This window comes from Bufo bufo, chromosome 4, assembly GCF_905171765.1.
Source record: "Bufo bufo chromosome 4, aBufBuf1.1, whole genome shotgun sequence".
NCBI lineage: Eukaryota > Metazoa > Chordata > Amphibia > Anura > Bufonidae > Bufo > Bufo bufo.
This window is the reverse complement of record NC_053392.1, coordinates 355,898,055-356,042,233: the sequence shown is the minus strand read 5'-3', so window position 1 is coordinate 356,042,233 and position 144,179 is coordinate 355,898,055.

Below are 144,179 nucleotides of genomic sequence, written 5' to 3'. Positions count from 1 at the left end.
CCATCAACTGCAAGATGCTATCCTATCAATATGGGCCAACATTTCTAAAGAATGCTATCATCACCTTGTTGAATCAATGCCACGTAGAATTAAGGCAGTTCTGAAGGCAAAAGGGGGTCCAACACCGTATTAGTATGGTGTTCCTAATAATTCTTTAGGTGAGTGTATATATGTATTAAGGCAGATTGCCTGGATTTGTGGGAGGGGCTGAGGTCCGCCTCCAGCCTATTTAGGGCACTCCCCTTACCTGGCTCCTGCATCATTGAGGTCTGAGCTTTGGAGAGAGGAGGTTGCTTGTGGAGTTCCTGGAGAGTTACCTGCGAGTCGCTGAATTCCTGGGAGTTTTTTCGTTGCCATCAGTTCTGGATTTGGAGCATTTCGGTTCTATTTTTCCGGCTTTACTCAGGTTCACTGTGGGTCACGTTTGCCCGTTAAACTGCGAGTCATCTATACGGTACAGCCGGGGCCTCACGGTTGCCCCTGTACCGGTTCAATTCATTTCACCAAACGCTGCACCAATGTCACTGTTTTCTCATACAAGTCACCAGTATTTCATTTCTGTCACGCCTTGTTCAGGCACAATTTGTCTACATGGTACCACCATTCCGGTCAGCACCCCTGCGGCAAGCATGCAGTCGGTTCCTGGGCAATCCCCCATTTCTGTTCATTTCGTTTCACTGAACGCTGCAAATGTCACAGCTTTCTCGCCCAGGTCACGAGCATTTCATTTCAGTCATGTCTTGTTCATGCGTAAATTTATCTACACCGTATCACCACTCCGGTCAACACCCCTGCGGCATGCAGGCAGTGGTTTCTGAGTCATCCACACGGTACAGCCGGGGCCTCACGGTTGCCCCTGTACCGGTTCATTTCTTTTTCATCATACGCTGCACCAATGTCACGGTTTTCTTATACAAGTCACCAGTATTCATTTCTGTCACGCCTTGTTCATGCGCAATTTGTCCACACCGTACTACCATTCCGGTCAACACCTCTGCAGCATGCGGCATGGTTTCTGGCCTAATCCCCCATTTCTGTTTCATTTCATAGTCGCTGCTCTAATGTCACGGCTTTCTCACAGTCACCAGCATCTCTTTTTGTCATGTCTCGTTCAGCAATCTTCCCACAGGCACAACACTGCGGTCAGCACCCCTGGGGTCCAGGCTCGTTCCCCATTTCTTTTTCAGTCCATATCACCCCACAATCATCCACATTCATGCCCCCCCCCCCTCCTCATGTTCATGTGCACGGCTGCAGGAGCACAAATGCGTATGAGTTATTTCATACGGTACAGGCAGGGCCTCACGGTTGCCCCTGTACCGGTTCATCTCACTTCATCAATGCGCACCAATGTCATGGTTTTCATGCAAGTCACCAGCATTCATTTCTGTCACACCTGTTTCATGCATATTCATTCACAAACCGCACCACCATTCCGGTCAACAGCTCTGGCAGCATGCGACCAATGGTTCGTGGATTAAATCCCCCCCTTTTTTTCCATGGTTCTTTTCACACACACTGCATCCATGTCACGGTTGCTCGCAGCAATCACCGGCAGCTCATTGCTCATGCCTATTCTGGCGTCTCCCCACAGGACCGTCACTCCGGTCAGCCCCCTGATGGTTCCAGCCCCATTCCCCATTTCTGGGTTTCACCCCTCAAACATCCAACATTCATGCCCTCCCCCCCCCCTCCCCTCCCCTACCCTCCTCGTTTTCCAGGTACACAGCACAGGGGCCAGCTGCGGTACACCCGGCACACCCCCCATTCATTTCAAACTTCACTGGGCTTGCCACGGCGCGGACATCCCCTCCCCACCGCCTCCTGCCTGTTTGCCACTCCTCCTGCCGCGCGGCCGATGGCGCCCGGCCGCGTCCTGGGGCCTGGTCTGCGCATGCGCGGCCGGGGTTCTGCGCATGCGCGGCGATTTCATCGGCGCATGCGCGGAGTCCCGGCGGCCGTGGGGGGACTCCGGACGAATGGGTTCAAAAATAAATGGCTTTCATTTTTTCTATGCTCCAAAATGTCACTCCTTACGAACAGTCACATAATCCTCCAAGCATGTTCCACATGATTCATTTTCACTTCACCAACAACGTTCATGCCCCCCCCCCCCCCCCGGTCATTTAGGTGCGCTGTCACGGGGGCCAGCGGCGGTGCAACCTGCACCCCCCCCATTCATTTCACCTCCACTGGGCTTACCGCTGCCCTGACATCCCCTCCCCACCACCTCCTGCCTGGTTACCGCTCCTCCTGCAGCGCGGCCGATGGCGCCCGGCCGCGTCCTGGTGCCTGGTCTGCGCATGCGCGGCCGGGGTTCTGCGCATGCGCGGCGATTCCGTCGGCGCGTGCGCGGTGTCCCGGCGGCCGTGCGCGCCGCTTCTGTTGCGGGGGGGCGCCGTCGGACGGCAGGGGAGCCTTCCAGCACGCCCCTTACAGTCATATAACACCTCAGCAGCCCACACAAAGAAAAGAAAAATAAATAAATAAAAAAACGCCATCAAACACCTTTTGGAATAAACATGAAGATTATAAGCCAGGCCCTCTTGTCCAAAATCAATGTATGATCTTATAAATGCTCTTCTGGCTGAAAGGGCAAACCTTCCCATACACACACTCAGCTGCAAAGAGACTGTCTCAAAAGGGTTCTTCACCTTTTTTGCTAACAATGATCTACCCTTTGGATAGGTCATCAGCTTAAAAAAAAAAAAAAATTAATAATGGAAGCACTGGGGGGAGGAGTCATCGTCTGGTCATCCGGAAAAAAAAAAATATATATATATATATTATAATTGTTTCATCATAATCAATAAATAGGTGGGAATTGCAGGGACACGGTCCAAATGTTCCATTAAATTGCCGGCACGCGCTTTCCGCCTGGGCATGGCCACACGGCACGCACTGGTCTCTTTTCACACCAGGCGCAAGCTGTCGTTTCATGAACAACCGCCATGATCCTCCGGGTCGTGTATATGTACCATATGCATTTGCACATTTCATCACACTATTTTATGTCTACCCTCCCCCTTTCTTTTTTCAGGCGGTCAACCTATATTGTATTTTGCACTACCATGTATCCGGAGAATTTTTCTTACCACCAGGTACGTTCACCTGCTCATTAACAAAAGTCTTCCTTACATTTCGAATAATCCCGTTAGGGTCAGCGTGCTGGCTTTAGGGGCACCATCATCCCACTAGGTTACCCCCTTCTTGGCTTCGCCAGCAGTTAGTAGTCCCGCGAGGCCGACACCCCGCCTCAAACGTACAGAGGCACCCGCCCAACGCGCCACCTCGTTAGTAAGCCGCCTCGCGTGTTGCATAGAGAGGGCCTCACCTGTCACTCCCTTCCCCTAGTCCTGTCTTACAGTCACCGAGAGGCCAACGCTCCTGCCACTACTACAAGTGGCCTCATTAACCCCTCGCGCCAAATCATAGGTAGAGCCTCTCAAGCCGCTTGGCAATTAGCAGGGCCTCATCTGTCACCATGCAAGTATAATTTTTTCGCCGTCCGGCCTAGCTAGCCAGCACGATCCTGTGTTTCCCCAAGCTAATCAACTGTTTTGTTTTACTATGTCTCTGGAAGGGAAAGAGAACTTCTCCCTACCTGGCACCCCTGCTAGATCCGTCACTGCTACCCAGGGAGACGGTCTAGCCAGTCCAGCACCCATCAGATCCTGGGCAATCCCGCGCATAACGATTGAGTCAAGGTGACGGCATGTTCCCTTCCCCGCCACGGCGATGGAAGCAGAGCTTTTCCGGCTGCTGCGCACGCCAATCGATAACAGGGAGGCAGGGGAGGACCTAGCCAGTCCAGCACAGGGGATATACATACCATGCTGTCCTCCCTAAATGTCATCCATGTCTAAAGTCAACGCCAGGTTGGAGAGGCTGGAATCGGTCACTGCGACCCTCTCCTTGGCGGGGCCACCACCGGCAGCGTCACAGGCCGGATTGCCAGTGATCACGTCGACCGTTAGCCTGGAGGACCAAGAAGTCAGCCCGACGCACATAATACCGGAGGAGGATTCTCCACTGCCTCAGCGCTTTTCAAGATCTACCCCATCGTGGCGGCGGCCGTAGCATGGGGTCATTCATGGGCAACATGTCGGTCCGGTGCTATTCAGACAACCATACGACCTGCCAGTTCATCAACAGGATTGTTCCAAATCTCTCACAATCGTGAGGTTTCTGCGGAGACTTCCTTGGTTGGCCGCTTGCAATATTTTCTTCTTGCATTGTTTCCATGTCCCGGGGGTGGGCAATACGGCAGCTGACAGTCTGTCTCGCGTCAAATTTCAGGCATTTCATCAAGCTCTCCCATCAGCGTTACCCACGGCCTCCATCACTCCATCATTTCAAACAGCTCATTCTGGATTAGAAGGCATCATGCGGCATAGCCAGTCTTTGTCCCGCTTAGCACTATCAGACGATACACATAGAACATACGACAGAGCGTTCACACTATTCAACAGGTCCTGTTGGAACACAACATCACGCACCCTTTTTGTCATGACGTCTCTTCCGGGTTTGGCTTCTTTTTGCCACCTCAAACTCATGTCATACAACACCATCAAACCATATCTCACTGGCATTTCAACATCATATGCTAATCATACACCCCAATAACATCAGCTTCATGTCCTCGCACCAGATCAAATCCATACTCAGAGGTATTCAGGAAACGGAACCCGCACGTCCAGCCCAGAGGCTACCCATAATCAATCATATTTTCAAAGCATTATCCAACTTACTGGACGCCACGCCTCTGGAAACAGATACCAACTCCATCATCAATACGGCATTTACTTGACCTTCTACGGATTCCTGAGTTCCGGGAAATTCACTACAGCCTCCACGACCCGAACCTCACCTTGTCTTCTTGTCTCCCACTTGTCAAAACACATGGTTCACTACATCCTGTCCTTACCTCACTCCAAGAATAGTCAGCACTTACCCGTCAACATTTCATATTACCCCACGCACAACAGATGGTGTTCAGTCAGGGTCCTGGATGCTCACAATCAGCGTCACAAGTTCTACCCTCTCAACCGCTACTTCAACTACATGGTTCGGTACTCACCACCACCACCTTCATGACCCATGTCGGGTCATCCCTCACACAACTAGGCCTCAACGCAGCCAACTACTCAGGGCACTCCTTTCGCATTGGAGCCACGTCCACGGCCTCCAGTGCCAACATCCTCACTCATGGCATCAGGGGATTGGGGCGCTGGGAGTCATCCGCTTACGCGCAATACATTCCCCAATCCAACACAAGAGTTTAAGAGTGGCTTTCCAAAACATGTCGGGTTAAGCTATTGATACATCAATTGGCTACAATAAACTGGTTATTTCCATTTTTGCCCTCTTCTTTCTCAGGCCTACCTCATCCTCGGTTTCGGCACACCACAACCGACTACACTCATTCCCTGCTTTCCCAGGGCTCTTCACTGTACTACCGTAAGCCCCTTACACAAGTATTAAGGCAGATTGCCTGGATTTGTGGGAGGGGCTGAGGTCCGCCTCCAGCCTATTTAGGGCACTCCCCTTACCTGGCTCCTGCATCATTGAGGTCTGAGCTTTGACCCTCCCACCACTCCACTCATTTACAACTCATTTCTTCCATATCTTTTCCTTGGGTAGGCCCTCTTCTTTCTCAGGCCTACCTCATCCTCGGTTTCGGCACACCACAACCGACTACACTCATTCCCTGCTTTCCCAGGGCTCTTCACTGTACTACCGTAAGCCCCTTACACAAATATATATATATCTATCTGAGCCCACCTACCTGGCAAGCTGAACTCAGTCCAGTCAGGAACCCACTTTACTTAATACCTATCTCTATGCCGTATGGACATTAAACTCAGGCGAACAGTACCTACACATATGCTGTGTTGCTACTTGTTACCTTCATGTACAATCAGACATCCAATGAGAGGAATAGCAAACTCAGTTACATTTATCACCTAATTAAAATTTGTTGTGAAGTGGGGCGACCATGTATCATACTTTATTTTCTAGTACATTCCGCAGATGCTCAATCAGATTGAGATGTGGTGAATTTGGAAGTCAATTCAACACCTTGATCTTTTTATCACATTTCTGAAACCATTCCTGAATATTGTGAGAGAACATTTAAGCGGGTTAAAAACAACCTGCTGCATTTGCTGCTGCCAGGTGGAAAACTGTGTGGGTGTGGAACTACTGCATCAACCAACCAATTTGACTATGGGCTAATCCTATGGGGAGTATGAGGGCAGACAAAGAGAACATCACACCTCACAAGGACTAGTAAGCGGAATGCACTTTCCCCCTAGGAAAGATCCCTTAAATACTTTTAGGTGACCAGCAATAGGCTGGAGAAGATTAGGGTGTGTGCATGCCATTCTACAGGCATGTCATTCACATGCCATTCACATGCCATTCTACAGGCAGACCAGAAGATCCTTATCTAGGAATCAGGCTACGGCCTGCAGCAGATGGACTAGACACCGGTGGCTGGGCCTGCAGCTGGTGATGCAGTAGAGGGGCAGCGGGTCCAGGCGGCCAGACAGGACCAGAGAGGTGAGTGGAATGACTCCCATGTCAGCCTGGAGGAGCAGGACAGAGGTGGGCATGGGCCGCCACAGTAACAGCCTGCCTGACTTTCCTTATACCATCCTTGAGTGAGAGTCATACATACCACTTACGGGCCTATGTTATCATCCATAAGGACTGAGCCCTTATAAGCATCTTACAGTGCTGAAAATGTTCAAGGGAAGGTTCTTTAAAGGGGTTTAGAAGCTCTGTGGTAACATTTCAATACTGCACTCACCTAAAGAATTATTAGGAACACCATACTAATACGGTATTGGACCCCCTTTTGCCTTCAGAACTGCCTTAATTCTACGTAGCATTGATTCAACAAGGTGCTGATAGCATTCTTTAGAAATGTTGGCCCATATTGATAGGATAGCATCTTGCAGTTGATGGAGATTTGAGGGATGCACATCCAGGGCACGAAGCTCCCGTTCCACCACATCCCAAAGATGCTCTATTGGGTTGAGATCTGGTGACTGTGGGGGCCATTTTAGTACAGTGAACTCATTGTCATGTTCAAGAAACTAATTTGAAATGATTCGAGCTTTGTGACATGGTGCATTATCCTGCTGGAAGTAGCCATCAGAGGATGGATACATGTTCTCATTCTGTTTACGCCAAATTCGGACTCTACCATTTGAATGTCTCAACAGAAATCGAGACTCATCAGACCAGGCAACATTTTTCCAGTCTTCAACAGTCCAATTTTGGTGAGCTTGTGCAAATTGTAGCCTCTTTTTCCTATTTGTAGTGGAGATGAGTGGTACCCGGTGGGGTCTTTTGCTGTTGTAGCCCATCCGCCTCAAGGTTGTGCGTGTTGTGGCTTCACAAATGCTTTGCTGCATACCTCGGTTGTAACGAGTGGTTATTTCAGTCAACGTTGCTCTTCTATCAGCTTGAATCAGTTGGCCCATTCTCCTCTGACCTCTAGCATCCACAAGGCATTTTTGCCCACAGGACTGCCGCATACTGGATGTTTTTCCCTTTTCACACCATTCTTTGTAAACCCTAGAAATGGTTGTGCGTGAAAATCCCAGTAACTGAGCAGATTGTTAAATACTCAGACCGGCCCGTCTGGCACCAACAACCATGCCACGCTCAAAATTGCTTAAATCACCTTTCTTTCCCATTCTGACATTCAGTTTGGAGTTCAGGAGATTGTCTTGACCAGGACCACACCCTTAAATGCATTGAAGCAACTGCCATGTGATTGGTTGACTAGATAATTGCATTAATGAGAAATAGAACAGGTGTTCCTAATAATTCTTTAGGTGAGTGTGTATAGTGATATTAAATGACCTTTATTATTTTGATATTAGGAATATATATGTATGTCGTGTTCCAGACATAACAACTTTTATGTCTTTAGCAATCAAGTACTAAATAAATGTTAAAAGGTACAGTATCAAAACATGTTAAAGTTAGTAGTTATGATAAATGTGTGAATATTTGTTCACCCATACTTGTCACACTATTTTAACCTTATTATTGAATGACTGGCAGTTTATGTTGCATGTTCTTTATGTATACTTCTTTTGACATTTCTCTCACAATTAAGCCACTTAAGTATAAAATTTAGAGAGAGATGGATATCATATATATATGGAAATATGGTTCATGATTTCACATTTTGTTCAGAAAATTGTCTGAACCAACTGTTATGCTACTTTCACACTTGCATTGTTTTTTTCCGGTATTGAGATTTGTAGAAGGATCTCAATACGGGAAAAAAGCATTTCTGTTTAATCTTCATGCATTCTGAATGGAAACAGATCCATTCAGGATGTATCAGGACGTCTTCCGTTCCAGCAGCATTCCATTTTGTGACGGGACACAAAGCCTCTGCAAGCTGAGGTTTTGTGTCCGGTCATAAAAACGGAAAAAAAATTGATCCAGCACTGAAAGCAATGTAAGTCAATGGTGACGGATCAGTTTTTTTTTAAAGGCTAAAAAAACGGATCCGTCACCCATTGACTTGCAATGTATTTAGCGACCGTTTTTTTCCCCATTTTTATTTCACACATTTGCATCCTAATGGAACAAATGCATCCTGATGTGCAAAATCAAAACAAATCTGTTTAATTCTGGTATTGAGATCCTCTGCTGGATCTCAATACCGGAATTAACAACCCAAGTGTAAAAGTAGCCTTACTTATGGCCCATTTTTGCATTGTTTGAAATATATAATATAGAAATGTAGAAAAAGAAAATACATCAGATTTAAAGTCCGAAAGGAAGAAGATGTTGTCCTTCATATGCTTATTTTCTGTGTAACGCAGTGTGATAAGTACAGCTGCAAGGTCAGTATTTTTGTAGCCATCTACAAATATTTTGGTGGGGATAAGGTTAGAGAAATTCTGACCTTGACATATACAGTAGTGCACAAAAATGATCAAGAATTAAAATGATTTCATACAAGAGAAGATAGTGGCATTTAAAAGAAAGGACACTATATGTTAAAAACATATAAAACATTGTTGCAGGCAGCAGTTAAAGATATGAAAATAAGCAAGGTACACTCTGACAAAAAAATAAAAATAAACAGATAACGCACCAAATAATGCACCAAGAGGGAATTGATGGAATCAAATGAAAATGTATACATTTCACAACACTGAAATTGCAGCACCAAGAAGGACAAGCCGTAAGGTTATGCAAATTGTGGAAGTAGCAGGTGTGCTTTGCAAGTGATCAAATTTTCAAGCACCTAGCTCTAATCTGTGGCATGTGAGATGGACAAGAAATCCAGATTGAAAGCACATGAAACCTCAAAATTACATCTGGTATGAGAGTGACAGAATCTCCTGCAGCTCGGTTCAGCTTTACACTGATTTGGTCGTTAAACCAGTGGTTTTTCAACAGGACAACACCAAGCTGCATGTTATTCATGCTACTGTGAGCAGCCTGTGTACAAACCGGATTCCAAAAAAGTTGGGACACTAAACAAATTGTGAATAAAAACTGAATGCAATGATGTGGAGATGGCAAATGTCAATATTTTATTTGTAATAGAATGTAGATGACAGATCAAACGTTTAATCCGAGTAAATGTATAATTTTAAAGGAAAAATACGTTGATTCAAAATTTCACAGTGTCAACAAATCCCCAAAAAGTTGGGACAAGTAGCAATGAGAGGCTGTAAAAAGTAAATTTGAGCATAACGAAGAGCTGGAAGACCAATTAACACTAATTAGGTCAATTGGCAACATGATTGGGTATAAAAAGAGCTTCTCAGAGTGGCAGTGTCTCTCAGAAGCCAAGATGGGTAGAGGATCACCAATTCCCACAATGTTGCGCAGAAAGATAGTGGAGCAATATCAGAAAGGTGTTACCCAGCGAAAAATTGCAAAGACTTTGCATCTATCATCATCAACTGTGCATAACATCATCCGAAGATTCAGAGAATCTGGAACAATCTCTGTGCGTAAGGGTCAAGGCCGTAAAACCATACTGGATGCCCGTGATCTCCGGGCCCTTAAACGACACTGCACCACAAACAGGAATGCTACTGTAAAGGAAATCACAGAATGGGCTCAGGAATACTTCCAGAAACCATTGTCAGTGAACACAATCCACCGTGCCATCCGCCGTTGCCAGCTGAAACTCTACAGTGCAAAGAAGAAGCCATTTCTAAGCAAGATCCACAAGCTCAGGCATTTTCACTGGGCCAGGGATCATTTAAAATGGAGTGTGGCAAAATGGAAGACTGTTCTGTGGTCAGACGAGTCACAATTCGAAGTTCTTTTTGGAAATCTGGGACGCCATGTCATCCGGACCAAAGAGGACAAGGACAACCCAAGTTGTTATCAACGCTCAGTACAGAAGCCTGCATCTCTGATGGTATGGGGTTGCATGAGTGCATGTGGCATGGGCAGCTTGCATGTCTGGAAAGGCACCATCAATGCAGAAAAATATATTCAGGTTCTAGAACAACATATGCTCCCATCCAGACGTCATCTCTTTCAGGGAAGACCCTGCATTTTTCAATAAGATAATGCCAGACCACATTCTGCATCAATCACAACATCATGGCTGCGTAGGAGAAGGATCCGGGTACTGAAATGGCCAGTCTGCAGTCCAGATCTTTCACCTATAGAGAACATTTGGCGCATCATAAAGAGGAAGGTGCAACAAAGAAGGCCCAAGACGATTGAACAGTTAGAGGCCTGTATTAGACAAGAATGGGAGTGCATTCCTATTTCTAAACTTGAGAAACTGGTCTCCTCGGTCCCCAGACGTCTGTTGAGTGTTGTATGAAGAAGGGGAGATGCCACACAGTGGTGAAAATGGCCTTGTCCCAACTTTTTGGGGATTTGTTGACACCATGAAATTCTGATTCAACATATTTTTCCCTTAAAATGGTACATTTTCTCAGTTTAAACTTTTGTTCCGTGATTTATGTTCTATTCTGAATAAAATATTAGAAGTTGGCACCTCCACATCATTGCATTCAGTTTTTATTCACGATTTGTATAGTGTCCCAACTTTTTTGGAATCCGGTTTGTAGTTTAAACGAGCTTCCATGGTTAATAGTGAAGTAACAACACCTGCCACTTTCTCAATTTGCGTAACCTTACAGCTTTTGTTCTTGGTGTTGCAATCTTTTAACAGTGGTTGCGGATTGCCGGTGTTAGCCTACTCACCACTGCAGTCCCAGGCTCCGTGCTTGGGCGAGCACTGCCCTCCCTGGCCACCTCTGTCATTACTCGTGTCCAGCTGCATTACAGGGCAGGTAGCAATGATGATCTGCTGCCATTGTCTCTCTATGCACTGCTCCGGTCCTGGACCTTGTGCCTGCAGATGCTGTACCTTCAGGAATCCACTCCACAGTTTCCTTTCTGCCCTGAACACAGCATGCCTTTTAGCCTGTTCCCTGTTACACCTCGGTAAGGGCCGGTGCGCATCACTTCCTGTGATGTAAGGGTTTTGCACATGTGACCTGTGTGATCAATCCCAGCCATCCTTTACCTATTTTAGTGACCCAGCCCCCTTCCTAGGTGCCTGAGTGTCAAAGGTCCTTGTGTCCTGCAAAGGTTGTTGTTATCTGTGCATGTGTTTCTGTTCACCTGACCTGTTCTTGTGTTTCTGGACTCCGTTGCCTGTTTGAACCTTGCCTGCTTTGTCTCGACTCCACTGTTGCTGATCCGTATTGCCTGACCTGTACCTGTGCTGCCTGACCCATTGCTTGTTTGACTTCGCCTCTGCCTCATCCTTCGGTCTTGCACTGTCACTCCTGGTTACAACTCGGCCTGGACCAGCTGCTGTCACGGGGCGCCAAAGGCGCACTCAGTCTTCCATCAGCCGCATACCTGCTGCTTAGTTTCGAGAGCGAGGATCTGTGTTTGGCCTCGTTCCCAGGGCTCACGGATGAGTCCCAGCATGAATATTGCACAGGTGTGCCTTAGACGGCCCACAATAAAAGACCACTCTAAAATGTGCAGTTTGATCACACAGCACAATGTCACAGATGTCGCAACATTTGAGGGAGCGTACAATCGGTATGCTGACTGCAGGAATGTCTACCAGAGCTGTTGCCCGTGCAATGAATGTTCATTTCACTACCATAAGCCATCTTCAAAGGCGTTTCAGAGAATTTGGCAGTACATCCAACCGGCCTCACAACCGCAGACCACGTGTAACCACACCAGCCCAGGACCTCTACATACAGCATGTTCACCTCCATGATCATCTGAGACCAGCACCAATCACTATAATGGTGACAGGCCTGAAATGCGGCCGCAGCACTGCAAACATGCCGAGAGGCGGCCAGACAAAAAATGCAGCGTGCTGCATCCTCCCAACTATCTTGTGCCATGTAAGATGCCGCAGGTGGGCCCGTTTGCCCTATGTTTAAAGGGGCCTTGTGTATAGCCCCAGTCAGGTGCATCCGTGTAAGTACCTATTTTCATTTTAAGCTGAGCACGGTGGTTTTCTTCTTAGTATTTCCTTATGTTGAGATATACAATAGTTACAGAAGTTGTTAGGACCTAACAGCTTGCACTTGTTTTTAATGAAGATGTTAAGTACCTCATATTCTGGTGTTTTTTTTTTTTTAGTTTTTTTTTTTAACCCTCTGAAATATAAACCTATACTTAAAGGGTTTATCCAACATTATTTCAGACCTCACAAAGTGGACAATCCATGGTTATGATCATACTTACTTGGTCCCCACCACTGGGTTTGGTCTCTATCACTCTCTTGCTCTTCATCTGTAACATCCTGAAGTATGTCACTAAACCTCTGTATCCCTGCTACAATAATGTCAAGTGTTAATGTGTTGTCAACTAGTGTAATATGGCTGTGCAGTATCAACTTATGTATTGCTATGACTGTATTTTATATATTTGCTGTAATTCTCCATGTACACCAGCAGGTGGCAGCAATATGTAAGTGGACCATAGCTAGTTAGTAGACCTAGACTGGAATAGACCATTCCAGGCTAGCTTCCCCCTATCTGAGGAGGAGTGGAATGTTCCCACATCCTACTTCAGGAGGAGGAAAGAAAGTTCTAGGCAGTGTGAGCCACCCCCCTGTTGGGGTAGGCTGTGTTGATAGGAGCTCCCAGAAACAGGGACCCCAAGCAAGGATCCAAGCCTCTGCTGAGGCCCCAGATCAACCTTCCCAGCCTGAGTCCCTTACCTCAGCTGGTAGACCAAGGAAGCAGCCATCTTCAGAACTATCAGATCTCCAGGAAGAAACCACCATACCCTGCGAGCAGTCCTGTAAGTAAAGATTCCAAGACAAGGAGAAGATAAGTACCTCCACAGCTAGTCAGGCCTATATCAAGCAGACCTCAGACAGAGCAGAAGATAGATACCTGCCAGATTCTAATAGGCGTATGTACCAGATGCAGAATAGATATAAATTCCTGCCACATATTGCCAATACCTGCTGGGACTATTGCTGTAACTTGTATGGATCAAAAGCTGCATATCATACCATCAAGTAAAGACAAGTTGGACCCTATTATCTGTGTGGAATTCCATCATTCCTCAATTACTCCTATTAACAGCACTCAATTTTGTTGCATGTGAGCCAGGATACACGAGTCCAGCCGTATCAAGGTAGGAGACACCGTTGACATTATACAGAGACAATATCCCCCTCTGGCATTCCTTACCTAGTACGTGAGCTCATTACCATCTTAAAGAGCCCTGCTATAGTACCTGCGCAAGCTGCAACTGGCGTCACAAACTTATACACACCTAAATCTGACCCACTGCATAGCAACCCCACTGCTCATTGCACATCTCCCTGGTACACTCATATCAACATCCTGTTGACGGGGCCAGGGGGAAAGATGGGGACACATGACAACTGCAGCCAATTTCTGTCCACAGTGATGACCTTTGTCATAAGAGAAGCAGGTCACTGTTGTGGCCAATGATTGGTTGCATCAGTCACCTGCGTTCCCCCTCCCGTCAACAGGATGTTGATATCAGCTCACCAAGAAGATGACGTGCCAGCTTGGGAACGATAGAGACTGAAAAAAGCAGAGGGGATAAGGTAAGTATGATCACCACCATGGGTCGCCCCCTCTCTGTGAGATCTGATATAATGTTGGGTAACCCCTTTAACATATATTACCCTTTCACTTTAACTGACTGTAGGTTCCTCAGCTAAAGAGGCCTCTTTCTGCTGTCTGATTTTATAATGCTAATATTTTTAGAAGCTTCAGTCTTTATTCTTGCTAAACAACCCATTCGATTTCTCTGCTTGATTGGGAATTAATGCTGCAGAATCATTATCCTACACTAAACAGCATTTCCAAAGATGACATTACAGAATGTTAGTTATTTCCTTCAGGCTGTAGAAATAGGCAACATCAGCATTAAGACACCTGGCAGCACAGCTGGTATTCCGTTAGACGCTGATAATACTAATAACATAAAATGTTCTGTTTGGAAACCTTGACTCAAAACAAACCCACAAAGTAAGATTAAAAGGATATCTTATTTATTCTTATACTGAGCTTTACGGCATGTGTAAAATATAATATAATTGATAATGCAATCAATTATTCATATACAGTATTTCATCACACTCAGTTTTTTTTAGGCAAGTTCCTGTGACACCGCTGGTGAGTTTTAGTCAGGTGTGCAGCAGAGAAATTGTAACTAGTGTTGAGCGAATTGAAGTCCACAAACTTATTTCAGGATAAATTTGATTTGCCACGAAGCCGAATTTCCTTATGCTTCGTGGTAGCAAATCGATTTAACCTGAAATAGTGCAAAAAACAAACAAAAAAAAATCATACTTACCTTCTCTATTTGCTCGCGACGTCTGGCCACCGCCATCTTGCTTGTAGATCTCGGGGGGAAATCCTCTGCACGGTGACATATGACGTCACCACGCTGGCCGGCGTGATGATGTCATCTCCGGCCGCACAAGATTTTGCGCCAGCTCTATTTTTCACGTGGTGAATGATATCATTGTTTGACCACAAAATATTGCCCTTTGTAAACAGGATGCACTGCCCACAACCAATGCTACAAGCAAGCATTAGCAATTGTTTGTTCTCATGCAGAGAAGATGATTGCTACATGTAAATGTAATAATCCCAACCAGCGATCAAGCAATTATGGGGAGCATTTGGTTTGTTCCGGATAATTGCATCGACTCATGTAAAAGGAATATTACTGTAGTAAGCAGCTGCCTATGTATCTCTTCCCCTCAGGCCAGGTTCTTTGAGCCTCACTAGAAGTCTTACAACTTCCTTGGACTGTTACTAGGCCTCACTCCCCTCTGATGGGTCTCTCTCTAGACCTAAGTAGCACTTGACTTTTAACTTCCACTACAGAGAGACATATACTCCTGCCAACAACAGGCGTGTTACAAGCCACAGGGATTTCTTTGCTGCCCCATCCTGGCCTGTGTACTAACATTGAGTGGTAGGCAACTGCCTTACACTTGAATCTGGATCATTTTATCAAGTTGCTTAATTTGGTTAATTTAAGAAGTTTATGATTGGTTAGCCTTCAAAAGTTTCTGTGCTTCCTTGTCAAGCATAGAGAAAGTTCTGTGCATTTGATCCCAGATTATTGTATTCAAGTTTAACCTATGGATATTGTATCAGTGTATCCTGGGATCTACAGTATAGTTCTAATATCATTCATTGCTGCTAGCATCATAGTTGTGTTTGTTGTGGACTGTTTTCTGGTTGGTTTTGATTTGTCTTGGCTTTTTTATTGGGTTATATAGCAGAGTAGATTAAGTTCTGTGGTGTCTTTATTTCTGTTCGGTGTCATTTACAACTCGCTATCTGGATACCATTGCCATGCCCCACCTTCTCCATTGCCAGACTTTTTTCTCTGACATCCATTGCCATCATCATTCAGTTCCGGTCATCTATTAGTACAGTAAGTTATTTCTGTGTATTTGTTGCCTGTCAGTGTTGCTGCATGCTTCATACGTTTTTTGTTTTTTTTCTTGAGACTATCCAGTTGTTATGCAGTTCTGTCCTAGTGTAAGTCCTAGAGGTATCTGAGTATAAAAAGAAACTACTAGTACTTAGGAAAGGCTACAGGTGAAGTCCTGTTCTGCATTAATACAGACAACTAACATGCTGTGACATCATACACGTGTGTCAATCTAATAACTTACTGTGACATCACAAATGTTTTTCAGTCAAATTAGCAAGAAACTGCAGTTAGTCTAGACCCCTGAACAACAGAAAGTGTTCCTGACATACACGCATCCCTCTGTTCAGATCATAGGCACCTATAAAGGAAAAGGTTCCCATAACATATACATGTATATATAAAAGTGAAAGTTTGTTTGTTCATTCTTGATAGACTCCTACATACCTTGTTTTATATATACAGTATATATATATATATATATATATATATGAAACATGATCCAACTAAAAATGATGAGGGGTTGTCAAATCCAGCGACAGGGTTCTGAAAGGTTCCGATGCAGGTTCCGAAAGTTATTGATGTAGTGTGCTTTAAAATGCATACACTAACATAACAGTAACTGCTGAGGCAAAGCTTCTCACTTCCTCTCCTCTCCCCTAAATTTAAGTCTACCTCTCTTCCTTGCATGTGCCGTCTAAAAGATAAACTGCTTGTTGCTCATAGCAAACAATCACTGCACAGCTTTCATTTTTGCCCATAGCAACCAATCACAGCATACCCTTCTTATTACTACATCACTCTTCACTCTACCTCTCCCTGAGTGTTGTCAGAAAAAAGGTACTTTGTGATTCAGAGTGGTAATTATACTACATGTGTTGTCTAAAAGACAAAGTACCTATAGCAACTAATTATGCAGAGTACATTTTATTATACACTAATTTATCTGTAACTGCTGAGACGATGCTTCTCACTCTACCTCTCATCTCTCTTGCATTTCGTATTGCTTCTCATCTCTCTACATATACTGTCTAAAAGACAAACCATTTGTTATCAGTAGCAACCAATCACAACATAGTTTTCATTTTACTACATTGCTTTTTACAATACTGTAGATCTATATTTACCAATAGAGATGGCCTTGCTGCTCGCCCGGCGGTCGTTTCGCGGCGAACTTTGCGTGTTCGCGATTCGCCGAACATGCGAACATATGGAAATATTCGCGCCCGCCATATTCTTTTACATTGTGAAGAACTTTGACCCATGACACATCCATCAGGTGGTACAGGACAGCCAATTGAGACGTTTCAGCACATGGACATACCCCCTACCTTATAAATAGACCCGATCTGGCCGCCATTTTACATTCAGTCTTTTGCCAGTGTAGGGATAAGTTGCTGTGTGGAGCAGGTACAGGCTGTTAGGGACACCAAACACTAGCTAATAGGGCTACAAAAATCTGGTATAGGTGTGCTATCGATAGGTGTGATACACAGAGGGGTGTGATATACTTATAATATACTTTTATAATGAGTCAAAAACACATAGAGCTATATAGTGATCACCTGGAAGTCAGGGGCCTAGGGGCTAGGGGCTTACTAGGGCCATTTTTATATAGGGTAAGGTTCCGGACGGGGTCGCTCTTATCAGGGTGGGTGGTCTGTAGTTAGGCTATCAGGGCCAGAATAGCACCCCCCTGTAGGACAATATCAGGGACAGTTCTTTGCCCACCCTGTCCTTCAATACCACATCATCATCTAGCCCAGGGATAGATGTTTTTTGCTTTCCCTTCGGGATTCATGGATGTGCACTGGAACCCCCCGGATTGTGGTAGGACATATGGTTTCTGATTTGGTGCTGCCGAGCACCTGATTTAGTCCCGCCGAGCACTTGTTATTGCCTACCACATCTATGCTTTTTGCCTAACTTTAATAATTTAATTTATTTTCATTTTGAGGGATATCTTTTCCATTCACACGTCCGCAAAATGGGTCCGCATCCGTTCCGCAATTTTGCAGAACGGGTGCAGACTCATTCATTTTCAATGGGGCCGGAATGTGCTGTCCGCATCCGTGCTTCCATTTCCGCAAAAAAATAGAACATGTCCTATTCTTGTCCGCAATTGCAGAGTAGACAATATTAGGCATTTTCTATTATAGTGCCGGCAATGTGCGGTCCGCAAATTGCGGAACGCACATTGCCGTTGTCCGTGTTTTGCGGATGGACCCTCATAGTAACATTATTAAAGGTTACATTTTAGCTTTATGTATATTCTAATGAATTGCCTTCCTTGTACAATGTTATAATATACTTTCTATGTTAGAAAGTACATTATAGTGCATTTGTATAGTGCGGCAGTTGTGTGCGGTTCTGCTGCGATACTGCAGCTATATAGAGGGACAAGCGTTATTGGAACAAATAATTTCTACTAGTGTGATATACCAGTCCCCCCAAAAAAAAAACTGATTGAAGCGGGATGTTATATACCAATATACTTTCTTTATAGTGCATTTGGGTACTGTATAGTGCATTTGCGCATGCGCGTACGCGAAAATTATATTGCCGATATTTCGCATTGAAAGAAAATTATGAATGGAGATCGCAAATTCGAATAATACATCTGGTATGTCACTGTCCATGTTGTGGGACTATTTGTGCACTTCTAGTTATTATTTCTTGGCTGCAAATATGAGCTGAAAGTTTTTCAGGTTTGCCTGCCATCAAAATGAATGGGACCCGCCGCAAACTTGCGGTTCACGAACATTTGATCGCGTTCACGAACCGTCCCGGGAGATGTTCGTCCATCACTATTTAACAACCAGCAATTACAATTAATACAGCATATGGCAGCATTTGTTGCTATAGACAACAAACATTTTGTATTTTAGCCAGAACATGAAGGGAATTGAGAGGCAGACTGAAATGCAGGGGAGATTTAAGGTCCAACACTCTATGCAAAGGGGCACTCCCAAAACAGGCACAATATGTTTCCTCCATTAATAGGTACCTGGGGCAGCAGCAGGTTTTGCAAAGTTTGCAGTCATGCAAAGCGTTAGGGTGGTCATACACATTTTAATGTCCCATTTTTATTTTATTTTATATATACTTTCTAAGCTTATTGTCTATTACTGTTGTGTCATTATCTGATTTAACCCCTTCCCGATCAGCGCCATAATAATACGGCGCAGCGGGACTTGACTTGCCGCCCAGCGTTGTACTATTACGGCGGGCTGGTGCAGGTGCTGTGCCCGCCCGATTAGTGGCAGGGGTCCGGCAGTGACTGATAGCCGGACCCTTGCTGTATGCGCCGGCATCGGTGAAAACACAGATGCCGGCGCATTAGACCCCCAAAAGGTGAAGTCCCAGAGTGGGACAAAAAATAAAGTAAAAAAAGGAATTTTTACTAAAAAGGTTTCAAGTAAAAAAAAAGTGTCCTTTTCCCAAAATAAAGTTTTTTTTTAAAGAAATAGGGAAAAAAAGATTAGTAGACATATTAGGTATCGCTGCGTCCGTATCGACCTGCTCTATAAAAATATCACATGACCTAACCCCTCAGATGAACACCGTAAAAAAAAAAAAAAAAACTGTGCTAAAAAACATTTTTGGTCACCTTACATCACTAAAAGTGCAAAACCAAGCGATCAAAAAGGCGTATGCCTCTAAAAATAGTACCAATCTAACCGTCACCTTATTCCGCAAAAAATGAGCTCCTACCTAAGACAAATACCATGTTTTTATTGAACACATCATGTAAACATTCACAGTGCAGGTGGAAAAAGTATGTGAACCCCTAGACTAATGACATCTCCAAGAGCTAATTGGAGTGAGGTGTCAGCCAACTGGAGTCCAATCAATGAGATGAGATTGGAGGTGTTGGTTACAGCTGCCCTGCCCTATAAAAAACAAACACCAGTACTGGGTTTCCTTTTCACAAGAAGCATTGCCTGATGTGAATGATGCCTCGCACAAAAGAGCTCTCAGAAGACCTACGATTAAGAATTGTTGACTTGCATAAAGCTGGAAAGGGTTATAAAACTCTTGCTACTCTCCCTAGGAGTGGCCGTTCTGTAAAGATGACTGCAAGAGCACAGCGCAGACTGCTCAATGAGGTGAAGAAGAATCCTAGAGTGTCAGCTAAAGGCCCCCCGCACACGGCCGTTTTTTTTTCCCGTTTACTGGCCGTTTTTTGCATTCCGTATACGGTCCGTATACGGAACCATTCATTTCAATGGTTCCGCAAAAAAAACGGAATATACTCCGTATGCATTCCGTTTCCGTATTTCCGTTTTTCTGTTCCGTTTTAACATAGAACATGTCCTATTATTGCCCGCAAATCACGTTCCGCGGCTCCATTCAAGTCAATGGGTCCGCAAAAAAAACGAAACACATACGGAAATACATCCGTATGTCTTCCGTTTCCGTTCCGTTTTTTGCTGAACCATCTATTGAAAATGTTATGCCAGCCCAATTTTATCTATGTAATTACTGTATGCTGTATATGCCATACGGAAAAACGGAATGGAAAAACGGAGCAGAAACGGAAGCACAACGGAAACAAAAAACGGAAAAACGGATCTGTGAAAAACGGACCGCAAAACACTGAAAAAGCCATACTGTCGTGTGCAATAGGCCAAAGACTTACAAAAACTGCGTCTGTATTCGGTGCAGGCACAGTGACTGTCTGACAGCTCCCTGCGCCAGCATCTCCACTGCGCCTGCGCCGATTACGTCAGAGTGCTCAGAGGAACAGACGACGCCCGGCCGGTCAGACAGTCACTACGCCTGCGCCGAATACAGACGCACACGGCGCAGGCGCGAGAATTCGGCCGATGGATGAGATGGAGGCTGGCAATCTAGAGATGGGCGGGCTTGACGGACGAGCGGGGCGGAATACAGGGTGAGTAGACGGAGCCTCTAGGTGCTGAAAAGACGCCCCATAGCACCTAGAGGCTCATTTGCATAGCAATAAAAGTTGTTTTTTTAGTGTAACGGCTGCACACAAAGGTCTTAGAATAGCATGGTTAGGTAGAGCAGACACTAGCAGATCGCTAGTGTCTGACAGCTAATTAGCTCCAAATGAGGTGGTAGAAACCCTTTAAGGCCATCTGTCCACCAGCTGAAGCTCAACAGAAGATGGGTGTTGCAACAGGACAACGACCCAAAGCATAGATGTAAATGAACAACAGAATGGCTTAAACAGAAGAAAATACGCCTTCTGGAGTGGCCCAGTCAGAGTCCTGACCTCAACCCGATTGAGATGCTGTGGCATGACCTCAAGAAAGCGATTCACACCAGACATCCCAGGAATATTGCTGAACTGAAACAGTTCTGTAAAGAGGAATGGTCAAGAATTACTCCTGACCGTTGTGCACGTCTGATCTGCAACTACAGGAAACGTTTGGTTGAAGTTATTGCTGCCAAAGGAGGTTCAACCAGTTATTAAATCCAAGGGTTCACATACTTTTTCCACCTGCACTGTGAATGTTTACATGGTGTGTTCAATAAAAACATGGTAACATTTAATTATTTGTGTGTTATCAGTTTAAGCAGACTGTGATTGTCTATTGTTGTGACTTAGATGAAGATCAGATCACATTTTATGACCAATTTGTGCAGAAATCCATATCATTCCAAAGGGTTCACATAATTCTTCTTGCAACTGTATATACTAAAACTACATTTTTCTTAGCAATGCGGGCACATATGAACATGAGACCAGTACAGATGCCTTCAGCTGCTAAGCGCACATCCAACAGGTCAGCCACTTTCATAGGTACAAATCTGCTGACAGATGCCCTTTAACATCTTTTGAGCACTATAACATGCTGAGTTTATAATTTACTGCTAAATACTTGCTAAATATTCATTAGGCCTCTTTCACACGGGCGTTGCGGGAAAATGTGCGGGTGCGTTACGGGAACACCCGCGATTTTTCCGCGCAAGTGCAAAACATTGCAATGCGTTTTGCACTCGCGTGAGAAAAATCGCGCATGTTTGGTACCCAAACCCGAACTTCTTCACTGAAGTTCGGACTTGGGATCGGTGTTCTGTAGATTGTATTAATTTCCCTTATAACATAGTTATAAGGGAAAATAATAATGATCGGGTCTCCATCCCGATCGTCTCCTAGCAACCGTGCGTGAAAATCGCACCGCATCCGCACTTGCTTGCGGATGCTTGCGATTTTCACGCAAACCCATTCACTTCTATGGGGCCTGCGTGAAAAACGCAGAATATAGAGCATGCTGCGATTTTCACGCAACGCACAAGTGATGCGTAAAAATCACCGCTCATGTGAAAGGCCCCATAGAAATGAATGGGTCGGTATTCAGTGCGGGTGCAATGCGCTCAACTCACGCATCGCATCCGCGCTGAATACTCGCCTGTGTGAAAGGGGCCTTAGGGGCCTTCTTTGCACTCCCCCAAAATTCCCATTTTTTCCCTCTCAAGTCACTTATGTGTACTTAATGGGGGAGAGGAGAAAGCCATTTCCAGAGATTTATAGAGGTGGCTAATCTCCCGAGAAAACAAGAAGATCTGGTGAAAATATTTATTTTGCCCACTGCACCTCTCCCCCGAACATCATCTGTTGGGGGAGAATCAGGGGGTTGGCCGAACCTGCCGAGTACAGTGGGTTTGGCCAACCATACACAAATGTTTGTGGAGGAATTTAACCCCTTCAAGACCCTGCCTTTTTTTCACCTTCCTTAGGTCTCATGCACACGACCGTCCCGTTTTTTGCGGTCCGCAAACCGCGGATCCGCAAAAAACGGAAGCCACCCATGTTGCCTTCCGCAATTTGCAAAACGGAACAGGCGCCGGCAATATAAATGCCTATTCTTGTCCGCAAAGCGCGGACAATAATAGGACATGTTACATTTTTTTAGCGGGGCCGCGGAACGGAGCCACGGATGCGGACAGCACACGGAGTGCTGTCCACATCTTTTGCGATCCGATCAAAGTGAATGGGTCGGCATCCGAGGTGCCATTTGGACCCAAACAACGGCCGTGTGCATGAGGCCTAACTAACCCTGGCTATTTTTGCAAATCTGACATGTGTCACTTTATGTGGTGATAACTTTGGAATGCTTTTACTTATCCAAGCCATTCTGAGATAGCTTTTTGGTGACAAATTGTACTTCAAGTTAGTGGAAAATTTTTGTTAATATGTTTTACCTTTATTGATACAAAAATCCAAAATGTACTGAAAATATGAAGAAAAAAAAATTTGAAATTTTAATTTCTCTGCTTTTAAGGCAGATAGTGATACCGAATAAAATAGCTATTACTTAGTGTTAACCACATGTCTACTTTATACTTTGGCATCATGTTGTAAATCTATTTTTTTTTTAGAGTGTTAGGAAGTTTAGAATTTTAGAAGCAATTTTTTCAAAATTTCAAGAAAATTTCCAAATCTGACTTTTTAAAGGACAAATTCAGTTTTGAAGTCACATTTAGTAAATAGAAATCACCCATAAATGACCCCATTTTAGAAAGTATACCCCTCAAATTATTCAAAACTTATTTTACAGACTCTGTTAACCCTTTAGGTGTTCCACAGGAGTTAAAGGAAAATGGAGGTGAAATTTCTGGTAACACTTGAAAAGGTTAACAGGCAAAAGTAAAGCCTCATTCACACATCAGTGTTTCACGGACGTGTGCTGTACATGTTCTCCACGGACAGCACACATCCCCATTTATTTTAATGTGTGTATTCACACATCAGTGTTTTAGCATGGTCCGTGTTTTTAGCACAGATGCATGCTGCGTTCACAGATCCATCACGCTCATTATAGTCTATGGGTCCGTTAAAACAACTGATGCAACGCGGATGCCATCCGTGTTGCATCCATGTTTCACGGATCATTAGGAAGAGATGCTTTGAAAATTATTTTTCAGCTGTTCAGTGTCAGTGAAACACGGATGCAACACGGACAGCAAAAAACGGACACACGGACCCAACACAGATCCTTCATGAATGCATCTCTGACCACCTTTGGATTTGAGCACGGACAGGAGGCTTAACCCTCAATATTTAATACCCTGATAATATCATGATACTGCAGTTTTTCTGTGTGAGAGCTTATTTTTTTTCAGGAAGGGCTGCCTTTATAATTGGTTCTAATTTAGGATACATAAGACTTTTTGATCACTTTTGCACCACCGTTTTCTGAAAACCATATCTTTTTTTTATTTTCCTGGTGATGGTCTTGTATAAGGGCTCATTTTTTGCGGGATGAGTTGGATTTTTTATTAGTACATACCCCATTATTAGGTACATACAACTTTTTGATCACTCACTATTACTGTATGATTTTTGTGAGGCAAGCTGACAAAAAAATGGCTGTTCTTTCACCATTTCTATTTATTTTGTCTTTTAAATGTTCTTTATATAGTAGGTTGTTATGGATGTGGTGATACCTAATATGTCTATTTTTATTAATTTTGTTCAGTTTTACACAATAAAAGCATTTTTGAAAATTGTCACCATTTTCTGAAAACCATATTCACCTGGACGGGGTAGACCATGTGATATTTGTATAGAGCTGGTCTTTATGGACATGGCAATACCTAATATGTGGACTTTTTTTTTTTACTTATAATTTTTTTTTACTTTTTATTTCGGTGCCACACTGGGACTTCAGTTTTTGAGGGTTTGAGCCTTGTTTCAATGCAGTACAATACATGCTGTATTGTACTGCATTAAATTGTGAGTATCATACTGACAGTTCACCTATGAGACTGGGCCTCATAGCTGGCAGGCCCCAAGGCTTTTGCCAGGCCCGGGGCTACCATGGCAAACATCAGCCCCATGCAACTGCATAGAGGTGGGCTTATGGAGAAGCTGAGACAGCCCCTCTTTAACTCCCTTAGATGGCATGGTAAGCATTGACCATGGGATCTAAGGCGTTAATCAGCTGGCATTGGAGCTTTCAGGGATAGAGGCAGATACAGCAGAGGCCCGGCTGTGAGTAAAAGCTGTGTCCCTGCCACTGGTCGAGCTAGCGCCGTTCCTGCGCTCGCCTGATCAGTGAGCAGTACTATTACACTTCCTACAGCGGAGGTGCTGGATGATTTATTTTACCTCTCTGTTTGTGCCAAAGGCAACAAGAAGTACAGTATTTGTAGGTAAGAAATTGTGTTATAAAATATTTATATAGATAGATGTACACACAGGCAACGTCAAGTATATATGCGAGTAAAGATTCATTAAGGAAATACTACAGTATTTCTCTAATTCCTTAATATCAAATTTATAAAGCCCTATCTTTATCATAGGCAGTCAGCGAGGAAATCTAGAGCAGGCTGTGGATGGTGGTGTCTCCTAAATGATAAAGGCCCTGGCACAATATTTCTTTCTCTTTATAGCATTACAAAGCTTTCCTCATAATAAATTAGAATTGAAGTCTACAAAATATTTCTTACTCTAAATTAAAACTTTCCTATTAAGGCGATCATTTACATTCACTGTTGCTATCAGGCTGTACTGTTTATTTCCTGCTTGAGTATATTTTTTGCTCAGCTCATCAGTCTTCACCATATCATTTTCCTTTTACCCTTCAGATATTCTATGTCCTGCTGTGGCATCTTTCCTGTTGATTTAAAATTTGACTTTATGATTGAATTAATGTAATCGTGAAAAAATAGGCCTCGAAGGGCTTTTACCAACAGAAAATAAATGCATTCCTATTACACATATTTAGGGACTGCTATTATATTACTGATGTCTGGCAATTTGTTGCTTGAATAGGTGAACTGTATAAGCAGAACATTCCTATTGGGTTTAACACCAGGAAATATTTTTAGTAAAAATGCTATAGCATAAGCATAGCTAAGGGAAACAATACAGTAGAAAAACAACAGTTTTTGGTTGTTTTTTTTTAAACAAAACACTATATTCTTCATAAGGGTATGTTCACATGAGGCATAATTTGTAGTGTTGAGCGAATTGAAGTTGAAGAATTGGCCTTTGCTCCGAATTTCAGGATAAATTTCAACTGTCGCGAAGACGGATTTCCTCGTGCTTCATGGTGAATCGATTTAGCCTGAAATAGTGCAAAAAAAAAAATATAATATCATACTTTGCTCGCAACAGGCCGGCCGCCGCCATCTTGTTTGAAGATCTCGCATGAAATCCCGTGCGCAGTGACATATGACGTACCTATGCTGGTATGATGACGTCATCTCGGGCTGCGCAAGATTTTGCGCTATATCTTCAATGAATGAGGTAAGTATGATATATATATATATATATATTTTTTACACTGTGTTATGTATATCAGATGCTCCGATCAGGTATGAATGTGACATCTGAGGAGTACAATGACGGGGAGTGGCACAATCGTTTACACCTATTACAAAGAAATGCCCTTTGTGACAAAGTAATTTTTTTAGTAAAATTCGGCGTAGCAGCCATATCGAATTTTCCAATACTTTGATTATCTCTAATAATTTGTGTCAGAAAAGTATGCAACGGGGGGGCAGAGCCTGCACCGGATCTAGATGGCAGCGTGAAGTGCAGCTCTGCTGTGTTAGACTCCCTCACAGCCTTTCAAAACTGGCACTTTGGACCCAGCATGGTCAAGATCGGTGGCCCCAGACCCACTGACACACAGGGGCACGCTAAAGAATCAATCCCACCTGAAAACATGGATAAATTCATCAAGAAAGCCGCTCATGCACATGTGGCTAAAGAATCCAAGATGGCGCCCGGAAACTCCGTGTACTGCGGGGAGTGCACAGAAAGCTGCTGCTACCTCAGAGAAGGTAAGGGAGGTCTCTCCTGGGGCCAATACCCTCCCCATCTCAAGAACCTTCCTGAAGGACACTTTAGCAGAAGCTCTGGAGCCCCTTAGGTCAAACCTTACCTCTATAAAAGAGAACATGTGCCATATTGGGTGGAGAGTAGAAGCCTTAGAGGATGTCCAGACTGCAATACTAACTCAACAGAGCGCTGTCTCCTCTATCCGGACCCTGCACCCAAAACATCTGAACTCTCTATACATGGTCCTTGAAGATCAGGAGAACAGGGGCAGATGCAACAATTTGTGCTTTAGGGGCATCCCTGAAACTGTGGGCCCTGAGGATATACCTGAGGCAGTCATGAACATTTGCATACAGTTGCTAGGCCCGGATTCCTCCGATGAAATCATCATAGAGCGGGCACATAGGGCACTCTGCCCCAAGCCTCAATCTACAGAGCCTCCGAGAGACGTGATCTGTAAATTTCTACATTACCCAATTAAGGATGCGATACTCAACAAAGCGCGGAATACTTTGCAACTGGTTTGGGAAGATAGCCCCATCACAATATTTCAAGACCTGGCTCAGGCCACTTTAAAGAAGGGCATTGAAGCCGCTTAATGATTGGCTACGCAATAACAAAATTCTGTACAAGTGGCTATTCCCCTTCAGAATATCTTTTCTCCATAATGGACAGCGTCTATCTCTTCATTCTGTGATCTACACTACCTAAAGTGTACGACCTCCTGCAAATTAAACCACTACCCATTGACAATTGGGACATCATTCAGGACAGCACGACACCACCGAACCTTCCTACAATTGTTCCCTGTATTGTATATACACAGGATTAAAGTCCCTAATAAGGGAGATGTATTTACCACCCCAGAGATAGCTAAACAGAGATAGCTAAACAAGAGAATCAGTAACATCCTTTCTTAACTCCCTCTCTTTACCAGCCTTATCTGACACTCTCAGGCTCAGGTCCTCCAAGCCCCTTTAACCATAGAAGAGCTCATGACAGCAATTAAACAACTTCCCAGCGGGAAAAGCCCAGGTCCAGATGCCTACCCAGCTTTATACTACTGCACTTTTCGCAACACATTAGGACCACACTTACTTTCAATATGCAATGGCTCCCTGTCTGGTGTCCCACTATCCACAGATATGACTAGAGCACATATCACGTTGATCCCCAAAGAAGGGAAAGATGGATCTCAATGTGCTAATTACCGTCCAATCTCCCTATTAAATCTGGAATTAGCTAAAATGCTAGCAACCCGCCTCTCCAACTTTCTCCCATGCCTGATCAAAGGAGACCAGATAGGTTTTGTCCGTGGTAGGGAGGGCAGAGATAATAATGCCAAAGTCTTAAATGCTATCTACTTTGCAAAAAAGACTAAACGCCCTCTCGTCCTCCTTAGCACGGATGCTGAAAAAGCCTTTGATAGGGTCAGCTGGGAATATATGAGAGAAGTACTTTTGGCTTTTAATCTTGCTGACCAATACATCAAAGCTATCTTCTCCCTGGATACACATGCCTCAGCTTCTATTATCATAAATGACACTTTATCCCCATCCTTCATTATCCAAAATGGCATCCCTGCCCACTATCTCCACTATTATTCGTTCTAGTCATGGAAACCCTGCTTCATCACTTTTTCGCTTGAACTATACTCTCCTTCAATCAATAACAGACCAACTCACCATACTAAAAAAAACAATGCTATCATGGTTTAGAAGAAAAAATATTGTCACCACCCTCGACAGACCTCTTGTCTACTCCATTCGGAACTCTACACTTCCGATACTTTCCTTATAGTATCGGAAGTGTAGAGTTCCGAATGAAGTAGACAGTCCCTTAAGGTAGAAGGTGCGTGGGCTAAGATATCTCTTATTTGGATCAGTGGCGATGGAAGTGGCATGGCGTGTTGCAATGTTTGGAGCCACTTCCATGCCGAAAAGTTTTCCCAGACTGCAGACCCTTTCCCCCCCTGCTATAATTTTTCAGTTCTTTTAATTCCAAAAACGTCTCTATGGAGGCCCTACTACGCCCACTGACCTGGTTCAAAGGTTTATTAGTTGACCACTCAAAACACACCAAACTAATCTCCCAACTTTATAAGAAATTAAGTACACCAGTGACCACGATTAATCCGGCATATGTAGGCCTCTGGGAGACCATTTCTTAAAATGTCATTCACTTGGCTAGTGCTGTAGAATGGTGCACATAAAGGCCTCATGCAAACGACCGTGCCATTTTTTGCTGTCCGCAAACCGCGGATCCGCAAAAAACGAAAGCCGCCCATGTTGCCTTCCGCAATTTGCGGAACGGAACGGGCGCCGGCAATATAAATGCCTATTCTTGTCTGCAAAGCGCGGACAAGAATAGGACATGATATATTTATTTAACATGGGCCGCGGAACGGAGCCACGGATGCGGACAGCACAAGGAGTGCTGTCCGAATCTTTTGCGGCCCCATTGAAGTGAATGGGTCCGCATCCGGCTCGGTTTTGGCGGCTCGGATGCGGACCCAAACAACGGTTGTGTGCATGAGGCCAAATCCACATAATTTCTTGTATGTAGATATACCTCAACAATTATGCTCAATGGGAGAAATTTATCATGAGGGTAATATTTTAAGTAAGTTTTCCTCGAGTCTACTCTGGCCTACTTTGTGCCAGATTTCTCAGACTGTGTATCTTATTTGTTAAATTTGGCTTATCTTTAACCCATTCTACTCTAGAGGTTTTTTTTGTTTTTGCGTTTTTGTTTTGTGCTCCCTGCCTCCCCAGAGCCATAACTTTTTTCATTTTCTGTTCACAAAGTCGTATGAGGGCTTGTTTTTTATGGGACAAGTTGTACTTTCCAACGCTACCATTTAATATTGCATATGATGTAGTAGGAAGTGTGAATTTTTTTCTCCAAATGGGGTGAAATCGGAAAAAAAAGCAATTCCGCCACAGTTTTATGGGTTTTTTACTTACGACATTCGATGTGTAATAAAACTGACCAGTTACTTTCATTCTACAGGTCAGTATGAATCCAGCGATACCTTATATGTATAGTTTTTCTTCCTTTTTGATACTGATAAAAAAAAAAAAAACATCTGTTTTATTTTTTCATTGTCATATTTTGACCCCCATAACTTTCTTGTAATTATGTGTACAGAGCTGTGCGAGAGGCTTATTTTTTTGAGAGGCAATCTGTACTTTTAATTGATACCATTTTGGGGTGAGTATGACTTTTTGATCGCTTTAATTTGTGGTGTTAAATGAAGCAACCAAAAAACGGTGAATCGGCCACTTTGACACTTTTTCCATTTTGCTGTTTGCCCTATGGGAAATATATTTTTAGATTTTTATAGTATGGGCATTTTTGCACATGGCGATACCCATGATGTGTATTTATTTATTTATTTAATTTTGGGGAAAGGGGGGTGATTTGAAATTTTATGTTTTTTTATTTTTAAAAACTTTATTTTTTTAATACTTTTTTATAGTTCCCATGGGGAACTATAACAAGCAATCATTAGATTGCTATTCTCATAGACCTTAATGCATTAGCATAGGAGTTTATGATGATTTTACTAGTTTCCTTTGGAGCCCTGCTACAGGCAAGGGCTCCATAGGAAATACTAAGCAGTAGCATCCTGTCATTCACTATGACAGGGGCTGCTGCATACAAGCTCCGGATCCTCCAATACCAGCACGGGTGAGCCGGAGCATCACCAGTAGAGCACTCTTCCAGTATTTACAGGGCTCAAATGCCATGGTCTGGATTGGACACAGCATCTGAAGTGTAAAATGTCCACCACTGGCATTACCGCTGATTGCAGACATTAGCTGTGGGAGTCTGCAGTATGAAACAGTGGGCACCCTGCGGCTATGGTGCCCGCTACTGAGTGGAAAAAAGAAAAATATATTTGCTGTTTAGCGGTGCAGTTATATGTTCTAAAGCCTTTTGTGGAGTGTATAAGTGGAAAAAAGAAAAATATATTTGCCGTTCAGCTGTGCAGTTATATGTTCTAAAGTCTTTTGTGTTGTTTATAAGTGGAAAAAAATAAAGGCCTATTTGCCATTCAGCAGTGCAGTTATATGTTCTAAAGCCCTTTTGTGAACTGTATAAGTGGAAAAAAGAAAAAAATATATTTGCCGTTCAGCGGTGCAGTTATATGTTGTAAAGCCTTTTGTGGAGTGTATAAGTGGAAAAAAGAAAAAAAAAAACTGCCGTTCAGCTGTGCAGTTATATGTTCTAAAGTCTTTTGTGGAGTGTATAAGTGGAAAAAAATAAGGGCCTATTTGCCGTTTAGCGGTGTAGTTATATGTTCTAAAGTCCTTTTTTGCGTGCATCAGTGGCACAAAAAAAGTATTTGTCGCTGTGTGGTGAAGTAAGAAAATTACAGCCCTTTTTGGCGTGTATTAGTGGGAAAAAAAGGCTTTTTTGCCGTTGTATGGTGAAATGAGAAAATGTAATAATTATTTGTAGTGTTTTAATTTCCTTTATATTTATTTATTTGATCTAACAGTATGTCAGACAGAGAAGTGCCAGGCCCTGCACAGGGGAGTGGCAGAGGCCTAAATGTTTCGGCACAGGTCGCAGCAGAGTAACGGGGCGTGGCTGCAGAAGTCGCAGCAAGAGGCCTAAGCTCCCGGTCGTGACTTGACCAGCAACCCAGCGATTCTTGAATGGTTGAATCGGTCATCCACTTCATCCCAAGTGACATCAGAAACCCCCAGCCAAGATTCGTTGGGTTTGTCAGACACAACCGTTAGTTGGCATGGCCCGGGAACAGGCCCTCTGCCCTCACCTGTCTTCAACCTGCCTCTTTCCTTTTCTGATCCCTCAACCAGAGAAGTATTATATTTTGTGGGCTCAACCACACTATAAAGCGAGGACGAGCTACTTGAGGACAGTCAGCAGCTAATGGCCAGCCAAGATGTGGAGGAGACATGCACCGCTTCCTCTGCTAGACGGGCAAGTAGTGATGAGGATAGTGGCGTGGGAGCTGGTGTTGCGAGCGGTCAGACTACAGACCCAGATACCGTTGAGGAGGACATCAGTGATGTGCAGACAGTACTCGATCATGATGATGTAGCAGAACGCACTTGGAAGCTCGGTGAATTAAGGGCTTCATCATCATCGTGAGAAGAGGGTGGCAGCTTGCCTGTGAGGCAGCGGCACAGCCAGCATGTTGCTGGCGTGGCAGGGAGTCAGCAGGGTGGCAGCAGTGTGAGGTCAGTAGCCAAACATGTCCAAGGTAGACCACCCGCTTCGCAGGAGGCTACCTGCCCGGAAAGTAGTGGTGCATGGGTTCACGGAAGCAGCAGCGGTAGCAGTCAGTCAGTGCGTAGTGTTGGTGGTAAAATCACCTACTCAGCGGTGTGTGAGTTTTTTTCTATACCGCCGGAGGAGGTGAACATGGCCATATGTAGAATCTGTGGGCAGAAGGTGAAGTGTGGCCAGGGTGCCAATGTTGGCACCATGGCCCTACGTCAACATATGCAGCATCACCATAAAGTGGCCTGGGAGAACCGTGGCTCCGATTTGGTGGTCCAGCCTGCTGAAGCAACCACTGCATCACCCAGTTTCAGGCAGTCAAGGCTCCACCACCTCAGCCAAAAGGAACTGTCTGTCCTTCCCATCATCTGCTGGTCCTGTTGCTCCTGCTCCTCCTCCTTCTACTCCTCATCAGTCATTCCGTCAGCAATTGATCACCGAAGCGATTTCCAAGAGACAACAGTATGCGTGCACTCATCCAACGGTGAAGAAGCTGAATGTGCTCTTGGCCAAGTTGCTGGTGCTGCAGTCCCTCCGTTTCCAAGTGGTGGACTCTGCACCTTTCAGAGCACTAATGGCTTATGCCGAGCTGAGGTGGAGAGTCCCAAGCAGTCATTTCCTTTCCAAAAAGGCAGTACCAGTTCTGCACACACATGTAGAACAGAAGATGGGCCAGTCCTTGAGCCTGTCAGTGTCTGCCAAAGTGCACGGCAGCACTAACATGTGGAGCTGTAACTACGGTCAGGGACAATACATGTCCTTTACGTCCCACTGGGTGAATGTGGTTCCTGCATAGCCAGCAACTTGGCCAGGTGACGCAGCTTCCGCCTTCACTTTTCACACCATTGGTCCTGTGACAATGTCCGCCTCTGCCTCCTCTTCCTCAACCGTGTCCTCAGCCTCCACTGCAGGAACCATTCACAGTGCCCCTCCAGCATATCACATGCTGGGCACGGCAGTGTCATGTTGTTCTGCACCTGGTTTGCCTGGGCAAATGGAGTTACACAGGGGAGGAACTGCTCCGAGTCCTTCATGAAGAAATCGAATCCTGGCTTTCTCCGCGACAAATCAAAGTCGGGACAATGCTAACCGACAACGGGATGAACATTGTGTCAGCGCTGCATCAAAGAGGGCTGAGCCATGCACCCTGCATGGCACATGTGTTCAATCTGGTTGTCAAATGGTACCTGAAGTCTTCCACCCATCTGCAAGACATTCTAATAATAACCAGGAAACTTTGCATGCACTTCAGCCACTCGTATACTGCAAAGCACATCCTCCTTGAGCTGCAGTGGCAGAACGGCATCACTCAACATAGGCTGATATTTCCATCCTCCATATGTTGGACCGACTATACGAACAGAGAAAGGCCATAAACGATTTCTTGATGATCCAAGCAGACAGGAGTAATCCTCTGTGTAAGTTCGATGTCAGCCAGTGGCAGCTCATGCGCTACACCTGCCGTTTGCTCAGGCCCTTTGAGGAGGCCACGTTATTTGTCAGTTGCCAGGACTACAGGATGAACAATGTAATTCCACTGCTTCATGTCCTGGAACAGATGTTCAGAGCCAGACATCAACTTTTCTTTGACCCTTCTTCTGATCTGTCAGAAGGAAGTTAAAATGAAACGCACAACAGATCCTGTCTGTATAGCAGCTGTAAGGCCTATATGGTCCCATCAGAATTGGCTTGTGATTTGGTAGCCAAAAGCAGGAGGGGGTACAAAACATATAAGACATGCAAATACGTATTCCATTCTGTTTTGGATCCACTTCTGTTTTTTTTTGGGCATTAGCAATACTAATGGATTACTGACCAAATGCTGTCCGAGTGAAGGCGGATGCTCAACAGACAGGGTCCGTTTTTTGTGGATTATTGTTCTGACAGATCAGAGGAAGAGCAAAATAATCAGTGACGTCAACACAAACTTACTGCTGACACCCTCTGCACTCTGTCGGGGGGCTCTACTTGTATAAGCATTTAATAGAACAGGTTCCGTTGAGATCTATGTGGAATCAGCTGACGACGGTGTAAAAGAGTTATTTGGTCAGTTTTGGCCCTGTGACTGCCCAAACAAGTGAAGTGTTCAGTGATTCTAAGAGCGACGCCTGTCATCTGCATGTCATAGTGACTCACAGAATTATTTTACTAGCACAGCAGGTTCCCTGTGCATGTTACTGCAAGTCAGGGCTCTACACCACTACTGTATAAAGGCTCTCTGCAGCCAGCAAATTTTTTTGAAAAATTCGGCGAATCGGCTGAATCGAATTTTTTTACATTTGCTCATCTCTAAATCATAATCTTACTTGAATAAACAATGAGTTAACTGGGGTTATGAGTTCCTGAGATGTATTACTTCTTGACAGCAGTTAAGAGCTGACAAGGTTTTTCAGACATACAAGGACATGGTCAGAACATAGGCTGCAAGGCACAGTTAGATAACAGCAGAGGTCTTGCTAATAAGTTTTACAGAATGTTGTTCTATATGGTAAGACAAAAATTTGCAATTCTCCGAAATTCTACTGATTCAACGTCATTGCCCAGTATTTTCATTACTTCCACCCTTATGCTGGTATTGTCTGAACTGAAGTGGATACATTTTGTCATTCATTGTCATGCTTCCTGTGACGTTTGTCAAGTAATAGCTGAGATTTCTTGTAGGCTGCTATATGACTCATATTATGACTTAATATGAGTCATATAGCAGCCTACAAGAAATCTCAGCTATTACTTGACAAACGTCACAGGAAGCATAACAATATCATAGATATGTGATATCATAGATATTTAGTCTCAGTGTTGGAGAGACACTGTCCATTATATTTATTTGTGGTTATAGCCAATAGGGACTTCACAAGGAATGTGCATCTACGCTTCTTACATCTTGATTTTGTATTCTTGTACTGTCTTGCTTCTTGATCATCTTGATAAAAAAAAAACACAAAAAAAATTGTGACAGCTAGATGACTGGGACAGAGCATGTACAAAACGGCTTGTTTTTTTTAGGTGTTTCCAGTATGCAATGGTTAATACCAAGCAAATGTGGTTCAGTGAAGGACAACTCATGAACCAGCAACAGGGTAATGTCCTCCAAATGCTTTATAATTGCTGAAGGGGGAAGAGAGGCTAGCCTGTTTAGTCTAACCTTTTAGAAGAACTCCTGTATCAAAAATTGCTGAAAAGGTCATTTTAGATATCTTAAAAGGGTTCTCCAGTAGTGTTGAGCGAACCCGAACTGTAAAGTTCGGGTCCGTACTGAACTTTATGATTTTTGGTACCCGGACCCGAACCCGAACTTTGCCGGAAAAGTTCGGGTTCGAGTTTGGTGTTCGGGCATTTAATAAATCTTGTTGAAAGGTTGCAGGGCAGCCAATCAACAAGCTCTTAAGGCTACTTTCACACTAGCGTTCTGCTGTCCGCTCGTGAGCTCCGTTTGAAGGGGCTCACGAGCGGAGCAGAACGCTTCCGTCCAGCCCTGATGCAGTCTGAATGGATGCGGATCCGCTCAGACTGCATCAGTCTGGCGGCGTTCAGCCTCCGCTCCGCTCGCCTCCGCACAGCCAGGCGGACAGCTGAACGCTGCTTGCAGCGTTCGGGTGTCCGCCTGGCCGTGCGGAGGTGTGCGGATCCGTCCAGACTTACAATGTAAGTCAATGGGAACGGATCCGCTTGAAGATGACACCATATGGCTCAATCTTCAAGCGGATCCGTCCCCCATTGACTTTACATTGAAAGTCTGAACGGATCCGCTCAGGCTACTTTCGCACTTAGAAATTTTTCTAAGTTATTAATGCAGACGGATCCGTACTGAACGGAGCCTCCGTCTGCATTAATATGATCGGATCCGTTCAGAACGGATCCGATCAAGCGCAAGTGTGAAAGTAGCCTTAGCTGTGTGCCCTTAGAAGCCATCACAGCCATGCCTACTAATGGCATGGCTGTGATTGGCCGGTGCATCATATGACCCAGCCTCTATCTAAGCTGAATCACCTGTAGCACCGCCCATCAGCTCTCAGTAGTGAAGGGACAGAAAGCAGGTAGCTTAAGTGAGGGACAGTGTTAGTGCAATTTTTTGTGGGTGCAATACACCATCTTTGAACTCCTGACACAGAAAGATAATCATAAATCTGGCTGTTAATACTGTGGGTGACCTACAGCGATTTTTTGGTGGGTCCAATACACCATTTTTGCACCCCTGACACAGAAAGCTAATCATAAATCTGGCTGTTAATTCTGTGGGTGACCCACAGCGATTTTTTTTGTTTGTGCAATGCAACATTGTACTTTGTACCCTTGACACACAAATATAATAGTTAATCCGTCTGTTAGTTAGGTGCAAGTCATATACCCATTTATTGCGTGAAGTACACCTGCACTGCATACGTGACAGTGAAATTGATATAGTTAATACGTCAGTTAGGTTCACGTCATATAACCATATATTACGTGAAGCACCAGCCGCACAGCAAAAGAGGGAGCAGTGTGCAAAAGCAGAGTGGCCGTCCACTAGCCAGTATGCCTGCTACTGCCCACCGCACCCATGGACTGAGCACACCAAAGCCAGCTCCAAGGAGTTCCCTTCACGTGGCAGTTTTTCAGACAATGTGCTGATGACAAAACGTGAGTGGTTTGCATGCTGTGCAATCAGAGCCTGAAGGGAGGCAAAAAATTTCTAAACATGAGCACCACCTGCATGACTAGACATCTAAATGCAAAGCACGAGCTGCAGTGGAGTAAACACCTCAAAAACCACAAAGGATCTCAGGCTCCTCCTGGTCCCTTCTGTTGCTGAAATGCAGCCTCCTGCTAAGATGTTCCATATCAGCTGGTGTTGCTGGTTGTTGTGGCATGCTGAAAAAGCTTTTCCACATTTCGGCCATGCTAACCCTTCCTTCTGAGGTGCTGGTGGTGCCCCAGCTGCGTTGGTGTCTTCATCCTCCTCCTCTGCCTTCGCCTTGTGCTTCCACTGAGCCCCCAGTTAAGTGGTAATGCCATCAGCAGCATGTCTACCAGCGTGCGGTTGTACTTCTTCCGATCACACTCCAGTGATGGAATTAAGTATGGCACGTTGTTCTTGTAGCGGGCACGTTGTTCTGATCAGTACTGGTCAGAATGTGAGCAACTTGGCAGTCGTTGAGCAGGCACTTCAGCATGTAGTCGCTCATGTGTGCCAGTGTAATGACCGCGTCACGCACAGGGAGGGAAAAGGGAAAGCCCTGCCCAAGGGAGGCGGAAAGGTGGTGACCCCTGACTCACCTTGCGGCTGGCACCTGACTGCCCTGACGTCCCTAGACGGGTTCCTCACCCGTGCGGCGATCATGTGCCTAAACCCTGGCTTTCCCTAAAATGAGCCCTAGATAGTGAACGGGCCGGTGGGATCGCTAGTCCGCACCACTGACACTAAGAGGGAAACACCAGGGAGAGGACAGACAATACAGACAAACACATACACCCAGGTGGGCGACCACAGCAGACCACAAAGGTCCAACAGGGATCCGGAGGGTAGCGTTCTGGACCAACAACCAGAGAACGCAGCAACACAGCTCCAGAGGGTCAGAATAGATGTCCAGGCAGGAAGCTCTATATCTGGCAACCAGAGAAGTGTGAGAGGGGAATATAAGGAGGTTGGGAGTGCTGGACAAGGAACAGCTGAGGAGAAGGAGCTACGGATCCCTGAGTGAGCCAAAAAGTGTTGCAAAGCAAACCCAGAAAGCTACCATAAGGAAACAGCCCTATCTTACATAGAGCGCGCAGCCAACCGCTGCGACTTCCTGACCCCGGGTATAACGGAGTCAGGCGTGGTTCTTGACACCCTCGTGACAGCCAGGCTTCCTAGAGGCAACGACAAGCTTCTGTGGGAGGTGTATTGTCTGTGTCCTCTGTATCCCCCCAGCCATGCTCCAGTGATGACCATGAGCTGCATTGGGTGCCACCATGCTGTGAACACGATTCCTCCTCCTCATCATACTCCCTCTCCTTATCCTTCAGAACTGTGTCCTGGCTGGACAGTTGTATACCTGGCCTCTGTTGGTGCAGGAACTCACCCTTCGAGGCACTTGTGAATGACTGACGTGATAGCTGTGGAAATGATCCCTCTTCCTCCTCCTCTTCTTCCTGTACCACATCCTCTTCCATCATCGCCCGAAGCGTTTTTTCAAGGAGACATAGAAGTGGGATAGTAACGTTGAGAACGGTGTCATCGGCACTGGCCATGTTGGTGGAGTACTCCTGTCCACAGCTTCTGGACGGTGTGGGGTTTTTCCCCAAACAGATGAGTTTCAAAACAGCCTGCTGTCATTTCCCCCTGGCTGTGCTGAAGTTGATGGTGCAGGTGTTACGCTGATGAGGAGGAACCAGAGGAGGAAGCGGAGTAGGAGAAGGAGGCAACAGGAGGCAACGAGAAACATACTGCAATCCTTGGTGGCGGAAGGACATGCGCCAAACTGCTATCCGCCTCAGACCCAGCCACCACTGCATTTACCCAGTGTGCAGTTAGGGAGATATAATGTCCCTGCCCGTGCATAGTGGTCCACGTATCAGTGGTTTTGTGGACCTTTCCACAGATGGCGTTGCGCAGTGGCGGCTGGGAACCACGTACTGTGGGACAACCACCACCATAAGGTTTTAAAAAGTCTCTGTCTTCACCAGACGGAATGACAGCTTTTTAAAGGCCAGCATTTTTTAAATGCTGGCATTCAGGGCCAGGGATCGCTGGTGGGTAGGGGGGTACTTCCTATTTCTCTCCAATGTTTGGGGGATGGACAGCTGAATGCTTCCATGGGACAGTGTGGAGATGCTTGGTGACGCTATAAGAGGTAGTGGTGTTGCTGCCACATCATCTGTTTGCAGGGTGACAGGTGCCCCTGTCACTCCAGAGGGGGAGGAAGAGGCCGAGACTGCAGCACAAAAGGGAGCAGGAGGAGCCTGAGATATTTCATGGTTTTTGAGGTGTGTACTCCACTGCAGCTTGTGTTGAGGTTTAGAACATTTATGCCTTGCTTCAGGCTCCGATTGCACAGCATGCAAACCACTTTTGTCGTCAGCACATTGTCTGAAGAACTGCCACGCCAGGGAACTCCTTGGAGCTGGCTTTTTTGTGCTCAGTCCCTGGGTGCAGTAGGCAGTAGCAGGCCTACTGGCTAGGGGATGGCCACTCTGCTTTTGCACCCTGCTCCCTCTTTTGCTGTGCGGCTGGCGCTGTGTGACCACCACCTCTTCCTCCGAACTGCACACGTCACTAGTATGATCTTGATTCCATTTGGGGTATAGGACCTCATCCTCCTCCACATCATCTTCCACCCACCCCTTCCCCTGTCCTCCTTGCTGGTCTGCACACTGCAGAAAGCCGTGGCACCTCTGTATTCGTCATCATTAGAAACATGCTGTGGTGGCCCTCCCATATCCACATCCTGAAACATAAGTGGTTGGGCATCAGTGCACTCAATGTCTTCCACTTCTGGAGCAGGGCTAGGTGGATGGCCTACATAAACCCTGCCAGAAGAGTCATCAAAAAGCATAAGAGACTGCTGCATGACTTTGGGTTCAGACTGCTTGCCTGATTTGCAAGGGGGTGAGGTGAAAGACAGATGCCTATGGGCTGCAGGTGACAACTCTGCGCTTTCAGCAGGGGCCCAGGTGGGAGACATTGTGAAGGAACTGGAGGCACTGTCAGCCACCTAATCTACTACCGCCTCAACTTGTTCTGGCCTACAAAACAATGCTAAACATTCTGTTGCTTACTTTCACCTGAGGAAGGTGTTTCATTTAAGCATGTAGTTGGCACAGATTTACCACATCCTCTCCCTGCAACAGGAGGTCCACCAACACCAGCAGTACCACAACCAGGGCCACATCCCTTATTTCATGCTCTCCTCATTCTTTGAGGTCACCCACTGAACTAACAGACAGATTAACTGTATTAATGTTCCTGTCATGTATGCAGTGCAGGTGTACTTCACACCAAAAATGGGTATATGTCACCCACCGATCTAACAGAAGGATTAACTATATTATTTTCCCTGTCATGGGTGCAGTGCAGGTGTACCTCACACCAAAAATAGGTATATGTCACCCACCGAACTAACAGCCAGATTAACTATTATATTTTTGAGTCAGGGGTACAAAAATGGTGCATTGCATCCACAAAAAATCACTATAGGTCACCCACAGAATAAATAGCCAGATGAGATTCCTAACACTCTCCCTTACTTCAGCTGCTTGCTTCCTGTCCCTGCACTACTCAGAGCTGATGGGCGGTGCTACAAGTGATCCAGCTTGTATAGAGACGGGGTCACATGATGCACCAGCCAATCAAAGCCATGCCATTACTAGACATGGCTGTGAAGGCTTTTAAGTGCCCACAGCTTAAAAGTTTTATTAAATGCCCAAACACCGAACTCGAACCCAAACTTTTTCTCTGTTCGGGTACGCTCAACCCTAGTGAGGAACGCTCTCCTGGACATGAGGAGAATGGTCTGCAGCTACACTGCTTAATCCATGACATTCCAACTCGCTAGAATTCAACATTACACGTGCTACAGTTGTCCTTCATCTCCCTCATATGTATTTTTGAAGAGACGCTGATGCACATGCAACAGGTGGTGACGAAGTAGAAGGAAGAGTAACAGCTAGCACATCTTGCTGTCCGCCCTGTAATTGTTTGGGATCCACAATTAAAAACTCCCATGGGGAAGTGGAGGAGGTGCTGCCACTGGAGGAGGAAGAGGAGTCAGAGTTGGAAGAGCAAGAGGATGATGCTAATGGTGACACCGACCACAACACCCAATTGTTTCATTGGTGGACAGAGTTGGAAAGAACTGACTCTTCGGGTATGTGGGCCAGAATGGCGACCTGTAGACTCATTTGCTTATGCAGTAAGTGGCAGATCGTTGACATCAAGCAGTCTGATGATTACTGGATAGCCATGCTTTTAGACCTTCGCTATCAAGGTAATATGGGGGAATGTTTTCCTGCCGAAGAATGGGAGGCCAAATTACATTATTACCAGGAACCACTGTGTATGCAGCTTGCTATATGCTTGTTGCTTATGCGAAGGAAACATCTGCCACCAGCGTGTCTGAAAGGGAGGTCCCTCTCTGACCCTGCAGATTCACCCCCCTCCCGCTGCCACAGGCAGCAAGCCACAGGCAACAGTAGCAGTAGCAGCAGCAGTTTCCTCAAGATAATGGAGGCCAGTCAGCAAGCCGACAGCTCCTGCCTCAATGCCCAGGTTCAGCCCTGCCTACACTCTGGACAGTCTCCAGTGCATACCTTGTTCCCTGACCCCATGGATTGCTGGGCAGGCAGACTGGAACAGTGGCCTGGACTGGCACAGCATATTCTCTGTCTTCCCCAGCCTCCAGTGTCATCTCAGAGAGGATTTTCAGTGCTGTAGGAGAGGGTGTTGACACCCAAATGGACCAAGTTGTCTCCACCAGTATCCAAAACATCATTGTTGTCAAAACCGAATCATGTCTGTTTTCAGAAGGAGTTTCACACTCTTGTCACTGTTGCTGCCTGCCTGTCATTCTGCCTCTATCATGCCACTGCCAACATCATGCCACTACTGCGACTTGCCAACCATAAAGCTCTGTAGAGCTGCTGCTGCCTCCTCCATAATGCCAACGCCGCCATCAAGCCACTGCTGTGGCCTACCCGCTATGTTCTGTACGGCTACTGTTGCCACTGCCATCTTCATATCACTTCTGCTGCCTGTGCCTACCATTGTCTTCCGTAAAAGGCTTCTGCTGCCTGCTAACATGTACAATATGGCTACTGCTGCTGCCGTTGCCTCGGCTGCTGCTGCTCCTCTCTGCTAATACGCTATTGGTCCCACTATTAATGCAAAGTATCTACCACCACTACTACCACTACTATTACTACTACTATTACTACTAAGACCCATAGACAGCAGACCTACTGCCTTGTATGTTCCATGATATTCTACTTCTTCTTCCGCTACTATTGCAGCCATGTAACTCTACTAGCCTTCCCTTTCCACATCCGCACTGCTGCTGCTCCCAATTAATAGGGAGAATTTTATTAGGCTCATTCACAATGAGCAACTTTTTCTTTTGACAATCAACACTTGTGGATGTCATATGGACAGGCATTCTGATTAGAAATGAGGGAATCGAAGTTGCCGAAGTAGAATTCACTCCAAATTTCAGAAAAAATTTGATACGCAACGAATCCGAATTTCCTCACGCTTCATGGTAACGAATCACTGCTGCACGTGTTAGGACATGGAGCAAGGAACTCTAGGAACGAGGGATCACCCACAGTGCCATGCATACAGCCAATCAGCAGCCAGCCAGCCCTGTGATGTCACATCATTATAAATAGTCTCAGCCATCTTGGATTCAACCATTTTTCAGTGTACTTAGTGCAGGGAGAGACATTAGTAGGCGCTAGGGACAGTTGTAGAAAAGACTTTAAAACTTTTATTTTGCTGTATAGAAGTTCAGGAAAAGGATAGGGAGGAATAATTCCACAGTATTGAAGCAGGTTTCAGTAGGGGAGTTTACAGCCTGGCTAATAGGAACAATCCTATTACACCTTGCTGCACTGACTGGGGATTCAAATTGCCATTATATAGCTCTGTGCTGTTTGATACAGCCATTAACAGGGTTTATTAAAAGAAAATATTTCTGAGTCTTAGTTACCCTTGTGCGGTGCAGTTATATGTTCTAAAGCATTTTTTGGCTTGTATTAGTGGGTAAAAAAGGGCTCATTAGCCGTTGTGTCGTAAAGTGAGAGAATTACAGCCCTTTTTGGCATGTATTAGTGTATATTATATATATTATTTGCCGTTCAGCGGTGCAGTTATATGTTCTAAAACCCTTTTTGGCATGTATTAGTGGCAAAAAAATATTAATTGTTTTGCCATTCAGCGGTGTAGTTATATGTTCTAAAGCCCTTTTTGGCCTGTATTAGTGGCAAAAAACATATATATTTGCCATTCAGTGGTGCAGTTGTATGTTCTAAAGCCTTTTGTGGCATGTATAAGTAGAACAAATAAGGTCCTATTTGCCGTTCAGTGGTGCAGTTATAGGTTCTAAAGCGTTTTGTGGAGTGTATAAGTGGCAAAAAAATATATATTATTTGCCTTTCAGCATTGCAGTTATATGTTCTAAAGCCTTTTGTGAAGTGGAAAAAAGTAAGGGCCTATTTGACATCAGCAGTGCAGTTATATGTTCTAAAGCTCTTTTTGGCGAGTATTAGTGGCAAAAAAATATATATTATTTGTCGTTCAGCGGTGCACTTATATGTTCTAAAGCCCTTTTTGGCATGTAATAGTAGCACAAAAAAAAGTATTTGTTGTGTGGTGAAGTGAGAATATTACAGCCCTTTTTGTCGTGTGCTAGTGGCAAAAAAATATATTTGCCATTCATCTATGCAGTTATATGTGCTAAAGCCCTTTTTGGTGTGTATTAGTGTCACAAAAAAGTATTTGCCGTTGTGTGGTGAAGTGAGAAAATGACAGCCCTTTTTGGCATGTATTAAACCATAGTAACATAGTATATAAGGCCGAAAAAAGACATTTGTCCTTCCAGTTCGGCCTGTTATCCTGCAAGTTGATCCAGAGGGTCAGGGAAAAAAAACTGTGAGGTACAAGCCAATTTTCTCCACTTAAGGGGGGAAAAATTCCTTCCTGACTCCAATAAGGCAATCAGAATAACTCCCTGGATCAACAACCCATCTCTAGTAACTATACCGTGTAATATTATTACACTCCAGAAATTCATCCAAGCCCCTCTTGAATTCTTTTATTGTACTCACCATCACAGCGTCCTCAGGCAGAGAGTTCAATAGTCTCACTGCTCTTACCGTAAAGAATCCTTTTCTATGTTTGTGTACAAACCTTCTTTCCTACAGACGCAGAGGGTGTCCCCTCGTCACAGTCCTGGGTATAAATAGATGATGGGAGAGATCTCTGTACTGCCCCCTGATATATTTATACATAGAAATTAGATCTCCCCTCAGTCGTCTTTTTTCTAAAGTGAATAACCCTAATGTTGATAATCTTTCAGAGTACTGTAGCTGCCCCTTTCCAGTTATTACTTTAGTTGCCCTCCTCTGAACACTCTCCAGCTCTGCTATGTCTGCCTCGTTCACAGGAGCCCAGAACTGTACACAGTACTCCATGTGTGGTCTGATTAGTAATTAGTAAAGTAGTAGGACTATGTTCTCATCACGGGCATCTATGCCCCTTTTGATGCAACCCATTGTCTTATTGGCCTTGGCAGCAGCTGCCTCACACTGGTTTTTACTGCTTAGTTTGCTGTTTATTAAAATTCCTAGGTCCTTATCCATGTCAGTGTTACCCAGTGTTTTACCATTTAGTATGTACGGGTGATTTGCATTATTCTTTCCCATGTACATACCCTTACATTTGGCAGTGTTAAACCTCATCTGCCACTTCTCTGCCCTAGCCTCTAATCTATCCAGATCTATCTGTAGCTGTATAGTGTCCTCTTCAGGGATAATTATTTTACACAGTTTAGTGTCATCTGCAAAAAATTATATTTTACTGTGCAAGCCTTCTACAAGATCATTAATACAAATATTGAAGAGAATAGGGTCCAATACTGACCCCTGAGGTACTCCGCTAGTGACAGTGACCCAATCTGAGTGTGTACCATTAATAACCACCCTCTGCTTTCTATCATTAAGCCAGTTACTTACCCACATACAGACATTTTCTCCCAGTCCGAGCATTCTCATTTTATATACTAACCTTTTATGTGGTACAGTGTCAAATGCTTTGGAGAAATCCAAATATACGACATTCCATTGATTTGACGCTGTCAAGTCTAGAACTTACCTCCTTATAGAAACTAATTAAATTAGTTTGACATGACCGATCCCTCATGAAGCCATGCTGATATGATGTTATTTGCTTGTTTTCATTGAGATCCTTCAAGATAGCATCTCTTAGAAAACCTTCAAACAGTTTACCCACAACAGATGTTAAACTTACTGGCCTATAGTTTCCGGGGTCTGTTTTTGCACCCTTTTTGAATATTGGCACCACATTTTCTATGCGCCTATCCTGTGGAACACTCCCTATCAGTATAAAGTCTGTAAATATCAGAAATAAGGGTCTGGCTATGACATTACTTAATTCTCTTAGGATACGGGGATGTATGCCATCTGGCCCTGGCGATTTGTCTATTTTAATCTTTTTAAGTCGGTGTTGTACTTCTTCCTGGGAGTTTATTTTCCTCAGTGAATACATTGGAGAATAAAATATTTAATAGCTTTGCTTTCTCCTCGTCGCTCTCTGCAACTCCCCCCTCATTGCTCTGTAAAGGGCCGACACCTTCAGATTTATGCTTTTTACCATCTATATAATTGAAGAACATTTTAGGGTTAGTTTTGCTCTCTTTGGCAATTAATCTCTTGGTCTCTAGTTTGGCGGCTTTTATTTCTTTTTTACATATTACATTTTTTTCCTTATAGTTTTTCAGTGCTTCCTCGCTACCCTCCTGTTTTAGTGATTTAAATGCTTTCTTTTTGTAATTTTTTGCTTTCTTTACAGTTCTATTCTTCTTGTTCTTAAACTTTTATTCCCATAAGGTATATATCTCTCACAATTAGATTTTAGGATGCTTTTAAAAATATCCCATTTTGTGGCTGTATTTTTATTTTTGAGGACTTTGTCCCAGTTAGTTAGGCCTATGGCCTCTCTTAGTTGGCTAAAGTTAGCTTTTTCGAAGTTTGGTATTTTTGTTCCTCCCTGTAGAAACGCTCGTTTGAAGGAAAATTGGAAGGTTATTACTTTATGGTCACTATTTCCCAGGTGTCCCCCAACCTGCACATCTGTTGTTCTGTCAGTTCTATTGGTTAATACTAAGTCCAGTATGGCCGTCCCTCTAGTCGGGTCCTGAACCAGTTGGGAAACTTAATTGTCTTTGGTTATTGCCAAGAACCTGTTTCATTTATGAGATATACTGCTTTCAGTTTCCCAGTCTATATCTGGGTAGTTGAAGTCCCCCATAATAACCACCTCATTATGATTTGCTGCCTTGTCTATCTCTTTAGTAGTAGATTTTCTGTGGTATATTAGGTGGTTTATACTAAACTCCTATTAGTAATTTATTATTATTTTTGCCTCCATGTATTTCTACCCACAATGACTTCATATGTTCATGTCCCTCACTTCTTCTCGGACTGTGGGCTTTAAACAGGACTTTACAAAAAGGCAGACCCCTCCCCCTCTCCAGTTTTGACAATCCTTTCTAAACAGACTGTAACCTTGTACATTAACTGCCCTGTCATAGCTATCATCCAGCCATGTCTCAGTTATTCCCACTATGTCATAGTCCTCCTCACACATCACTAATTCCAGTTCACCAGTTTTATTAGTGGCAAAAAAATCTATATTTGCTGTTCAGCTGTGCAGTTATAAAGTATTTTTTTGCATGTATTAGTGGCGCAAAAAAAAGTATTTGCTGTTGTGTGGTGAAGTGAGAAAATGACAGCCCTTTTTGGCGTGTATTAGTGGCGAAAAATATATATATTTGCTGTTCAGCGGTGCAGTTATACTTTCTAAAACCCTTTTTGGCATTTATTAGTGGCGCAAAAAAGAGTATTTGCCAGTGTGTGGTGAAGTGATAAATTACAGCCCTTTTTGCTGTGTATTAGTGGCACATAAAAAAGTATTTGCCGTTGTGTGGTGAAGTGAGAAAATGACAGCCCTTTTTGGCGTGTATAAGTGGCAAAAAATATATACCTGTATTTGCCGTTCAGCGGTGCGGTTATGTGTTCTAAAGCACTTTTTGCGTTTATTAGTGGCACAAAAAAAGTATTTGCTGTTGTGTGGTGAAGTGAGAAAATTACAGCCCTTTTTAGTGTGTATTAGTGGCAAAAAATATATATATATTTGCCATTCAGCGGTGCAGTTACAGTATATGTTCTAAAGACCTTTTTGGCGTGTATTAGTGGCAAAAAATATATATATTTGCCATTCAGCGGTGCAGTTATATGTTCTAAAGCACTTTTTTGCATGCATTAGAGGCACAAAAAAAAGTATTTGCCGTTGTGTGGTGAAATGAAGAAATTACAGCCCTTTTTGGCGTGCATTAGTGGCAAAAAATATATATATTTGCCATTCAGCAATGCAGTGATATGTTCTAAAGCCCTTTTTGGCATGTATTAGTGGCACAAAAAAAGTATTTGCCGTTGTGGGGTGAAGTGAGAAAGTTACAGCCCTTTTTGGCATGTATTAGTGGCAAAAAAATACATTGACTGCTCAGCGATGCAGTTATATCATATGTTCTAAAGCTTTTTGTGTTGTGTATAAGTGGAGGAGGTGCTGCCACTGGAGGAGGAAGAGGAGTCAGAGTTGGAAGAGCAAGAGGATGATGCTAATGGTGACACCGGCCACAACACCCAATTGTTTCATTGGTGGACAGAGTTGGAAAGAACTGACTCTTCGGGTATGTGGGCCAGAATGGCGACCTGTAGACTCATTTGCTTATGCAGTAAGTGGCAGATCGTTGACATCAAGCAGTCTGATGATTACTGGATAGCCATGCTTTTAGACCTTCGCTATCAAGGTAATATGGGAGAATGTTTTCCTGCCGAAGAATGGGAGGCCAAATTACATTATTACCAGGAACCACTGTGTATGCAGCTTGCTATATGCTTGTTGCTTATGCGAAGGAAACATCTGCCACCAGCGTGTCTGAAAGGGAGGTCCCTCTCTGACCCTGCAGATTCACCCCCTCCCGCTGCCACAGGCAGCAAGCCACAGGCAACAGTAGCAGTAGCAGCAGCAGTTTCCTCAAGATAATGGAGGCCAGTCAGCAAGCCGACAGCTCCTGCCTCAATGCCCAGGTTCAGCCCTGCCTACACTCTGGACAGTCTCCAGTGCATACCTTGTTCCCTGACCCCATGGATTGCTGGGCAGGCAGACTGGAACAGTGGCCTGGACTGGCACAGCATATTCTCTGTCTTCCCCAGCCTCCAGTGTCATCTCAGAGAGGATTTTCAGTGCTGTAGGAGAGGGTGTTGACACCCAAATGGACCAAGTTGTCTCCACCAGTATCCAAAACATCATTGTTGTCAAAACCGAATCATGTCTGTTTTCAGAAGGAGTTTCACACTCTTGTCACTGTTGCTGCCTGCCTGTCATTCTGCCTCTATCATGCCACTGCCAACATCATGCCACTACTGCGACTTGCCAACCATAAAGCTCTGTAGAGCTGCTGCTGCCTCCTCCATAATGCCAACGCCGCCATCAAGCCACTGCTGTGGCCTACCCGCTATGTTCTGTACGGCTACTGTTGCCACTGCCATCTTCATATCACTTCTGCTGCCTGTGCCTACCATTGTCTTCCGTAAAAGGCTTCTTCTGCCTGCTAACATGTACAATATGGCTACTGCTGCTGCCGTTGCCTCGGCTGCTGCTGCTCCTCTCTGCTAATACGCTATTGGTCCAACTATTAATGCAAAGTATCTACCACCACTACTACCACTACTATTACTACTACTATTACTACTAAGACCCATAGACAGCAGACCTACTGCCTTGTATGTTCCATGATATTCTACTTCTTCTTCCGCTACTATTGCAGCCATGTAACTCTACTAGCCTTCCCTTTCCACATCCGCACTGCTGCTGCTCCCAATTAATAGGGAGAATTTTATTAGGCTCATTCACAATGAGCAACTTTTTCTTTTGACAATCAACACTTGTGGATGTCATATGGACAGGCATTCTGATTAGAAATGAGGGAATCGAAGTTGCCGAAGTGGAATTCACTCCAAATTTCAGAAAAAATTTGATACGCAACGAATCCGAATTTCCTCACGCTTCATGGTAACGAATCACTGCTGCACGTGTTAAGACATGGAGCAAGGAACTCTAGGAACGAGGGATCACCCACAGTGCCATGCATACAGCCAATCAGCAGCCAGCCAGCCCTGTGATGTCACATCCCTATAAATAGTCTCAGCCATCTTGGATTCAACCATTTTTCAGTGTACTTAGTGCAGGGAGAGACATTAGTAGGCGCTAGGGACAGTTGTAGAAAAGACTTTAAAACTTTTATTTTGCTGTATAGAAGTTCAGGAAAAGGATAGGGAGGAATAATTCCACAGTATTGAAGCAGAACAGGTTTCAGTAGGGGAGTTTACAGCCTGGCTAATAGGAACAATCCTATTACACCTTGCTGCACTGACTGGGGATTCAAATTGCCATTATATAGCTCTGTGCTGTTTGATACAGCCATTAACAGGGTTTATTAAAAGAAAATATTTCTGAGTCTTAGTTACCCTTGTGCGGTGCAGTTATATGTTCTAAAGCATTTTTTGGCTTGTATTAGTGGGTAAAAAAGGGCTCATTAGCCGTTGTGTCGTAAAGTGAGAGAATTACAGCCCTTTTTGGCATGTATTAGTGTATATTATATATATTATTTGCCGTTCAGCGGTGCAGTTATATGTTCTAAAACCCTTTTTGGCATGTATTAGTGGCAAAAAAATATTAATTGTTTTGCCATTCAGCGGTGTAGTTATATGTTCTAAAGCCCTTTTTGGCCTGTATTAGTGGCAAAAAACATATATATTTGCCATTCAGTGGTGCAGTTGTATGTTCTAAAGCCTTTTGTGGCATGTATAAGTAGAACAAATAAGGTCCTATTTGCCGTTCAGTGGTGCAGTTATAGGTTCTAAAGCGTTTTGTGGAGTGTATAAGTGGCAAAAAAATATATATTATTTGCCTTTCAGCATTGCAGTTATATGTTCTAAAGCCTTTTGTGAAGTGGAAAAAAGTAAGGGCCTATTTGACATCAGCAGTGCAGTTATATGTTCTAAAGCTCTTTTTGGCGAGTATTAGTGGCAAAAAAATATATATTATTTGTCGTTCAGCGGTGCACTTATATGTTCTAAAGCCCTTTTTGGCATGTAATAGTAGCACAAAAAAAAGTATTTGTTGTGTGGTGAAGTGAGAATATTACAGCCCTTTTTGTCGTGTGCTAGTGGCAAAAAAATATATTTGCCATTCATCTATGCAGTTATATGTGCTAAAGCCCTTTTTGGTGTGTATTAGTGTCACAAAAAAGTATTTGCCGTTGTGTGGTGAAGTGAGAAAATGACAGCCCTTTTTGGCATGTATTAAACCATAGTAACATAGTATATAAGGCCGAAAAAATACATTTGTCCTTCCAGTTCGGCCTGTTATCCTGCAAGTTGATCCAGAGGGTCAGGGGAAAAAAACTGTGAGGTACAAGCCAATTTTCTCCACTTAAGGGGGGAAAAATTCCTTCCTGACTCCAATAAGGTAATCAGAATAACTCCCTGGATCAACAACCCATCTCTAGTAACTATACCGTGTAATATTATTACACTCCAGAAATTCATCCAAGCCCCTCTTGAATTCTTTTATTGTACTCACCATCACAGCGTCCTCAGGCAGAGAGTTCAATAGTCTCACTGCTCTTACCGTAAAGAATCCTTTTCTATGTTTGTGTACAAACCTTCTTTCCTACAGACGCAGAGGGTGTCCCCTCGTCACAGTCCTGGGTATAAATAGATGATGGGAGAGATCTCTGTACTGCCCCCTGATATATTTATACATAGAAATTAGATCTCCCCTCAGTCGTCTTTTTTCTAAAGTGAATAACCCTAATGTTGATAATCTTTCAGAGTACTGTAGCTGCCCCATTCCAGTTATTACTTTAGTTGCCCTCCTCTGAACACTCTCCAGCTCTGCTATGTCTGCCTCGTTCACAGGAGCCCAGAACTGTACACAGTACTCCATGTGTGGTCTGATTAGTAATTAGTAAAGTAGTAGGACTATGTTCTCATCACGGGCATCTATGCCCCTTTTGATGCAACCCATTATCTTATTGGCCTTGGCAGCAGCTGCCTCACACTGGTTTTTACTGCTTAGTTTGCTGTTTATTAAAATTCCTAGGTCCTTATCCATGTCAGTGTTACCCAGTGTTTTACCATTTAGTATGTACGGGTGATTTGCATTATTCTTTCCCATGTACATACCCTTACATTTGGCAGTGTTAAACCTCATCTGCCACTTCTCTGCCCTAGCCTCTAATCTATCCAGATCTATCTGTAGCTGTATAGTGTCCTCTTCAGGGATAATTATTTTACACAGTTTAGTGTCATCTGCAAAAAATTATATTTTACTGTGCAAGCCTTCTACAAGATCATTAATAAAAATATTGAAGAGAATAGGGTCCAATACTGACCCCTGAGGTACTCCGCTAGTGACAGTGACCCAATCTGAGTGTGTACCATTAATAACCACCCTCTGCTTTCTATCATTAAGCCAGTTACTTACCCACATACAGACATTTTCTCCCAGTCCGAGCATTCTCATTTTATATACTAACCTTTTATGTGGTACAGTGTCAAATGCTTTGGAGAAATCCAAATATACGACATTCCATTGATTTGACGCTGTCAAGTCTAGAACTTACCTCCTTATAGAAACTAATTAAATTAGTTTGACATGACCGATCCCTCATGAAGCCATGCTGATATGATGTTATTTGCTTGTTTTCATTGAGATCCTTCAAGATAGCATCTCTTAGAAAACCTTCAAACAGTTTACCCACAACAGATGTTAAACTTACCGGCCTATAGTTTCCGGGGTCTGTTTTTGCACCCTTTTTGAATATTGGCACCACATTTTCTATGCGCCAATCCTGTGGAACACTCCCTATCAGTATAAAGTCTGTAAATATCAGAAATAAGGGTCTGGCTATGACATTACTTAATTCTCTTAGGATACGGGGATGTATGCCATCTGGCCCTGGCGATTTGTCTATTTTAATCTTTTTAAGTCGGTGTTGTACTTCTTCCTGGGAGTTTATTTTCCTCAGTGAATACATTGGAGAATAAAATATTTAATAGCTTTGCTTTCTCCTCGTCGCTCTCTGCAACTCCCCCCTCATTGCTCTGTAAAGGGCCGACACCTTCAGATTTATGCTTTTTACCATCTATATAATTGAAGAACATTTTAGGGTTAGTTTTGCTCTCTTTGGCAATTAATCTCTCGGTCTCTAGTTTGGCGGCTTTTATTTCTTTTTTACATATTACATTTTTTTCCTTATAGTTTTTCAGTGCTTCCTCGCTACCCTCCTGTTTTAGTGATTTAAATGCTTTCTTTTTGTAATTTTTTGCTTTCTTTACAGTTCTATTCTTCTTGTTCTTAAACTTTTATTCCCATAAGGTATATATCTCTCACAATTAGATTTTAGGATGCTTTTAAAAATATCCCATTTTGTGGCTGTATTTTTATTTTTGAGGACTTTGTCCCAGTTAGTTAGGCCTATGGCCTCTCTTAGTTGGCTAAAGTTAGCTTTTTCGAAGTTTGGTATTTTTGTTCCTCCCTGTAGAAACTCTCGTTTGAAGGATAATTGGAAGGTTATTACTTTATGGTCACTATTTCCCAGGTGTCCCCCAACCTGCACATCTGTTGTTCTGTCAGTTCTATTGGTTAATACTAAGTCCAGTATGGCCGTCCCTCTAGTCGGGTCCTGAACCAGTTGGGAAACTTAATTGTCTTTGGTTATTGCCAAGAACCTGTTTCATTTATGAGATATACTGCTTTCAGTTTCCCAGTCTATATCTGGGTAGTTGAAGTCCCCCATAATAACCACCTCATTATGATTTGCTGCCTTGTCTATCTCTTTAGTAGTAGATTTTCTGTGGTATATTAGGTGGTTTATACTAAACTCCTATTAGTAATTTATTATTATTTTTGCCTCCATGTATTTCTACCCACAATGACTTCATATGTTCATGTCCCTCACTTCCTTTCGGACTGTGGGCTTTAGACAGGACTTTACAAAAAGGCAGACCCCTCCCCCTCTCCAGTTTTGACAATCCTTTCTAAACAGACTGTAACCTTGTACATTAACTGCCCTGTCATAGCTATCATCCAGCCATGTCTCAGTTATTCCCACTATGTCATAGTCCTCCTCACACATCACTAATTCCAGTTCACCAGTTTTATTAGTGGCAAAAAAATCTATATTTGCTGTTCAGCTGTGCAGTTATAAAGTATTTTTTTGCATGTATTAGTGGCGCAAAAAAAAGTATTTGCTGTTGTGTGGTGAAGTGAGAAAATGACAGCCCTTTTTGGCGTGTATTAGTGGCGAAAAATATATATATTTGCTGTTCAGCGGTGCAGTTATACTTTCTAAAACCCTTTTTGGCATTTATTAGTGGCGCAAAAAAGAGTATTTGCCAGTGTGTGGTGAAGTGATAAATTACAGCCCTTTTTGCTGTGTATTAGTGGCACATAAAAAAGTATTTGCCGTTGTGTGGTGAAGTGAGAAAATGACAGCCCTTTTTGGCGTGTATAAGTGGCAAAAAATATATACCGGTATTTGCCGTTCAGCGGTGCGGTTATGTGTTCTAAAGCACTTTTTGCGTTTATTAGTGGCACAAAAAAAGTATTTGCTGTTGTGTGGTGAAGTGAGAAAATTACAGCCCTTTTTAGTGTGTATTAGTGGCAAAAAATATATATATATTTGCCATTCAGCGGTGCAGTTACAGTATATGTTCTAAAGACCTTTTTGGCGTGTATTAGTGGCAAAAAATATATATATTTGCCATTCAGCGGTGCAGTTATATGTTCTAAAGCACTTTTTTGCATGCATTAGAGGCACAAAAAAAAGTATTTGCCGTTGTGTGGTGAAATGAAGAAATTACAGCCCTTTTTGGCGTGCATTAGTGGCAAAAAATATATATATTTGCCATTCAGCAATGCAGTGATATGTTCTAAAGCCCTTTTTGGCATGTATTAGTGGCACAAAAAAAGTATTTGCCGTTGTGGGGTGAAGTGAGAAAGTTACAGCCCTTTTTGGCATGTATTAGTGGCAAAAAAATACATTGACTGCTCAGCGATGCAGTTATATCATATGTTCTAAAGCTTTTTGTGTTGTGTATAAGTGGAAACAAGTAAGGGCCTATTTGCCATTTGGCGATGCAGTTGAATGTTCTAAAGCCCTTTTTGGCGTGTATTAGTGACAAAAAAATATATATTATTTGCCGTTCTGCGGTGCAGGTATATGTTCTGAAGCCTTTTGTGGCGTGTATAAATGGAAAAAAGTAAGGGCCTATTTGCCATTCAGCGGTGCATTTATGTTCTAAAGCCTACTTTAACGTGACTCAGTCATCCACTTCGTCCCAAGTGACATCAGACCCCACCAGCCAAGAGTCGGTGGGTTCGTCAGACACACCTCTTAGTTGGCATGGCCCGGAAGCAGGCCCTGTGCCCTCTCCTGTCCTCAACCTGCCTCTGTCCTTTTCTGTTCCTTCAGCCAGACAAGTATTATATGCTGTGGGCTCAGCTCCACTATACAGCGAGGATGAGCTATTAGAGGACAGTCAGCAGCTACTGGCCAGCAAATGTGGAGGAGACATCCGCAGATTTCTCCACTAGGCGGGCAAGTAGTGTTGAGGAGAGTGGCGTGGGTACTGGCTTTGCTAGCGGTCAGGCTCCTGACACAGAGACTTTTGAGGAGGACATCAGTGATGTGCAGACAATACTCGATAATGATGATGTAGCTGATCGCACTTGGGAGCCAGGTGACAAAAGGGCTTCATCACCATCATCAGGAGAAGAGGGTGGCAGCTTGCCCTTCAAGCAGCGGCGAAACCAGCAAGTCGCTAGCCTGGCCGCAAGTCAGCAGGGTGGCAGCAGTGGGAGGTCCGGAGCCAAACGTGCCTGGGGTAGACCACTCGCTTCGCAGGAGTCTCCCTGCCTGGATGGTAGTGGTGCAGGGGTTCACGGAAGAAGCGGCAGTAGCAGTCAGTCAGTGCGGAGTGTTGGGGGTAAAATCACCTACTCGGCGGTTTGGCAGTTTTTTGTTAAGCCGCCGGAGGAGGTGAACATGGCCATTTGTAGAATCTGTGGGCAGAAGGTGAAGCGTGGCCAGGGTGCCAATGTTGGCACCACGGCCCTGCATCAACATATGCAGCGGCACCATAAAGTGGCCTTGGAGAACCGTGGCTCCGATTTGGTGGTCCAGCCTGCCGCATGAAACCGCTGCATCACCCAGTGGCACGCACCCGATTTCAGGCAGTCAAAGCTCCACCACCTCAGCCGAAGGGAGCTATATTTCATTCCCATTATCTGCTGGTCCTGATGCTCCTGCTCCTCCTCCTACTCCTCATCAGTCATTCTGTCAACAATCAATCACCGAAGCGATTGCCAAGAGACAACAGTATGCGTGGACTCATCCAGCGCAGAAGCTGAATGTGCTCCTGGCCAAGTTGTTGGTGCTGCAGTCCCTCCCTTTCCAAGTGGTGGACTCTGCACCTTTCAGAGAACTGATGGCTTGTGCCGAGCCGAGGTGGAGAGTCCCAAACCATCAATTCTTTTGCCAAAAAGGCAGTACCAGCTCTAAACACACATGTAGAACAGAAGATGGGCTAGTCCTTAAGCCTGTTGATGTCTGCCAAAGTGCACGGCAGCACCGATGTGTGGAGCTGTAACTACGGTCAGGGACAATATATGTAATATACAGCCCACTGGGTCAATGTGGTTCCTTCACAGCTACACCAGCAACTTGGCCAGGTGACTCCGCTTCCGCCTCCACTTTCTCACGCCGTTGGTCCTGCAACAATGTCTTCCTCTGCCTCCTCATCCTCCACCGTGTCCTTAGCCTCCACTGCAGGGACAATTCACAGTGCCCCTTCAGCATACTACATGTGCATGGCACGGTGGTGTCACGCTGTTCTGCACCTCGTTTGTCAGCCAGTGGTAGCTCATGCATGACACCTGAAGTTTGCTCTGGCCCTTTGAGGAGGCTACGTTATTTGTCAGTCGCTAGGACTACGGGATGAACAACGTCATTCCACTGCTTCATGTCCCGGAACAGATGCTGGTAAATCTGGCTGGTCAGGGGACTGGAGACGTGGCGCCTAGATCTCACGGCTACATGAGCCCTGTGGGGGCTGCACTGGAGGAGGAGGAGGACATTGGAGCACAAGTAATGTGTAGCGAAATGGGTGGTTTTTATACACAGGTGACAGGAGAGGAGGAACAGGAGCAGCCAGAGGAGCTACAGGGCGATGAGGAAGACAAGGGAGAGGATTCGGAAACACAGTGGCAGTATGCAGTGAAGATGGATGCAGGGAGTCTATCCGAGTCACTTGCACAAATGGCCCGATGCATGCTCACTTGCTTGAGTAGTGACAGCTGAATTGTCACCATTAAGCAGAGGGATGACTTCTGGCTCTCCATCTTGTTGGACCCTTTCTACCGGTTCAAAAAAGGGGCCTTTTTTACACCCGCTAAGAGGGAGGACAAACTGAACTACCGTACTATAGAGACATCCTGTCTGCGCCATCGTCCATCCTCTCGCTGGTCTGACCGGAGGGCCCTCTGCGCTCTTGTTCCTGTGACACGGCTGCTGTGGCAGGGTGGAAGAGTAGGAGCCGTTCCAGCTCCATCAGCAGCAACTTGAGTCTAGAGTCACTGATGAGCAGCTTTTTTCACCCGCCTAGTAAAGAAACTACTCACCAGCAGCAGCAGCAGCTAGACTTGGAGCAGGACCTGAACCAGCAGGTGGTGGCATACTTGAACAGCACCCTGCCACCCAACATTAAAGATCTGCTGGACTACTGGGCAGCCAAACTGGATTTGTGGCCGCAACTGGCTGAGTTTGCCCTGGAAAAGCTGTCCTGCCCGGCCAGTAATGTGGCATCAGAGCGGGTGTTTAATGTGGCGGGGCCATATTTACCCCAAGAACTCGCCTGTCCACCCAAAATGTGGAGAAACTGACTTTTTTCAAGATGAATCAGGTGTGGATCAGCCGGGATTTTCACCCACCAATGCCTGATGTATCAGACTAGATAATCCTTGGTGCCACACCAACACTTTGACAAAAGAGACCGTTTTTTTTGTGGCTACCTGCCTCAGCTACCATTCCATTCTGATGCTGCCACCCGCATGATGCCATACATGTGATGCCAAGTGCTCCTTCTTTCACCCACCATCTTCAGCTGGTGCTGGTATTGAAACCCACCTCGCCACTCTGTCCCCGGGTCACTCTGTGGTCTCCTGATGCTGCTGCCACCTCCAAACTATGTCACCTTGCCAGTCTGTGGTCTCCTGATGCTGCTGCCACCTCCATACTATGTCACCTTGACACTCTGTGGTCTCCTAATGCTGCTGCCACCTCCACACTATGTCATCTTGCCACTCTGTGGTCTCCTGATGCTGCTGCCACCTCCACACTATGTCACCTTGCCACTCTGTGGTCACCTGATGCTGCTGTCACCTCCACATTATGTTACCTTGCCACTCTGTGGTCTCCTGATGCTGCAGCCACCTACACACTATGTCACCTTGCCATTCTGCAGCCTCCTGATGCTTTTGCAACCTCCCCACTCTGTCACCTTGCCACTCTGTGATCTCCTGATGCTGCTGTCACCTTGCCACTCTGTGATCTCCTGATGCTGCTGCTATCATAACACTATAAGAAACACCGATATTAACAAAAACACCAGTAGTTCAACATGTGTGTCAACATACAAAAAATCACCAAAAACATGCACACATGTATTATAACATCAATCTTTATTATTACAATGATTATTATAAAAACATAATTGTGGACATATACATGGTAGTAGTTGCAGGACAGTACTATGACAACAAAACAAGACACCCCGTTAAATCACTTCTGCTAGTGGTAGTAGTGCAATATTAATAAATATATGCTCAATGGCAATGATACTATCGCACTATCCCCAATATGCTGAAAAAAACATGTGGTACAGTGTCTGAAGTCATCAAAGCACCATTCCAAATGTTCTATCACACAGGAGCTCAATGCCATCTAAATGTTCTATCACACAGGAGCTCAATGCATAATAGCAATATGACCTCTACACTGTAATAGCACAACTCCTAGCATGCATAAATCAAAATATAATCATCCGTGCACGCTTAAATCAGCAGCAAGGAACACAGGAGCTATGATTAACAAAAACTTACAGAGCGCAGGATAGTAGGCAACAGGAGTGATAGGAGGTTACTGACCCCGACGCGCGTTTCGCCTCTGCTTCCTCTTGGGGTCGCATCCCTCTCGACTAGCCAACACCCCCTATATACCCCCCTTACTCCAATCACCTGGGGCAATTGGTGCCGCGCACCTGTGGCCTATAGCTTTCACTCATTCTGACGGTGTGAGTGCCCGCATCTCACGGGATTATGCCTCATCTCAGGCTCCTGATCACATGTGTCCGTCACGTGACTCCACAGCACCGGCCGGCAATGGGTTCATCCCGGCACTGGAGAGTCACGCGGGAGAGCACACGAGAGAGGAGTAAAACCACTCCCACCAACCAACTGCACATGCGAGAGGGGAGGGGGGAGTGGCTAGAGGATGCGTGTTCGCCATCTTAATCAAGGGCACCACTACCCATATTGTACTCACAATCAGTGGCCGAACCAGGGAGCAGAGAAACCATCATATACATTAAAAGAGCGCCATCTATCCAACTCAAGGCACCCCAAATATCTCTCCATGGGTCCATATAGGTGTGTTAGTGATAACCATAATTCATATAAATAAATAAGTTATTATACTATCATAATACATAATGATGCATACTAGAAAATCCTATCAGTGCAAAAAACATAATCGATAAGATGCGCATATTCATAAGAGCGCAATATAATAAGAACCTTCCAAGTTAGTGACAGTGAAAAGAAAAAAGGTGAGTAATAAAAAGAAATATAAAAAAGAAATTAAATAACCGTGAATGAGTGTACTATAAAGGTGGCAGGAGTAAGCCTGGCGATGGTGCACAGTCCTGTGACATTCTCAGATAACCATTTGTGCGCTTTGTGTCCACAAACTAAGTATATGTCTTCTGGAACTGCCACTGCTGTGCTATTGAATAATTGGGTAATTAATTTGGCTAATTTTATCCCTTTTGCCAGCTCATATTCTTTTAACTGACCTTCGGTGTCGTTAGCTAATATGCCTGTCAGGAGATCCTGTACAGTAGGCTTGTTACAGGGTAGGTCTTTTCCGTTCATGGCATCTACACCAATACACTGCACATGGCTGTCTGTTTTTGAGTCATTGCAACCTGAATGTCATACCTTTGGTTTGTACTTGGAGGCAGTAACAGTGTGTCCAGCTAGGAAAACATGTGACATTAGCCCAGTGTCCCTCTTGCCAGGGGGTAGAGCTATAATCTATTGAGGGTCCTGATCTGTTTATCATGAGCCATGGGGCATCTGCCCACCCTGCGACAGGTAAGGACACTTCCCTGTCCTTATCTTTTCTAGATTTAACTCGGTATATGCTAGAGAGAAAGATAGTAGAGTTAGACAGGTCAATCAGTTCAGAAAGGTCCAGGGGTATTGCAAAATAAGGCATACTGGCTGAGCTCATGGGACTGTGGGTACAGATCCAAAAATCTCTCAGAGTTTCAGTCTCATTCAACCCCTGGACTAAAATTTGATGGTGCCGTATCAGTGAATTGTCCCATTCATCAACACTGCGGATATGCCTACAGTCAAAGTCATGATAAGTAGGTGGACCCTCATGGCTTATTGTTCCAGGTTCGTCGAGACAGCCTTTACTCTTTTACAATGTAAGGCGTGGATCCAGGTAGGTCTCCCTTCGAGTTTAACAGAGGTCGGGGTAGTCAGCAAAACCTGGTAAGGCCCCTCATATCGTGGTTCGAAGGTGTTTCTGACGTGTTTCTTGACCACCACCCACTCTCCAGGTTTGAGAGTGTGGCTTCCCTCCAGGGAGTCAGGATCTGGAATGGAAGAGAAAACTTGTGCACGTATGTTAGACAATTGTTTGCTCAAAGCTATCACATATTTTGCAACAGATTAATAATGCATTTACAATTGCTGTTGAAAGTACTGTCCCATTCTTGGCCCTGTCCCAAATAAGATCTCATATGGGTCAGTTTGTGTGGGTGCCTAGGGGTGTGTCAAACTGAAAATAGTGCTACTGGCAGGCATTGTACCCAACTGAGCCCTGTCTCATCTTGGACTTCAGTACCACGTTCAGTCGTTCGACTTCGTCGCTGCTTTGGGGTCTGTAGGGCGTGTGATAGGCTAAGTGACCCTACCATCTTCCAGACTTCTTGGGTTAAGCTAGCAGTGAATGCTGGGCCCTGATCACTTTCAATGACCTCATGTACTCCGAACCTACAAACAGTTTTCTGCATTAGTTTCTTAGCAGTTGTGGCTGTCTGATTTTGGACGGGGTAGGCTTCTGGCCACCCAGAGAACAAGTCTACCACTACTAGCACATATTAAAACCCTTGGCACATTTGCATCTGGATGTGGTCAATTTGAATCTGTTGGAGAGGGTACTGGGCTTTGGGGAGACATTTGGTTGGTGTAGGCTCAGTTCTTCCCGGGTTGCACTGCGCACAGATGAGGCAAGACTATGCCTCCCCATGACAGGGGTTATCCCTGGCGCCACCCATATTTTGTCACTTAGTTCTTTCATGATAGTCTTAGATTGGTGGGTGGGCTCAAGATCTATTGAAGCTATCAGAGGATCGAGAGCTTTGGGCAGACATATTCTCTTTCCTTGGGTCCACAGTCCAGATTATTTCTTTTCTTGGGCTGACTCAGCCAATCCAATTTTTCTTGTGGCGTGGCCTGCTTCTGTAACTGGACTAGCAGGTCCCAGGAGACCTCTTTTGGTTTCTGTGTTGGGTCTATTGTGGACTCTGTTGCCATCAAGACTTGTTAGGTCTGTTCTTCTTCCTCTTTCACTGCTGCTTGCTTTGTTGCTTGATCAGCTTGGGCAGCTAGGGGTTCCAGCAGCCGTGATGTAATCCTGGTCCTTCCATATTACTCCAAAGTCATGAACTACTCCAAAGGCATATCTAGAGTCAGGGTAAATGTTGGCAGTTGAGTCTTTTGCCATGAGTCAGGCTTCAGTGAGAGCAATGAGTTCAGCCTCCTGTGCTGACTGGTCTGGGTGCAATTGTTTTGCACACAGAATAGAAGAGGATTATTTACGGTAAGAGCAGTGAGACTATGGAACTCTCTGCTTGAGGAGGTGGTGATGGTGAGTACAATAAAGGAATTCAAGAGGGGCCTGGATGTATTTCTGGAACCTAATAATATTACAGGCTATAGCTACTAGATAGGGGTCATTGATCCAGGGAGTTATTCTGATTGCCAGATTTTTTTTATTCCCCTAAAGTGGGGAAAATTGGCTTCTACCTCACAGTTTTTTTTTTGCCTTCCTCTGGATCAACTTGCAGGATGACAGGCCGAACTGGATGGACAAATGTCTTTTTTCTGCCTTATGTACTATGTTACTATGTTACTATGTTACTTCATGCTCACTAGTGACTGCCATGCCTGTATGGAACTTCCCCTTGTCATCGGCGTACCTTGAGCCATCCACAAAGAGAGTCCAGTGTGGATTCAGTAATGGAGTGTCCTGAATTGATGGTGGCGTTCCTACGTCAGCCTCCATCATTGTGAGACAGTTATGTTCCGTTTCAGCATAAATTGAGTCAGAGGAACCCCATAGTTCTTCTTTTTGAAGATCCTCTTCAACCTGTAGATCAATAAAATCTTCAGATTCTCCAGTATACTCCCCCATTGGAAGAGGGAGAAGAGCAGCAGGATTGAGGATGTGACATCTTTGAATAGTGACATTATCAGGTAGGAGCAGGCTACTTGCAACCGTAGGTGACGTTGATTAGTCAGATGCCTAGGTTCTGTTTGTTGGAGAATGGCAGAAATGTCATGTGGTGCTAGGATAGTGAGGGGGTGGCCTAGTACCATATCAGAAGTGGTGTCCAGCAGGGCACTGGCTGCATGTACAGCTCTGACACAGGAAGGGGCTGCCCTGGCTACTGGGTCCAGTCTCTTTGTATGGTAGGACTTTGGGGTCCTTCAGGGTCACAGTGACTGGTGGGACATTGAGGCGTCCGATATCCTGGGGTCCTTTGGCCCAGAGAGTATCGGGGGTGAGGTGCAAAATGGTTTGCAGCGAATCCCCTTGCTCATATGAATCAGTGCAGAATTGTATTGTCAGACATCCGGCAGTCGTGAGCGTCACATAACTTGAGCGAAAACCACAAAGAAGCGAGACAGTGTCTTATCAGAAAGAAGATGTTAAACTTGCACAGCAGAAACTAGCATTTCTGAGGAAAAAAAAAGGTGGGGGTCAACAGCTCCCCCGCAGCTGAACATCTGTCCTATTGATTTTCTGAAGAAGATCAAAGCCTAGCAGATTGAAGGGGCACGTTTCGTTGACAACAAATTGCAACATGACTCCTGCTGGAAGGTGGAGTGATCTGCTAATTTTGCTTTTGCCCATTTCTGTAGTTGCTTTATAAAATACCCTCCAGACTCATGATCCCGGGGGTCAAAAATTTGACCCCTCAGGTCAGGGGTGGAAATGGGATCCATTATCAGTGAGGACTATTCGCCTGTTTTGTTCTCCACGATGCTGTGCAGGTGTGACCATATGCATCCATAGGTTTGGTGCACCTGGGACAGTTTCCTGAAAAAGGGCATAGGATGGGTCTCGTGGTCAGGCAATAAGTTTACAATAGTGAACAACTGTTGTGGAGTAAAAGACACATATTTGGGCAGGCCCTGGGGACGTGTTAATGCCAGGGTTTCCCTAAGGGTTTCGTAATTGCCCCTCTCTAGACCATGCATGTTTCTTTGCAATGCAGTAATCTGAGACTGGAGGGCAGTGTTTGGGTTCTGTGCAGCAGGACTACCCTCGTTACATGGTGCCAATTGGGGAGGGGTGGGAGTCCTTGTGCCCAACACAGATTCTACCACCTCGTCAGACTGCGTATGTTCAGGCTCTTCTGTCTGACCTCCCTCCATTATGGGTTTGGGGGTCGTGATCTGATGGGGAGTCACAAAAGTGCCATCCGGGTTTATCATCGGGTACAGCATAGAGACCACCGGGACACTAGGGGTGACGGGGGGGGGATCCAGGCCAAAGGAGATTAAAAGGTCCAGCCATGGGCGTTGGGGGTGGAAAAGATGGCGCCGTAGCAGGGACTGATGAGACGTGCTGGGGAACTACAGAGGTGTGGTTATGTGGGTGTAAAGCACCACAGGCTAGGCACGCATTACTGGAGGTGGAATTCTGTTGAACACACACATTACAAGTCCAGCCTTTTTCCTGTCAGATGGCGCCATTATAGGGTGGTGGCTGCTCTCGCCCATTTAATATACCGGGTTTACAGTAGTATCTCCGGCTGCTTTCATCATAATTGAGTTCTCCTCCTGACTTTTCAAATTCCTTACTACGGTCCAACACACACGGACAGTATCTATTAACTTTTTGTCCTCCAACTTCCCTCTTTTCTCATTCAACAATGTCTGCCACGTAACAGGGCAGTGTGCCACATTTTGGTATGTTTTAAAAAAAAATCGAACTCGCTTAAACATTTAACATGGTGTTTGCCTCTCTGGTCCGTCACGTACCGTTCGGGTGAACAGTAGCCCTTCGGGACAGTTTCCTCATTTCCCATCTTCTGGATCCTTCACCTTGTTCTGGACAACACATAAACCTGATTTAACACGTTGGGCCTAATGTCCCACACACTCTGGGTAGACAATGGCCGGTCTCCTACCTTCTGTCGTTTCTCTGGCGCAATACCGGGGTGACCGATTGACGCAGGCACTTTAGAAGACCTTTGAATTTCTATCAGTCTGTGTTTCCCTTACAAAGGGTCGCACATTAAAAGCAATAAACCACAATACATCAAGGAAAAATCCTTGCATAATATCCCATTGTCTCTCGCACCGACTGGAGCCGTCCATAGACCTCAGTATAGAGTAATCACTGGACTTTATGACCTGGTCAAGCACACTCTGGGCTATCGCGGACCGCTCTTCCCCCTTCTGTGATCGTCCTCTCTTTGGAGATTTGAGTCAGACACCGGCTGCACTCTGATACAGGCTAATAGGAGAACTCTGTGTCTCAGTCAGTGATACTTGTCAACAGAGTCTTCACAACTAGAGTTGAGCGAACACCTGGATGTTCGGGTTCGAGAAGTTCGGCCGAACTTCCCGGAAATGTTCGGGTTCGGGATCCGAACCCGATCCGAACTTCGTCCCGAACCCCATTGAAGTCAATGGGGACCCGAACTTTTGGGCACTAAAAAGGCTGTAAAACAGCCCAGGAAAGAGCTAGAGGGCTGCAAAAGGCAGCAACATGTAGGTAAATCCCCTGCAAACAAATGTGGATAGGGAAATGAATTAAAATTCAAATAAAAAAAATAAAAATGAACCAATATCAATTGGACAGAGGTCCCATAGCAGAGAATCTGGCTTCACGTCAGCAGAGAATCAGTCTCTTCATGCCATAGCAAAGAATCTGGCTTCATGTCAGCAGAGAATCAGTCTCTTCATGCCATAGAAGAGAATCTGGCTTCATGTCAGCGCAGAATCAGTCTTCATGTCATAGCAGAGAATCAGGCTTCACGTCACCCACCACTGGAACAGGCCACTGTCACACATTTAGGCCCCGCACCCAGACAGAGGAGAGCGGTCCCGTAACAGAGAATCTGGCCTTATGTCAGCGCAGAATCTGTCTTCATGTCATAGCAGAGAATCAGGCATCACGTCACCCACCACTGGAACAGGCCACTGTCACACATTTAGGCCCAGGCACCCAGGCAGAGGAGAGAGGTCCCGTAACAGAGAATCTGGCCTTATGTCAGCGCAGAATCTGTATTCATGTCATAGCAGAGAATCAGGCTTCACGTCACCCACCACTGGAACAGGCCACTGTCACACATTTAGGCCCAGACACCCAGGCAGAGGAGAGAGGTCCCGTAACAGAGAATCTGGCCTTATGTCAGCGCAGAATCTGTCTTCATGTCATAGCAGAGAATCAGGCTTCACGTCACCCACCACTGTAACAGGCCACTGTCACACATTTAGGCCCCGGCACCCAGACAGAGGAGAGCAGTCCCGTAACAGAGAATCTGGCCTTATGTCAGCGCAGAATCTGTATTCATGTCATAGCAGAGAATCAGGCTTCACGTCATCCACCACTGGAACAGGCCACTGTCACACATTTAGGCCCAGGCACCCAGGCAGAGGAGAGAGGTCCCGTAACAGAGAATCTGGCCTTATGTCAACGCAGAATCTGTCTTCATGTCATAGCAGAGAATCAGGCATCACGTCACCCACCACTGGAACAGGCCACTGTCACACATTTAGGCCCAGGCACCCAGGCAGAGGAGAGAGGTCCCGTAACAGAGAATCTGGCCTTATGTCAGCGCAGAATCTGTATTCATGTCATAGCAGAGAATCAGGCTTCACGTCACCCACCACTGGAACAGGCCACTGTCACACATTTAGGCCCCGGCACCCAGACAGAGGAGAGCGGTCCCGTAACAGAGAATCTGGCCTTATGTCAGCGCAGAATCTGTCTTCATGTCATAGCAGAGAATCAGGCATCACGTCACCCATCACTGGAACAGGCCACTGTCACACATTTAGGCCCAGGCACCCAGGCAGAGGAGAGAGGTCCCGTAACAGAGAATCTGGCCTTATGTCAGCGCAGAATCTGTCTTCATGTCATAGCAGAGAATCAGGCTTCACGTCACCCACCACTGGAACAGGCCACTGTCACACATTTAGGCCCAGGCAGAGGAGAGAGGTCCCGTAACAGAGAATCTGGCCTTATGTCAGCGCAGAATCTGTCTTCATGTCATAGAAGAGAATCAGGCTTCACGTCACCCACCACTGGAACAGGCCACTGTCACACATTTAGGCCCCGGCACCCAGACAGATGAGAGCGGTCCCGTAACAGAGAATCTGGCCTTATGTCAGCGCAGAATCTGTATTCATGTCTTAGCAGAGAATCAGGCTTCACGTCAGCCACCACTGGAACAGGCCACTGTCACACATTTAGGCCCAGGCACCCAGGCAGAGGAGAGCGGTCCCGTAACAGAGAATCTGGCCTTATGTCAGCGCAGAATCTGTATTCATGTCATAGCAGAGAATCAGGCTTCACGTCACCCACCACTGGAACAGGCCACTGTCACACATTTAGGCCCCGGCACCCAGACAGAGGAGAGCGGTCCCGTAACAGAGAATCTGGCCTTATGTCAGCGCAGAATCTGTCTTCATGTCATAGCAGAGAATCAGGCATCACGTCACCCACCACTGGAACAGGCCACTGTCACACATTTAGGCCCAGGCACCCAGGCAGAGGAGAGAGGTCCCGTAACAGAGAATCTGGCCTTATGTCAGCGCAGAATCTGTATTCATGTCATAGCAGAGAATCAGGCTTCACATCACCCACCACTGGAACAGGCCACTGTCACACATTTAGGCCCAGGCACCCAGGCAGAGGAGAGAGGTCCCGTAACAGAGAATCTGGCCTTATGTCAGCGCAGAATCTGTAATCATGTCGTAGCAGAGAATCAGGCTTTACGTCACCCACCACGGGAACAGGTCACTGTCACACATTTAGGCCCAGGCACCCAGACAGAGGAGAGCGGTCCCGTAACAGAGAATCTGGTCTTATGTCAGCGCAGAATCTGTCTTCATGTCATAGCAGAGAATCAGGCTTCACGTCACCCACCACTGGAACAGGCCACTGTCACACATTTAGGCCCAGGCACCCAGGCAGAGGAGAGAGGTCCCGTAACAGAGAATCTGGCCTTATGTCAGCGCAGAATCTGTATTCATGTCATAGCAGAGAATCAGGCTTCACGTCACCCACCACTGGAACAGGCCACTGTCACACATTTAGGCCCCGGCACCCAGACAGAGGAGAGCGGTCCCGTAACAGAGAATCTGGCCTTATGTCAGCGCAGAATCTGTATTCATGTCAAAGCAGAGAATCAGGCTTCACGTCACCCACCATTGGAACAGGCCACTGTCACACATTTAGGCCCCGGCACCCAGACAGAGGAGAGGTTCATTCAACTTTGGGTTGCCCCGCAATATAATGGTAAAATGAAATTAAAAATATTATTGAATGAGGAAGTGGCCTGGAGTAGAATAATATATTGTTAAGGGGAGGTAGTTAATATCTAATCTGCACAAGGGATGGACAGGTCCTGTGGGATCCATGCCTGGTTCATTTTTATGAACGTCAGCTTGTCCACATTGGCTGTAGACAGGCGGCTGCGTTTGTCTGTAATGACGCCCCCTGCCGTGCTGAATACACATTCAGACAAAACGCTGGCCGCCGGGCAGGTTAGCACCTCCAAGGCATAAAAGGCTAGCTCTGGCCACGTGGACAATTTGGAGACCCAGAAGTTGAATGGGGCCGAACCATCAGTCAGTACTTGGAGGGGTGTGCACAGGTACTGTTCCACCATGTTAGTGAAATGTTGCCTCCTGCTAACACGTTCCGTATCAGGTGGTGGTGCACTTAGCTGTGGCGTGTTGACAAACCTTTTCCACATCTCTGCCATGCTAACCCTGCCCTCAGAGGAGCTGGGCGTGACACAGCTGCGTTGGCGACCTCTTGCTCCTCCTCTGCCTTCGCCTTGGGCTTCCACTGGTTCCCCTGTGACATTTGGGAATGCTCTCAGTAGCGCGTCTACCAACGTGCGCTTGTACTCGCGCATCTTCCTATCACGCTTCAGTGTAGGAAGTAAGGTGGGCACATTGTCTTTGTACCGGGGATCCAGCAGGGTGGCAACCCAGTAGTCCGCACACGTTAAAATGTGGGCAACTCTGCTGTCGTTGCGCAGGCACTGCAGCATGTAGTTGCTCATGTGTGCCAGGCTGCCCAGAGGTAAGGACAAGCTGTCCTCTGTGGGAGGCGTATCGTCATCGTCCTGAGTTTCCCCCCAGCCACGCACAAGTGATGGGCCCGAGCTGCTTTGGGTGCCACCCCGCTGTGAACATGCTTCATCCTCATCCTCCTCCACCTCCTACTCATCCTCGTCCTCCTCGTCCTCCAGTAGTGGGCCCTGTCTGGCCACATTTGTTCCTGGCCTCTGGTGTTGCAAAAAACCTCCCTCTGAGTCATATCGAAGAGACTGGCCTGAAAGTGCTAAAAATGACCCCTCTTCCTCCTCTTCCTCCTGGGCCACCTCCTCTTCCATCATCGCCCTAAGTGTTTTCTCAAGGAGACATAGAAGTGGTATTGTAACGCTGATAACGGCGTCATCGCCACTGGCCATGTTGGTGGAGTACTCGAAACAACGCAACAGGGCACACAGGTCTCGCATGGAGGCCCAGTCATTGGTGGTGAAGTGTGTCTGATCCGCAGTGCGACTGACCCGTGCGTGCTGCAGCTGAAACTCCACTATGGCCTGCTGCTGCTCGCACAGTCTGTCCAGCATATGCAAGGTGGAGTTCCACCTGGTGGGTACGTCGCATATGAGGCGGTGAGCGGGAAGGCCAAAGTTACGCTGTAGCGCAGACAGGCAAGCAGCGGCAGGGTGTGAACGCCGGAAGCGCGAACAGACGGCCCGCACTTTATGCAGCAGCTCTGACATGTCGGGGTAGTTGCGAATGAACTTCTGCACCACCAAATTCAGCACATGCGCCAGGCAAGGGATGTGCGTCAATCCAGGTTGGCCAAGAGCTGCAACGAGATTTCGCCCATTATCGCACACCACCAGGCCGGGCTTGAGGCTCACCGGCAGCAACCACTCGTCGGTCTGTTGTTCTATACCCCGCCACAACTCCTGTGCGGTGTGGGGCCTGTCCCCCAAACATATGAGTTTCAGAATGGCCTGCTGACGTTTACCTCGTGCTGTGCTGAAGTTGGTGGTGAAGGTGTGTGGCTGACTGGATGAGCAGGTGGAAGAAGAGGAGGAGGAAGCTGAGTAGGAGGAGGAGGAGACAGGAGGCAAAGAATGTTGCCCTGCGATCCTTGGCGGCGGAAGGACGTGCGCCAAACAGCTCTCCGCCTGGGGCCCAGCCGCCACTACATTTACCCAGTGTGCAGTTAGGGAGATATAGCGTCCCTGGCCGTGCTTACTGGTCCACGTATCTGTAATTAGGTGGACCTTGCCACAGATGGCGTTGGGCAGTGCAGGGGGAGCCTGAGTGACTTCCTTGTTTTTAAGGTGTTTACTCCACTGCAGTTCATGCTTTGCATGCAGGTGCCTGGTCATGCAGGTTGTGCTAAGGTTCAGAACGTTAATGCCTCGCTTCAGGCTCTGATTGCACAGCGTGCAAACCACTCGGGTCTTGTCGTCAGCACATTGTTTGAAGAAGTGCCATGCCAGGGAACTCCTTGAAGCTGCCTTTGGGGTGCTCGGTCCCAGATGGCGGCGGTCAGTAGCAGGCGGAGTCTCTTGGCGGCGGGTGTCCTGATTTTGCCCACTGCTCCCTCTTTTGCTACGCTGTTGGCTCGGTCTCACCACTGCCTCTTCCTCCGAACTGTGAAAGTCAGTGGCACGACCTTCATTCCATGTGGGGTCTAGGACCTCATCGTCCCCTGCATCGTCTTCCACCCAGTCTTGATCCCTGACCTCCTGTTCAGTCTGCACACTGCAGAAAGACGCAGCAGTTGGCACCTGTGTTTCGTCATCATCAGAGACGTGCTGAGGTGGTATTCCCATGTCCTCATCATCAGGAAAAATAAGTGGTTGTGCGTTAGTGCATTCTATCTCTTCCACCCCTGGGGAAGGGCTAGGTGGATGCCCTTGGGAAACTCTGGCAACAGAGTCTTCAAACAGCATAAGAGACTGCTGCATAACTTGAGGCTCAGACAGTTTCCCTGATATGCATGGGGGTGATGTGACAGACCGATGGGCTTGGTTTTCATGCGCCATCTGTGCGCTTTCTTCAGAAGACTGGGTGGGAGATAATGTGAACGTGCTGGATCCACTGTCGGCCACCCAATTGACTAATGCCTGTACCTGCTCAGGCCTTACCATCCTTAGAACGGCATTGGGCCCCACCAAATATCGCTGTAAATTCTGCTGGCTACTGGGACCTGAGGTAGTTGGTTCACTAGGACGTGTGGCTGTGGCAGAACGGCCACGTCCTCTCCCAGCACCAGAGGGTCCACTAACACCACCACGACCATGTCCACGTCCGCGTCCGCGTCCCTTATTAGATGTTTTCCTCATTGTTCCCGTTCACCACAATTTTGAGAATGTCAATTTGGGAATGCTTTTTCAACCCAGAAAAAAAAGTGTGCTTTTACGGTCACTACAAATAACTTGACCAGCTAAAACAGTGCAGATTTGGTTGAATAGAGATGTGAGACCTGTTTTTTTTTGCGCTGTGTGACAGTTATAGGTTTAATCACAGAATGACACTTCTATCAGCACGCTAGCGTGTGTCTTAGGTTTTTCTGAATGACACTATCAATAACTTCAATGTAAGATTTTATTTTTGGGATAGATTTCAAGTAGGCCTGAAATACCACAAACTAGTTATTTTCAGAATGGCAAATTTGGGAATGCTTTTTCAACCCAGAACAAAAAGTCTGCTTTGACGGTCACTACAAATAACTTAACCAGCTAAAACTGTGCAGATTTGGTTGAATAGAGATGTGAGACCTGTTTTTTTTTTGCGCTGTGTGACAGTTATAGGTTTAATCACAGAATGACACTTCTATCAGCACGCTAGCGTGTGTCTTAGGTTTTTCTGAATGACACTATCAATAACTTCAATGTAAGATTTTCTTTTTGGGATAGATTTCAAGTAGGCCTGAAATACCACAAACTAGTTATTTTCAGAATGGCAAATTTGGGAATGCTTTTTCAACCCAGAACAAAAAGTCTGCTTTGACGGTCACTACAAATAACTTGACCAGCTAAAACTGTGCAGATTTGGTTGAATAGAGATGTGAGAAGTGGTTTTTTTTGCGCTGTGTGACAGTTATAGGTTTAATCACAGAATGACACTTCTATCAGCACGCTAGCGTGTGTCTTAGGTTTTTCTGAATGACACTATCAATAACTTCAATGTAAGATTTTCTTTTTGGGATAGATTTCAAGTAGGCCTGAAATACCACAAACTAGTTATTTTCAGAATGGCAAATTTGGGAATGCTTTTTCAACCCAGAACAAAAAGTCTGCTTTGACGGTCACTACAAATAACTTGACCAGCTAAAACTGTGCAGATTTGGTTGAATAGAGATGTGAGACGTGTTTTTTTTTGCGCTGTGTGACAGTTATAGGTTTAATCACAGAATGACACTTCTATCAGCACGCTAGCGTGTGTCTAAGGTTTTTCTGAATGACACTATCAATAACTTCAATGTAAGATTTTCTTTTTGGGATAGATTTCAAGTAGGCCTGAAATACCACAAACTAGTTATTTTCAGAATGGCAAATTTGGGAATGCTTTTTCAACCCAGAACAAAAAGTCTGCTTTGACGGTCACTACAAATAACTTGACCAGCTAAAACTGTGCAGATTTGGTTGAATAGAGATGTGAAACCTGTTTTTTTTTGCGCTGTGTGACAGTTATAGGTTTAATCACAGAATGACACTTCTATCAGCACGCTAGCGTGTGTCTTAGGTTTTTCTGAATGACACTATCAATAACTTCAATGTAAGATTTTCTTTTTAGGATAGATTTCAAGTAGGCCTCAAATACCACAAACTAGTTATTTTCAGAATGGCAAATTTGGGAATGCTTTTTCAACCCAGAACAAAAAGTCTGCTTTGACGGTCACTACAAATAACTTGACCAGCTAAAACTGTGCAGATTTGGTTGAATAGAGATGTGAGACCTGTTTTTTTTTGCGCTGTGTGACAGTTATAGGTTTAATCACAGAATGACACTTCTATCAGCACGCTAGAGTGTGTCTTAGGTTTTTCTGAATGACACTATCAATAACTTCAATGTAAGATTTTCTTTTTGGGATAGATTTCAAGTAGGCCTGAAATACCACAAACTAGTTATTTTCAGAATGGCAAATTTGGGAATGCTTTTTCAACCCAGAACAAAAAGTCTGCTTTGACGGTCACTACAAATAACTTGACCAGCTAAAACTGTGCAGATTTGGTTGAATAGAGATGTGAGACCTGTTTTTTTTTTTTGCGCTGTGTGACAGTTATAGGTTTAATCACAGAATGACACTTCTATCAGCACGCTAGCGTGTGTCTTAGGTTTTTCTGAATGACACTATCAATAACTTCAATGTAAGATTTTCTTTTTGGGATAGATTTAAAGTAGGCCTGAAATACCACAAACTAGTTATTTTCAGAATGGCAAATTTGGGAATGCTTTTTCAACCCAGAACAAAAAGTCTGCTTTGACGGTCACTACAAATAACTCGACCAGCTAAAACTGTGCAGATTTGGTTGAATAGAAATGTCAGGTCTATTTTTTAGGCGCTGGGTGACAGGCTTAACTTGCCCCTGATGTAATATATGGCCAAAAAATAACCACACTGTTGATGGTTAAATGCACTTGGGTGACACAGGCTCAGCCTGCAGCTGATGTAGTATATGGCAAAAAAATAATCAGACTGTTGATGGTTAAATGCACTTGGGTGAAACAGGCTCAGCCTGCAGCTGATGTAGTATATGGCCAAAAAATAACCAGACTGTTGATGGTTAAATGCACTTCGGTGACACAGGCTCAGCCTGCAGCTGATGTAGGATATAGCACAAAATAACCACACTATCGATGGTTAAATACACTTGGTGATAGCTCGTGCTGGCGCACCACAAGTCACAAAATGGCCGCCGATCACCCCAGAAAAAAAGTGATCTAAAAACGCTCTGGGCAGCCTCAAAAAAGTGAGCAAGTCAATAATAGCACTTCAATGATCCACAGCTGCAGATCGATCACAGAATGAAGTCTTTTGGAGGAGTTAATCTGCCTAATCTCGCCCTAACGTCGCAGCTGCAACCTCTCCCTATGCTTGAATCAGCAGAGTGACGTGCAGCGCTACGTGACCCAAGCTTATATAGAGGCTGGGTCACATGCTGCACTGGCCAATCACAGCCATGCCAATAGTAGGCAAGGCTGTGATGGCCTCTTGGGGCAAGTAGTATGACGCTTGTTGATTGGCTGCTTTGCAGCCTTTCAAAAAGCGCCAAGAAAGCGCCGAACACCGAACACGAACCCGGACTTTTACGAAAATGTTCGGGTCCGTGTCACGGACACCCCAAAATTCGGTACGAACCCGAACTATACAGTTCGGGTTCGCTCATCCCTATTCACAACTTATAAACACAACTAACACCAAGTGATGAGCGGCAGGGGCAATATTCAAATTTGCTATATTTCGCGAATATTTTGGCGAAAAATTGTCATAAATTCACGAATTTGAGAATTGGCAATTGCTATCTTGATTGTGAAAATCGGCAATGTAATATGCGCATATTGCGCTCAAAATACAGCCGTGGGTCACTTTTGCTACATTACATTTCAAGCTGCTAGAAATTTCCTCAGACTGGACAAAATGGTTGGCAAGGCAGAACATTACAATAACTTTATATTGAGATAGAGTGCTCCAATATATTTTTGATTGCACAAATTGACAATTAATGATGCGCATATTTTGGCGCAATACGTGCATCTTCAAATTTTAGCAGGTCTGACTACATATTACTGATTGGTGCACTAAGTATTGTTGTGAACTTGTAACATCAGAGCATTATGTCTGTAACATGTATGTATGGAGAGCAGAACCTATCACACTACCTAACACCCTGAACTGGAACCTATTAGCTACACTATATCAAGATCTAACCTACACTGACTATTTTCCACTAACTATCTGTATTATATACAGATGGAGTAGAGTTAACACTCCTGTTTTCTGAGATTTCTGAGTTGTGTCATCTAATCTAAGCAAACACCTTTGCTTTTCATTGGCTTTTGTCTCAAGATAACTCGATGAGTTAATAAATTTGAGTTTAGAGCTGGAGTGCTAACCCTGCTACATCTGTATATAAGCTAACTAACTAATTATCTAATGTCATGACTCAGCAAAGCACAGAGCACAGCAATGATACTGCTGTCTCTCTCAGAACTGCAAAAAAATGCAGAAAATGGCTGCTGGGGAGGTTCTTATATAGTATGGGGTAGGCAACTTTCCTACTGGTTACTAGAGATGTTGCTAAGCTCAGACAAAGACATTTCAGCCTTCTCATTGGCCCACAAGCAAGAAGCAGGAATGGATCATGGGTTCAGATGAAAAAAAAATCTAGCATATTTGTGAATCTGAATATATAGCACTATATTGTATATCTTCGCAAATTCTCGAAGTGTGAAATTCACGATTAAAATTCACAATTCGAATATTCACACCCAACACTTGTCTCGTCATGTTGCTTCCACCTCACCACTATGTCATAGGGCCAATCTTTGGACTTTTCATGCTGTTCCCACCATCCCCACTTCATGACTAGGCCACTATTTTGCCTTTCGGCCTGGCTGACATCATAATTTATTTGACCCTTCTTCTGATCTGTCAGAAGGAAGGGAAAATGAGACGCACAATGGATCCTGTCTATGTAACAGCTGTAAGGCCTGCATGACATGGTCCCAATTATTTATCAGAATTGGATTATGATTTTGTAGCCAAAAGCAGGAGTGGGTACAAAACACAGAAGACATGCAAATATTCCATTCACGTGTCATCTCTGTTTTGGATCCACTCCTATTTTTTGGGGCTTTAACAATATTGATAGATTACTAACCAACTGCTGACCGAGTTATGGCGGATGCTCAATAGACAGGATCCGTTTTTGGGGGGTTATTGTTCTGGTGGACCAGAGTAAGGTAAAATAATCAGTGACGTCAACACAAACTTACTGCTGACACCCACTCCACTCTGTCGGGGGGCTCTACAGTCATGGCCAAAAGTTTTGAGAATGACACAAATATTCGTTTTCACAAAGTTTGCTGCTAAACTGCTTTTAGATCTTTGTTTCAGTTGTTTCTGTGATGTAGTGAAATATAATTACACGCACTTCATACGTCTCAAAGGCTTTTATCGACAATTACATTACATTTATGCAAAGAGTCAGTATTTGCAGTGTTGGCCCTTCTTTTTCAGGACCTCTGCAATTCGACTGGGCATGCTCTCAATCAACTTCTGGGCCAATTCCTGACTGATAGCAACCCATTCTTTCATAATCACTTCTTGGAGTTTGTCAGAATTAGTGGGTTTTTGTTTGTCCACCCGCCTCTTGAGGATTGACCACAAGTTCTCAATGGGATTAAGATCTGGGGAGTTTCCAGGCCATGGACCCAAAATGTCAACGTTTTGGTCCCCGAGCCACTTATTTATCACTTTTGCCTTATGGCACGGTGCTCCATCGTGCTGGAAAATGCATTGTTCTTCACCAAACTGTTGTTGGATTGTTGGAAGAAGTTGCTGTTGGAGGGTGTTTTGGTACCATTCTTTATTCATGGCTGTGTTTTTTGGCAAAATTGTGAGTGAGCCCACTCCATTGGATTAGAAGCAACCCCACACATGAATGGTCTCAGGATGATTTACTGTTGGCATGACACAGGACTGATGGCAGCGCTCACCTTTTCTTCTCCGGACAAGCCTTTTTCCAGATGCCCCAAACAATCGGAAAGAGGCTTCATCGGAGAATATGACTTTGCCCCAGTCCTCAGCAGTCCATTCACCATACTTTCTGCAGAAAATCAATCTGTCCCTGATGTTTTTTTTGGAGAGAAGTGGCTTCTTTACTGGCCTTCTTGACACCAGGCCATCTTCCAAAAGTCTTTGCCTCACTGTGCGTGCAGATGCGCTCACATCTGCCTGCTGCCATTCCTGAGCAAGCTCTGCACTGGTGGCACTCCGATCCCGCAGCTGAATCCTCTTTAGGAGATGATCCTGGCGTTTGCTGGACTTTCTTGGACACCCTGAAACCTTCTTAACAAAAATTGAACCTCTTTCCTTGAAGTTCTTGATGATCCTATAAATTACAAAGAAAAAATGTGGGGGATTGGGTCAGCACAACCCGTATGTAGGTGCATATCACTATGGCGAAATACATATGCAAACGGAAAATGCAAATGTGATCGCACTCTACATCCAGCACTCTGCCCTGCATCCATGCTGGATGAGACATTGGTGTACATTTTGGCCAAAGCGTAATAAGCCACTCACCGCATCATGGTCGTCTCATTTGAGTGATCCCTAACACTAGTTCCTACCTGTTTATGGGACATGACAGCCACACAAAGTCCAGGGAATGCAGGTCAGCATCCTATAAATTGTTGATTGAGGTGCAATCTTAGTAGCCACAATATCCTTGCCTGTGAAGCCATTTTTATGCAACGCAATGATGGCTGCACGCGTTTCTTTGCAGGTCACCATAGTTAACAATGGAAGAACAATGATTTCAAGCATCACCCTCCTTTTAACATGTCAAGTCTGCCATTTTAACCCAATCAGCCTGACATAATGATCTCCAGCCTTGTGCTCGTCAACATTCTCACCTGAGTTAACAAGACGATTACTGAAATGATCTCAGCAGGTCCTTTATTGACAGCAATGAAATCCAGTGGAAAGTTTTTTTTGGGATTAAGTTAATTTTCATGGCAAAGAAGGACTATGCAATTCATCTGATCACTCTTCATAACATTCTGGAGTATATGCAAATTGCTATTATGAAAACTTAAGCAGCAACTTTTCCAATTTCCAATATTTATCTAATTCTCAAAACTTTTGGCCACGACTGTACTTGTATAAGAATTTAATAGAACAGGTTCTGTAGAAATCTATGTGGAATAAGTGAATTGGTATAAAAGGAGTGGTTTTTTTCACGATATAGTAGGATCTTGGGCCTCTGCACGGTTCTTTATACCTGGCGCTAACATTGACATGTAAGGCTGAGTTCACACTTGAGTTTTGGCCCCATAACTGCCCAAATAAGTGAAGTGTGCCGTGATTCTAAGAGCGACTCATGTCATGTCATACTGACTCACAGTATTGTTTCACTACCATAGCAGACTCCCTTTGCCTGCAAGGTACAGTGTTCTACACCACTATACAGGTTCTCTGAAGCTAGGAAATACCTGTTTTTAGCGCAATTTGCTGCAAATAAATTTGAATTGATTCTAATCTTTTTGGAAAATTTGGCGAACCAGCCAAATCAATTTTTTTAGAAATTTGGTCATCTCTAATTCTGATCCTGTCAAGAGATAATTATTGGATGCTTGGTCACCCAAGCCCCCATAAGGCTACTTTCACACAAGCGTTTTTACTGTATCCGGCAGGGTTCATAAAAAACGCTTCCATTACTGATAATACAACCATCTGCATCCGTTATGAACGGATCCGGTTGTATTATCTTTAACATAGCCAAGACGGATCTGTCATGAGCTCCATTGAAAGTCACCATTGACTTGCATTGTGGGTCATGATGATCCGTCTTGCTCCGCATCCCATGAGGGAAAGTAAACAGCAGCTTGCTGCGGTTTGCTCACCGATATAGGAACGCAACCAAAAAGAACGTAATGCTTTTTGAAGCATTCTGTTCTGTTCAGTTATGTTTTTCTTTCCGCTACCATTCTGGGGTTTTTTAGGACCGTATGCAGAACCATTCACTTCAATGGGGCTGTAGAAAATACAGAAGTTACTCCATGTGCATTCAGTTTCCGTTTGTCCGCATGGCCAATCCGCAAAAAAGTAGTGCATGTCCTATTATTGTCCGAAAATCACGGTACGAGGTCCCATTCAAGTCAATGCGTCCGCAAAAAATATGGAACGCACACGGAACACATCCGTATATCATCCGTATTTCATCCGTATTTTGCGGATCCATACTGCAGAAATGCTATGCCCAGTCCATATTGCTCATGTGTTTGGTGATTAATAAGTTACTGTTTCTGTATACGATCTGCAAAAAAAAACGCATCAAATACGGAAACCATACGGATATATTTTGTGCAATAACGAAACAGAAGAGGACTTAAATCAGAGGAAAAAAAACTCAGATGTGGAACTACGGATCAGTGAAAAATAGACCGCAAACCAACAACGGTCGTGTGCATGAGCCCTAAACTTCCAAAAATAGAAAAATCCACCTGCAGAAAGCAGGTTGCTGTTTATGCAGGCCTGCATTCTGTCAATTTACAGCAAATATAAGCTATTGCAAAACAGTATGGGGGTTATTTACTAACAGAAAAACATCTATATTAGGTGTATTTGAGGCACAGTCTGCAACTTTTCCCCACTCACGCCAGGTGTACAAAAGTGGGCGTGGCGTGGGCGGGGAAAGAGGACAGGCCGGTAGGCCTATCTCATTCATCATTTTCTATGCCGGTTTTAGGCATAGAAAATGGTCTAAATCTATGCCAGCAAGAAAGCTGGCTTAGAGTTAGAAGCGGGGGATCCACTGCCAGCGCAGGTCCTTATTAAGACTGGCATCTAAAACGCCGGTCTTAATAAATGACCCCCTATTTGTCTCCTAATGAGCTAAGGGGATTCAAATCTGAGTTAACAAATAGAATATAAACTATAAAAGTATATTTCTTAATTTGTTTCTATTAGTTTTTGTAAGTAATACAAATGAATGTAGCATTAGATTAGTGAACAAAACATTAGATTTATGTATTAATTATTTATACTCCTTAGAGATGTAGTCTGTTGTCAATAAATATTAATTATTATTCAGCAAATTCTTCAAAATGCTAGCGGCACAGACGTTATTCATATGTCCTGTTTTCCTATCAGGAAGGTCATGTAATAGTTTAGTCAGCTCATTGTGTGTTATTCCCAGATAGTGACTGGACCTTGGAAGTTTAGGATTACAGTCTTTGCTGTGCTGTGTGTGACGTGTGCTTCTTCTTGTTCACCCTGGGGAAGGCAGCCCATCACGTTGCAAATATTTCCTGCTTAATTGTATTATTAACGGAATCTTAACATCCAAGCCATAATGATGTTATGCTGTTTTTGTGTGTGTGTATGAATGTTTTGTTGTTATAGAATCATAGTTAAAAGGAGCAGGATAATCTTTATGTACCACATGGATTTACAAGATTTATAAGAAAACCATGCAGCTAATATGAGGCACCTGGAAAGAGGAAACCCATTCCAGTTGGACTCCATATTATTGGGAAATAAGAAAATGTACTTGCCACACAATAGGAGTAGAGCAAAATGACTTCTCATAGGTGTTTAAGAGTGTGTTTGTGTCAGGCAAACTCTGAAAGGGGTCTCATTTTTATCTTTGCAATGAGTTCTTTATATTTTAATATACTTTAATTGTATTTGTGCATTTTTAAGTGGGATTGAGTAGGTACAATAGAAAAAAAATATATAATTTTCCCTGCAAATGTGTGAGCACCAGATATGAGCATACTTCTTGAAATTTGTTTCAGGTCCGATAATAAAAAAAAGAAGATCTGATTTGGGTACAAATAAATTCAACGAAATTGAAAGTACTGAGAGTGCCCTGAAAAATTTTGTATGACACTTTGAAGTCCCCTAGGACTCCAAGTTTTTTAACTCTTCTCTATCTCTCATTTAAATTTTTTTAAAATTTTTCCCCTCCCCTTTTTCTTTTTTTGGAAAAATATCAGTATCTTCCCTCCTGATTGGCTGTCTGGCTGACTTCAAGGCATTATGGGCATGCCCACCAGCCAGTGTGATCCTCAATCATGTGATCCTCAATCTTCATCTTCCTTATTCTATTTCTTTCACTAGTATACTGAATTTGATATGTAAAACATTGGACGCCATTTTATGCATTTCGTCCGAATAGAATCACCAGAACTCTTGCCTCATCTAGAAGTACATTTTTTTTTTAACGTTTATAATGAATTTGATTAATTTAGAATCAATTTGCTCATCTTTAGATGACAGAATACAGACTGCCGCTTATAACTGTATACTGTAGACACATAGGGGGGGTCATTTACTAACAGAAATTTGCATATTTTTTTTTATTTGCACCACAATCTGCGACTTTTCCCTGCTCACGTCAGGTCTAGAAAAGTCGACATGTAGTAGAAATTGAGGCACTCTGATTCTTGTTGCATTTAAGAATTTTTTATTCATGCATTATTTTCATATTCCAGTTGCCCAATTTATGCCGAAATCAGAAAATAGAAAAAGCTGACCGGACGTTTCGGTCTCAAATGTACCTTCCTCAGCGGTCATAAATTATTTTATCTGCGTGGCATATAGGGTAATCGGCAGGGCGCTGGAGGTGCAGTGCCCTGCCGATTACCCCATATGCCACACAGATAAAATAATTTATGTCCGCTGAGGAAGGTCCGTTTGAGACCGAAACGTCCGGTCAGCTTTTTCTATTTTCTGATTTCGGTATAAATTGGGCAACTGGAATATGAAAATAATGCATGAATAAAAAATTCTTAAACGCAACAAGAATCAGAGTGCCTCAATTTCTACTACATGAATGTGGCTATTTTAGCCTTTGATTGGCAACTGGAAAATGGTCTAAATTTAAGCCATCAAGGAAGCTGGGGTGGATGCTCTGAAGTTATGTAAAGGTCGGCACTTCTTCATAAATTTGGCAGATCCACCTTCAGCACACGGGGTAATTAAGACCGACGTTTAAAACCGTCTTAATAAATAACCCCCACAGGAATCCATGGGAAATACCAGGTTAACTTATGACTTGCTGATGACGAAATGTTAAAGAGGTTAATCTTTAACCTACACATTAAATATTGTAAATGTATTCTTTGTACTAACCATTCAGCAGGTCAGGTTTGTTATCATAAAATTGGTACAAAAATGCTTTTGAATGAACTAATCCCTGATCTTTGATAGAGAATATAACCCGACATATACACAATTATGGTGGAAACTGCTGCACATGTAGGTGTCTGCTGCTTAGCAACAACATTTGTATTAGAGGGATTCAAGTGTGTCAGCTTGTAGGGTGGTGATTATAAAAACAGCAAGTGAATGGCATGGGAAGCAGAGTGTGTGTTTGTTCACTGCTTTTGTCCTCTTCCAGGATGTCTGTCCTAAGACAACGAAGAGTGCATGGATGCAAAAGAGCAGTAAATTACCAGCAGTGACCTTAGCTAGTCACATCCTCAGGCTATTTATATAATGTGGAAGTGCGTTTAAAGCTTCTTTGCTGTTTATTTTAAGTACAGGAAGAGTGAATCCATTAAAAACAACCCCAAAATACTAATTCTAAAAAAAAGTAAAACATTTAGAATATTTTAGCCACCTTTTAAAATTTTATCATATTGAAAAGCTATGCCCAAACTTAATATAATAAATATATAATGAGATCACCTCTTTGAGAAGACCATCCTTTATCCTGACTAGGTTTTATGTGACAGATTTTCAGTTCCACCATATGTTATGCACACTGGTCATCATCTTTTAGAAGCCATCAAGGTTTCCTGATGCAGTTTTGGAAGCTAAAACCAGGAGTGAATTACGAATTAAGAGAATACATAATTTGTCCTTTATATGTACTCTCCTTTTATGATCCACTCCTGATTTTGGCTTCCAAAACTGCATCATGAATCCTGACCGTGTGGTCATACTCTTATTGTGACTTCTATAAGACAACCAACTTTTTAGTCTTGTTCTTAAAGGGGTTATCCCATCACAGACAATGGGGGCATATCGCTAGGATATGCCCCCATTGTCTTATAGGTGCTGGTCCCATCGCTGGGACCCACACCCATATCGAGAACAGAGCCCCGAAAGTGAATGAGAGCACACTGCGCATGCGCAGCTGCTCTCCATTCATTTCTATGGGGCTGCCGAAAATAGCCGAGCTGTCTGCCCCATAGAAATGAATGGGAGAGGCGTGGATTAGTGCTTGGTGGTGGATGGACCCCGGGAAATCTGGGGTCCTCCAGCCACAGCGCTCCCCGCTCCATTCTCGATATAGGTGCGGGTCCCAGCGGTTGGACCCGCACCTATCAGACAATGGGGGCATATCCTAGTGATATGCCCCTATTGTCTAAGATGGGAATACCCCTTTAACCCATATTTATTTCTGAAATAATTTTACTAAACCCATATAACTTTTTCCTTCCTCTCTTCTGTCAGAGCAGTGACATTTTTGCTCAGCAGGCAAGCTTGACAGATCAGTTAATGAGGATACAACATGTTAGGAACTGAAATCTTTTCAATAGTATTCAGCAGAATATTTATATTAACTAGACTTTCTCAGTTTACTTAAATTTGCCACTGAACAGAGGGAAGCACATGACTTGGAAGGACTTGCTCATGCCTAATTGGGGAATTACACTAATTACTCTTATTGACATTAAATACCTTAAAACCTGAATTAAAGGGGTAATTAAAGGGGTCTTCTAGTCACATGTAATCATCAATTATCTATTGGGTAAGTGATAAATGTTAGACTTATGGGAGTCTGACTGCTGCCACTGAATGCCTACAATGAACCTGGAGAGAACTCAAGATAGGCATGACCTACAAAGGGACTTTGATAATTTTTATTCATGTGCACTTTTATGCTTTTAATCTTGTGTGACTAAAGCTGCAAGCCAATGATATTTAACTATTAAGATTTATTTTCACATTTTCCTATAAAGGGGAGCTTAGGAGCAGACGCAGAGGAGGTAGAGTTGACCCTAGCAATGGAAAGCAGTGATTCGTGGCACCAAAGAATCATCCAAGGTTGATATCTGGAGGAACATCTGAAGGACACATGTGACTTTTTATGTATACACTTCATCACTGTTATCCTTGGTATTTAACAGCAGCTCAAACATATAATCTTACTACACGTGCTTCCCCCATACTCTGGGACTCACTATCACAGCACATCAGACTCTCCTCCAACATCCAAACCTTCAAAAGGAACCTTAAAACCCACCTCTTCAAGAAAGCGTTCAACCTGCGAAAGGTATGCTGCCACTACACAGACAGATAAGCAGCTTTTACCCTCACCTACTGGGCTCTTCACATTTCCCTTACAGATAGTAAGCTCATGCATATTGTACTTGTACTGTTTTATATTATGTATGTATACCCACTCTTAGACATACAGCACAATGGAAATAATGGCACTTTCAAACAAATAATAATCTGTTCGGTTTAAAGTTTAAAAAAAAAGTCTGTCTGTCAACTTATTATCCTGCAGTTTTGTTTAAATGTGTTTTCTGAGACTTAAATACCGATCCTCTATATAGGCTATCAGTATCTGATTGGTGGCATCCAACACCTGTGACCCCCATTGATCAGCTGTTTGAGAAGGCAGCGGCACTCGCAGTGGAGCCACGGCTTTCTCTAGGCTTTTCCTAGGCCAAATGATGACACAATCATCAGTCACATAGCCTAGGCGCAGCTCAGTCCCATAGAAATGAATGGGTCTGAGTGTGATACCAAAAACATCCACTCTACAATGTATAGCACTGTGCTTGGTGAACAGGGAGAAGGCCGTGGCTCTCAAAGCTGATTGGTGTCGGAACCCCACAAATCATATACTGATTAGCTGTCCACAGAAAAGCCCATCAGTATTTAAACAAAACAGTATTAAATTGTTCTCATCTCTGTAGAAAAAAAAAAACAGAATTCAGAGGTTTAAAACCACTAGTAACAGTAACTCAATCTGAAGGTGTTAGATTCATAATTTCCCTCTGTTTTCTATCCTTTATCTAGTTACAGGTTTATACATATTTTTCCCGTCGCAGCATTGTCTATAACAACCTTTTCTGTAGAACAATGCAACATCCACCCAGGTCCCCTTTAGAACTTATCTCTTCATAGAAGTTTATCCTAAACCGTACAAATAGTGTTGAGCGAATCGAAGTTGATGAAGTGGAATTCGATCCAAATTTCAGGATAAATCCGATTTGTCACAAATCCAAATTTCCTGTAGATTTGTGGTAACAAATCAGATTTTTTTTCAGCTGATCAAAAGTTTAGGACCACACCTCCAAAAAAAAACTAAACCCCCCCAAAACAGAAATCCAACTTCCAAACATGGACTCAGTAAGGAGTAGCTCCGCCTTTATTGTTTATCACTTCAAAAATGTGTTTCGGCATGCTTGATGCAAGCGTTTCCATGAGGTGAGTGGGAACATTTCTCCAAGTGGTGAAGACGGCCGCACGAAGGCCATCTACTGTCTGGAACTGTTGTCCATTTTTGTAAACTTCCCTTGCCATCCATCCCCAAAGGTACTCAATTGGATTTAGATCAGGGGAACACGCAGGATAGGCCAAAAGAGTGATGTTATTCTCCTGGAAGAAGTCCCTTGTCCTGCGGGCATTGTGTACTGTAACGTTGTCCTGTTGAAAATCCCAGCCGTTACCACACAGACGAAGGCCCTCAGTCATGAGGAATGCTCTCTGCAACATCTGGACATATCCAGCAACCATTTGACGCCCCTGCACTTCCTGAAGCTCCATTGTTCGACTGAAGGAAAAAGCACCCCAGACCATTATGGCGCCCCCTCCACTGTGGTGCGTAGAAAACATCTCAGGTGGGATCTGCTTGTCATGCCAGTAACGTTGGAAACCATCAGGACCATCAAGGTTACATTTTTTCTCATCAGAGAATAAAACTTTCTTCCACCTTTGAATGTGCCATGTTTGGTGCTCTCTTGCAAAGTCCAAACGAGCAGTTCTGTGGCGTTCAAGGAGACGAGGTCTTTGAAGACATTTTTTGTTTTTGAAGCCCTTCAGTCTCAAATGCCGTCTGATGGTTATGGGCTGCAGTCAGCACCAGTAAGGGCCTTAATTTGGGTCGAGGATCGTCCAGTGTCTTGACGGACAGCCAATTGGATCGTCCGGCTCAGTGCTGATGAAATTTCTCACTTCACATCACCCCTTAACGAACACAGGAATACTATTAGTGAATAGAAACTAAAGGGTTAACTTACCTGGAGAAAGGGGAAGAGTAAACCAATTTTTCCCGGTATTTTTCAATAGACGTCCCTCCTAAATGCGCGATGGTTACTCTGCCTAAAAAGGGAGAGAGAAATCTTATAAGTACCAGAGCATGCGCAGTTTCATGATATGGAGGGATGTCGTCATGCGATCTAGGACAAATGGAAAAGATTGTGCGGATAAATCTAAGTCCTAGGGCATGCGCCGTCGGACTTAAGAGACAGGATCGAACATAAAGTACTTACGCATGCGCAGAGGACATCTGGACTAATACGGGAGAGAGAAAAATCTTCTAAGTATCTAGGCATGCGCAGTCAGAGGGACGGCGCGAACATATGACGGAAGAAACGTCTCTAAGGTACCGGATTGGTTTCTCACACTGTCACACGAGTTCTAAGAAGGGATTGGTCACAGGATGATCAATGACCCACCCCTATCAGTTATAAACACTCACTTGCGAAGCACTCGTGTTGACAGTAGCTCCATCCCCTGATGAAGCCACATCTAGTGGTGAAACATGTTGGGGGAGCTATACTTTGATTTTTAAATTAGGTGCATGAGGGATATAGTGTCTTAGCGGTGGGTATCTGCAGACTCACCATACTCAGACACTCTAGCGGCAGCAAGTCGCACCAAAAGTGGTGTTGATAGGGAATCATCCCAAAGCGACTTATTAGGTTATCGTCCAATGTGTGATATTTTGAGAGACACAAACCAGTATTGACAAAAGGAAATAAGGAGGCACTTATATGGGTGCAATACCCCATTTCACTGCCGCTTGTATCCACATAGCACCTTTAAATTTTAAAAAGCATTTTCCTTTTTCTCCTGTTTTGTATTAGTTTTAATGAAAGAAATAAATGTTAAGCCTTAGAGAACGACTCGACCGACAGGTAGCAGACTACCTCGCCTTAACTGCAGATATCGACACTCTGAGGAGCGATGAACCCCTTGACTACTGGGTGTGCAGGCTTGACCTGTGGCCTGAGCTATCCCAGTTTGCGATAGAACTTCTGGCCTGCCCCGCTTCAAGTGTCCTGTCAGAAAGGACCTTCAGTGCAGCAGGAGGCATTGTCACTGACAAAAGAAGTTGCCTCGGTCAAAAAAGTGTTGATTACCTCACCTTCATTAAGATGAATGAGGCATGGATCCCGTAGGGACTGACAGTGGGGGATACGTTTGACTAACAAAGGGCCTGATGACATACCTTGGCCTCAAAATGGTCCCCACGCTGCTGTATTTAATGTCTGCCTACCGGATGACTTTCGTGAATTCTCCGCCACCAACTAGGGTTCAAGCCGCAATGTTTTAGTCACCTTTCTGCCTTGAAAACACCAATTTTTCCGTCCGCTGCTACAACAGCGGCTGCAACAATAACATTATTTTTCAGGCATGTGTACATGCCTAATTTTTATGGCCTCTGGTGCTGCACTGTGGCTGCAAAAACAAAACAAAAAGGCACATACAAGTGTCAATTCCCCTTCGTGATAGTTACCTTGTTGTGGTGAAGGGGCTTGCGTATCACAATGAAGCGATCATCACCTCTATGAGTGTGTTGGCAATGTTGCCACACCCCAGATGATAAGGCCGTTGCTTCATTATGATCAGACCAAAAGCGATCGGCTGGATAATTTTTCATAGAAAAACCTTTAATTTTTTTATATTTTTTTTTTAAGTTGTATGGGTGGGTTTTTAATACATAAAATAAAAAAATCCTAATAAAGTCTCTTAATAGTTTATTAGAAATAATGCAGACAATCTAAAAAATCCCCATCAATTCCAATACAAAGCAAGTACAAAGCTCAGAACTAAATTATTCCAGGATGTCGTAATGGTTCGTTAATTCGACAATGGTTAATCAATTCGACACACGTCCCCGGATAGGGGACGTAACAGGGATTAAACTGATAGGAATAGTACTAGTTAAGACACCACTCATATAGGGTGTCACAGCACATTGCTCCGTGCACGCGCAGTGCCCTAACTTGAGAGTAAGAGGACCGACCAAGCTGCTTTTTCCATCTCCCAGTTCCTAAAATCAATTCAGTTTGGTGGATCAGAGTTTGGTCTGTCACTGTGAAGGCAGTCGAAGGTACCCGGCCTAAATTTTTTTTCACAAAAGGCAATCCCACCCTGATATGGGACGTAACAGGGATTAAACTGATGAGAATAGTACTACAGAAAATAGCACTCATATCGGGTGTGACAGTAAATTGCACGGCGCAGACGCTGTGACCGTGGCGTGGATTCAAACAAAGGGAGCCAGCATTTTTTTAACCATCTCCCCGTTTGAAAAATCTATTTAATAAATGGACCCCAGATTGGGGACGTAACAGGGATTAAACTGATGAGAAGAGAGAACTACAGAAAATACCACTCATATCGGGTGGGACAGTAAATTGCACGGCACAGACGCAGTGACCGTAAATTCAAACAAAGGGGGGGGAGCCAGCATTTTTTTAACCATCTCCCCGTTCGAAAAATCAATTCAATTCACCTTTCCGGGACCCTTGGTGTTGTACGTGGCTGGGTGGAGGAAGAAACCTTCAATGACATCAACGGGACATGGCTAGCTTGGTATCCAACCTTGTACAAATGGGGAGTTTGCGGTTGGGCAAATGGACTGTTTGCGGTTGTTTGCGGTGCATTAAAAGGGGAGTTTGGTCTGTCAATGTCTGTGAAGCGGGTGTAACCCTTACACTACCTGATCGATACAACATCATACCTGATCGTATACACACACTGGATGTTTTAAACCACGTTGTTCAAAAAAAATTGGATTGTTAGGTAATTTATGCCCTTTATGGATTAAAATCCAACTCTGCGTCAACTACGTAATTTTCCATGGGAGTTTTGCCATGGATCCCCCTCCTGCATGCCACAGTCCAGGTGTTAGTCCCCTTGAAACAACTTTTCCATCACTACTGTGGCTAGAAAGAGTCCCTGTGGGTTTTAAAATTTGCCTGCCTATTGAAGTCTATGGCGGTTCACCCGGTTCGCCCGTTCGCGAACATTTGCAGAAATTCGCGTTCGGCGTTCGCGAACGGAAAATTTTATGTTCGCGACATCACTATTCGGGACCCGAACTTGACCCCGAACCCCATTAAAGTCAATGGGGACCCAAACTTTCGGGCACTAAAATGGCTCTAAAATAGTCCTGGAAAGGGCTAGAGGGCTGCAAAGGGCATCAAAATGTGCTTAAGAGCATGGCAACTGTTCTGCAAACAAATATGGATAGGGAAATGACTTAAAATAACATAAAATACAGAAAAATTAAAAATAACAATCTGGACCTAGAAGTAGGAGGTTGAGGAGGCGGTGGATGGGTGGATGTGGCGGTGTAGGTTGACTTGGCAGTGTAGGTGGAAGCGGCGGTGAAGGAGGAATAAGTAGCCAACACTGATTTGTGTTATTTTTTATTTTTAAATTGAGGTATCCCCCAAAATATTGGGACATATAACAAAATAAAACTAAGAATAAGCGCACTTGAGTACAAAAATGGATGGTTGAGGCTGATATAAATGTCTATTCTGCACAAGGTACGGACAAGTCCTGTGGGATCCATGCCTGGTTCATTTTAATAAACGTAAGCTTGTCCACATTAGCTGCGGCCTGTGATAATGCTCTCTGCCATACTAAACACACGTTCACACTGTACACTGGCTGCAGGGCAGGTCAGCACCTCCAAGGCTGACAAAGCTTTTCCACATTTTGGCCATGCTAACCATGCCTTCTCAGGTGCTGGTGGTGCCCCAGCTGCGTTGGCGACCTCTTCCTCCTCCTCTGCCTTCGCCTTGTGCTTCCACTGTGCCCCCGCTGTCAGGTGGGAATGCTATCATCAGCGTGCGCTTGTAGTCGCGCATCTTCCGATCAGTAACAGATGTTTTCACTAAATTTAGTTCCCTGTCAGCAATGCAGAGCAGGGGTTCATTCACGGCAAAAGGGGGTTCATGTCACCAAGCAATACAACAGAGGATTTTGAGAGATTTAGGCCCCTGTCAGCAATGCTGAGCAGGGGTTCATTCACGGCAAAAGGGGGTTCATGTCACCCAGCAATACAACAGTGGATTTTGAGAGATTTAGGCCCCTGTCAGCAATGCAGAGCAGGGGTTCATTCACGGCAAAAGGGGGTTCATGTCACCCAGCAATACAACAGTGGATTTTGAGAGATTTAGGCCCCTGTCAGCAATGCAGAGCAGGGGTTCATTCACGGCAAAAGGGGGTTCATGTCACCCAGCAATTGAACAGAGTATTTTGAGAGATTTAGGCCCCTGTCAGGAATACAGAGCAGGGGTTCATTCACGGCAAAAGGGGGTTCATGTCACCCAGCAATACAACAGAGTATTTTGAGAGATTTAGGCCCCTGTCACCCAGGCACAGCAGGGGTTCATTCACGGCAAAAGGGGGATCATGTCACCCAGCAATACAACAGAGGATTTTGAGAGATTTAGGCCCCTGTCACCCAGGCACAGCCAGGGTTCATTCATAGAAAAAGGGGGTTCATGTCACCCAGCAATACAACAGAGGATTTTGAGAGATTTAGGCCCCTGTCACCCAGGCACAGCAGGGGTTTGTATACGCCAAAAATTGTAAAATGTCACCCGACAATTGAAAATAAGAATTTGTTCAATTTAGGGAATTAAAATTGGCACTTTTTTAAATTAAACTGGCTCTAAAAAAGTCCTTGAAAAGGCTAGAGGTATGTAAAAGGCAGTAAAATGTGCCTAAGAGCACGGCAACTGCTCTGCAAACAAATGTGGATAGGGAAATAACTTAAAATGAAATAAAATAACAAAAAATTACAAATTATTAACCTGCAACTCAGAGAAGGAGGTGGATATGGAGTCGGAGGTTGAGGAGGCGGTGAATGTGGTGTTGTAGGTGGAGGCAGCAATGGAGGAGGAGGAGGTAGCCAACAATGTTTTTTTTTTATTGGGGTAGGTAGCCCCCAAAACATTGGGACAAATAAAAAAGAGTACAAGAATGTCTGTTTGATGGTGGTATAAATGTCTATTCTGCACAAGGTACAGAGAAGTCTTGTGGGATCCAAGCCTAGTTCATTTTAATGAACGTGAACTTGTCCACGTTGGCTGTGGACAGGCGGCTGCGTCTGTCTGTAATGACGCCTCCTGCCATGCTAAATACACGTTCAGAGAGTACACTGGCTGCAGGGCAGGCCAGCACCTCCAAGGCATACAGGGCAAGCTCTGCCCATGTGGACAATTTGGAGACCCAGAAGTTGAATAGGGCAGAACCATCAGTCAGTACGTGTAGTCGTGTGCACAGGTACTGTTCCACCATGTTGTTCAAATGCTGCCTCCTGCTAACACGCTCCATATCAGCAGTTGGGGCCGGTTGTTACGGCGAGGTGACAAAGCTTTTCCACATGTCGGCCATGCTAACCCTGCCTTCTGAGGTGCTGGCGCTGACACAGCTGCGTTGGCGACCTCTTCCTCCTCCCCTGCCTTCGCCTGGTGCTTCGACTTGTCCCACAGCGTCAGTTGGGAATGCTCTCAGGAGCGCATCTACCAGCGTGCGCTTGTAGTCGCGCATCTTCCGATCACGCTCCAGTGAGGGAATTAAGGACGGCACATTGTCATTGTAACGGGGATCCAGCAGGGTGGCCACCCAGTAGTCAGCACACGTTAAAATGTGGGCAACTCTGCAGTCGTTGCGCAGGCACTGCAGCATGTAGTCGCTCATGTGTGCCAGGCTGCCCAGAAGTAAGGACAAGCTGTCCCCTGTGGGAGGTGTATCGTCTGCGTCCTCCGTATCCCCCCAGCCACGCACCAGTGATGGGCCCGAACTGCATTGGATGCCACCCCGCTGTGAACATGCTTCATCCCCATCCTCCTCCTCCTCCTCCTCATCATCCTCCAGTAGTGGTCCCTGGCTGGCCAAATTTGTACCTGGCCTCTGCTGTTGCAAAAATCCTCTTTCTGAGCCACTTCTAAAAGACTGGCCTAAAATTGTTAGAGATGACCCCTCTTCCTCCTCCTCGTCCTGGGCCACATCCTCTTCCATCATCGCCCTAAGTGTTTTCTGAAAGAGACATAGAAGTGGTATGGTAACGCTGATAACGGCGTCATCGCCACTGGCCATGTTGGTGGAGTACTCGAAACAGCGCAACAGGGCACACAGGTCTCGCATGGAGGCCCAGTCATTGGTGGTGAAGTAGTGCTGTTCCGCAGTGCGACTCACCCGTGATTGCTGCAGCTGAAACTCCACTATGGCCTGCTGCTGCTTGCACAGTCTCTCCAGCATGTGCAAGGTAGAGTTCCACCTGGTGGGCACGTCGCATATGAGGCGGTGAGCGGGAAGGCCGAAGTTACGCTGAAGAGCAGACAGCCGAGCAGCGGCAGAATGAGAATGCCGGAAGCTCGCACAGACAGCTGTGACATGTCCCGGTAGTTGTGAATGAATTTCTGCACCACCAAATTCAGCACATGTGCCAGGCAAGGGATGTGCGTCAAACCGGCTAGTCCCAGAGCTGCAACGGGATTTTGCCCATTATCGCACACCACCAGGCCGGGCTTGAGGCTCACTGGCAGCAACCACTCGTCGGTCTGTTGTTTTATACCCCACCACAATTCCTGCGCGGTGTGAAGCCTGTCCCCCAAACACATCAGTTTCAGAACTGCCTGTTGACGTTTACCCCTGGCTGTGCTGAAGTTGGTGGTGAAGGTCTGTCGCTGACCGGATGAGGAGGTGGTAGAAGAGGAGAAGGAAGCCGAGTAGGAAGAGGAGGCAACAGGAGGCAAAGAATGATGCCCTGTGATCCTTGGCGGCGGAAGGACGTGCGCCAAACAGCTCTCCGCCTGGGGCCCAGCCACCACTACATTTACCCAGTGTGCAGTTAGGGAGATATAGCGTCCCTGGCCGTGCTTACTGGTCCACGTATCTGTGGTTAGGTGGACCTTGCCACAGATGGTGTTGCTCAGTGCACACTTGATTTTATCCGATGGTTGTGCAGGGAGGGCACAGCTCTCCTGGAGAAGTAGTGGCTGCTGGGAACGACGTACTGTGGGACAGCAAGCGACATGAGCTGTTTGAAGCTGTCCATCTCCACCAGCCTGAATGACAGCATTTCAAAGGCCAGTAGTTTAGAAATGCTGGCATTCAGGGCCAGGGATCGAGGGTGGCTAGGTGGGAATTTACGCTTTCTATCAAAGGTTTGTGAGATGGAGAGCTGAACGCTTCCGTGTGACATGGTGGAGATGCTTGGTGACGGAGGTGGTGTTGTTGGTGGCGCATCCTCTGTTTGCTGGGCTGCAGGTGCCAACATTCCTCCAGAGGCGGAGGAAGAGGCCGAGGCAGCAGCAGAAGAGGGAGCAGGAGGGGCCTGAGCCCATTCTTGGTTTTGAAGGTGCTTACTCCACTGCAGCCCGTGTCTCGCATGTAGATGCCTGGTCATGCAGGTTGTGCCAAGGTTCAGAACGTTAATGTCTTGCTTCAGGCTCTGATGACACAGCGTGCAAACCACTCGATTCTTGTCATCAGCACATTGTGTGAAGAAGTGCCATGCCAGGGAACTCCTTGAAGCTGCTTTTGGTGTGCTCGGTCCCTGTTGACGGTGGCCAGTAACAGGCGAACTGTTTTGGCGACGGCTGCTCTGCTTTTGCACCCTGCTCCCGCTTTTGCTACGCTGTTAGCTCGGTCTCACCACTGCCTCTTCCTCCGAACTCTGAAAGTCAGTGTAACGACCTTTATTCCATGTGGGGTCTAGGACCTTATCGTCACCTGCATCGTCTTCCACCCAGTCTTCCTACCTGACCTCTTTGTCGGTCTGCACACTGCAGAAAGACGCAGCAGTTGGCACCTGTGTTTCGTCATCATCAGAGACGTGCTGAGGTGGTATTCCCATGTCCTCATCAGGAAACATAAGTGGTTGTGCGTCAGTGCATTCTATGTCTTCCACCCCTGGGGAAGGGCTAGGTGGATGCCCTTGGGAAACCCTGCCAGCAGATTCTTCAAACAGCATAAGAGACTGCTGCATGACTTGAGGCTCAGACTGGTTCCCCCATATGCATGGGGTGATGTGACAGACTGATGGGCATGGGTTTCAGGCGCCACCTGTGCCCTTTCTGCAGAAGACTGGGTGGGGGATAATGTGAACGTGCTGGATCCACTGTCGGCCACCCAATTGACTAGCTCCTGTACTTGCTCAGGACTTACCATTCTTAGAACGGCATTAGGCCCGACCAAATATCGCTGTATATTCTGGCGGCTCCTGGGACCTCAGGTAGTAGGTTCAGTAGGACGTGTAGCTGTGGCAGAACGGCCACTTCCTCTCCCTGCACCAGAGGCTCCACCAACACCAGCACCACGACCATAACCGCGTCACTTATTAGATGTTTTCCTCATAGTTAGCGTTCACAAAGCAAAGTAAAAAGTTGTTAAGTATGTTAAGAATAATTAACCGCCAATATAAACCCTGATGTAGGGTATTGCACGCTATATATTTTTTTTAAACTCTAAATGACAGCGGTATTTGTGGCCTAAATGTGACAATCACTTATGCACGTCTTATCCCAGATGTGCAGTATATCAGAGGGTTTTTTCACGGCAGTAACCAAAAAGCCGTATTTCTGGCCTAAAACTGACAGTCACTGATGCTTGTCTAATCCCAGATGTGTAGTATATTAGAGGCTTTTTTCACCCCAGTAACCAAAAAGCCATATTTATGGCCTAAATGTGACAGTCACTTATGCATGTCTATTCCTAGATGTGCAGTATAGTAGAGGTTTTTTTTCACCCCAGTATGCCAAAGCCGTATTTATGGCCTAAATGTGAAAATCACTTATGCACGTCTAATCCCAGATGTGCAGTATATTACAGGGTTTTTTCACCCTAACCAAAAAGCTGTATTTCTGTCCTAAATGTGACAGTGACTTATGCACGTGTAATCCCAGATGTGCAGTAAATTAGAGGGTTTTTTCACCCTAACCAAAAAGCTGTATTTCTGTCCTAAATGTGACAATGATTTATGCACGTATAATCACAGATGTGCAGTATATTAGAGTGCTTTTTCTCTCTAACCAATAAGCTGTATTTCTGTCCTAAATGTGACAGTGACTTATGCACGTGTAATCCCAGATGTGCAGTATATTAGAGGGTATTTTCACCCTAACCAAAAAGCTGTATTTCTGTCTTAAATGTGACAGTCACTTATGCACGTTTAATCCCAGATGTGCATTATAGTAGAAGGTTTTTTCACCCTAACCACAAAACTGTATTTCTGTCTTAAATGTGACAGTGACTTATGCATGTGTAATCCCAGATGTGCATTATATTAGAAGTTTTTTTCACCTTAACCAAAAAGCTGTATTTCTATCCTAAATGTGACAGTCACTTATGCACGTTTAATCCCAGATGTGCAGTATATGAAAGGCTTTTTTCACCCCAGTATGCCAAAGCCGTATTTATGGCCTAAATGTGACAGTCACTTATGCACGTGTAATCCCAGATGTGCAGTATATTAGAGTGTTTTTTCACCCTAACCAAAAAGCTGTATTTCTGTCCAAAATGAGACAGTGATTTATGCACATGTAATCCCAGATGTGCAGTATATTAGAGGGTTTTTTCACCCTAACCATAAAGCTGTATTTCTGTCCTAAATGTGACAGTGATTTATGCACGTGTAATCCCAGATGTACAGTATATGAAAGGCTTTTTTCACCCCAGTATGCCAAAGCCGTATTTATGGCCTAAATGTGACAGTCACTTATGCATGTGTAATCCCAGATGTGCAGTATATTAGAGTGTTTTTTCACCCTAACCAAAAAGCTGTATTTCGGTCCTAAATGTGACAGTGACTTATGCACGTTTAATCCCAGATGTGCATTATATTAGAGGGGTTTTTCACACTAACCACAAAGCTGTATTTCTGTCCTAAATGTGACATTGACTTATGCATGTGTAATCCCAGATGTGCAGTATATTAGAGTGTTTTTTCACCCTAACCAAAAAGCTGTATTTCTGTCCTAAATGTGACAGTCACTTATGTACGTGTAATCCCAGATGTGCAGTATATTAGAGGCTTTTTTCACCCCAGTATGCCAAAGCCGTATTTATGTCCTAAATGTGACAGTCACTTATGCACGTGTAATCTCAGATGTGCAGTATATTAGAGGGTTTTTCCACCCTAACCAAAAAGCTGTATTTCTGTCCTAAATGTGACAGTGACTTATGCATGTGTAATCCCAGATGTGCAGTATATGAGAGGCGTTTTTCACCCCAGTATGCCAAATCCGTATTTATGACCTAAATGTGACAGTGATTTATGCACGTGTAATCCCAGAAGTGCAATATATTAGAGGGTTTTTTCACCCTAACCAAAAAGCTGTACTTCTGTCCTAAATGTGACAGCGACTTATGCACGTGTAATCCCAGATGTGCAGTATATTTGAGGGTTTTTTCACCCTAACCAAAAAGCTGTATTTCTGTCCTAAATGTGACAGTAAGTTATGCACGTGTAATCCCAGATGTGCAATATATTATAAGGTTTTTTCACCCTAACCAAAAAGCTGTATTTCTGTCCTAAATGTGACAGTGACTTATGCACGTGTAATTACAGATGTGCAGTATATTAGAGGGCTTTTTCTCTCTAACCAAAAAGCTGTATTTCTGTCCTAAATGTGACAGTGACTTATGAATGTGTAATTTCAGATGTGTAGTATATGAGAGGCGTTTTTCACCCCAGTATGCCAAATCTGTATTTATGGCCTAAATGTGACAGTGACTTATGCACGTGTAATCCCAGATGTGCAATATATTAGAGGGTTTTTTCACCCTAACCAAAAAGCTGTATTTCTGTCCTAAATGTGACAGTGACTTATGCACGTGTAATTCCAGATGTGCAGTATATTAGAGGGTTTTTTCACCCTAACCAAAAAGCTGTATTTCTGTCCTAAATGTGACAGTGACTTATGCACGTGTAATCCCAGATGTGCAGTAAATTAGAGGGTTTTTTCACCCTAACCAAAAAGCTGTATTTCTGTCCTAAATGTGACAATGATTTATGCACGTGTAATTACAGATGTGCAGTATATTAGAGTGCTTTTTCTCTCTAACCAATAAGCTGTATTTCTGTCCTAAATGTGACAGTGACTTATGCACGTGTAATCCCAGATGTGCAGTATATGAGAGGCTTTTTTCACCCTAGTATGCCAAAGCCGTATTTATGGCCTAAATGTGACAGTCACTTATGCACGTGTAATCCCAGATGTGCAGTATATTAGAGGGTATTTTCACCCTAACCAAAAAGCTGTATTTCTGTCTTAAATGTGACAGTCACTTATGCACGTGTAATCCCAGATGTGCAGTATATTAGAGGGTTTTTTCACCCTAACCAAAAAGCTGTATTTCTGTCCTAAATGTGACAGTGACTTATGCACGTTTAATCCCAGATGTGCATTATATTAGAGGGTTTTTTCACCCTAACCACAAAGCTGTATTTCTGTCCTTAATGTGACATTGATTTATGCATGTGTAATCCCAGATGTGCAGTATATTAGAGTGTTTTTTCACCCTAACCAAAAAGCTGTATTTCTGTCCTAAATGTGACAGTCACTTATGTACGTGTAATCACAGATGTGCAGTATATTAGAGGCTTTTTTCACCCCAGTATGCCAAAGTCGTATTTATGTCCTAAATGTGATAGTCACTTATGCACGTGTAATCTCAGATGTGCAGTATATTAGTTTTTTTTTCACCCTAACCAAAAAGCTTTATTTCTGTCCTAAATGTGACAGTGACTTATGCATGTGTAATCCAAAGATGTGCAGTATATTAGAGGGTTTTTTCACCCCAGTATGCCAAATCTGTATTTCTGGCCTAAATGTGACAGTGACTTATGCACGTGTAATCCCAGAAGTGCAGTATATTAGAGGGTTTTTTCACCCCAGTATGCCAAATCTGTATTTCTGGACTTGTAGATAGCCTATGCTGGTGCTCTATCGTTGCATAAAATGGCTGCTGATCATGTATTGATATTGACTAACTGAAGAAAAAAAGTTCGTTTTCAGCAGTAGTTGGCTCAGGGCAGGCTTAAAAAAATTGTGCACTGCACCCACAAAACACTTTTTCTGTAGATCGCTGAGTACATAAACCAGTTCTTGATAAGATTTCTCCCTGATCTCTCTCTCACAGCAGCCTCTCCCTACACTAATCCAAGCAGAGTGACGGGCGGTGCTACGTGACTCCAGTTTAAATAGAGGCTGGGTCACATGCTGCAGTTGGCCAATCACAGCCATGCCAATAGTAGGCATGGCTGTGATGGCCTTTTGTGGCAAGTAGTAGGACGCTTGTTGATTGGCTGCTTTGCAGCCTTTCAAAAAGCGCCATAAAAATCGCCGAACCCGAACTTTTACGTAAATGTTTATGTTCGGGTCCGGGCGCCGAAAACCCTAAAGTTCGGTACGAACCCGAACTTTACAGTTCGGGTTCGCTCAACTCTAGTTATAATGCCACCAGCAGCACTAAGTACTCGCTCAGACAAAAAGCTGGCGGCATGTCAGGCCAGCACCTTCAAGGTGTAGAGCACAAGTTCGTGCCACATGTCCAGCTTGGACACCCAGTAGTTTTAAGGCACTGAGGGATAATTCAGGACGCTGAGACGGTCTGCTATGTATTCCTTCACCATCTTCCAAAACTTTTCCCTCCTTGTAACACTAGGCCGCGCTTCAGGGTGAGATTGCTGGTGGGGTGTCATGAAAGTGTCCCATGCCTTGGAGAGTGTTGCTCTGCATTTGCTGGAACTGCTGTGTGTTCCCCTGGTCTCCCTTCCTCGGTTGCCTAAGGAAGTACGGACTCTGCCACCAGCATTGTCAGATGGAAAATTTTGGAGCAATATCTCAACAAGTACCTTCTGGTATTGCAGTGTTTTACTCGTCCTCTCCACCACAGTAATTAGAGATGAGAAGTTATCTTTGTAGCGGGGGTCGAGAAGGGTGAACCCAGTAATCCGTGTTATCTAAAATGCGTATAATGCGAGGGTCGCGGGAAAGGCAGCCTAACATGAAGTCAGCCATGTGTGCCAGAGTACCAACAGGCAAGATGCCGATGTCGACATCAGGATGACTATCCATCTCCTCATCCTTCTCCTCCTCTTCTGCCCATCCATGCTGAACAGATGGAATTAAATTTCCATGGGTACTACCCTCTGTAGCAGAGGCAACTGTCTCCAGCTCCTCCTCCTCCACTTGATGGTCCAATTCGAGCTGAGAAGACGAACTGAGGGTGGGCTGGCTATGACTCTGTGAAATCTCTTCCCCCATTTCCTCGTCTGCTACATTTAGAGCGTCGTCCTTAATTGTAAGCAGCGATCGTTTGAGTAGACACAGCAGTGGGATGGTTATGTTGATAATAGCGTTATCGCCACTAACCATCGGTGTGGATTCATCAAAGTTTTTTAAAACCTCACAGAGGTCTGACATCAATGCCCACTCCTCGCTTGTAAATAGTGGCAGTTGACTCGAAAGGCGACGACCATGTTGCATAACTGCACTCTGCTGCTCACAAAGCCTGGCCAACATATGGAATGTAGAATTCCAGCGCGTGCTCACGTCACACAACAGTCGGTGAGCTGAATGCCACAAGCACTGCTGCAGCGTTGACAGACCGACTGAAGCTGTGGACGACTTGCGGAAATGTCACACACGCCGAGTGCCTTCACTAGTAGCTCTGGCAAATTGGGGTAGGTTTTGATAAACCACTTAACCACTAAGTTTAAGATGTGGGTTAGGCATGAGATATATGTCAGGTTGCCAAGTTCCAAAGCCGCCACCAAGTTACGGCCATTGTCAGATACAACCATGCCTTGTTGTAGGTTGAGTGGCGAGAGCCACAGCTCGGTCTGGTCCCTTATACTCTGCCACAGCTCAGCGGCGGTGTGCTGTTTGTCCCCTGAACAGATCCACTTCAGCACGGCCTGTTGACGCTTACCCACAGCAGTGCTACACTGCTTACAGCTAGCGACTGATGGCTGACTGCTGAAGGAGGTGGAAGTGGAGGAGGAGGCGGCGTAGGAGGAGATGTGGGGGTTGGAGCCAGTAACATAGATGCTGGCGGAGACCCTGATGGACGTAGGGCCCGCAATTCTGGGCGTTGGTAGCACGCCTCCACAACATTCACCCAGTGTGAGGTCAGGGAAATGTAGCGTCCCTGGCCACCCTGCACTTGTGTGCTTACAGTCCATGTGTCTGTGGTTAAGTGGACCTTCCTAGTAACTGCATTGGTCAGAGCACGGGCGATGTTCTGGGACACATGCTGGTGTAAGGCGGGCACGGTACACCATGAAAAATAGTGGTGGCTGGGGACTGCCTACCGAGAGAAGGCCGCCGACATCAGGCTGCGGAAGGCCGCAGTGTTCACAAGCCTAAATGGCAACATTTCATGGGCCATTAATTTTGAAAGTTGCACATTTAGTGCTATGGCCTGTGGGTAGGTGGGTGGGTATTTGCACTTGCGTTCAAATGACTGTGTTATGGACATTTGGACGCTGTGCTGGGACAGGGAAGTGGATGTTGTTGCTGATGCAGGGCGAGGGGCATCCGGGCCTGCACCTTCGACAGGGGATTGGCCATTTTGGTACGGCACAGGTTGCAAACTACCACTCTTTTCTCCTCTGCACTTTCCTCAACAAAAGCACCATACTGTGGAATACCTACCCCTTGGCAAGGTAAATTTATGCATGGGTGTGCTCAGTGTAATGGTTGCGGGCCTGTTTGGTGTGGGCCGACTTCTCCCTTTTGCAACCCCACTGCCTTATCCAGCCTGTTGCAGTGCTGCGGATCCCTCCCCCTCTGTACTGCTGTCCTCGCTCGGCTTTTCACCTTCCCATGTTGGGTCAGTGACCTCATAATAAACCACCTCCTCTTCCACTTCCTCACTCTGCTCATCCTCCTGACTTGACCTAACCACAACCTCAGTGATTGACAACTGTGTGTCATCATCATCCACCTCGTGAACGAATGATTGCCGTTTACCACCATCATCTTCTTGAGACTGTGAATGTGTAACATCCCAGAGTATGTCACTAAACTCTTTCTCCCTGCTACATCATGTCAGGTGCATATGTATTGTCATCTTGTGTAATTTAACAATGCATTTTCCATTATGTGTATATTCTAGGCCTGTATAATGTATTAGCTGTAATTTCCATGTACACCAGCAGGTGACAGGCAATATGTTCAGCAGACCATAGCCAGTTTAGTATACCTAGGCTGGAATAGTTCATTCCAGACTAGCCCCCCCCCCCCTCTTTGAGGAGGAGTGGAATGTTCCCACATCCTGCCTCATGGGGAGGAAGGAAAGTTCCAGAGAGTGTGTTCCAGCTCTCCCTGCAGGGGGAAGGCTGTGTTTGTAGGAGCTCCCAGTTACAGGGATCCCAACCTAGGATCCAGCCTCGGCTGAGGCCAAGATCACTCTTCCCAGCCTGAGCCATCTGCCTCAGCTGGTTGACAAAAAAGCAGCCATCTCCAGCCTCCAGGAAGAAACATTCCCTGTGAGCCAAGCTGTGAGTACATATCCAGAGACCAGGAGAATCCAAATCCCTCCTCAGCTAGTCAGGCCCATATCAAGCAGAACGTATATCAACAACTATTTGATATTTACTCACCCAACCCCTCGCTGCCAACGAAGTGGAGGGGTTTGCATGTCGACCCCCCCCCCTTTTTATTTTTATTTTTATTTATATATATTTTTTTTATTTTTATATTTATATTCATATTTATATTTATATTTATACTTTTATATACTTATATTATATACATATTTTTCATATTTATATCTTTACTTATACACCATAACTACCGAAAAATAACGTGCCACTAGCGCTTTTTAACAACAATGTGCACTTATTGCGTCATTTATTATATCATATACATACTATACGGTTTTTATCCCCTTATTAAGATTCCTGCATTATATATTGATTCATCATATAGGGACATCGGTTCCTGCCTTATATATATATTTATATTTTTTATTATTATCTTTATTTGTGTTTCATCTTTATTCATATCTGTTTTTATAGCCATATCTATATTCATATGCACCCTTCATAATCGTGGTAAATATATATATACACTTGCAATATAGTAAGCCCTGTGAGTTTGACCTCGGTCGCGGCCCAGCGCCCCACTGTGACAGCCGCCTGGTGTGCTGCTAGTGAGAGCGCACATCCTCCGCTGACCGACGTCCCCGTAGTCATGGACACTGGCCATGTGATCGTGAGGATTGCGATCACATGACCGGGTGCCTGTGCGAGAAGAATAACCTAATAGAGCGCAGGCGCCGGGTGCTATGCATAGAAGTCACTCTGCGCCGATCACGTGACCGCATCAGTGCGGTCAGGTGACTCCAGTTCTCCATCTTTATCTATTATAAACTCATGAAGAAACCGCCGAATATATGTAATCTACCCCCTTATATTAGTCCTATATACCTACTGCAATTACATACTGTGACCACACTTATAATTTGAACAGCTATATCCATATTTGTGACACATTACCTGAAGCTAGCCCCTCCCATCTGTGGGCAGCTCTCAGGTAATCCGTTTTTTTGGCGTTTTTTTTTGTATCTTTATATACCTGTACTGATATTATCCATTGTGACTACTGTTGACCTGATGAAGGGGACACTTTGAGCCCCGAAACGCGTTGTTCTATTTTATTTATGCATTAAAAAAGATTCACCTACAAGAGACGGTTTGGATCCTATGTGTTTTGCGCCTGACCAGAAAACCCTCTTCTCTACAAGCATCCTTTGGGGGATTAGGCCTCCGATCCCAAAGATACCTCTTCTGCGGCAGCATCCACGGATCCGAAAAATCTCTCTGGCTTATTTTACATATCTACAATAGAGTTGTGTCTATTCTTGCACAACCTAAAAAGGTGAGCACCTTTAACTTGTTTTACAATTAAGTTTGTATTGAACATACTACCCTATTGTGCGCCCCCCATACCCCTTCTTTTGTCTCCATGTTCCCCTCCTGACCGAGGGGGACTCTAGACTCGCCTGTGGTTTCCAAGACTACTTCAACTGGAATTTCCAGATAAGGGGAGCTGCACATAGGCCTATTTACCAGGATCAAAATGGATTATGCACGGAACCGTATGGAACAGCGAGAACGTTTGATCATACAATGTACAAGAAACACCGAACATCATGTCGTTTTGAATCAGGACTCAAACGCAAGTATTGATGAAAAGACTTTATTAACTCTTTTTCATGATTTGGAGAAATTGATGTCAGAGGAAATACAACATCAATTAGATGCGAGTTTCCTTGAGATTTATCTCAAGGAGGAAATTGTCCCACGTGGCCTAAGACTTCGTTTTGGGAACTCTTTTAAAGAAGATTTGGACTTTTGTAAGGAATGGGACAGCTATTTACTTGAATGCGCAAAAGGTCTCATCACTAGACTAATTGACAAAAGGCGTTTATTGTATCTAGAATGTGGTAGGAAAATATCTGCATGCCACGATCTGATTTCAAAATACAAATCACATACTGCTTTTACCAAATTTGACCGGCTCATCACAGCGAGGATCCTATCAGTGGAAAAAGATACGTTATATAAAAAAAGCAATAAACTCCATAGAGATAGACAGGATTTTGCCACTAATAATATCAAATATTGGTTGAAATCGGATACACCTAGACAACATACAAATAATGACAATCTAGCAGACCCAGCTATACCCACTCCAATGGACAATGCTACACATCACGACAATACATCACGTATAGATACCAACCCTCCCAGTAGAAATGCCACCCACATCCCACCTCCCCCTCAGAAGGAACAAGATCACAAATATAGGAGGTTTCAAAAACCTTGGGTGTCATACTCCAATCGGAACAGATCCAATCAGAATAAAATGTCACGGTCCCTAGACAATAGACCCAATAATCACTATAGACTACAGACCTACCATACACCCCAATACAATGGTACATCCCCTAAAATTAACCTGATTCCTAACTCTGAACAACACACACCTCATAACGTCTGTTACACCCCCATAAATATATCTGCACGTACCTACGTTGGATCAGATAACACAGTTACTCAGGAATCCCCAATCTCTGTCTTCCAGACCCCACTACTTACTCCAAGTGGAATACATGTTCCTCTCATTACCAATACCACACTCACCCTCACTTCCCCATCCTCTATTTTTTCCACAGAAATACTCAATACATGTGGTCCACTTAATCTTCCACCAACCGAGTTCTCCATCCATCCTGACCAACACTCATCAGTCACATCCAATTCTCCCACTCCCTCAGTTTGCTCTGATTTAGAGACTGACTCTCTTCTTACCATCCATGAGAGTACCCCTCCGTCAACCACTCCACATGTGGACATTTCTGCTGGTACACCATCCATCACCTCCACTCATATTAACTTGAATCAACCAAATAATTCACCCACGATTGAATCCTTATCAGCTGGTCCCTTCACATCCATGGTATCCTTCTTAGATCTTCCTCCTCAGATTCATCCCACTACCATTCAATCTATTCCAAAAAGTCCAAAAACCACCAATATAGCTCACTAGGCCACAAATCCGTGAAAAGAAAAAAACAAGGAGAGGCTGTAGAGCAGGTCAGCGCAAAAATAAAAATTCCTACCCCTCGCAGCCAACATTGATTTCCCAACCGGATCCATCACCCCTTTCCCACGGCATCTTCAATTTGTCTAGCCACATACTGACACCCAATGAGATTGCAGTACTTTCAAAAGGACTCTCATTTTGTCCCACCAGCAAAATCAAAGAATTTGATCTCTTTCTCGACCTTAATCGATATATCAAGAAACTTTCCCTAAAAAGGCATTTTAAGATAAAAGAAAATCGTAATATTGGATCCAATGTAGAGCCCAACACTATATCGCCTGACACGGAACAGTCTGTAGCCCCACCCCCACTACCTTCTGGTCTTAAACCACCGTCAACTTTTTATCCCATTCACCATAAGGGAAACTTCCTCGACACATTTTATTCTGTGGTCTCGAATGACTTTAGGGATATTAACCTGAAACCAGCAACAAGACAAAACATGAAACCATCAGAGAAACTAGCTCTGAAAAAATTACAACTTGATACCGATCTAGTTTTTAGAAATGCCGACAAGGGGGGGAGGGGGTTGTCATCCAAAATCGCACAGACTATGTGAAAGAAGCCCTTAATATTCTTTCAAATGACAAATATTACTTACAGCTTGAGTGTGACCCCTCTGAAACTTATCTAGGAGAGTTCCAGACTTTGATAAAGTCTGGGGACCTCTGTCTAGATAAGAAAGAAAAGGAATATATTATGGTTAAAGAGTCCACACCGGCGACCTTTTACCATCTTCCCAAAATCCATAAGGACATCCAAAATCCACCAGGACGTCCCATAATATCGGGTGTCTCTTCTCTCACACGGAATTTGTCACACTACATTGACATTTATCTGCAAAAATACGTACTCTCTCTAAAATCCCACCTGAGAGACTCTGCATCACTCATCTCCGTACTCAAAGACATTGAGTGGTCAGATGATTACCATTGGGTGACTTTGGATGTATCAGCACTATATTCGAACATTTCCCACGACTTAGGGATGAAAAGCACCTCCAGCTTTCTCGATAACGATCCAGATATGCCCGTTGCGCAAAAAACATTCATTATGAGAGGTATTGAGTTTATACTCACACACAACGTTTTCACATTCCAAAATGACATCTATAAACAGATACGCGGAACCGCAATGGGGACGCGTTTCGCGCCCAGTTTTGCGAATTTGTTTATGGGGGCGTTTGAGGAAACATTTATATATCAATCTAGCTTCTGGGCCAATAAGAACATTGTCTTCTTCCGCAGATATATAGATGATCTGATCCTCATTTGGAATGGGGACCAAACATCTATAGATAATTTCGTCTCATATATCAATACCAATGATTGGGGTATCACGTTTACGGGTACGTCTGACAGTAAAAAGACCGAGTTTCTTGATCTAGAAATCTTTATTCAGAACAACAGAATAAACACACGCACTTTTTTTAAAAAGGTAGATAGCAATAGCTATCTAGACTTTAAAAGTACACATTACAGAAAATGGAAAAAAAACATCCCTTTCAGTCAATTTAAACGACTCAGACGAAACTGTACCCGCGAGGAAGATTTTCACCAACAGTGCGATATCCTGAGCTCCAGATTCACCCAGAAAGGGTATCCCTCTAACATCATCTCTGGCGCAAGAAAAAAGGCCACAGAACTTACCCAAGATGAATGTCTGATCCCAGTGTCTAAAAAGAAGAAAGAGATTAGTATTGGAAAATATGGCTGCAACTTCATCACTACCTTCAATCAAAACCATCTATTGATAAAAGCGGTTTTAGAAAAACATTGGCATATCTTAAGAAGAGACCCCATCCTGAATCAAGTTATTCCAGAAACCCCTAGACTTACATATAAAAGAGCACGTACCCTCAAAAATATCCTGGCACCTAGCAAACTTAATTCTGCTACACATCATACTGTGAGTAATGATACTGCCGCTTCCATAGGTAGCTCTAAGTGCGGACACACTAAATGCCTATGCTGCTCTAATATATGCCAAACATCTGTTTTTTACAGCCGTGTGAGTGGGGAATCTTTCCCTATTATGTCCGCACTCAACTGTGAATCCAGTCATGTCATATATCTTCTAGAATGCCCATGCAACCTACAATATGTGGGGCGCACGATCCAGACACTGCGCAATCGAGTAAATACACATAGATCTAAGATCAAGAAAAAAATTTGGAAACATAGTGTATCTAGACATGCTGCAGAACACCATGAGGGTAGTTCAGACGGATTTACGGTAACCCCAATCGAGAAAATCCCGTGTCATCTACATAAGGATATCCAACATATTAGACGTAGAGAAATGTACTGGATTTTTAAATTGAATAGTCTGCATCCATACGGCCTCAACGAGGCTTTTGAGATCAATTTATAAGAAAGATCAGATCGGCATACGTATCCATTTATCGGTATATATATGTGTATCTATATATATATATATATATATATATATTTATACATCTATTTATTTTATTTATCAATACCATGAAATTTTTCATCATATGTTTTTATTCTTATTTTTATTTCCATTTTTATCCCTGTGATTATTGGTATTTTTAAATGTATCTTCAAACGTATATCAACAACTATTTATTACGGGGTGATATTTACTCACCCAACCCCTCGCTGCCAACGAAGTGGAGGGGTTTGCATGTCGACCCCCCCCCCCTTTTTATTTTTATTTTTATTTTTATTTATATATATTTTTATTTTTTTATATTTATATTTATATTCATATTTATATTTATATTTATACTTTTATATACTTATATTATATACATATTTTTCATATTTATATCTTTACTTATACACCATAACTACCGAAAAATAACGTGCCACTAGCGCTTTTTAACAACAATGTGCACTTATTGCGTCATTTATTATATCATATACATACTATACGGTTTTTATCCCCTTATTAAGATTCCTGCATTATATATTGATTCATCATATAGGGACATCGGGTTCCTGCCTTATATATATATTTATATTTTTTATTATTATCTTTATTTGTGTTTCATCTTTATTCATATCTGTTTTTATAGCCATATCTATATTCATATGCACCCTTCATAATCGTGGTAAATATATATATATATACACTTGCAATATAGTAAGCCCTGTGAGTTTGACCTCGGTCGCGGCCCAGCGCCCCACTGTGACAGCCGCCTGGTGTGCTGCTAGTGAGAGCGCACATCCTCCGCTGACCGACGTCCCCGTAGTCATGGACACTGGCCATGTGATCGTGAGGATTGCGATCACATGACCGGGTGCCTGTGCGAGAAGAATAACCTAATAGAGTGCAGGCGCCGGGTGCTATGCATAGAAGTCACTCTGCGCCGATCACGTGACCGCATCAGTGCGGTCAGGTGACTCCAGTTCTCCGTCTTTATCTATTATAAACTCATGAAGAAACCGCCGAATATATGTAATCTACCCCCTTATATTAGTTCTATATACCTACTGCAATTACATACTGTGACCACACTTATAATTTGAACAGCTATATCCATATTTGTGACACATTACCTGAAGCTAGCCCCTCCCATCTGTGGGCAGCTCTCAGGTAATCCGTTTTTTGGTGTTTTTTTTGTATCTTTATATACCTGTACTGATATTATCCATTGTGACTACTGTTGACCTGATGAAGGGGACACTTTGAGCCCCGAAACGCGTTGTTCTATTTTATTTATGCATTAAAAAAGATTCACCTACAGGAGACGGTTTGGATCCTATGTGTTTTGCGCCTGACCAGAAAACCCTCTTCTCTACATATCAAGCAGAAGACAGACAGAGCAGAAGATAAATACCTGCCAGATACTCCAGGCATATAGTATAGGAGCAGAAGAGGCATTAACCCCTGCCATACATTGCCAATACCTGGTGGGACCTAAAGACTATTTCTGTACTCATATGGATTTATGCTGCACCCATTAAGTAAAGACAAGTTGGATCATATTACCTGTTTGGATCTCATTCATTCCTCAATTACTCCTATTAACCACACTCCATTTATTGCAAGTGAGCCAGGATCCAGGAATCCAGCCGTATCCAGGTAGGAGACACCGTTGACATTACACAGAGACATTATCCCCCTCTGGCATTCCTCACCTGGTACGTGAGTGGCAACATCTTAAAGGGCCCTGAGACTATAACCTGCGCACATTGCAATTGGCGTCACGAACTAAAAACCATTAATTTTGCGCCAGTGTGCATTAGTCACAATCCGGCTTACTGCAAATGCTCAAGAGGTTGGGAATCAGGGCACAATATCTCAGGTCCCTCTTCAAGCGTGCTGGGCGAGAGGGCCAAATGTATTAGTGGCGCTGTAAAGAGCTCCTTTGGAATATCCGAGTGTGGGATCACTTGTTTGGCAAGCCTCTCCATGGTGGGAGGAAGGATGATCAGAGTGAGGATTAGTTTGACCAGATTCTTGGCTACAAAGACTGGACTTGGTGGAAGAAAGGGTGGTGCTTAACCGACTGGAAGCATTATCTTCAGCAATCCAACAGACCAACTGTTGGCACTGGTCCGACTTGGACAGTGTTGTCCTGCGCCGCCCAGCTAAGTTGGACATGAAGCTGGGAACGGTGGATTATTTTTTTCTGGTGCATTGGCAGCAGGCACAGTTTCATTGCACTCAGGGCCACGGCCTCTGCGTGCACCATCAGCATCACGACCACTACCCCGTCCCTTAGTGCTCTCCTTCTTCATATTAATGGTTTTATCACTAGATGTGGCGCAGATTTTTTTGCTGTACGCTAAAGACACCGTTTTCGGATGAAGGACAGTATATGTAACATAACACCACGGAATATGGACACTATTTTAGGCCCAGATTATTGGAATCTGCAGTGCGGACACTGTTTTCTGATGTAGTTTATATTTATACTTATATTTTTCACTTTATCTGGGCCTGACAACCACACAAGGTGTTGAAGCACAGATCACGCAATTCACGGATTACACCGTTGACAGCAAAAATGTGGACAGATTATGGGAGAAAAATAGTTTTCTATATTTTTATTTTTTCCCTATATCTGGGCCTGACAACCACACAAGGTTTTGAATCGCAGATTACACAATTCATGGATTACACCGTTGACAGCAAAAATGTGGATAGATTATGGGAGAATTTATTTTTCTGTATTTTAAATATTTCCCTATATATGGGCCTGACAACCACACAAGGTATTGAATCGCAGATCACACAATTCACGGATTACATCGTTGACAGCAAAGTGTGGATAGATTATGGGAGAATTTTTTTTTCTGTATTTTAAATATTTCCCTATATATGGGCCTGACAACCACACAAGGTATTGAATCGCAGATCACACAATTCACGGATTACATCGTTGACAGCAAAAATGTGGATAGATTATGGGGAAAAAAAAAATTATTTTCAGTAATACTCTTCCTATCTCTGCCCCTGACACACAGAAGGTATTACTGCACAGATGTCACAAGTCACTGAAGACACCTTCTATATAGCAAAAGAATCGCTATTTCGCAAAGTATAAAAAAAAATCGAGTACTACTTTGCACAATTAAATTGCTGCCACCACACACAATAGTCCTTAACTTTTGGGTCTTTGAAACGTTATTCACTGGAATATATTGCGATCACAATCTCCCTACACTATCTGTCGCTTCCTAAGCTCAGCTCTCCCTGACTCGCAATGAGCCGAACCCGCGTCATCGGGTGCTATATATGACGAGTTCTGGCCAGCGAATCACTGTAATGCCAGCAGCCAACATGGCTACTGGCATTACAGTGATGGCAGTACTTACCTGCACGTTTATTGGATGCTTAGCAGCTGCAAAAAGGGTGGGGAGGAGACTCGAGCATTGTGGTCGAGCACATGTGGTACTCGTCCAAATACCGCCATGTGCCAAGCATAGCGATGCTCGAGCCGAACAGGTTTTCGACCGAGCATGCTCGCTCATCAGACTTTTTTTTCTCCACTAATAGACCACAAAAAAGGCTTTAAAACATAACTGCACCGCTGAACGTCTAATAAGAATTAATTTTTTCACATATACCCCCCCCAAAAAAGAATGCAGTTTTGTCTCTTCACTGCACAACGGCTAACAAGCCTTTTTTTTCACGAATATACCACAAAAAAGGCTTTAGAACATATATCTGCACCGCTGAACGGTAATCAGACTTTTTTTCCCCTCACTAATACACCCAAAAAAGGCAGCAATTTTGTCACTTCACCTCACAACGGCTAATAAGCATTTTTTTCCACTAATACACCACAAAAAGGGCTTTAGAACATATAACTGCACCTCTGAAGGGCTCATAAGACTTTTTTCCCCCACTAATACACCCCAAAAAAGGCTGTATTTTTGTCACTTCACCACACTAAGGCTAATAAGACCTTTTTTCCCCAATAATACACCGAATAAAAGGCTTCAGAACATATAACTGCACCTCTGAACGGCTAATAACACTTTTTTTCCACTAGTACACCCCAAAAAGGCTGTAATGTTGTCACTTCACTGAACAAAGGCTAACAAGCCTTTTTTTCCACTAATACACCACAAAAAAGGCTTTAAAACCTATAACTGCACCGCTCAACGGCTAATGAGCCATTTTTTTCCGCTAATAAGACGTAGAAATATTTTCTAGTAAAACACCCTGTTAATGGCTATATCACACAGCACTTGCACCCCAATAACAAGCAAGGTTTGCTGGAATTACAGAGGTCTATTGCAAACCTAAAAGCAGCAGTATAATGGCAATTTGGATCCCCATTCAGTGGAGCAAGGTGTAATAGGTTTCTTCCTTTTACCCAGGCTGTAAACTCCCCTATTGGAACCTGTTCTCTTTTTATAGTGTGGAATAATTTGACTACACTTCTAATGATCTTTCCCTGAACTTCTAATTCAGCCAGAAAAATGTGTGAAAGTCTTTTCTACCACTTTGCCTAGTGCCTGTTAACCTCTCTCCCTGCACTAAATACACTGGAAAATGGCTGAATCCAATATGGCTAAGGCAATTTATAGGGCTGTGACATCACAAGGGCTGGCTGGCTGCTGATTGGCTGCATCCATGGCATTGTGGGTGATCACTCGTTCCCAGAGTTCTTTGTTCCATGTCCTAACACATGCAACAGCCATTATAGGAAAAAAAAATGTGATTCATTACCACGAAGCGTGAGGAAATTCGGAGCAAATCAAATTCCTGAAATTCGGATCGAATTCCACTTTGTCAACTTCAATTCACTCATCTCTAGTCACAACCTATCAGGACCTTATTGAGTCATTTCCGTCGCATATAGCTGCTGTCTGTGCTGCACACGGTGATTACTCCGGATATTAAAAGGTGGTCATAATAATGTGACTCAACTGTGTAATACTGTTGCATTAGTATATTCACCCTCTGTAAACTATGACTGGTAACAATACATATAAGATAGAAAGTTGTCTGGATTACAGTAACAAGGTTAGAGACAGGTCATTCTGTAATGAATGTAGTCTTAAATAAACCAACTACAGTAAGATTCATGTAACCAGTGGCACATTTACAATATCTCATGTTGCGTACTCCCATAAAAATAACATTTGAGGTTTCACAGGAAATATCAAGTACTTTAGGGATCCTCCTATCAATTCAAGAACAATCTAAAGGAAATGGTGGCACTTAGAGTCACATGCCCAGTCCCACTGATGCTACTTTACTGTCAAATTAAATGTACTGCACTACTTAGTCCTTCAATTGACACTTCAAAGACTGTGGAAGGATAGGGCTACATGTCAGACTTTGTGGCGTCAACATTGACAGACATTTTAGAAATGTATAAAGACTAGCAAAGGCAAAAAAGTGTTCAGCTGTAAAAAAATAACCATTCAGTTAAAGTTTATTTTTTTATCTATTTTAAAAAAATATATATTTTACTAGCTGGTGTGTAAAATCCTATGACCAACTGTAAACCAACGTAAGCAACATTTTCTTCCAAAATGTCTTTGTTCTTCTACTATCAGAAATATGTAATCTCGTTGTACCAACGTGCTAATGGCAAACATATTTAGAGATACAGACATTTCACAGTTGAAATAACACCTTAGCTCATGGTATATACTGTATGCTTATCTACCTTATTTTTTAGAAAAAACTTTCATTCATAAAATATGGAAACTGACATAATTTGACAAACTTGACCAAAATTAATCGCTTTTTTTTAAATTAAATAAAATAACAAATATAAATAGAAATTGTCTTATTCACCCTGTAAATAATACTTGAAAATATGGTCAGTATTCTCAGGATACTACAAGAGTCTAGGCAGTCTTGGCTTTTCCATTATTACACAAAGTTATGGATTCACAAATAGAATTTAAAGGTCATTTAAAATTGTTATAGTTTTGTGGGAAAAGGTTAAGTAAAACTTGTAAATTACACATTAAAATCTCTGTTCTTTCGGGGCTCAGTTGTACATAGGGTAATTTTATTAGTCTCTGACAGTAATCTCTGTAATCATACTTACACAGAGAATGCCCTCAATCACGTGTATGAATAATGAAGTAGCAGAGATATAAATGTATAAATTACATGTTTTACTGAATCTTTTACTGCAAAACAACATATCAATTCACTCAGCTTTTTCTGCTCTATTGCCTGCTACATTTCATGGTAAAAGGTTCTCTTTAAGGTGCTTTGTAGGTTTCGTAATAGCCAAATGTGATAGCTGAAATTGGGTGACCCATCTGGTCAGCTGTTTTTCAAATACCCTATATGTTTGTATCAGTTTTGCAATTAATATGCTTCCTGTTTTTTTTTATGGTTATTATAAACCCTGTCATACAAAAACATAAATAAAAACATATGTAATTTTCATAAATATGTCTCATGTGTTTTTGTATGAGTCTCTGTTATAGAATCTTTTGATTGTGTTTATGGTTTTCATTTGCTTTTAAAGTCTGCTGTCTGCCAATGCCAAATAGCATAAAATCAATTAGAAATGAATGCTATATTTTTTTTAAATATCTTAATAAGTGAGACTGTGCTTTGGTTCCTATGTAACAAGGACTCAGCACGACCACTTTAAACATATTAAAGTATGAAGTTTGTTATATTTCTTAGCACCTGATTTAACAGGGTTGCCACTGAGGAAAAACCCAGCCAATCACTGGTTTCAAAGGTAACCTGTTTCAGCCAATGAGATGACCTTTTCTGACTTTTTCTGTGTATTGTGAACAAGTAGAGAACAGCAGCTGTGGGGAATCGTTGAGGGTGAGTACTGAATCTTTTTGTTTTATACCTCTTTGCTAAAAGTTTTGCTGCAGTAGACCACCCATTTAAGTAGTCAATGGTTAAGTTATAGTTTTCTTTATTCTTTCAATTTTGGACTCACTAAACTGTCTAAAGTCATCATGAAAAACGTATTAAATATAGCCCATAATATGGCCCATAACATTGTATATACAGTAACTGTTGCAGTGCCCAATACCACTGTAAAATACAGCAGGTTTTCCCATCACAATAAACATGTAGTCTACTTTGGAAGGTAATACTCATTAAAAGGGGTTGTCTGGACTTGAAGCCGGTGTGAACCTGTGCCCTGAACATAAAAAACCTGACTCGGGGGGCGTAGCTTGGAGCGCACCAGAGCGGACGCATGTCTCTGTAGCTCCGCTACTCACAGTCTCAAAGCGGCTCATAGGACCCCTTTACAGAAGCGATTACTAGCCTAACTTCTCCTCTAACATCCAGAGGCTTGACCCGTCATGCTAAAGATGCCGAGGGGCAAAAGAAGACCAGGAACCCCAGCTAAACTTACCAGCTTCTTCAGTCCGGCATTGTTCCAAAATGGCGCCGGCGCGCGGGAACCTTCATCTCCTATGCATGAGGAAGCTGCTCCTGCCCTCGGATCTCTCCACAGCTCGCCAGCTAACAGCTCACCGTCCTGTACATCGGACAAAGTACAAGGCAAGTTACACTCCTCTTCTCTATCCCCTGTACACCCTGATCTTATGGGCGCAGGGAATACTCATAATGCGGATCCTATAACCTTTGAAGCTATGAAAGAGCTATTGTCTGATCTAAAATTCCTCATTTAACAACGATCTTAAGACAGCTCTCTCCTCATTAAAAGCAGATATCACTGCCATAGGTGACCGCACAGCTCATCTAGAAGAGAAAATGGAGGAGTTTGCAAATGCCCATAACTGCCTTGTGGACGCTCATAACTCTGCTGAAGATGATATAGCTGCTATCAAGCTAAAATTGGCAGACATTGAGGATAGATCCAGAAGGAACAATATCCGATTTAGGAATATACCAGAAACAGTACAGGATGACCAACTGCAGGACTATTTAATTGACCTGTTTTCAGCTCTGCTACCTCAAGCTTCAAATACAGACCTACTAATAGACAGAGTCCACAGACTTCCTAAACCTAAATCTATTCCAGCTTCTCTGCCTAGGGATACTATAGCAAGGATCCATTACTACTAAATCAAAGATTCGATCCTTAAAGCTGCAGCCAAGAAACCAGATCTCCCTGAACGGTTTCAAGAAATCTCACTTTTCACAGATCTATCACCTGCTACTCCTGCCAGACGCAGGGAATTCATCAAAATCACACAAATACTAAGAGAACAAAAAATTCTCTACAAGTGGGGCTTCCCAGTCAAGCTCTTAGTTCACTACAATGGTCGTACTGCGGTGTTAATATCTCCTAAAGAAGCTATGAACTTCCTAACTAAGAATGCGCTCATCAAGGATCCAGAGGAACCGAGAAGCCCTCCAAAGAAAAAACACCATACACTTGCCCAGGAATGGACAGTAGTAGGTTCTCCTAAAGCTAATACCTCTCCCAGATAAACAACTACTTCAATACTGGCTAGTACCTAGATAGTTGTTTTATTCTCAGTCTGACCCAAACAGTATCAGACTGGTGTGATAATGTTAGAAGTAGATTACCTCTTTAATCATTACCACCACCTCCCATGTTATGCTAGCGACCTGGGGTCGCGTTGGTTCACATAGAACCGGACTTTACTATCTCACTTTTATGTTTCTTATGTTTGTTGCATTATTTTATTTTAATGTTTTCTTAAGAATTACTTGTTTGTGGTACATTGGTAGTGTTTGGAATATTTCACCTTTGCAGGTATACTCTATATTATATCCCCTCTGCGTACTTCTTTCCTCTAATGCACTATGGTTCTACAGATTGCCTCCTTAAATGTTAAGGGCCTTAATAGCCCAGCCAAACGCGCTTTTTTATGGAAAGAAGCCCACAGACTGGGTTGTGATATACTGTGCGTGTGAGATATACAAGAAACGCATTTAAATGAAGCAGACAGCAGACATAAGGACTTTCCCACTATCCTCTTTTCACATGCCATTAACAAAAAAAGGGGTGTTCTAATTGCTGTTAAAAAATCTATCGCCTTCCAAACTTTATCTCTGGATATAGATCCTATGGGTAGATTTATTATTGTTACATGTTTAGTCAATAATTCTCCGTATACTATAGTATCTCTATATGCCCCTAACTCTAGAACTTTAAGTTTTATTAGGTCTATCTTGGAGTCTATCTCAACCCAAAAGAAAGGTTCCACCATCATCTGTGGAGATTTTAATCTGGTAATGGATCCTCGTATTGACAAATCCTCTCCTGTAAGTAAAAAAGATAACTATAAACTTAAAGATTTATGTCACAAAGAAGAGCTGTTTGACGCATGGAGGTCGCTTCATGCCTCTGAAACAGACTACTCCTTTTTTTCTAATCCACACAACTCATATTCACGGATAGACTTCTTTTTGGTTGACAAATGGTTGCTTCAAAAAGTAGTGGACTCCAAGATAGGCCTGATTACTTGGTCCGATCACGCCCCTATTACAATATCCATTCAAGAAACTTTTAACCTCAAACACTCTTCTCCATGGAGGTTAAACAACCTTCTACTATCGAATAAACATTATAAGGATTTAATATCAAATGCACTAACAGAGTATTTCCAACTCAATACTAGCACAGAGATTAATCCAACAACACTATGGTACGCTCACATAGTGGTAATAAGAGGTCTCTTTATTAAATATTCCTCAGAGGAAAAAAAGAAAAGAATGCTCAAGCTAGAAGAATTACACAAAAAACTTAGAACCTTGGAAATAGGTAACCAAAAATCCCCAACCCCCCATATCTCTCAAAAAATTATCAGCACTAGACATGAAATATATCTTCTGATGCAAAATAATTTTGAAAGACATCTTAGACAATCCAAGGCACAATTCTACAGACAAGGTAATAGAGCGTCCAAAATGTTAGCAAATAAACTTAAAAATAAAGCAGCAAATACTCGAATCCCCTTCCTGTGGTCCACCAATAAGAGCAAAATAATAAACCCCCTTAAAATTACTAAAGAATTCGCCAAATATTATCATTCCCTTTACAACTTAAAAAATGACCCAAATTCTCACCAACCAACCGCAACTTTCTCTTCTAAACAAACCTTTTTCTTCACAAGAAATACTTGATACAATCTCCACTCTCAAAATAAATAAATCCCCAGGTCCAGACTGTTTTATAAATGAATATTATAAATCCTTTTCCCATATCTTAACTCCCCACCTATCGTCTTGCTTTCATCATATGATGCTTGATAAAGGTATTCTCACAGAAATGCTCCAAGCGATAATAATTACCCTACCCAAACCTGGAAAACCTTGCGATTTACTTTCGTCTTTCACGAAGGCATCTTATTATAATACTAAAACTACAAAATCTCAAATCCTAAATTTAGGAATTCCAGAAAAAAACGTCAAATCCCTAAAACTAGCCTTTCAATTTAACTGGGTTAAAAAATCAATCCCCTACCTAGGAATTAATCTAACAGCTATTCCGAGTGAAACATTCGCCCTTAATTATATCCCCTTATTTCATGACATTAAGTCGAAATTGTCTAGCTTTAAAACACAAGGCATCTCCTGGTTAGGCAAAATCGCTGTTATTAAAATGAGTATTCTGCCTAAAATTTTATATTATTTCAGAAACCTACCTATTCCAATACCCATAAAATATCTCAAGGATCTGCAAAAATGTCTCCTACACTTTATATGGGGAGGCAAATATCACAGAATAAAAGCAGATATATTATATCTCCCTAAAAAAAAAGGCGGTTTAAACTGTCCCTCAATTATACAATATTATAGAGCTACAATCCTAGATCAACTAAAACATTTATGGCATAACGACCAACAAAAAGAATGGTCTCGTATAGAAAAACTTTCTCTTGGGAAACATTCCTTAAAGGATCTCCTCACAGCCATGTCTCTTTTTAGGTTTACTCCGAACAATAATTTGGCCACCATTAAAGCCATCTTTAACACTTGGGACATTGTCGCCAATAAATGTCACTTATTTGCTATACCCCTTCAAGATTACAGCATCTCAATTCTGGAATCCTATATCCCAGAATTAGACATTTCTGCTTGGAAAAAGAATGGCTTATGTTTTATTAATGATCTCTTCACAAATAATATTCTTAAACCCTTTTCCGAAATTTCACAGTGTTACGATCTCCCTACAAGAGATTTCTATAAATATCTTCAAATCAGACATGCCACTGCTAATACCATCTTTACACAGCCTCTTAGACGTAATAATGACATTCCAGCCTCAATTCCTTTCACGAAATGGCTTTTAAACCATAACGTTAATAGTAAAGGGATATCTAAATCATACAAGGTTCTTATCACTCCATTAGAAGATCCTCTACAAACGATTAAGTCCAAATGGTCTCATGAACTATCCATCGATTTACCTCCAGAACAGTGGTCATCTGCACTTGATGCAATATTTAACATCTCAAGATGCATTTCTCACCTAGACACATCTAGGAAAATTCTATATACTGTAGATGGTATTATCATCCGATGAAACTAAATAGAATATTCCCAGATACACCCTCGACATGCTGGAAATGTGGTCACCTACAAGGATCCTTCCTTCATTGCTGGTGGGACTGCCCCCCGATTAACTCCCTCTGGCAGAGATCATTTAGTATTTTTTGCAAAGGTTTGTCATCTCTCAATTGTACCATCTCCACAATTGGCACTCCTTTTTATAGGTATTGAGACAATCCCTTTTGAATTTAGAACTATTTTTGGACATATATCCATTGCAACTCGCCATCTTATTGCCACTCATTGGAAATCTAACCAGATTCCTAATAATCTTGACGTCATTAAAATGGTCGAAGATAACTGTTGGTATGAAGGAGTAGCTGCTTCAGCTCTCTTTAAAAAAGGGAAATTTTATAATCAATGGGGTATGTGGTTGAAGAGCAGTTTTCATGCTAATTCCAGTATAGCAAATTCACTAGCCCTATAACTAGGCTCTTGCTGGTTCACAACAATATTCCACAACCTGCTTACATTACATTATTTTGCAGATGTCACACTCAAGATATAATGAATACCTGTGTATACCCACATTAATGTACCACTTTACGTTATCTTACGTTATTGTATTTTACTTAATCCTGTTTTTAGGATCACCATTGAAATACTGACCTCTTATGTGAAAATATATTCTTTTACAATAGGTATTATCAGTATATCTGGTTCGTTCACTCTGTATTATTTTTGCCATCCTATGCCCCTCCCCCCCCTCCCTTCCCCTTTCCCCCCCTCCTCCCATCCCCTCCCACCTCTTCCTCCCCACAAACTCTTTCATGACTTTGTATGTAATCAACGCTTGATTTGTACTGATGTCATTATTCTTAACTATTTGTAAAATTTTCAATACAAAATTCATGTTTCAAAAAAAAAAAAACCTGACTCACCTGTCCTTCTACTGCTTCGTTTATGGCTGATTATTATCTCCCCAGAACCAGGAAGCGGCTTGGTACAAGCGACGACTGTGCCTAATCACAGGCCTCAAAGGTTATAGCATCTTGAATGATGATTTGATGTAGCATTCAAGCCACTGTGACTGCAGAGGCCTGTGATTGGTCGCAGTGGTCACGGGACCAAGCCACTTTCTGGTCTAGTGAGGATTGAAAGTGGCTGGAAATAGAGTAACATTTGGATCATGAACAGGTGTGTGTTTTTTTTTTGTTTTTTTTATGTTCAGGGGCACAGGTTATGACCCCAGGGTTGCTGGCTACAAGACTGGACAATCCCTTTAAGGAAACACATCTTTATTCCCCATACCAGTGCTTGAAGTGGGCCGGAACGCGGCGGTACTCAGTACCGCCACTTCCAAAAATTGCCCTGGAGAGTACCAGCACCTCTCCGTGCGCCCAGTACGTGGGTTTCCGGTACCGGAGCGCAGCGGAGAGCTGGCAGTATCTCCTCCCTAATGTCGTTGGCTGGGCAGCTAGTGGAGGGGGGCGGGTCGTTGCAGAGTACGGCTCAGGCTGGCGCAGGCAGGGAGTTGACCTCACGTTAGGTGACGTCAACTCCTTCCCGCGCGCCTGTGTGGAGCGATCAGTGCGGCGACCAGTGACTGGTCCTCCTTGGAGTCAGGAGTCGGACGGTGCAGCAAAGAACATCGACTTTGCTTTGGAATCCAACTTCTGAAGAGTACTGGTGAGTGACAGGCACCCCCCCTCCCCCCACACACATTAGTTCCTCTCTGTACCCGTACCCCCCCCCCCCCCTGGCAGGGGGGTACTGGTACAGAGAGGAATTAATGTGTGTGATGAGGGGGGGGGGGGGTCTGATGTGCAGGGGGGTACTGGTACAGAGAGGAACGAATATGCGGTGGGGGGGGGGGGGACTGGTACATAGAGGAACTAATATATATGTGTCTGATGGGTGGGTCTGATGTGTAGGGGGCCCCTGCACATCAGACCCCCCCATCACACACATATATATTAGTTCCTCTATGTACCAGGACCCCCCTCGCCACCACTGCACATTCGTTCCTCTCTGTACCAGTACCCCCCTGCACATCAGACCCCCCCCCCCCTCATCACACACATTAGTTCCTCTCTTTACCAGTACCCCCCCCACCACCACCACACATTAGTGCCTCTCTGTACCAGTACCCCTCTGCACATCAGACCCCCCATCACACACATATATATTAGTTCCTCTATGTACCAGTACCCCCCCCCCCCACCACCGCACATTCGTTCCTCTCTGAACCAGTACCCCCCTGCACATCAGACCCCCCCCTCATCACACACACACACACACATTAATTCCTTTCTGTACCAGTACCCCCCTGGCAGGGGGGTACTGGTACAGAGAGGAATTAATGTGTGTGTGTGTGATGAGTGGGGGGGGGGGTCTGATGTGCAGGGGGGTACTGGTACAGAGAGGAACGAATGTGCGGTGGTGGGGTGGGTACTGTACTGGTACATAGAGGAACTAATATATTTGTGTGTGATGGGGGGGTCTGATGTGCAGGGGCCCCCTGCACATCAGACCCCCCCATCACACACATATATATATTAGTTCCTCTATGTACCAGGACCCCCCCCCCCACCACCGCACATTCGTTCCTCTCTGAACCAGTACCCCCCTGCACATCAGACCCCCCCCTCATCACACACACACACACATTAATTCAGTATTGGGGGGGGGAGCACCGGCGCCTAATAGAGTACCGGCACCTCTTTTGGCCCACTTAAAGCACTGCCCCATACCATGATAGATATAAGAGCCCTGATAATGACAATGCAGAGCTGTTTCTAGAACACAATGCACAATACCTATAAAGCTATATAGTTACCTGTGTCATAGCATGACAAGTGCTCTACAAACAAATGTGGATACAAAAATGACTTCAAATAACATAAAATACGTAAAAATAAAAATGAAAAATCTTGATCTAGGAGGAGGAGGTTCATATGGAGTAGGAGGTTGAGGAGGGGGTGGATGTGGTGGTGTAGGTGAGAGCGGCGGTGGAGGAGGAGGAGGTAGCCAATACTGTTTTTTGTTTTTTATTTAATTTAATTTTTTTTGTTTAAATTTGGGTACACCCCAAAACATTAGAAAATATAAAAAATAAAACAATGAGAAAGTTCGCTGGAGTATAACAATGGCTGGGTGAGGTCGGTATACATGTCTATTCTGCACAAGGTACGGACAAGTCCTGTGGGATCCCTGCCTGGTTAATTTTAATGAACGTGAGCTTGCCCACATTGGCTGTTGACAGACGGCTGCGCTTGTCTGTGATAACCCCCTCCTGCCGTGCTAAACAAACGTTCACACAATACACTGGCTGCAGGGCAGGCCAGCACCTCCAAGGCGTAAAGGGCACGCTCAAGCCATGTGCCCAATTTGGAGACCCAGAAGTTGAAGGGGGCAGACCCATCAATCAGTACGTGTAGGAGTGTGCACACATACTGCTCCTTCATGTTGCTAAAATGCTGCCTCCTGCTAAGATGTTCCACATCAGCTGGTGGTGCTGGTTGTTGTGGCGTGCTAACAAAACTTTTCCACATTTCGGATATGCTAACCCTGCCTTCTGAGGTGCTGGCGGTGCCCTTGCTGCGTTGGCGACCTCTTCCTCCTCCTCAGCCTTCGCCTTGTGCTTCCACTGAGCCCCCGCTGTCAGGTGGGAATGCTATCAGCAGCGCGTCTACCGGCGTGCGCTTGTACTTGCGCATCTTCTAATCACGCTCCAGTGATGGAATTAAGGACAGTAAGTTGTCCTTGTAACGGGGATCCAGCAGCGTGGCCATCCAGTAATCAGCACAACTTAGAATGTGGCCAACATGTAGTCGCTCATGTGTGCCTGGCTGCCCAGAGGCAACATCAAGCAGTCCTCTGTGGGAGGTGTATTGTCTGTGTCCTCTGTATCCCCCCAGCCATGCAACAGTGATGCCCATGAGCTGGTTTGGGTGCCACCCTGCTGTGAACACGGTTTCTCCTCCGACATCTCCTCCTCCTCATCCTCCACCATGTCATCCTCCAGAACTGTGCCCTGGCTGGAGAATTGTGTACCTGTTGTATGTTGGTGCAGGAACCCACCCTTGGAGCCACTTGTAAATGATCCCTCTTCCTCCTTCTTCTGTGCCACATCCTCTTCCATCATCGCCTAAAGCATTTTTTCAGGGAGACATAGAAGTGGGATAGTAACGCTGTAAACAGCGTCCATGTTGGTGGAGTACTCAAAACAGTGCAACAAGGCACACAGGTCTCGCATGGAGGCCCACTTATTAGTGGTGAAGTGGTGCTATTCCGCAGAGCGTCTCACCCGTGCTTGCTGCAGCTGAAACTGCTTGCATAGTGTGGCCAGCATGTGCAAGGTGGAGTTCCACCTTGTGGGCACGTCGCATATAAGGCGCTGAGCGGGAAGGCCGAAGTTATGCTGCAGTGCTGACAGGTGAGCAGCAGCAGGGTGAGAACGCTGAAAGTGTGCACAGATGGCCCACACTTTCTACAGCAGCTCGGACATATTGAGGTCATTTTTCAGGATTTTTAAATTTCTGCACCACCATATTCAGCACATGCGCCAGGCAAGGGATGTGCGTCAAACCGGCTAGTCCCAGAGCTGCTACCAGATTTCGCCCATTATCGTACACCACCAGGCCGGGATTGAGGCTCACTGACACCAACCAATCATCGGTCTGTTGTTCCATGCCCGTCCACAGCTCCTGCGCGGTGTGGGGTTTGTCCCCCAAACAGATAAGTTTTAAAACTGTCTGCTGTCGTTTACCCCTGGCTGTGCTGAAGTTGGTGGTGAAGGTGTTACACTGACCGGATGAGGAGGCAGTAGAGGATGAAGAAGCGGAGTAGGAGGAGAAAGCAACAGGAGGCAAAGAGAAATGCCCTACAATCCTCGGTGGTGGAAGGACATGCGCCAAACTGCTATCCGCCTCAGGCCCAGCCGCTACTGCATTTAACCAGTGTGCTGTTAGGGAGATATAACGTCCCTGACCGTGCTTACTGTTCCACGTATCCGTAGTTATGTGGACCTTGTCACAGATTGCGTTGCGCAGTTCACACCTGATTTTGTCTCCCACTTGGTTGTGTAGGGAGGGGAGGGCTCGCCTGGTAAAGTAGTGGTGGCTGGGCACAACGTACTGTGGGACAGCAACCGCCATCAGATTCTTAAAACTGTCCGTGTCCACCAGACAGAATGACAGCATTTCAAAGGCCATGAATTTAGAAATGCTGACATTCAGGGGCAGGGATCGTGGGTGGGTAGGGGTATACTTCCTCTTCCAGTGTTTGGGAGATAGACAGCTGAATGCTTCCATGGGACATTGTGGAGATGCTTGGTGACCAAGGTGATGGGGTAGGTGCCACTGTCACTCCAGAGGGGGATGAAGAGGCTGAGACTGCAGCAGAAAAAGAAGCAGGAGGAGCCAGAGACCTTTCTTGGTTTTTGAGGTGTCTACTCCACTGCAGCTCGTGCTTTGCACTTAGATGCCTGGTCATGCAGGTAGTGCTCAAGTTTAGAACGTTTATGCCTCGCTTCAGGCTCTGATTGCACAGCGTGCAAACCACTCGTGTCTTGTCATCAGCACATTGTCTGAAGAACTGCCATGCCAGGGAACTCCTTGGAGCTGGCTTTGGTGTGCTCGGTCCATTGGTGAGGTGGGCAGTAGCAGGCATACTGTCTAGGGGACCGCCGCTCCGCTTTTGCACCCTGCTCCCTCTTTTGCTCATCGTCCTCAACATCATCTTCCAGCCAGTCTTCACCCCTGCCCTCCTTGTTGGTCTGCAGACTGCAGTAAGCCGTGTTTTGTCATCATCCGAAACGTGCTGCGTTTGTCCTCCCATGTACTCATCCTGAAACATAAGTGGTTGGGCATTGGTGCACTCAATCTCTTTCACTTCTGGGGCAGGGCTGTGTGAATAGTTCTGGGAAACCCTGCCAGCAGAGTCATCAAAAAGCAGAAGAGACTGCTGCATGACTGCTCAGTCTGCTTGGCTGATTTGCAAGGGTATGAGGTGAAAGACTGATGCACATCGGCTGCAGGTGCCAACTCTGATTTTTCTGCAGGGGACTAAGTGAGAGACAATGTGAAGGAACTTGAGGCACTGTCAGCCACCCAATCTACTAACGCCTGTACTTGTTCTGGCCTCACCATTCGTAGAGCCACATTCGGCCCTACCAGATAACGCTGAAGTCTCTGTGGCCTACTCGAACCTGAGGAAGGTATTTCTCTTGGTCATGTAGCTGGCACAGATCGACCACATCCTCTTCCTGCAACAGGAGCTCCACCAACACCAGGGCCACGTCCCTTGTTTGATGCACTCCTCATTTTTTGTGGTCACCCACCGAAGTAACAGACGTTTTTACTAAATTAAGTTCCTTTTGAACCATGTAGAGCAGGGTTTTTTTGACGGCCAAAATGGGTTAATGTCACCCAACAATGGAACAGACGTGTTTTTTAAACTTATTGCCCGGTCTGCTATGCAGTGCAGGCAGCAAAGGTACTTTATTGGCATAAAAAAGTTTTTTTTATCACATACAGTGAAACTGATGGATTTAACTGTATTTCTTTAACCCCTTAAGGACACATGTCGTATCGGTACGGCATGTTTCCCGAGTCCTTAAGCACACATGACGTACCAGTACGTCATGTGTTGTTCCGATCACCGCCGCCCGGCGGGCGGTGATCGGAACAAGGTGCCTGTTCAAATCATTGAGCAGGCACCTCGGCTAAATGCACGGGGGGGTCCCAGACGGGATCGCAATCCCCCGCCCGCCTCCTCTTAAATATTCATTGGTGTCCAGTGGGTATACCAGAGTGTCAGCACATTGCTGACACTCTGGTATAAACGGCTGACATCTGTGCTGTGATGTCAGCCGTTTAACCCTTTCCATACCGCGGTCCGTACGGACCGCTGTATGGAAAAGGTTAACAGTCAGGGAGCTCCCTCCCTCTCCCATCGGGGGGCTGCTGTGCCTTTGCAGTCCCCAGACAGTATGGGGTCACAGAGGGAGGGAGCCCCCCTCCTTCCCCTTCCCCATCTGCTCAGTTGTGGCAGACGGGGAAGGTTCCCATGGCAACAGGACGCCTTCTCAGGCATTTTGCTGTCCATGGTGCTGAACAGATCTGTGCTAAAGGCATAGATCTGTTCAGACAAAGTGTAAGTAAAATACAGTACAATACACTATATAGTGTACTGTACTGTATTATACAGACATCAGACCGACTGGATCTTTAAGAACCAAGTGGTTCTGGGTAAAAAAAAATATTAAAAAAGTGAAAAAAGTAAAGATAAAAAAAACACATTTATCACTGAATAAAAAATAAAAATAAAAAATACACTACACATATTAGGTATCGCCGCGTCCGTAATGACCTGATCTATAAAACGGTCATGTTACTTTCCCCACACGGTGAACGTAATAAAAATAAAAAATAAAAACTATGAGGAAATTGAAATTTTGCCCACCTTACTTCCCAAAAAAAGTAATAAAAGTGATGAAAAAAGTTGCATGTACGCCAAAATAGTACCAATCAAACCGTCATCTCATCCCGCAAAATTCATACCCTACCCAAGATAATCGCCCAAAAACTGAAAAAACGATGGCTCTTAGACTATGGAAACAATAAAACATGATTTTTTTTTGTTTCAAAAATGAAATCATTGTGTAAAACTTACATAAATAAAAATAAAGTATACATATTAGGTATCGCCGCGTTCGTATCGACCGGCTCTATAAAAATATCACATGACCTAACCCCTCAGGTGACCACCGTAAAAAAATCTAAATAAAAACTGTGTAAAAAAAGCAATTTTTTGTCATCTTACGTCACAAAAAGTGTAATAGCAAGCGATCAAAAAGTCATATGCACCCCAAAATAGTACCAATCAAACCGTCATATCATCCCACAAAAAAATGAGACCCTACCTAAGATAATCGCTCAAAAACTGAAAAAAATATGGCTCTCAGACTATGGAGACACTAAAACAAATGGGACATGGTGTCAAAAAAAACAGTCCAGCAAAATCTGCCTTCCAAAAACCGTACGGCATTCCTCTCTTCTGCACCCTGCCGTGTGCCCGTACAGCAATTTACGACCACATATTGTCACCGCCAGCTCTGTGAGAAGATCTGGCAGACGTTCTTCTCTACCTGTTGTATGATGTTCTTTGTTTTGGTTTCACTTTCTCATCTCCTTTTCTTCTCCCAGCTGTCACCTATTTGCACTGATTGTCTCCCTTTATATTTCCTCCCATACTGCCTCACTTTGCGGTTTATACTTCTTCCTGGATTGTGTTCACTGCTGGGGCTGCTGCTGCTGATTCCTCAGATAAGTCTGTTTCCTTTATTTGTGTTTCTTGCTGGCTTGATTGTAGGTGACCCTGACTCCGTCCGTATTAAGTGCAGGGAGACGGTGGTCGTGTCACCTCACTATTATAGGGTTTTCAGGTGTCACATAGTATAAGGTACGAGGACATGCAATCGTCTACCACAAAGATCTTTGCATGGGCATATCAGTCAGGGAGAGCTCTAGGGGTTTTATAGGGCTCACCCATATGCTCCTTAGTTTGGGATCAAACCAGTCGGATGTTTATTTATAAGTTCCAGCTTTCTGCAACACCATCCGTGACACATATGGGGTGTTTCTGTAAACTACAGAATCAGGGCCATAAATAATGAGTTTTGCTTGGCTTTTAACCCTTGCTTTGTAACTGGAAAAAAAATATTAAAATGAAAAATCTACCAAAAAAGTGAAATTTTTAAATTGTATCTCTATTTTCCATTGAATCTTGTGCAACACCTAAAGGGTTAACAAAGTTTATAAAATCAGTTTTGAATACCTTGAGGGGTGTAGTTTCTTAGATGGGGTCACTTTTATGGAGTTTCTACTCTAGGGGTGCATCAGGGGGGCTTCAAATGGGACATGATGTCAAAAAAACCAGTCCAGCAAAATCTGCCTTCTAAAAACCATACGGCGCACCTTTCCCTCTACGCTCTACTGTGTGCCCGTACAGTAGTTTACAGCAACATATGGGGTATTTCTGCAAACTACAGAATTGGGGCAATAAATATAGCATTTTGTTTGGCTGTTAACCCTTGCTTTGTTACTGGAAAAAATGGATTAAAATTGAAAATTTGCCAAAAAATCAAAATTCTGAAATTTTATCACCATTTGCCATTAACTTTTGTGGAACACCTAAAGGGTTAACGACGTTTGTAAAATCAGTTTTTAATACCTTGAGGGGTGTAGTTTCTAGAATGGGGTCATTTTTGGGTGGTTTCTATTATGTAACCCTCACAAAGTGACTTCAGACCTGAACTGGTCCCTAAATAGTGGGTTTTTGAAAATTTCAGAAAGATTTCAAGATTTTCTTCTAAACTTCTAAGCCTTGTAACATCCCCCAAAAATAAAATATCATTCCCAAATTGATCCAAACATGAAGTAGACATATGGGGAATGTAAAGTAATAACTATTTTTGGAGGTATTACTATGTATTATAGAAGTAGAGAAATTGAAACTTGGAAATTTGCAATTTTTTACAAATGTTTGGTAAATTTGGTATTGTTTTATAAATAAAAAAGATTTTTTTTTACTTCATTTTACCAGTGTCATGAAGTACAATATGTGACGTAAAAACAATCTCAGAATGGCCTGGATAACTCAAAGTGTTTTAAAGTTATCACCCCTTAAAGTGACACTGGTCAGATTTGCAAAAAATGGCCTGTCCTTAAGGTGAAATAAGGCTGTGTCCTTAAGGGGTTAACTACCAGAAATGCAGCACAGGGCAAAAAGGTACTTTATTGCCCTAAAAAAAAAGGTGTTTTTATTTTACCCTAAATTAAACAGATGGATTTAACTGAGATTATATTTCACAAATGAATCACAGGGGTTTTTAACATAAAAAAAATGGTGGATATGTCACCCCTACAATGGAACAGATGGATTTGCTGAATCTATGTGCCTGTCTGTCACATGTGCAGGCCTCATTGGTAATTTACACCCTAAAATGGGAATTTGAAGCCCAAAAATGTAACAGAGGTATTTAATGGTTTTATTTGACTGACAGGAACGCAGCGTAGGCCTCAAATGTACTTTATAGCAACAAAAATTGGAATTTTTCATCAAAAAATTTATCTGCAGTATTTGGCGGTTTTATTGGACTGTCAGAAATACAGCACAGAGCAAAAAGGTACTTTATTGCCCCCAGAAAAGTTTTTTTTTACCCCTAAATGAAACAGATGAATTTAACTGAGATTATATTTCAATCTCATAAATGAATCACAGGGGCTTTTAACATAAATAATAGTGGATATGTCACAACCACAATGGAACAGATGGATTTGCTGAATTGATGTGCCTGCCTGTTACATGTGCAGGCCTCAGAGGTACTTTACACCCAAAAATGTGAATTTGAAGCCCAAAAATGTAACAGCAGTATTTAATGGTTTTATTTGACTGACAGGAACGCAGTGTAGGCCGCAAATGTACTTTAGAGCAACAAAAATGTAAATTTTTCAGCCAAAAATTTGACTGCAGTATTTGGAAGTTTTATTGTACTGAATAAATGCAGCACAGGGCAAAAAGGTACTTTATTGCCTCCCCCCCCCCCCCCCCCCCCCCCAAAAAAAAAAGTTTTTTTATAACCACAACAGATTTAACTGAGATTATATTTCAATCTCACAGATGAAGCACAGGGGTTTTTTACTTAAAAAAAAAAATTGTGGATATGTCACCCCCTACAATGGAACAGATGGATTTTTTGAATTTATCTGCCTTCCTGTCACTTATGCAGTGCAGGCCTCAGAGGTACTTTACAACAGAAAATGTAAATATGTCACCCCACAATGGAATAGATGGATTTAACTAAATATATTTCACTCTCAGAAATGATGTACTTTACAGAAAAAAATGGGGATATGTCACCCCTGGGTCCCTGAACTCACAGATGGTATTATTTTCCCTTCTCCTGGCACATATGCAGTGCAGGTGCACTTAAAAAATGGGTATATGTCGGCCACTGAACTACAAGAACAGGATTAAATGATTGTCCCTGGCACATATGCAATGCTGGTGCACTGCTATTGCACAAAATGGCCGCCAACGCCCACTTAACTAACAGACGGATTAAAACTTTTTTTTCAGTCTCACTAGGCTCAGGGCAGGGTACAAAAATATTGCATTGCACCCCCAAAACAAAAGGAGTCTTTCCTAATCTCTCCCTCACAACAGCAGCATCCTATCCCTACAACTAGTGACGTGTATCCAGAGCAGAGTGACGTGCGGCGCAACATGACTCCAGCTTATATAGAGGCTGGGTCACAGGCTGCACTTGGCCAATTACAGCCATGCCATTAGTAGGTGATGTGATGGCTTCTAATGGAACACTAGTTAAACGCTTGCTGATTGGCTGCCCTGCAGCCTTTTAACAAGTGCCATTAAATCGCCGAACACTGAATTCGAACCCAAACTTTTACGATAATGTTCGGGTTCAGGTCCGGGTACAAAAAAAACTAAAGTTCACCTCAACCCTACTTATCAATTGCCTAATAGCTGGTGATCTGACTCTAGACATCTCTTCCAATCCACTCTTTGAAGAGTTGATAGCATTGTGGCCTCTTCCTAGTATGCCAAGCACAGTAGAGAATGCATAGCAAATGTATTTGGCACTGGTGCTCAATCCCATTCTCTTGACTGGATCATGGCTGCAGAAAGGTCACATGACTGAAGGACATCTCAACCCAGAGAAGAGCCTGCAGTCAGTGCAGTTTCTAGAAAACTGCTCAATGAAATAATATCAGAAGAGTACTTGCAACCGTCTCACCATATATATATATATTTTTTTTTTATGCTTAACCCCTTAAGGATTTTTTGCAAATCTGATTAGTGTCACTTTAAGTGGTGATAACTTTAAAACGCTTTGACTTATCCAGGCCATTCTGAGATTGTTTTTTCGTCACATATTGTACTTCCTGACACTGGTAAAATTCTTTATATTTATTTATAAAAAATACCAAATTTACCAATGATTTGTAAAAAATTGCAAATTTCCAAGTTTTAATTTCTCTACTTCTATAATACATAGTAATACTTCCAAAAATAGTTATTACTTTACATTCCCCATATGTCTACTTCATGTTTGGATCAATTTGGGAATGATATTTTATTTTTGGGGGATGTTAAGAGGCTTAGAAGTTTAGAAGAAAATCCCGCTTTTTAGGGACCAGTTCAGGTCTGAAGTCACTTTGTGAGGCTTACATAATAGAAACCACCCAAAAAGGACTTCATTATAGAAACTACACCCTTCAAGGTATTCAAAACTGATTTTACAAACTTTGTTAACCCTTTAGGTGTTCCACAAGAATTATTGGCAAATGGAGATGAAATTAAAGAATTTAAATTTTTGGGCAAATTTTCAATTTTAATCAATTTTTTCTAGTAACAAAGCAAGGGTTAACAGCCAAACAAAATGCTATATTTATTTCCCCGATTCTGTAGTTTGCAGAAACACCCCATATGTGGCCGTAAACTACTGTCCGCGCACACAGTAGGATGTAGAGGGAAAGGTGCGCCGTATGGTTTTTGGAAGGCAGATTTTGCTGGACTAGTTTTTTTGACACCATGTCCCATTTGAAGCCCCCCTGATGCACCCCTAGAGTAGAAACTCCAAAAAAGTGACCCTATTTTAGAAACTAAGGGATAGGGTGGAAGTTTTGTTGGCACTAGTTTAGGGTACATATGATTTTTGGTTGCTCTATATTCCACTTTTTGTGAGGCAAGGTAACGAGAAATAGCTTTTTTGGCACCGTTTTTTTTTTGTTATTTACAACATTCATCTGACAGGTTAGATCATGTGGTATTTTTATAGAGCAGGTTGTCACGGACGCGGCAATACCTAATATGTATACAATTTTTTTATTTATGTAAGTTTTACACAATGATTTCATCTTTTAAACCAAAAAAAATCATGTTTTAGTGTCTCCATAGTCTGAGAACCATAGTTTTTTCAGATTTTGGGCGATTATTTTAGGTAGGGTCTCATTTTTTGTGGGATGAGATGACGGTTTGATTGGCACTATTTTGGGGTGCATATGACTTTTTGATCGCTTGCTATTACACTTTTTGTGACGTAAGATGACATTTATTTTTTTACGGTGTTCTTTAGGTCACGTGATATTTTTATAGAGCCGGTCAATACGGACGTGGCAATACTTAATATGTATATTTTATATTTATTTATGTAAGTTTTACACAATGATTTCATTTTTGAAACAAAAAAAATCATGTGATTAGTGTTTCCATAGTCTAAGAGCCATAGTTTTTTCAGTTTTTGGGCGATTATCTTGGGTAGGGTATGATTTTTGCGGGATGAGATGACAGTTTGATTGGTACTATTTTGGCGTACATGCGACTTTTTTGATCACTTTTATTACCTTTTTTGGGAAGTAAGGTGGGCAAAATTTAATTTCCTCATAGTTTTAATTTTTAAATTTTTATGGCATTCACCGTGCAGGGAAAGTAACATGACCGTTTTATAGATCCGGTCGTTACGGACGCGGCGATACCTAATATGTGTAGTGTATTTTTATTTTATTTTTTTATTCAGTGATAAATGTGTTTTTTTTCTTTTTATCTTTACTTTTTTTTTCATTTTTTTGACCCAGACCCACTTGGTTCTTGAAGATCCAGTGGGTCTGATGTCTGTATAATACAGTACACTATATAGTGTATTGTACTGTATTTTACTTACCATTTGTCTGAACAGATCTATGCCTTTAGCACAGATCTGTTCAGCACCATGGACAGCAGGATGCCTGAGAAGGCGTCCTGTTGCTATGGGAACTATCCCCGTCTGCTCAGTTGTGGCCACAACTGAGCAGACGGGGAAGGATAAGGAGGGGGGCTCCCTCCCTCTGTGACCCCATCCTGTCTGGGGGCTGCAAAGGCACAGCAGCCCTCCGATTGGAGAGGGAGGGAGCTCCCTGACTGTTAACCCTTTCCATACAGCGGTCCGTACGGACCGCGGTATGGAAATGGTTAAACGGCTGACATCACAGCACAGATGTCAGCCGTTTATACCAGAGTGTCAGCAATGTGCTGACACTCTGGTATAACCACTGGACACCAATGAATATTCAAGAGGAGGCGGGTGGGGGATCGCGATCCCGCCTGCCGCACCGCCCGCCTCCCGCACCGCCCGCATCGCCCGCAACCCCCCCCTGCACCACCCGCCAGCATAAAATCATTCAGGGGTGCAGGGGGGGGGTGAAAAAAACTTTATTTGGGGCATTTTAAAGTTTGATCCCCGCGGTCACGGACCGCGGGGATCAGAAACATCAGAAAGCGCTACAAACCACAGGTCTGAATTGACCCCCCGGCGTTGTGACAGGATGCCCGCTGAATGATTTCAGCGGGAATCCTGTTCTGATTAACCAATGCAGCGCCGCAATCTCATTTTAAACTCATGACGTACCGGTACGTCATGGGTCCTTAAGGACTCGGGAAACATGCCGTAACGGTACGTCATGCGTCCCTAAGGGGTTAATTGGAACCTGTCACCGGGGTTTTGTGTATAAAGCTGAGGACATGGGTTGCTAGATGGCCGCTAGCACATCCGCAATACCCAGTCCCCATAGCTCTGTGTGCTTTTATTGTGTAAAAAAAAACGATTTGATACATATGCAAATTAACCTGGAATGAGTTCTGTCCCTGACTCATCTCAGGGACAGGACTCATCTCAGGTTAATTTGCATATGTATCAAATAGTTTTATTTTACACAATAAAAGCACACAGAGCTTTGGGGACTGGGTATTGCGGATGTGCTAGCCGCTATCTAGCAACCCATGTCCTCAGCTCTATACACAAAATCCCGGTGACAGGTTCCCTTTAACACAAGATTTATTGAGAGCAAAAGAAAATCATAAATTACTTCTTAAACTGCTAAAAGTCGCAGGCAGAGTGGTACAGGAGAACTGCAGTATAAAGGAAGGCAATAACCTTAGAAGAGTAGTCATGAAATACAATCATCAATAATGTGCAAAACCAGAAAATTGTCATGTTAGCATTTAATAACTAACTAAAACCCAATCACAGCAGGTCTCAACTAGCACACGCATGTAAATGTACAAAAACCAAGTAACATATAAAACCAGATTCAAAGCATAGATGGCAAGGCGGATTACTGTATACTGTACATAAAATGTATGGAGGTTACACCATGCTGGACAATATAACCTCTGTGCCATGCTGTACAATAAACAGTATAACCCCTACACAGTGTAGAGGTATACTGTATATTGTGTGGCACAGTGTAGGCTATATGTGTATAACATAAACATACTCCACATGAAAACTTACAGTTACTTGGCTTGGCCCTTGGGGATCTCGGACACCACTTCAACACTTTGGCTGGGGGGCTCGGCGGAGCTGATGTTGTGCGTTATCCTAATGAGAAAGATTTCATAATAAGGATTTGGTAGGGGCAGAGGGATAGCAGAGCAGAGAGAGGCTGGTGCTGCTACTAGGGGATCATACCATGGGGGAGTAATAAAGCCCACCATAATGCCCCCAAGTAGTAATAATTCTCCTTATAATGTGCAAAAAATACCCCCTTGTAATGCCCCCAGTTGAGCTAATGTTCCCATAATGTGCCAATATAAAATACCCCTTCTCAGTGCCCCCGTAGATGACCCCATAGTACTCCTCTCCCCCCTTCCCCATAGTACCCACTATAATGTGTCCCAGTATAAAATGCCCCTATACAGAGCCCCCCCCATATAAAACACCCCTTCTTTTTAGCCTCTGTAGATGACCCTATAGTGCCACCCAATAATGTGCCAGTAATAAGTGCCCCAATAGATGCCCCCCAATCATGTACCAGTAAGATGTGCCCCCATAGGTGCCCCCTAATCATGTGCCAGTAAGATGTGCCCCAATCATGTGCCAGTAATAAGAGCCCCCATAGATGCCCCCCAATCATGTGCCAGTAATAAGAGCCCCCCTATCATGTGCTAGTATCCCCATATCATGTGCCAGTAACCCCCCTATCAAGTGCCAGTGTCCCCCTTATGTGCCAGTAGCCTCCTATCATGGTCCAGTAGCCCCCCTTATGTGCCAGTAGCCCCCCTTATCCCTTATGTGCCAGTAGCACCCCTTATGTGCCAGTAGCCCCCCTTATGTCTGTGCCAGCATCCCCCCTTATGTCTGTGCCAATAGCCCCCCATTATGTGCCAGTAGCCCCCCATTATGTGCCAGTAGCCCCCCTTATATGCAAGTAGCCCCCCTTATGTGCCAGCCGCCCCCTTATGTGCCAGAAGCCCCGATTATGTCTGTGCCAGCAGCCCCCCTTATGTGCCAGCAGCCCCCCTTATGTGCCAGTAGCCCCCCTTATGTGCCAGAAGTCCCTCTTATGTGCCAGCAGCCCCCCTTATGTCTGTGCCAGCAGCCCCCCTATGTCTGTGCTATTAGCCCCCCTTTTGTGCAAGTAGACCCCCTTGTGTGCCAGTAGCCCCCCTTATATGCAAGTAGCCCCCCTTATGTGCCAGCAGCCCCCCTTATGTGCCAGCAGCCCCCCTTATGTCTGTGCCAGAAGCCCCCCTTATGTCTGTGCCATCAGCCCTCCTTATGTGCCAGCAGCCCTTCCTTATGTGCCAGGCTCCAGCAGCCCCCCTTATGTGCCAGTATTGTAATTTTTACATATAAAAAAAAAAAAAAACGTATACTTACCTCCTCCAGGATGCGATGCAGACCTCTTCCGGCCTGTGTCCCTCGCTGGCTTAGGCGGTGCGATGACGTTATCATGCCGCCTGCACCGGCCTCTGATAGGCTGCCGGCCTAGTGCTGGCAGCCTATCAGAGGAACAGGGAGGGGACACACCTCTCCCTGCCCTGCCGCATTACATCCTGAGGACGGCGATACAGATAAGATGACTTTGGAGATGAGTGAGCGCTTCCACAATGGAAGCACAGCGCTCATCTCCTGCTGTGCCCTGCAGGCGCCCCCCTTCTGACAGCGCCCTGCCTGCAGTGTTCATTTGAACGCTGCAGTCACTTTCTACAGCTGATAAGTGGGGATGCCAGGAGTTGGACCCACACTAATCAGATATTGATCACCTATCTTGATGATAGGTCATCAATATTTAAATCAGGAGTAAGAGAGAAGCTGTGTACTATAGCTAGATAATAGGTAACACTATTTAATCTGCTCTCTTGGTTTCTTGAACACTCATATATTGAGCTATGGTTTAATTTGAAGTTTGGTCATAGTTAATTCTTCTGAATGGTGCTTTGGAACCATACACCATAAGGCAGAACGAAACAATTATTGTTTTGGTGGCTTATTTCATAATGACTTTACCATATTGTCTTTCTTCAACTTTGTAGAACTCTCTGAACGTCTACAGATTTTCCTGTTTACATCAAACATCCTCTTCCCACATTGTAACTATTGTATAACCCAGAACATCCTGTGTGGATACTCCAACATCCAAATCTATGGCTTTGTTCTGAGAACTGCTTTGAGAAGTCTCTCACAAGATTGTTAACACACCTATCTGCATCACCTTTTATTTCCACTGATGCATCTGACTCAGCCACATCAGTTTATTAATTCAATGTCCTTTCCTGAATTCTGAAGTGATAATATCTTTTACCACTTTCCCTGCTTAAGAACCATAACAGCAGTTCCTAACACCCCAAGGACTTTTTATGACATGGATAAAATAGACAAGTTTATTTGCTGTGCCGTACTTTACCCTAGACATATATAGTCAAGTGGTAGTCACAATAAAGACAATAGATAACATTGATATTATCCTCTCACAGGTGAACATTACTGTCTGTTTCTGATTTTTTGATGCCTTGACAAAACCTATTTTTCATTATTTAGGTTAAAAAGTCTAGAGACCTTTTTACCATTACTTCTTATGATACTTTGCACAATTGTTTTAACAGTGGCTTAATTTTATTATCTGACTAGCTGAAGGACCCGGCTTCGCTCGGGTATATTTAATCTATTTAATTTAATTTAATGTTTGTGTGTGTCGTTAAAAGATATTGACAGTATCCACTATAACAGTGACATCTACAGCAACCCGCCTCCTTAACAGTGACCTCCACAGCCCCCCACCCCTTAACACTGACCGTTCCACAGTGCCCCGTCCCTTAAAATTGGACCTCCACACCAGCCCACCTCCTTAACTTTGACCTTTACAGCAGCCTTCCCCTTTATCAGTGACTTTCACAGAATACCACCCCCTTGACAGTGACCTCCACAGGGGCCCGCCCCCTTAACAGTGGCCTTTACAGCAATCTGCCTTTTAACACTGACCTCCAGGGCGGACCATCGCCTGAACTGTGACCTCAACAGCAGCCTGCCCCTAGGGTGGCCAGAGGTCTAGTTTTAGGCTGGACAGTCCGACTTTCAGACTCCCTGTCCTCTGTCTGGCACAGGGCGTGGATGGACACAAGGATGTCCTTTTGAACAGCTTACTCTCAGACAGCAGCACTGTGCTGTCTGAGTGTGAGCTGCAGGGAGAAAGTCACCCTCCCTCCCACCCCTGCAGCTGACAGAAGTTGATTTTTAACCTCATTTTTTCAATCCCTGTCGGCTGAGGAGTGGGAGGAGGCATAACCTAACTGGATTGTGGCGTGTCCTTTTGAACAGTTCAGTCTAAGACAGCAGCACTGTACTGTCTGAGTGTGAGCTGCAGTAAGAAAGTCACCCTCCCTCCCACCTCTGCAGCTGACAGAAGTTGATTTTTAACTAAATTTTTTCAATCCCTGTCGGCTAAGATGTGGGAGGGGCGTGGCCTAACTGAATCGTGGTGTGGCCTAGTGGGACCTAAAAGTTGATTTTTAACTTAATTTTTTCAATCCCTGTCAGCTAAGCAGTGGGAGGGGGCGTGGCTTAGCGGAGCCTGGGGGCGAGGTTTTAAGTTTGTCTTTTGAGGGTGGACACATTGTGGCTGGGGGTGTGTCTGGTCTCCTTTCTGCAAGAGTGACACCCCTCTGGGCACCTTACTGGCTCATTTGCATACCAAATAAACTGGATTTTCAGAGGATAAAAACATCTATTGCTGGAACAAAGGCACGTCTTGAAATAAGGTACTAAGTGCTATTAGGCTAAGGCTTTACTTCATTAGCGATTATCCTTGTGACAGATTTCCTTTAAAGCTCACCTACAACAGTGAAGTTAAATGGCTGGGTTGTTATGGAAACCTGGAGTAAAACTGTGTGTGGGGGCTGAAGGACCTGAGAGCTTCTATTGGCTGATAAGGGTCATGTGACCAAGCTTCTATTGGCTAATGCATTTTTTGGGAATATCTCAGGAATGTTACGTCCTAGAGAGCTGAGACCTGTTCTAAAACCTTCCCGAACACCAGATGTACCTGTGTGCCAAATTTCGTGATTTTAAATGCGACGGTGCGGATTCATTTAGCGGACATACACACATACACTCAGCTTTATATATTAGATTAGTATTAAGTTCTTCTAGGGTGAGTTTTACATAGAGGTTACTCTTTTTGGAATGAGTGCCCTGCTAAATGAGTGTTTACAGGGCTTTATAGGGACTACTTTTGAATTTACCATATCCCATTACCTTCTGACTCATGAATTGAGACCACTTGGGCTGTTTGATGATACAGACCCCCTGACTAATGAACCATTGAGGCTTATTCTGAGCTCCTTAATTGAGGGATAAATCATGTTGATGCAATGCTCTTTCTTCATGGATGGTGTGAATATGCACAGCTCATAGTATTCCAGAAGAAAAGTGAAATCTTAAAGAGTAATATTACTACAAGGGATAACTGGTAAAAGTGACCTGGTTCAAAAAAATCACATTAACTGGGGAATTAAAAGAACACTCACATGATGCCCTCTTTTTCATCTTTTGAGCTGCAAATCTGCCAATTCTCTTGCTCCTCTTCCATTATCCAAAATGGCCTGACCACTTTTTAGACTACCTGATGCAGACTCTGCATTGGTGGCCCAAAACAATTCCTGCTTGTCCAGCCCTGCTCTTAGATTGGCTAGCAATGCTCACAACAATGGCGGTCAATTCAAGTGCGGCAGGAAATGTCTTTGACTATCAAATGCAGAGTGTGTATCAGGTAATCTTTGAAGTGGTGTGACCATCAAGGATGGCAAAAAAGGAGCCTGGAAACTGAAGGAGCTGTAAACACCAGTAAATTGTTCAGTTGATTGATCCCCCCCCCCCCCTTAAACCACCAAGTCACTTTAATCAGCACTGGAATCTTTTGTTCCTGAGAATGGGCTGTTGTTGCTTGAAGCAACATAAGGGGAGGGATTATCTGAATTTTTTACACTAATATATATTATATATTAATAGTTATAGTTTTACTGATAATTCTAGGGTCATATGTAAGGTTCTACAGCCATGTTCCCTGACCAGATAATGTAGTATGTAAATTGATAGTAATACATTTAATGTAATACCAGATGTAACAATAGAAAAACATGGAACAAAATAAGTCATGTAAACTTGCATGCAAATCAGACAAGGTTGAATATTTTTTTACACAGTTGATTGCATTTTAGGGTAAATATTAGCTTTGTGCAATAGATACATTAGCAATATATGCAATGTATAAATTCTTTCCACAATAATTATGCATTTTAGAAATATACCGACTAGTGTTGATCGCGAATATTCTAATCACAAATTTTTATCACAAATATCGGCACTTTGAGAATTTGCGAAGATTTAGAATATAGTGCTATATCTTCGTAATCGGAAATATTCTCGATTTTTTTTTTATCTGTACCCACCTGCTTCTTGCTTGTGGGCCAATGAAAAGGCTGCAATATTCTGTGCTCTGTGCTTTGCTGAGTCATTTGCATTGCTGAGTCAATTACATTAGATAATTAGTTAGTTCTTTTATATATATATATATATATATATATATATATTACAGATAGCTAGTGGTAGATAGTCAGTGTAGGTTAGATAGTCAGTGATATAGGGTAGCTGATAGGTTCCAGTGCAGGGTGTTAGGTAGTGTGATAGGAATTACTGCACTGTGCATTTTCTCCAGTCTCAGGAAACTTCTAGCAGCTTGAAAAATGCAGCAACAGTGACCCATGCGTGTATTGCGCGTGCAATACGCACACATTACATTGCCAATTTCCTCAATCAAGAAAATAATGACTGGAGATCACAAATTCTAGAATTTGAAAATTTATTGTGAATATTGCCTATGCTGCTCATCACTAATACAAACTAGATCACAATACTCAAGTCACAATGGAAACAAAAAAATAAAAGTACTCTGGAATGTAGAATAGAGAGGGATTCATGTAGGCTGAAAGATATTATTAGAGATTAGGAAAAAGGTCTGCCTCTTTCCCAGAAACAGCACCAATGCTGCTCAAGGGATATGTCTGGTATTGCAGCTCAGCACCATTCAGGCCAAATAACAGCTAAATGATATTGTCATTTTCCCTTGGAAGCCTAAATACTTCCAGATTGGAAATACATTTGTTCTTAGGAATGGAAATACAATGTTTGCATTATGCCTTCTTCTTCTTGGAGGGTGGGCATATTTACTAAATTAGAACAAAAATAACAGTTAACAAAAGATTGAGGCATCATCCAGAGGCATATGTTGCATGTTATTTATATCTGCTAGATTGGTGGTTGCAGCATATTAACAATATTTCATGTTAGAAATGTGTCTCTGTCTACACCATTTCATGTAAGAAGACTGTGTAGTTATTTTAATTTAAAGTCCTTCTTTGATGTGTAATTTGTGCATAAAATCAATGGATTTATTTGATGCTGGCAACGCTAAAAGACTAGAATTGAATATTCCTGATTGTATGTATTAAAAAAACACAGCTGGCATTAGGAAGGTGGTGGGAGCAAACTTGGCAATTGTCCACTTTGCAGATCATAGCTAGAACTGTACAACTGTGTATTATTTTTGCATATTCGCAGTCCTAGGACAAGCTTGGCTGCCTCTAGTTCTGTGTGAGCAACTCCCATATGGCATTTTTTTCCCCACAAGGCTGGCAGACAAAACTATAGCCATGTGCAAGATTTGCAGGATTAAAATAATCTGTGAGCATTCAATCACAAACATAGGTACCAGAGCTATATTGCAGCAATGAGGAAGCATCACAGGATGCCTTGGGAAAATATAACTGGCTAGCATTCTCAATCAGGACAAGTCTGTCCTCATTCTGCTGATCTTGTTTGTGGCAGCCAGCCCCCATCCCCAAGCAGTACAGTCCTTGTCATCATCATTATCAACTCCTTCTTCTCCTGCTCAGACTCCTCCTCTTCTTTGTTCTCTGCTCCCTCGTGAGATATCCATAAAGGAATGTGTAGCCATGAGAAAATTATTCACAACCAACAATTAGCTTATCTGCAAGCTGAACTCCCAACCAGACAAGTTGCTAGTGGTTCAATTGCTGCTGTACACTTAATTGTGGAAAATGTGGCTCATTTCCATGCATAAATTTAATTTTTTTGGGCTCTGGGCTCTGGCCTGGGTGGGGTCTTGGGACTTCAGGCAAACGAGTTCTGCTATACTTAGAAAAATGTAACTCTCATCTCTCAAAAAATATGGCAAAGCGCCTTCTCCAAAATTTTCATTTGGGTAATGGCATAGGTGGTGTGATGGATCCTTTGGTCAGGCAAGCAAGACTTTTGCTGCATACAGAAAAATGTCAGTCTGCAAATGTGACTCACTTCCGCAACATTAGCTAAATTTTAGTCAGCCGGTTCAGTTTGCTAGTTCTTACACGTCGATTACATGTTTTTCACTTCCGACTTGCTAAAACTTGCCTCGTCAATGTGGAAATAAACCCAAATGTAATTCTGTTGTTTGATATTCGTACTTCTGGTCAGCTGTCTATTTAATTTATGAAAATAATTGTTTAAATTGTCTCATTCTATAAATGACTGTGGCCTTTCCCGAGCGCATACCATGTTCTCTGACTCCATGGACTTCTGGGCAGGCAGACTTGAACAGTGATATTAAAATACTACCCCATATACATAGAACATACATAATAGCACACTGTGCCAGATAAATAGGCAAAGCCTTACTTTGGACGTATGTAAGATAGTATAATCCAAAAGTAAAAAGGATGCAACAACTTACAATTTGGAGACCGAGGGCTTGAATAGTATATATATAAGAGAGGTGAAGTCAGGACAAGGTAGGTGGGAGAAAACCCTGATGTAACCCTTGACACTACCCCTGCCTAAAGGCGGAGCACCCACCCCGAAAGGGGCGACCCCGCCTCTCGGTAGCTAAGCCCTCGCTGACACCTACTGTAATCCTGACGATAGATATGACAGCTGCTTGTCCCGTCCCGACGCGTTTCCCCAGTGCTTGGCCCCCCAACAAGCCATTTTTTCCCCATAATACCTTGTGTGTTTAAACACTATCTGTCCCTGATAAAGGGACAATTTCTGGAAGCTTTGGAATATGAAAAAACATAACATGTGGCAGTGCAGTGCATTTTTAAACACCCTGGTTGTTAACGCCATCAACCATGCCTTTACCCATAGTTATATAGTCAGTGTCACTCTGATATTTTTTTCTATTGCCGTCATTGCATTCAAGAGCTTATGGAGGGGAGAGAGGAATAAAAAATGCATAAATTCATACAAAATGTACAAAAAGTAATAGCATATTTTCCTTAAAATTAGAATCTTAAGAGACTGGGGGAGGGAATTGCAGTATATGCAAATTTTCCGGGGAATTGAAACAACTTTGGTTTGGTAGAATTAATGTTCCCATATAGTATAGATCTGGAAAATAGTGATCTATTAGAACATACAGTACAGACCAAAACTTTGGACACACCTTCTCATTCAAAGAGTTTTCTTTATTTTCATGACTATGAAGGCATCAAAACTATGAATTAACACATGTGGAATTATATACATAACAAACAAGTGTATAACAACTGAAAATATGTCATATTCTAAGTTCTTCAAAGTAGCCACCTTTTGCTTTGATTACTGCTTTGCACACTCTTGGCATTCTCTTGATGAGCTTCAAGAGGTAGTCCCCTGAAATGGTTTTCACTTCACAGGTGTGCCCTGTCAGGTTTAATAAGTGGGATTTCTTGCCTTAGAAATGGGGTTGGGACCATCAGTTGCGTTGAGGAGAAGTCAGGTGGATACACAGCTGATAGTCCTACTGAATAGACTGTTAGAATTTGTATTATGGCAAGAAAAAAGCAGCTAAGTAAAGAAAAACTAGTGGCCATCATTACTTTAAGAAATGAAGGTCAGTCAGTCAGCCGAAAAATTGGGAAAACTTTGAAAGTAAGGGCTATTTGACCATGAAGGAGAGTGATGGGGTGCTGCGCCAGATGACCTGGCCTCCACAGTCACTAGACCTAAACCCAATCGAGATGGTTTGGGGTGAGCTGGACCGCAGAGTGAAGGCAAAAGGGCCAACAAGTGCTAAGCATCTATGGGAACTCCTTCAAGACTGTTGGAAGACCATTTCAGGGGACTACCTCTTGAAGCTCATCAAGAGAATGCCAAGAGTGTGCAAAGCAGTAATCAAAGCAAAAGGTGGCTACTTTGAAGAACCTAGAATATGACATATTTTCAGTTGTTTCACTCTTGTTTGTTATGTATATAATTCCACATGTGTTAATTCATAGTTTTGATGCCTTCATAGTCATGAAAATAAAGAAAACTCTATGAATGAGAAGGTGTGTCCAAACTTTTGGTCTGTACTGTATATATAGCAACATAGTATTAGCTTGCCTAATTATAGCTTGCATCATTATCAAAGTGCAGCATTTCTAAGTACATTTGAGATATTCAGCAGGTAATATGGAGGTGGATACAATCTAAAAAAGTAAGATTTGTTTGTTTAAAATTTTTCCCCTCTTTAAAAAAGCAGACGTGGTTCTGTTCAGGAATTGTTGTGCTTTTATTTCAGGTGCCACTCTTTGGAGGTTTGGATGCTGTCTGATCTGTAGACAGCTCTCCGTAATGCAGCAGGAAATTGCATTGAGATTTGTAAATTAACTATTAAACAAACTCAGGCTGGAAATGTTGCAATGCCACTGCCACAGAGGCCCCCTAGAAATGGAAGATGGGTTACTGCAGGTTCTGGTAGACTTAGAGTTGTTGATAGAAGACATGTCCCACAGTCTGTGGCTCTCCATAATTCATTTGCAGCACTTTCAGAGCGCAAGAGCAACATGGAGGATGGCTCAGGCACAGTGGGTGATGAACAATCATCTCCTATTCCTAAGGTATGCAAGACTGCAGCCAAAGAAAAAAAGGATAAGGTGAGGACTGATAGTAAGCAGCTGTTGGTGGGCGATTCTTTCATAAGAGGTGTGAAGTTTGAGGAAAATGGTTTTGTGAGATGTCTCCCTGGTGCTACCGCTAGCAGGGACAGATAGATGATGTATCCTTAATATTGTAAGGTAAGCAAAGCAGGAAAGGGAGGTGGATGTTATTGTCCATCTTGGGACAAAGGATCTGGCTTGCAATGAGGTTTCAAAGGTGAAGGAAGCTTTTCACAAACTTGGTAATGATATACGGGAGGTTGCATCGACTGTTTCATTCCCTGCAGTTTTGCCTGTGCATAACTTTCAGCAAGAAAGGCAGATGCACATTAAGGAATTCAATGTATGGCTTGGTGAATGGTTTTGTGTCTCATGTTAGCTCTCGTTGGAATGGAAAAGCACTGATTTTTTGCCCGCCAGTAGGCCTTTTTAATAGACCGGTGGATATATATTCTCTCCTGAGGAACCGGTCCTTCAAGTCACTAGCCTGTCTCTCAAACGTCGCATCGTCAGAGCATATTGTGCAGGAATTGACCCACAGGAATTGCGGAGATAGTACTTTTGGGATGTAAGGAGGTTGCATGTAAGTACGCATTAACGGCCGTCTCTTTGCGGAAGACATCCGTCCTGAGTTGGCTGCCTGTGTCTCTAAACACTGATACATCCAGAAAGTCAACCCTTTGTTTATGGTATGTGTAGGTTAACTTAATATTTCTGGAATTGGTATTTAGTAACTTGAAAAAATCGTGGAGCTGTGCCTCGGTTCCCTGCCAGATCAAGAAGACGTCGTCTATGTACCGCGCCCATAAAATGGCGCGGTCCATGACGACATGTCTGTCTGACAGGAACAGGTCCCTTTCCCACAGCCCCAGGAACAGGTTGGCATAGACCGGCGCGCATGCCACCCCCATAGCTGTCCCCTGGAGCTGCTGGAAAAAGGACCCGTTAAACGAGAAAAAATTCCTCATGAGTACAAACCTGAGGAGTCTAAGTAAAAACAATGCAAACTCTCCCGGTAGGTTGCTGGCAGAGAGAAAAAACTCTCTCTATATAGGAAAGACAGAGAAGGCAAGAAAGGGGGAGGGGTGGCCCTGTATGTGAAAGATAGCATAAAATCTAATTTAATACAAGTTAGCGAGACCAATTAGCTCCTTTGCAAAAAAGAAGAGAAATTAGCTCAGACATTCTTCAGATACATAAATATAAAATGGAAACTAAGATAAGGAATAACCAAATTAAAAACAAAAGAAGGAAGGTATATGGAAGAAGATAAAGAACTAGCTGACTGCCTTAATGAATACTTCTGTTCAGTTTTTACAAATGAAAATGAAGGAAAAGGACCTCAGTTAGGGAAGAAGACTAATGAATCTTTTGATGCATGTGTCTTTGCAGAGGAAGAGGTTCTAAGTCAGCAGTCTAAAATCAATACAAATAAGTCACGGGGCGGAGAACTAGCAAAACCATTAACAGATTTATTAAACCAATCACTGGTAACAGGAGTCGTCCCAAAAGATTGGAAATTAGCAAATGTTGTGCCCATTCACAAGAAAGGTAGTAGGGAGGAATTGGGCAACTATAGGCCAGTAAGCCTGACATCAATAGTGGGGATATTAATGGAAACCATACTTAACCCCTTAAGGACATAGGGCGTACAGGTACGCCCTTGTGCCCTGGTACTTAAGGACGCCCTGTGCATTTTTGATCACTGCCGTGCGGCTGGCAGTAATCAGAACC